Source organism: Nomascus leucogenys, chromosome 23 (assembly GCF_006542625.1).
Source record: "Nomascus leucogenys isolate Asia chromosome 23, Asia_NLE_v1, whole genome shotgun sequence".
NCBI lineage: Eukaryota > Metazoa > Chordata > Mammalia > Primates > Hylobatidae > Nomascus > Nomascus leucogenys.
In genome coordinates this window covers 25,262,243-25,406,421 of record NC_044403.1, presented here as the reverse complement: position 1 = coordinate 25,406,421, position 144,179 = coordinate 25,262,243, and the positions used below count along the sequence as shown (strand labels likewise).

Sequence of the window (144,179 nt, the reverse complement as noted above, 5' to 3'; positions counted from 1 at the left end):
CATCAAATCACCTCTCCTCTTGGGGCCTTCTTATTAGTAGAATGAAAAGATTGGCCTGTGTAATTTCAAAGACTCATCCAGCCTCAACAATCTAACAATCTGCAGGTTTCATACCTGGGAAGAGGGAACACCTGCTTTTAAAAAGGCCATTACTTTAACAGCTGTTGAGCTTCTACTGCGTGCATGGCAGATATCCAGCAGTGGTCGGGATGTGTACAGTCTCTGAGGGTATTAGTTTTCTATTGCTGCTGTAATAAATTACCACAAACTTAATCGTTTAAAACCACATGAGTTTATCATCTTACAGTTCTGAAGGTCAGGATCCTGCCATCGGTTTCACTAAGCGAAAATCAAGGTGCCAGCAAGCTTGTATTTATTCTGAAGCCCCAAGAAGAGAATGTATTTCCTTGTCTTTTCAAACATCTAGAAGTCATCTGCATACCTTGGCTGGTGGCCTTCCCCTGCACCTTCAAACCAGCAGCACAGAGTCATCATGTCACCTTCACTGACTAATCTTCCTGCCTTTCTCTTCTAAAGACCCTTGTGATTATATTCGGCCCACTCAGATATTCTAGGATAATCACCCTATTTCAGGGTCCTTAAGGTAATCAAATCTGTAATGTCCTTTTTCCTATTTAAAGAAACATAGTCACAGGTTTTAAAGTTTAGTATGCAGATATCTTTAGCAGGGAGAGCCTTTATTCAGTCTGCCACCCTGGGCTTAGCCTTCATTTATTAAAAGACCAGGAAGCTCTCTTCATATATGAGCCCATAAGAGATACTCTCCTCTGGGTGTTATATGGGGTGCCAATGAACTCCTAAAGTGAAAAGTGCCACTGTCTGACCACTGAAACCATCACTGTCACCAACAAGCAACATTTGGTCATAGACTTTGTGAAACCCAATTCCTGTTGCCAGCAACTGACATCCACAAGGGCATAGCCAGGCAATGTTTATGTTCAAACCCTTCAGCAACATTGTCTTAAGATAATTTCCAAATGAGATAACATCAGAACAGATATCCAGGAGCAGCCAGGCACACAGTAGATGCTCAATAAAAGCCAGGAGTTTGGAGGTTTTCTCATCATCTTCATTAATCAGTGAGTTGAGGGTTCTAATACGCTTTTTGGCTATACTACTTCGGTAGGTTTACCAGGCCAGATCCAGTTATGTCACAATAATCAAGCATGCCAATGTCTTGGGCTACTCAACAACAATGTTGAGAGGCTCTGATAAAGACCACAGGACCAGGGTAGACCTCTTTATCTTCAGCTCTACGAATGAAAATAATCTGCGAATGCACTGGGGCTTAGCCATTGTTTGGCACTGACCTACGAGAGGAGGTTGCCCCTGCACTGCCTTTCTCTCCTCCCAGCTGTGTCTTGTAAGTTGCTGTCACCTTAACCACAGGTTGTCCAGAGAAACGAACACTCTCCTCCCAGAGGATTATGATCCTTCCACCTGCACATCAGAGACTTAGGGCGACAATGGCATAGATGCCTCCAAAAGAAAAGAAGAAAGGAACTGACTTTCTGGCAGATACAGAACTGAGTCTCTGCGAAGGAGTTAACGGCCTTTCTGGATCAATAATACCATTCTCTGGTAAGGAAACAATGCATCTGGTAGCATGGAGGTGACTCTAGTAAATGAGAAGCTGGGAAAGTACCACAGTAGTAAGAGAAGAGGCATGTTGGCCGGGGGCACTGGCTCATGCCTGTAATCCCAGCACTTTGGGAGGCTGAGGTGGGAGGACTGCTTGAGCTCAGGAGCTTGAGACCAGCCTGGGCAACATAGTGAGACAAAAAAGTAAAAAAATTAGCCAGGCATGATGGCACATGCCTGTGGTCCCAGCTATTCAGGAGGTGGAGGCGAGAGGACCACTTGAACCTGGGAGGTCCAGGCTCCAGTGAGCTATGATCATCACTGCACTCCAGCCTGGGTGACAGAGTGAGACCCTGTTCCCCCACCAAAAAAAAAAAAAAAAAGAGAGAGAGAGACAAAGAGGCACATTGTCTTGCCGTAGTTGGATAACCGCAGACCCAACCCTAGAAAACTGTCCTCTGACAGGAAAATAAAATGTTCTCCTACTTTATTAAGGTTGATAGAAATGTGGCAAAAACCTGGTAGCATTTCCTTGCATAGCTTTGGAGACAACAAATGTGGGCTGGAATTTCTGCTGCTTGCTAGATGGATGGCTTTTTGATAAGTTGCTTACCTCTCAGTACCTCAGTGACCTTATGCATGAAACAATAAATTGTATATACAGAAAATAAAATGCCTGCTTCCTAGCGCTGTTGAAATATGTTATACGGAAGTATTTAACATGACCACACACCAATTGGTCAATCATTGTTTTTCACTGTTAAGGTTTCCCTTAACACTCTGGAAATGACTAAAATTTTTTTAAATCATCTAGTTTGACTCTTAATTTTACAGATATTTTCTGGAGATATTTTGTTACATTAATTTATATACAAATTTCAACGAAGATAATGTTTTGAGCTAAAATAGTCAGTGATTGTCAGATTTGACCCTGGAATCATATGAGCTTTCCACAAAACCCTACATCAGGAAATAGTTCTGTTCAATGCAAAATGGCAGCTTTTCAGAGTTTTGTGATCTCCTTAAAGATCTATTCACACCAAATCTAATCTGGAAATCAAAAGCAGATCAAAGAGATAAAAAAGAAGTAATGTTGTTGGAAAAAAGATTTTAAAGTTTAATTGAAAAATTCTACTTAATAATATCTTGATTTATATTTTATTACTAACTAATTAGGTTTGCATATGCTATATCTTTCACTCTGTTTATATATACAACACAGGAAATGCTGAAATGTATATTCAGATCTGATCTATTTACATTTAGTTTTAGATTTGTTGGTATGTTAACTGGGTGTTTTATTACGATTTAGAAAATTTGTCCATGGAAGCAAGGAATAAAAGAGCAATTCATAAAAAATCATTTTTCAATTTAGAGGGGATGGAGAGGAGATTTGCATTAAAAACTATCCACTATATTCTCTGCACTATTTTCCTTAGGAAGCAAGAATGTTCTAGGTTCCCCCATCTTGGAAGTTTTTCCACTTCATCATTAAACTGAGACCAAGAAAGGACAAGATAGTGGAAGTGAAAGCTAAACTGCTTCAGACTGATGGAGGCTCAGGTCAGCCCCAAGAGCTTGGAGCACAGTGACAGGGCATTATCAGAGGCAGACACAAGATAACTTAGCAGCACCAATCCAATAGCTTTTCTTTGTTGTTGTTGTTTGAGACGGAGTCTCACTCTGTCACCCAGGCTGGGGTGCACTGGTGCAATCTTGGTCCACTGCAACCTCTGCCTCCCACGTTTAAGCGAGTCTCCTGCCTCAGCATTCTGAGTAGCTGGGATTACAGGCACGCACCACCACGCCCAGCTAATTTTTGTGTTTTTAGTGGAAATGGGGTTTCACCATGTTGCCAGGCTGGTCTTGAACTCCTCACCTCAAGTGATCTGCCCACCTCGGCCTCCCAAAGTGCTGGGATTATAGGCGTGAGCCACTACATCCGGCCTTCCAAACTCACAGCTGTTCTAGGTTTCTTCATATATCAAGAGCTGAAGTCTTCTGCCACAAATGCTTCTGAGGTTTTGTTTTTAATGTGCAGCATTTATTCATTCCTGGCCATGAACCATGCACTGTGCTAAGGTACTCACTAAAACCTTGCAACTAGCTAGTGAAGAAGGTATTATTTCTCTCATTTCACAGATGCAAATGAGACTTGGAGATGTTAAGCAACTTGACAAAGGTCATCCAGAGAAGCAAGTTTGGATGCAAGTGGTGCAAGTGGTGTGTGTGTGGGGGGGGGTGTGGGTGTGCATGTGTGTGTGCATGTCTGTATTTTAGGAGAGGGATGAGAGTCTCACTTTTGGCAGAATGCTAAATCATGAACACGGTCCACTCTGCTTTTCTTTTCTCCCTCTTCTTTACGCTTGACAATTGCACTATACTTCCAGAAAATTGCCCAGGTAAGGCACTAGCCCTCTTCTTTATTACCTTGGCATAACAGAGAGTTTAACACCAACAGTAATGCCAGAAATAGCTATTCCTGAAATACAGCAAATTGTGTTTGCACCAGATGGACCTGCCACCTATCCAGAAGTCACTCTGAGCAGCACAGAGGACTTGGCAACAATGAGGGATAGCACACCCTGCACCCTCCTATCTATTGTTTATTTGTTATCACCATCTGCAGACTCAGGTACTCTTTACATTTGCAGATTCTTCCACTCCATTCAAAACAACTACACAAGCCTGAAGGGCAAAAAGGGTGAAGGCCTTCACCATCGACAAGAAACCCTTATTGAAGAAGGCAGCGCAGAGGAGAATAAATAGCAGAGAAGCTGAGTAGGTTAAGTTCTGAAGTCAGACCAGCGAGGCTCAAACCTTGCCTCTGGTTGCATCATTGAGCTCATGGTGGCAGAGGCAAGACATGGTTTGTCTCAAGCTGAATGACCTTGAATAAGTTCCTTAAGTGTACAAAAGCCTCAGTGTCTTCATCTGTAAGATAGAGATAATAATAGCACCAACCTCACAAGCTTGTCATGAATATTGAATGACATCAGAAATGCAAACTGCTTGCCTACATCAAGAACCTACAAACTGCCTTTTATTATTGCAGATCTTCTGTGAGTCATGCTTAGTGCTAAGAACGCATTACATAGCCTCAACCCATACCCACTGGGTAGGGAGACGTGGCACATATATGAAAAACTATCATTGATAATACAAGGTAGACAACTGTCACATGAATAGCATAAATGCATGTTATGGAAAATCCAAGGAAGAAATAAACACAAAATTATTTAAAAAATTAATTAGATTACAGATGGTAGTCCAGAAAAAGCAGGCAATTTTACCAATATTAAAAGCAGTTTTTGAAAAAGAATAAAATCCAAGTCTTATGGTTCATATGGTAGGATTTTTTTTTAAATAAAACTATGCCACAATAATATTAAGGAAAATAATCTTAACAACAGCAGTAGTTGGCTGGGTGCAGTGGCTCATACCTACAATCCCAGCACTTTGGGAGGCCAAGGCAGGAAGATTACTTGAGGCTAGGAGTTGGAGGCAAGCCAGCCTGGGTGACATAGTGAGGCCATATCTCTGCAGAAAAAAAAAAAAATTAGCTAGGCATGGTGGTGTGGCACCTGTAGTCCTAGCTGCTCAGGACGCTTAGTCAGGGGGATTGCTTAAGCCCAGGAGTTTGAGGCTTCAGTAAGCTGTGAGTGCGCCAGCCTGGGTGAAAGAGCAAGACCCTGTTTCTTAATAAGAAACAACAAACAAACAAAAAACAAAAAAACAACAGTAGTAATTAACACTTCGAAGTCACCTTTTACGAGCTAGGCATTTTATACACATTATCTTATTAAATCCTCACAATAACCGTAGGAGGGAGGTACTACATTTTCCCCTATTTTACAGATGAGAAAATTGAGGGGCAGGAAGATAAGTAACTTGCCTAAAATCCTACAGCCGAAAAGTGGCTGAACCAGGACTTAAACCCAGGTTTCCAAACAATCACAATGGAAAGTTGAAGGGGAGAGGAGAACAGGGTAAGCAGGAGCCAGGGAAATGACAGGCCATCTCTTAGTGGGGGAAATAGACATTCATGGCAAGTTAACGGGCCTCCTCTACTGGAAGAGGAAATTCAAGTAGAAGAGTTAGCAGACACAGAACAGTGTATAAAGCAGACGAAAGGAGGCTCTGAATGCCAATCCAGACAGCAAAGTTTCTATTTGTCTGTTGTTTGGTTGGGGAGAAGACAGGAACAGAAGACGGGAGTCTGACAATTCTGTAGTTAAGGAGTTTTTTTAGACTCATCTGGTCACAGACAGAATGAAGAGGAAGAGTCCAGTGGCAAGAGACCAGTCAGTGGCTAAGGCAGCAGCTCTGATGGGGTGTTTTTCAGGTGTTCCCCAACTTGCCAAGGACACACAGCCACAAATCCACCTCCCAGTCTCACCACAGAGCATCAAGAAACTGATACTGTCTATCCATCTCTCCCTACAGGCTGTAGTACTTCTGTGTCCATAGCAGTAGACAAAGTCCTTTGGGAACCATGAAGATTTTTTTCCGCTACCAGACATTTAGACTCATCTGGCTCACCAAGCCACCTGGCCGACACTTTCACAAAAATCACAGGCTTTGGACGCCTCTGACTCTTGCTGACTTTGAAGCCATAAATCGCTGTAACAAGCCATTGCCTAAAAACTTTAACTTTGCTGCAGACGTGCTGGACCAGTGGTCCCAAAAGGAGAAGGTATATGATGATGGGCTTCCAGTAGATGCTTGGTGTCCCCTTATCTCTCAGTCTTCCATTTCCTTGTTCTGTGGTCTACCACTTAATTCCAATGCACTCTGTCACCCTCTTGGTTTCCTTTGTTTGTTTTCCAATTGCCCTCCCCTCTTCCCAGGGAAGATCTTAGATCCTCAGCCACAAATGGCTGGGTGGCTCTGGAGCCTTCTCTATCTCCCATCCCCGTGGTCGTTCCTCACAGAGTTATGCCTCTTTTCCTTCTCTTTTCTCCAAGCCTCACACAACAGTGCTTTGTTTTCAAGCTGGTCACAGGCTTATCGAAAAAGTAGTAAATTGAGTTTTGGTTTTATGAATACAGCTATCATTGGAGTAATTAGGAGAGAATTGGAGGTTGACAAGAATAAAGCAAGCAGCCCTTATGCAATGTTTACAGTGCAGCCTCAGGATGAGGTCTCTGTGTACTGATCCTCACCCCATGCCAGGCACTGAGCTAAACACTTAACCTAGCAGGGCTTATCAAAATGCACTGCAGGGCCCATGGATGGGAACATGATGTTAGGTACTAGACAGACAAGGTATAAAATAACATTGAATCAATTCTTCCTGTTAAATACAGGGGGAAAGCCTTCCTTGAAAGCCATTGTGTCTTTAGCACCTAACACTTGCTAAACACTCTCTTGAATAAAGACCACAGGTAGAAGCTAATCATCTCTAGATAAAATTTAATGGCATAGTTTTGTTTTCAGCATATTTATTTTTCAATAACCTGTTTTTTAGCAAGTGGTAATAATTGTCCAATAATGGTGCTGATTAAATGTATATTCCTTCTTAAGTAAATGTATACACATACAAAGTAAAAAGTGAGTCAGCGAGAGAAGTATACAAAATAAAGAAGAATAGTGCAGGTGCAGACGGAGCTGACAGAAACAGTGATACTTAAATGACTAAAGATTGAGAAATACTGACCTATATTATTTCACCAAATCCCCATAACAACCTGGGAGGTTTGCAGATGAGGAACTTGACTTCATAGAAGCTAAGCTACTTATCCAAGGCCACGCAGGCCCAGTAGAACATAAACCGAGTCCCTGATCTTTACAGAGGTTACATCCATAGGGAAGAGACACATCTGCCATATAATAAATTGGAGTCGTCTGGAGTATGAGCACAATGATGAAGGAACACGGAGAAGTCAGTGGAGAAACAAACAGAAGTCTAAGAAAAGCTCACAGACGAACTGACATGTCAACAGGGCTTTTACGTATTTGCCAGCCAGAGAAGATAAAAGAAGCATTCCAGATAGGGGAAAGAAGGGAGAGTAATTTTTTTTCCAGGTAATACATAAGGCAAAGAGGTTTTGCAGTACAGATGACTCACTTTGTAGAATGATGGGAAGAAGTTTCCTCTAGAAGTCAATCAATTGATGCCTCCCTCGACCCTGCTCCTTGTGACTTGTGAAAACCACACCTCAGCCTTAGAGTACAAAGAGATGTCTGGTTCCCAATCAAACTTAGTAGATCCATTCAGGTTATTTGGATGGGAAAGAATCTAATTTAAGCAAGAAAGAAATTTATTCAAGGAATATGGGAGAGCTCACAAAATTGGGCTGGAAGCTGGAGAGTCCATCTCAATGAGGACAGGAATCAGGACAGCTCTCTGAGGTTGCATAAGCACCAACAACTCATAGACAAGTTTTGTACCAACCATTTTCTATCTTTTGATTCCTCTCAGAAAACCAAAAAGTCCAGAGAGAGAAGGTCTGATTGGCCCAACTTTGGTCAAATGCCCACCTACTGCTCAGGGAAGGGTAAAAGCAACCTGAGGGATTCTCTTTTCAAGGCTGTGTTCAATAGGAGAGGGGCAGTTCCCTCAAAGATGAACTCAGAGCGCTGTTAGCAGAATGCATCAGAACCAGTGCCAAAGGGGGAAAACAGTAGATGCCACATGTAAGAGTAATCAGTCATGTAAACCTGCCCCTCTCTTTTCCATGTGTCCCTGGTCAGACAGGGGAGAGACCAGCTAACCCAGCCCTGTGGTGGGTGAATGGCAAAGGGGATGAGGTAAAATGGAGCTTCAGAGAACTGGGCTCCTTGTCCCGAAAAGCTGCCAACGTGCTCACCAAGCCCTGTGGCCTGCAGAGAGGAGACCGTGTGGCTGTGATTCTGCCCCGAATCCCTGAGTGGTGGCTGGTCAATGTAGCTTGCATACGAACAGGTCAGTGCCAATATTAGCATTCTAAATCACACAGAAACATAGAGAGACTGAAACTCAAGGGTTTTCTGAAATGTTAGCTCTGATTAAAGCTATGTATACAGAAGACAAAAAAAAAAAAGGAAGAGTTAAGGCAATCATGATATAATAATAACAATAACACTAAGAGGGAGGTATTAGTGTGATAACCATTTTGCAGAAGAGGAGACCAAGGCTCAGGTTAAGAAGCTTGCCGGGCGCAGTGGCTCACGCCTGTAAGCCCAGCACTTTGGGAGGACGAGGGGGGTGGATCACGAGGTCAGGAGTTCCAGACCAGTCTGGCCAACATAGTGAAACCCCGTCTCTACTAAAAACACAAAAAATTACCCAGGTGTGGTGGTGTGTGCCTGTAATCCCAGCTACTTAGGAGGCTGAGGCAGGAGAATCGCGTGAACCCGGGAGGTGGAGGTTTCAGTGAGCTGAGATCTTGCCATTGCACTCCAGCCTGGGCAACAGTGCAGGACTCCGTCTCAAAAACAAACAAACAAACAAACAAACAAACAAAAGCTTGCCAAAAATCACAATTAGAAAGCTATTCTATTCAGTCACAGCTAGAAAGCTATGCAATTGGGATTTAAAAACAAAGCTCTATAAAAGCAAATTTGGGTACAACATCTCTTTGCAGTGTATCTAGGACATGTTCATCCAGATGATCCAAAATTAACTTCTCTGAATATATTTGGATTCTCCCTAACAAAAAAAAAATACAAGAAGAAGAAAAAGTATTTATACATCAGGACTTGTAAGAATATGATTGGCACATCCCAGTTGAAAAATCTCTACCTTTTTTTCAGATTAACTAGTGTATTCCATGACACACTTTCTCCCAAAGTAGTAATTTATAATTTACCCTCAAATAAAAATTCCAACAGGATTTTTTCCACTCCAGGACAGGAGTTAGCAAGCCATGGCCTGTTGGTTGGGCATCTATTTACATAAGTAATTTTAATGGAATACAGCCATGCTCATTTATTTATATACTGTCTATGGTTCCCTTTGTTTCACAACAGCAGAAATCCTCATTGAGATGGAGATACTATGGCCCGCAAAGCCTAAAATATTTGCTATCTGGGCCTTTATTGAAAAAGTTTTCCAATTCCTGCTCTAAAACATGACATAAATGTTTATAAGTCAATTAAAAATAAATAAGAATATCAAAGATAGAATACAGTAAAGAACACAAAGATGTTTGTTGCAATGTTATTAATAATAATAAAAATTTGGAAACAACTAAATAGTAATGACTGAATTATAATAGGTGAGACTAAGTTTAGTTGAGGTGTGTGTGTATAAGTGATTAAAATTATGGTAACTCAACTTGAAATACCACTAAAATGATAATTACAAGGATTTCATAATGCTGTTGAAAACGATCTTTCTGCCAATATTAAATAAAAACAGCATTATGTAAAATTTGTTTATATAAAATTCTTTTTGCATTCACTAAAAACAACTTGCAAATGTTAAACCAATTATGGGTTGAGAGTAGATTAAAGGTGATTTGTTATAAAAAATATGTAATATTGCTTAACATAAGTTATGAAATGTATAAAATAATAATGAAAACTAAACAGACAAGCTGAATGGCTAACATAAAACACTAAATTAAATGTAAAGCAAGGAGGTGAGATTATATTTTCTAACTCAGAATTATTAAATCTTCAATGAGAATATTGAAATTGTTTGTACTATACCACATAGCAAAATATTTTGTTTTTTTGCTGTAAAGTGTATGCAGTAAAGCCTAAGATATATGCTATCTGAAATCCACTAGAAGAAAACTTCTCCCAACCCTGAATTTAGAGGTCTACCCATTGAGTACATTCATATCACCAATCTACCAAGGGTATCAATTATTTGTAAGTCACTAAGAACAAATGGTTTGTAAAATAAATAATCTTAAATTTTTATATTGAGCAAATACTCTAAGGTGTTTTCTTAATCAGCTTCCTTATCCTTATGCATTTATTCACTTTCTCAAGAAGGGATGATATTTAAAAGCTTTTAAAATATATTCATAAAATAAAATCTCCTTCCTAGCAATTCAACTCCACATTTTTCTATTTAGCAAACTTCAGGGAACTCACCAAGAAATGAGTAGTTTGGCATATAGCACAGGTCTTGGGAGTTTGGGAAATGTATCTTTGAATCTTTTCTATCCTTTGCCACTTGTTGACTTTGTGACCCTTGGGCAAGTTATTATTTATATACTGGGATAAATTTTAAGTGAGATACCAGGCACGTAATAAGTGCTCAATAAACAGTAGTGATTATCTGTATCACTTTATATACACTCCACTTCTTGTTCCCAATAATTCACTTTAGAAAGTACAAACTTGTCTCTTTCATCTAATTCGGCCACGTATGTTCTTCCCAGAATGAACTTGTACTTTAAAATCAGACATCTCCAGCCAGTGTTTAGGATGAAATGAGGAGGTGAGACAAACTAAGCATTGCCAAAGTAGTCTAGGCAAACCTTGATGATGCCAGACCACTGGAATCCACAGAGAAGAGGGCTGGCTCTGCCACTCACCAGCTCTGACCAAATCTCACATTCCATCAATGGGCACAACTACATGGACCTACCAGGGTTGCTTAAAACAGTAGTCTCTAGGCATTTTTGATTGTATAATCTATCAATAAAAATGTTTAGGATACACATCTTCCCATCTGGGTATAGCTACTTACGTGCTTCTACTGCACTAATATAGTATGTATATTATGAAACATACAAAAATGAGATAAAAGCATTAAAAGAATTGTAGTTTCTCAATAATTTCTAATTCTTTAACATTTTTAATATTATTTTAAAAATTAAACAGGGATGGAATCTCACTATGTTGCCCAGGCTGGTCTCAAACTCCTGGGCTCAAGTGACCCTCCTGCCTTGGCTGCCGAACGCACTGGGATTACAGGCGTGAGCCACCATGCCCAGCCAATAATTTTTCAAATTTCTATTTTCATTTCTTAGTCCCAATGGATTGTTGAAAAACTCACTTTGGAGGCCACTCCTTTTTTTCCTTTGTTTGTTTGTTTGAGACAGAGTCTCACTCTGTCACCAAGGCTAGAATACAGTGGTAAGATCTTGGCTCGCTGCAGCTTCCGTCTCCAGGGTTCAAGTGATTCTCCTGCCTAGGCCTCCAGAGTAGCTGGGGCTATAGGCATGCGCCACCACACCTGGCTAATTTTTGTATTTTTAGTACAGACGGGGTTTCGCCATGTTGCCCGGGGTGGTCTCGAACTCCTGGGCTTGATTAAGCAATCTACCGCCCTCGCCTCCCAAAGTGCTGGGATTACAGGCCTGAGCCACGGCGCCTGGCAGGAGACCATTGGTTTAGAGAATTGAATGAGATAGTGTTCATGAAATGTGTTATAAGCTGTAAAGTGCTATTTAAGTGGTACACAATAATGATTCAAACGTGACGTTAAAATGTTACATAGTAATGGCCCACCATTATAATGTCTACTATATTCCAGACACTTAGTATTGTTAGTCCCATTTTACAGATAAGGAAAGAAAGGCACACAGAGATCAAGGTCACAAAGCTTGTAAATTGCAAGGGCAGGATTAGACTCGTGGTCTGTCAAACTCTGAAGCTAGTGCTCCAAGGGATCTCTCAGGGATCAGGGTCCTGTGCAATATCCTTGGGGATCAAGGCAGAGGTAGCTGAGGTAGCTGAAGAATGGATTGTGATGCTTCTCCTCACTGAGGCACAAAGCCCAAGTCTTCCACAATGGACAGCAGTTCTGTTCAGTGCAGTGCCCTCTGTCCTTCCCAGGGATCGTCTTCATGCCGGGAACAATCCAGCTGACAGCAAAAGACATCCTCTACCGGCTGCGAGCATCCAAGGCCAAGTGCATTGTGGCCAGTGAGGAGGTGGCCCCAGCGGTGGAGTCCATTGCATTGGAGTGTCCTGACCTTAAGACAAAACTCCTGGTGTCTCCACAAAGCCGGAACGGGTGGCTCAGCTTCCAGGAGTTATTTCAGTGAGTATTTTTCCCAGCCAATCTACACTGCTGGCAACAACACAAATTATAGCTACATCTTGGAATCTCTTTGCCTCTAAGGACTCAGGAACACTGTGAGTTGATCTGGGCTCTTACTCAGAGAAGAATTACCTAATAGCCAGGTATGTTGGTTCACACCTGTAATCCCAGCATTTTGGGAGGCTGAGGTAGGTGAATCACTTGAGGTCACGAGTTCAAGACCAGCCTGGCCAACATGGTGAAACCCCGTCTCTACTAAAAATACAAAAATTAGCTGGGCCTGGTGGTGCCTGCCTATAATCCTAACTACTCAGGAGGCTGATGCATGAGAATCGCTTCAACTTGGGAGGCGGAGTTTGCAGTGAACTGAGTTTATACCACTGCACTCCAGCCTAGGTGACAGAGTGAAATTTCGTCTCAAAAAAAAAAAAAAAAAAAAAAAAAAAAAAGAAAAAGAAAAATATTACCTAATAAATGGATTTAAGGGTAGAAGAAAGGGACGTAGCTCTGCCTCCACCCTCCTGCTTTCCACTATGGTCTATGATGAGTATCCTGCGTGGTTTGGTCCTTGCTTAAAGCTGGACCACATCTCCCACTACTCTCCGTTTTCTTCCTCAAACATGCCCTACCTCAGCTCCTGTTATTTCTTCTGCCTGGAGTGCTCTTCTTATCCCTTTTCATGAGTGGCTCCTTCTTGTCATATTTTGACTCAATATTTTATCCTAAGAAGCTTTCCTTGACCACACTACCTAGAAGAGAACTACAAACCACTCTATTACATCGTCCTCCTGTTTTCTTCATATTACTCATCACCATCTGAATTATCATGTCCATTCATCCATTCCCTTATGTAGAGTCTTTTTTTTCTCCTCTAGAGTAGGGTTTGGCAAATTCAGGCCTGCCACTTTTTTTGTTGTTGTTGTTTGCTTGTTTCTGTTTTTTTGTTTTTGTTTTTGTTTTGTTTTTGTTTTTGTTTTGTTTTGTTTTTTGAGATTGGGTCTTGCTTTGTCACCCAAGCTGGAGTACAGTGGTGTGATCTCGGCTCACTGCAACCTCCACCTCTGGGTTCAAGTGATCCTCCCACCTCAGCCTCCTGAGTAGCTGGGATTACAGGCACCGGCCACCATGCTTGGCTCATTTTTGTATTTTTAGTAGAGAGGGAGTTTCACCATGTTGGTCAGACTGGTCTCGAACTCCTGACCTCAAAGTGACCCACCTGCCTCAGCCTCCTAAAGTGCTGAGATCACAGGTGTAAGCTACTATGCCTGGCTCTGTTTTTGTAAATAAAGTTTTATTGGACTGCATCCATGCTCATTTATTTACATGTTGTCTATGTAACAACGGCAGAGTGGAGTAGTTACAATGGAAACTGTATGGCCCACAAAGCCTAAGATACTTGCTGTCTGCTCCTTTACAGAAAATGTTTGGCAACCCCTGCCCTAAACCATAAGTTCTAAGAAAGCAGAGACTTTGTTTGGTTGATCTTCCTATCTCTAGTTTCTAACACATAAATCGTGCTTCATATTTATAAACAAATGAACAAAAGAGATCACAACTGCAGTTTTCCTCATATGTAAAATGGGAATAATTATACTGTACTTATCTCAAGTGTTGTTTTGAGGATAAATTAAAAGGATATGTGAGAAAGTGTTTTTTAAGCTGTAAAAAAATGAGTAAAATGTTAATTAATGGTATTATCCTTCAACGAGGTGTTGAATAGCTTATGTTTAAAAAAATTCTTCCAGAGAAGTTTATAGAAAGAGAAGACATGTAAACCCTGTTGAACAATAGGGTAGTTTTATTTGTTAGAATGAAATTTTATCTTACTAACTAATATAAACCAAATACTATTGGCCAATCTCAAAATTCTTTCCCAAGGGCCACACCAGTGAATACCGCTTGTGTCTTTTGTAAGCTGTGTAACCTTGGATAAGTCAATTAACATTGCTGAAACTCTTTATCTTATCTATAAAATGGAGATAATGATAGTATCTACCTCATGGGGTTGCAGAAGGATCAAATGTGATAAAACATGTAAAATTCTTAACTTAATGCCTGGCACAGAGTAATTACTCCATAAATATCATAGTAATTATAACTGCTATCGTTATTATTTTCAAGTTAACAAAGCCAGTCAACAGTGTAGTGATTCCTAAGGTAATGGTATTTATATTATTTGAATATGCATCTCTACTAGTAACATATTTTTTAACATACCCCCAATACATGCATTTATTTATAAATTATATACATGTACTTTTGTGCATTATACAAATACCAAAAATAAAAATTTTAGAGGATGAGTAAAACAATACAATGGTGCCACTGCACTCTAGCCTGAGCGACAGAGACCCTGTCTAAAAAACAAAAAACATGTAATTTGCAATTCTTCTTTTTTCTTCTCTACCCCAGTTGCCTTGCACACTCCCTGAGAAGCAAGCACTTCCACTTCAGAGACTCCTGTCCTAAACAACTTTGCAATAATCTATTGAGTCCCCAAGAAACCTTAAAGATGCCACAAAATTTACAACAGATAAAGTACTTTAAATTCGTATGGATTTCAAATTGAAATTTGCACACTTTGGGAGTGGTTTTCAAGATGGAAAAAATCCTCATTTAAACAAATGACTTTGGAGTGTCATAACTCCAAAAAGGCCATGGACTGTTTCTCTAAAAACTAGGGAAGGGATAGCCGTCTCATTGCCAACGGTTGGCTAGTTTTTCAGAAGACTACACACAGCAATAATGTGGGCTAATTTTCCATTGTTAGAATTGATCTTTTATTCAATAAGTTCATTTTAAGGCTTCTTGCCCTCTTTCTGCCTCCCAAGTATAGAAGTCCATTAACACTTTCCAGAATATTCATAATGGGATAAGGGAAAAGGTCAAAATTATAAGCCAGACTGATATTTCTCTTTTTCCGTCCTAGTACAAAGGACCCTGTCCTGTGGGGTCCAGCACTCTGGATTCTGATCATGAGGGGTTCAAGATGGTGTTCCAAGCACGGGAACAGCATGACCAAAGATAAGGAAGGAAAAAAAATACCCTAAAGTGTGCAGGGAATGGACTACAAGCAGTTTGGTTTAGCTAGAGAATAAAATTATGGAGTCAGAGTGAAGCCTGGAAGAGCAAACAGAGGCCAGAGTATGGGAGATCTCACATGCCATGCTAAATCTTAAAACTGACCCTGTAAACAAGGGAAGCCATTGATGGGTTTTAAGAAGGGAAGTGCTAAGGTCAGGTTTGGATTTTAAATAGATTTATCTGGCAAATATGTAGAGGATTAGTTTGAGGAGGAAGAAACTGGAATCAGAGAGGCCATTTTTGGCCTCATCTAGGGCAGAGATAGTAAAAAACTAAATCTGAGCTCTGATGAATAGGATGGAGGAAAGGAAACAAACTAAACAACTAGCAGGACTTGGACAGTATTGGATGTGGAAGACGAAAGAAGAAGGAGTCAAGGCTGAGCTGCTTTTTGACTTAGGTGATTAGTGGGTGGGTACCATCAGTTGGAGAAAGAGCCAGTAGATGAGGTTAACATATTAAGTTTAGAGTTGGACATACAAGATCGAAGGGTCTGTGAACATTCAAATGTCTAGCAGGTAGTAGATACATGAGTCTCAGGGACAAGAGGCAAAGATACAAAGCAAGAAGTTATTAGTATATAATTATCTCTGAAATCTGGACAGGCATAACTCAGAACTCAGGTATTCAAGGAAAGGAAGTCAGATAATGGAATCACTGCTTGAAAATCTTAATGTCACTCACAGATTGTGATGCTTTTTCTTTTAGATAGATGGATAGATGAAAGATAGATAAGTAGGTAGGTAGGTAGATAGGTAGGTAGACGGATGGATGGATAGATGAAAGATAGGTAGGTAGATAGATGATAGATAGATGATGATAGATAGATGATAGATAGATAGATAGATATAGATAGATAGATAGATAGATAGATGATAGATAGATACATAGATAGATAGATATAGATAGATAGATGATATATAGATAGATAGATGATAGATAGATAATAGATAGATAGATAGATAGATAGATGCCTTCTATCAAAAGGTTTCCATACTGGATTGAGAAATGTTTAAACATAAGAGGTCTCCCCACAGGTATTAGATTCTGTGAAGAAATGCCCCTCTCTAGCCCAACACATATCAACTTCACTCTATACATACATTGAAAAGAAAATCAATATAGTTGAATGAATGATCTTTTTCTATTTTAAGGAGAGGAAGCAAATTACTAAGAAAACCATGTTAATATTTTATGAAACTATTTTTAAACAATACTCACTGTTGGCTGGGGGTGGTGGCTCATGCCTGTAATCCCAGCGCTTTGGGATCCCAAGGCAGGCAGATCACATAACGTCAGGAGTTCGAGACCAGTCTGGCCAACATGGTGAAACCTCATCTCTACTAACAATACAAAAATTAGCTGGGCATGGGGGCACACGCCTGTAGTCTCAGCTACTAGGGAGGCTGAGGTGGGAGGATTGCTTGAACCTGGGAGGTGGAGGTTGCAGTCAGCCGAGATTATGCCACTGTACTCCAGCTTGCGTGACAGAGTAAAACTCCGTCTCAAAAAAAAAAAAAAAATCCTCACTGTTTTTACCGTTTCAATGACAATGTCACTCATTCACCATCAAGATTAATTAAAACAGCATCCTTAACCCTGTTCCGTTCAACCAGAGAAATTAAAAATATGATACACCAGCCAGGTGTGGTGGCTCACGTCTGTAATCCCAGCACTTTGAGAGGCTGAGGCAGGTGGATCATCTGAGATCAGGAGTTCGAGACCAGCCTGGCCAACTTGGTAACACCCCATTTGTACTAAAAATATAAAAATTAGCCAGGTGTGGTGGTGCAGTGTCTGTAGTCTCAGCTACTTGGGAGGCTGAGGCAGAAGAATTGCTTGAATCTGGGAAGTAGAGGTTGTAGTGAGGCGAGATCATGACACTGCACTCCAGCCTGGGCGACAGAGTGAGACTCCATTGCAAAAAAAAAATAAATAAATAAAATAAAAATAAAGATATGATACACCAGTCTCAAACATTCTCAGATACTATACCAGTTATTCATCACTGAGTAATAAACCATCCCAGCACTTAGTGGTGTAACCAGCAGTTATTTTATTTGCTCCTGAGTCCATGGGTCAGAAATTCGCATAGGGCTCAGCAGAGGCAGCTAGTCTCTGCTCCACATCAGCATGACTGGGGCGTGCGTATCCAAGGTGGGTTCACCTTTAAGTCAGGCTGGCTGCCAGCTGAAGCACCTCAGTTTTCCTGCACAGAGCCTCTCCCTCCAGCAGGACAGTCTAAACATCTTTATATGGTGGCTAAGTTACTCCTCAGGGAAAATGAAAACTGTGAAGCTTCTTGAGGCCTAGGCTGAGAAGTCCCAGAACTTGTGCCACAGTGTATTAATGAAAACAAGTCATGAGACCACCTCAGATTCAAAGAGAGAGGACATAAGCTCTGCCCTACAATGAGGGAATGGCATACAAGGATGATTTGTTACTCAGTGATGGATAACTAATACAATATCTAAGAATTTTTATACAGCGATGGAAGGAATCATGGAGCGATCTTTGCAGACAATCGTACACAGAGATTGTTATCAGTTTAGTGAATTCAGTGGGTCAATGAAATTAACATGGACCCAGATTCATTCTTCTTCCTATCACGCCACCCTCAGTATACATCCAAGATGGCCAGGGTAGCTCCAGATATCCTGTACTTGCACAACAATACTCAAAGGCTGTAAAACAGGATGGGCAGGGGAAGAAGGCTGCATCTCTTCCGTATGACTCTTTTTAGAACAAGAAAATGTATTCCATTAAAGCCTTACATCTCATTGTCCATAACTGCATCATGTGCCCAATCTTAAAGCAAAGGAATGACAGTGACTGGCTTAGATTAATCAAGATTTGCCCCTAGGAGCTATATAGGAACAGTCCCCCCTGAAGCACTTGATTGCCTGATACTTGAACAAAATCAGTTCTATGAGTGCAAGGAAGAAGAAGACAGCTATTTGGTAAGCAACTAGTTGCGTCTGCTGCAGATATCAAAGATACTGAACAAAAATTATTTAAAAGTTTGATTCAAATGCCAAAAGATCTTCCTTTAAATAATAAAAACTCCTGAAACATTAATAGCAATGTATGAAGATTCAATACTGATTTTTAAAAACTCACAGATTTTTTTTTTGAAACGCACTTGGAAAAAAAAATATTACGATACATAAAATGCATGTCTTTTGTTATTAATATTGAAAGTTATCTTGGCTATTTCTTTACCTTATAGGGAGATGAAGCTTAAAAAAAGAAGAACTGGGCTGTTAAATCTTAGCACTGATCTTCAAAGTCCCGCTAAGATTTCTTGAGGAATTCCTCTCAGGAAAGCTTTGGATTAGGTTCCGTTCTGTTAACTATCTTCTGGTAGCAAGAGGGCATAAGCAGTTGAGCAGAAGAAATATCAGAGTTAAACTGGTCTGCCATCTTCCACCACCATCTTGGGGTCCATATTTTGCAGATTCGCCTCTGAAGAGCACAGCTGTGTGGAAACAGGAAGTCAAGAACCAATGACCATTTATTTCACCAGTGGGACCACAGGCTGTCCTAAAATGGCCCAGCACTCTCAGAGCAGCCTCGGCATTGGGTTCACCCTCTGCGGAAGGTAGGAAAGAAAATTCAGTTTGTTTTTTGTGAACTCCCCCAAAGCTGCCAATATGTGTATCCAACTAACTGATACTTCTCCTTGAATTGCTATAAGACATTGCCAATATAATAGCTACAAAACAGAACTCTTGCTGGCCCTGCTCAACCTAGCTCAGTAAATGGCAGCATCTAACCAGCTGATTAAGCAAGAGCTTAAGAATCGACCTTAATTAATCACTTAACAGCATGTCTGGCTCCCTTTTCTCGTTGCCAGGAAGGCCTACCCAGAAAGGCCAAGAGGCTATCCTACCATTGTCACATTATCCTATTTTATTTTCCTCATGGCATTTATACTACTTGAAATAATGAGATTTATTAATATACTTAACTCACTTTATTGTATATTTATTCACTATCTGTCACCCTAAAATAAGAGCAGAGATTTGGTCTACCTTGCTCACTGCTGTAGAACAATGCCTAGCATATTTTGGCTTAACAAGTATTTGTTGCATCAACGGACAAACTCAAAAAATCATGCCACACCCAGCCTCCCACTGTACTCTCAGACCACCTGGGATTCTGAAAATGCCCTTAAGAAGAGTAGACGTAGAATCTATCACCTTGCCTGGGGCTTCTTGTGACCCTTCTCTGTAGCCCTTAAGATACTGGGGCAAAGTCACCCAGAAAGATACCAGTTTGTAATTTTTGTTTACTTTTGGTCTGTTTTGTTGCTTCTTCATATCATTTAGGTATTGGCTGGACTTGAAGTCTTCAGATATCATATGGAATATTTCTGACACGGGCTGGGTCAAGGCCGCCATTGGCAGTGTGTTTTCTTCCTGGCTGTGTGGAGCCTGTGTTTTTGTGCATCGAATGGCACAGTTTGACACTGACACCTTCCTAGACGTAAGTCATGTCCTCCAGCTACATAGATCTTTAGAACTCCTCCTGGTTTCCCATAAAATCACAAAGAAATTATTCCTCAGAATACAAGGCCTCTTGGGCTTCTGGAAATCATTTCTTTATATGAAGCAAAGTCTCAAGGGCCTTGGCTTGAAACATATTTGACAGAATGGAGGGGGAACAACTGCAACACTCTCAGGCAGGAAATCCAGACTTCTGCTTCAGATAGCTCAGGATTTGCTAGTGTTGCTAAATCTGTAGCTACTTAAGAAACTGGTTCTAAATAACAGATTAGGAGTCTGAAGTCTAAACAAATACTTCATTTCTGATTCAATGAAATAAAGATAATAGCTGATAAACCAGAACTCTTGTGTGGAGTGGACGTTAAAGGTGGGGGTGCCTTTCTCCGAGAGCAGCTCCTCTTATTCTCCCCCAGCCTATACTTCTCACTTTGTTAGTTCTCAGAACCCAGTACTCTTCCGGAAACCAGGCATGCATGTCCTGCCTTATCAACCAGGGACAGTTAGATTGAGATATCAGATAACTCCAATTTCTTTAGACTTTAGAAAAATATGATTCAGGCCAATTATTTTTCAACCATGACAAATTTATTAAGTTTAACAAAATACATATTATTACATACAAACTATACCTATGTGTGAATAAAAGCTTTTCACCTGTTATTTTGCTAACTGGTCTGACAAGATAGTTTAAGGCAGCAGTCTGCAACCTTTTTGGTACCAGGGACTGGTTTCATGGAAGACAATTTTTCCATGGACTTGGGGGAGTGGGGAGATAATTTCAGGATGATTTAAGTGCATTACACTTATTGTGTGCTTTATTTCTATTATTATTAAATTGTAACGTATAATGAAATAATTATACAAGTCACCATAATGTAGAATCAGTGGAAGCCCTGATATTGTTTTCCTACAACTAGACAGTCCCATCTGCGGGTGATGGGAGATAGTGACAGATCACCAGGCATTAGATTCTCTTAAGGAGCACACAACCTAGATCCCTCACATGCACAGTTCACAATAGGGTTCAGGCTCCTATGAGAATCTAATGCCGCCACTGACCTGACAGGAGGCGGAGGTCAGGCGCTAATTCGGGCAATGGGGAGTGGCTATAAATACAGATGAAGCAGGCATAATCCCAGCACTTTGGGAGGCCGAGGCATGTGGATCATGAGGTCAGGAGTTTAAGACCAGCCTGGCCAAGATGGTGAAACCCCGTCTCTACTAAAAATACAAATAATTAGCCAGGCATGGTAGTAGGCACCTGTAATCCCAGCTACTTGGGAGGCTGAGGCAGAGAATTGCTTGAACCTGGGAGGCAGAGGTTGCAGTGAGCCGAGATCACACTACTGCACTCCAGCCTGGGTGACAGAGCAAGACTCCGTCTCAGAAAAAAAAAGAACGAAAAATACAGATGAAGCTTCGCTCACTTGCCCTACCACTCACCTCCTGTTGTGTGCCCCAGTTCCTATTAGGCCACAAACAGAAACCAGTCTGTCCTATGGGTTGGGGATCCCTGGTTAAAAGGTCTTAACATAAATGTACACTAACCTAAGAACTGAGATCTCTACATCAGGTTTACAAACTGCCCTAAAGTTGGTAAGTTAATTTTGCAGTTTCAAAACCTATGTTTGTAAAATAAGAATATTTTTATTTTACAAAAATCATGTGTGTATTTTAAGTGCTCTAAAAACCTTTATAGATTTACGCTATTTTTAGGTGTATACATTATACTTTATAAAAATAATTAGAATCTACGGAGCAGATACACATGGTAGAAATGCTTACTTACTGATCAAACGTTATACTTTATCTATGATAATCCAGGTAGCCCAGGCATACATTTTGAGAGACTTCTCCCAAATACTTAAGTCTAATACAAATTGTCAATACATTAAGGGACATAATGGAACTTCTCCAGAAGGAGGGGCCCTAAAACATTAGTATTTCTCTAGATTTAAGATGCCTAGGTCATATCTTATTTAAGAAACCAGAGGCATAATGAACTCAGCAAATTTTTAAAAATTAAGAAAAGGCCAAAAAAATGCTTATTTCTACATTTGTTCAACTTACTCAAAAAGACTAATATATTTTATAGGAATGGAGCTGGAAAGGTCCCAGTAGGTTAGCTTATACATCCATAGTCAATACTATCCATGAATATATTGGCAGGAGGTTACAAGATTACACTATAAAAGGTAACTTGTAGCCCTAAGGAAGAATAAACCAGTTCATACTTTGGGTTGTTCTCAAATTAAGCAATTCACTTGTTGAATTAGATTGTGTATGTCTGTTACTGTAATATTAATATATATACACATTCTTTTCAGTAATTGGAAATTCCCAACAGATATACAGTCGCTAATGACAAGTAATAAACACTGTTTTCTTATTCCTAGTAGTGACCACAGGACGGGCACATATTAATGGAAGAAAATAACAGGGTGTAGATATCAGCTCTAGTCATGGCCTTTGATTGACCACTTCTGACGTCTGTGTCTTTCTCCATCATCCAGACGCTCACCACTTATCCCATCACGACCCTGTGCAGTCCTCCCACCGTGTACCGGATGCTCGTGCAAAAAGACCTGAAGAGGTACTTGTGCAGAAATCTCCATTTGAACCACAAACAACAGCTACCATCCAGGATCACAGATCTCCCTTTTTCAGCATAGGATAGCTCAGGCTTTCTCAGTCTTACCACCACTGACATTTTGAACCGAATAATTCTGTCATCAGGGGACGGTCGTATGCATTACAGAATATTGAGCAACATCCCAAGACTCTATTCGATGCCAGTAGCACCTCCTCCTCCCCATTTGCGAAAATCAAAAATGTCCCTAGACACTGCCTAATGTCTTCTGGGGGGCAAAACTGTCCCCTAGTCTAAGAACCACTGGAATATCCTCTAGGACAACTGGACATTTTTCCAGGGACAACCAGATGTCTATAGTCCCAGAACTCCCAGTCAAAAAAAATTGTCCTCTAGTTCTACTCTTTTAGAAACACTGTCATTTAGTACCAACTTTCAAAAAAGAAAGAAAGAAAAGCACGTTTATAGTGCTTTGAAGAAAAGCTAACAAAGTTTATGACTTGAAGGTCATATTCAATTTAGCCAAACCATATGAACATCCAGTAGAGTTGTAATGTATATTTGTTTAATTCAAACTCAGTACATGAGGAGAGAAAGGAAGAGAGGAGCAAATTAAGTAGCACAGGCTTGTCCATCCTCTTTTGCCACCAGAGTGTGGTTGCCCAAGAGGGAAAGTGCTATGCGAGACAGAATAAAGCAAATATGAATCTTCTCTTTTCCTCGTCATGTCAACTCCTTTGCTCCTATGTCACGGCCTTTGAAACATGAGCATCTTGTTCACGTTTCAAGAGTAATTCAGGGACTATTCAATGATTATTTTGAATGCATATGATTTGCATTCTACCCACACCCTCTGGCCCATTTGGGGCCTCAGTGTATGAGAAGCAGGCTGTTCCAGGCTTTTTCACCTGTGTCCAGTAAGGCTAGTGGTTAAAAGCTAAGCTCCAAAGTCAAACAGGCAGGGCCCTGCTACTTACTAATCATGTGCCTTGGACACTCAAGATAACCTTGCTAAGCCTCCATCAACTCTATCTATAAGAGAGGATTAAGAGCCCCCTCATAAGGTTGTGGTGAGAATTTAATGTAAGTGACATGCTTGGTGAGATCACCCTGACAAGTGGGAGGTGCCTGGTACAGAGTTTCATGAGTATCAACTCAGTCCTTTATTACATGGAAGGCTTTGGGCAAGTTCTTTAACCTCTCTGAGCCTCAGTGTCCTCATGTGTAAACAGGGGTTGAGAGGATTCTAAGAATGCTTCTAAAGTCCTTACAACATAGCGACTGCTCAGTCGATATCAGCTGTTATATCATGTGGCTCATCACAGGCACTTAGTATCATTCATAGCATTTTCTCCTGCCTTTTTACATCTTTAATAGCTAAGTTCTCCTCCACCTGCTAAAATGAAAGCTGTCAGGAATTTTTGTTGTAATCATTAATGTGCCCCCATATGCCTAGAACAATGTCTGGCAATATAGTAGGTGTTCAACAAGTATTTGTTGAATGAGCTTTGCTAAGACTTGCCTCTCCTAGCTGCTATGCTTGCTGCTTGAATGTCCTAATTGTCTTGCAGTGAAAGCACTCAGGTTCCTCTTGAAATGACCCATGCAACTCTGTCTCTCCAGATATAAATTCAAGAGTCTGTGGCACTGCTTGACCGGAGGGGAGCCACTCAACCCAGAAGTGCTGGAGCAGTGGAGGGCACAAACTGGGTTGGAGCTATATGAGGGCTACGGACAGACGGAAGTGGTATATCTAAAGGGCATTTATGTTTAGTATGTGTGGGGGCCTTTCTGCCCCAGGTTTGTCAACTGAGCCCCTGAAGTGCCCCCGTCCCACTCTAAATTTTTATAGAGTTTCCCGGGATACCACACCTTGCCAGTAGTTACCAAAACTTGCAGATTACTCAGTTAAGTTTTGATGAAGGGGAATGATGATTATTCCATCATTCCTGCCTCCCCCTTATGCAGGATAAATCTCAGAAGCGTTAGCGGGTGGGTGAGGTTCAGAACTGAGCAGCTCATCTTTCCACTGTGCTGGGAATAATCCTCTGAGAGCATCCATGGGAAATTGATTCCAAGGCACATTTAACGGAGTCCAAGGAGTGGTTTTCAAAGTGTGGCCCTCAAACCAAGCAACATCAACATCATCTAGGTAGAAATGCCAAATTCTTAGACCCCATTCCACACCTAATGAATCAGAAACTCTGAGATAAAGCCCATCAATCTGTCTTTCAACAATGCTCCAGAATCTCGAATTTGATTCTAATGCACACCCAAGTTTGAGAACTACTGGTTTCAAATAATATATTTCAGAAGATGTGCCTGCATACCAGGAAAATCAGTCAAAATCAAATCTTAATTTTCATTGCCATGATATAGTTTCAGAATATAAACTTTTGTATACTTATACAAAGCTTGTCCTCTCAATAGGGAATAATTTGTGCCAATCAGAAAGGCCAAGAAATTAAAGCAGGTTCAATGGGGAAAGGAATGCTGCCCTATGATGTCCAGGTAGGTTGAGAAAATATCTGACTGGTTCAATAAAGGAGAGAGAACGTTTCCCTTTTCTGCTATTCATTGTACAACTATTCATAAGCTGCTTTCACTTTGTGAAAAGAAAAATTTAAGAACATCAATTTTTTCTTTCATTCCAGATTATAGATGAAAATGGCAATGTTCTACCACCTGGCAAAGAAGGGGAAATTGCCCTCAGACTCAAATCTACACGGCCCTTCTGTTTCTTCTCTGAATATGTGGTATGAGGATAGAAAGTGCTGGTCATGCTTAATACAGACTTGGGTTCAAATTTCATTTCCACTATGTTTTGCTATGTAATCTTGGGCAAGCAACAAAATCTTTCATCAACTGTAAAATGGGGAGACTATCATCTGTACTATCATTTGTACAGTACCAAGAGTACTGTAAAGATGAAATTCCAAATGTAATAAGCCAGCTGCAGTGGTTATCCTCAGAAAGGAAAACTGGACAGGCTGGAATGAGGGGGGAGTTAGGGGGTGCTAGAGGTAGAAAAGGGGCTTTTTATTATACTCTTTATGACCTTTTGTATTTTATACTAGGAACTATCTTTTAAAAAAATTTAATTTCCAGCCAGTCACAGTGGCTCATGGCTATAATTTCAGCAGTTTAGGAGGCCGAGGTGGGAGGGTGGCTTGAGCCCAAGAGTTCAAGACCAGCCTGGGCAACATAGGGAGACCCCATCTCTACAAAAACATAATACAATTAGTCAGGTGTTGTGGCACAGGCCTGTGGTCCCAGCTACTCAGGAGGCTGAGGTGAGAGGATCACTAGAGCCCAGGGGGTCAAGGCTGCAGCCTCCAGCCTAGGCAACAGAGAGAGACTCTGTCTCAAAAAATAAAAAAAAAATTAATTTCCTTTAGAAGTAGGATGTGTAATGTACTAGTCACTTAATGAGTGCCATATCTATCTCTGTTCTGACCAGACTAATCCCCAAATGTCATCCTTCGTTCCCAGGACAATCCACAGAAAACTGCTGCCACGATAAGAGGAGATTTTTATGTCACTGGAGACAGAGGAGTGATGGACAGTGATGGGTATTTCTGGTTTGTCGGCAGAGCTGATGATGTCATTATATCCTCTGGGTTTGTACATTTGCCACTCTGAAGAGGTAACAATTCGACAGGGAGGGAGATCTCTAACTTGGAGGATGTGGTGGTCAAAAACTTCTTTTCCTCTTCAGGTACCGTATTGGGCCATTCGAAGTGGAGAGTGCACTCATTGAGCACCCAGCAGTTGTTGAATCGGCTGTTGTCAGTAGTCCAGATCAAATCCGAGGAGAGGTAGATGAATGTCATTCATTAAAGAAGCAACGTCATATTTTCAAGTTCTGTCCATTTGACCACTGTAAAGGCTGGACCAAGAGTGGTCAATCTATTAATTCTCATTATGAGGCATGCACTTGGCCAAAATATAAATCAGGCAACCAACTTTACAATAAGTTGTGTCCCAAAGGGGCGGTATTAGAATTCTTTCGATGGCAAGTGACAGAAACACAATTCAAACTGCCTTAAGTTAAAAAAAAAAAAAAAAAAAGCATTTGGCTTTTGTAAGTGACAAGTACTTAAGTACAGCCACATCCAAGGGTCATGTGAGGTTGGCAAGGTTTAGCCTCTCTTCACTTTTGGCTCTGCTATTCTTTGTTATGGCTCCATTTGATCAGATTCTTCCTACTTGATAGCAACCAGCTCCAGATGTATACACCTTAGCAACCCTCCACCCCTTCAGGGAAGGATATAGCTCTGTTTTCAGTTGTTTCAAGACTCTCAAGACTTCATTTGCCTACCTTAGATCATATCTCTAACCAATGTGGTTCAGAGACTGGTACAAGCTGATCGGTCAGACTTGGATCATATGTCTATCCTTGGAAGTAGGTGTTGGTGTCAGTCCCACCAGAGAGAAGTTAGGGTAACACTCCATAGGAAAATTAGTTACTAAAAAGGAGGAACAGATACTGCATAGGCAAAAGCCACAGATTTCACTGAATGGAAAACTGTCATGGAATTCAGAATATATTTTCTCACAGAAACAAGACAAATAGAAAATTGTGGGCTGGGCACGGTGGCTCACGCCTGTAATCCCAGCACTTTGGGAGGCCAAGGTGGGTGGATCACTTGAGGTCAGGAGTTCGAGACCAGCCTGGCCAGCATGGTGAAACCCTGTCTCCACTAAAAATAGAAAAATTTGCCGGGCGTGGTGGCAGGCACCTGTAATCTCAGCTACTTAGGAGGCTGAGGCAGGAGAACTGCTTGAACCTGGGAGGCAATGGTTGCAGTGAGCCAAGCTTGCACCACTGTACTCCAGCCTGGACAACAGAGACAGACTCTGTCTCAAAGAAAAAGAAAGAAAGAAAGAAAGAAAATTGTGGCCAGGTTCCCAAACAAGTCTCATGAGCCTATTTAGGACCTAAGGAAAGGGAACTCTGGCAATGACAATAATAGCCTTAATTCTAGGAGGAAGCCCTATTTTCATAATTGCTTTTCCTTATGGAAGTTTCTACAGACACAAGTGACAGAATTTCAAAACAATTTGTCGGCATCGTTCCATATCTGTACCTCCCTTTCACACACCAGTGAGCCTCTGTAGTGACACTATGGATCCCATACTCTTACCTCCTGTACCCACTCTACTCTCCATCTATTCCATTCTCAAAAATAGTTTCTTCCTGCCACTATGTTCTTATTCTCTCAATATAAATGATTTCAGCTGAACAGAAGTAACCACCAATTAGAATCAATGTATGAACAATAAATAATATAAATTATGCTTACTAACCTCAGTAATTATCTAATTGGTGGGTTTTAAACAGCATTTCAAAGAGAAGCAAACAATATGAGGCAAAAAAGACCTCACATAGATCAATCCTTCCTGAGAGGTTTTGGTTTTTGGCTTTGTTTTGGTTTTTTGAGATGGAGACTTGCTCTGTCACCCAGGCTGGAGTGCCGTGGTGCAGTTATAGCTCATTGTAACCTCTCAAACTGCTGGGCTCAGTCGATCCTCCTGCCTCAGGATCTCAAGTTGCTAGTACTACAGGTGTGCACCACTGCACCCTGGTTAATTTTTTTTTAAGTCTTTGTAGAGATGGGGTCTCACCATGTTGACCAGGCTGGTTTCAAACTCCGGGGCTGAAGCTATCCTTCTACCTCAGCCTCCCAAAGTCTTGGGGTTATAGGTGTAAGGAACCACGCTCAGCCTCTTCCTGAGATTTGATCTCCCAGGATACACAGTCCTTCCTCCATTGAGACCCTCCAAACTGCTTTGAAACCACATATTCTCTAGGAACTCCATTTGTCCCCCTGCTACATGCTTCTAATGGTATAGGTTTAATGGAGTAAGTGGTCATCCATAAACCAAGGACTGTCTGTGTAATAAATAGGATCGGTCTGATTGAAATGTTAAATACATATGTATCGGTAAATAGAACTTAGCTTTCTTGAACTGCTGCACTCCTCGCACTCATAAACCATTTACCTGAAAATATTCTGAAAAACCTCACTTTGTAGTTGTATCCAAGCTTTGTTCAGAGGTAGCCTCTGGCATTTGCAGTCATCACACAAACTGTTATTAACAAATAGTAAGCACCTGTGTTCAGCATTGGTTGCAAATCCTTGATGTGTCTGAAAAACAAATGAGCAAGATAAATTAACTTTTCTGTTGCAGGTGGTAAAAGCTTTTGTTGTCTTAGCTGCACCCTTTAAGTCCTACAACCCAGAGAAATTAACTCTTGAGCTTCAGGATCATGTGAAAAAATCAACTGCACCTTACAAATATCCAAGAAAGGCAAGTACTTTGCCCAAAAGTTAAGTTTGGATGTTACCAAACTAGGGTCTAAGCTAGAATTAGATTTTACTGGATTTTGATTTTATAGTAGCTCATTATATAGGTAGAAGACACTTTTCAATTTGTTTAACCCTAAGAATTTTGCTTTAAAATGTTTTATATTAGAACAGTATAAGTGAATTATAAACCAGAACCTTTAATCAACTCTGCAATACTGAATCACTACTAAGAGTCTTTCTAGGACTAATTAGTCCCATTCTGTATGAGAAAAACACAGTGGCAAAGAATTGCCAAGTGCCTTGTTTTTAGGGACAGCACTTGATTCACCTATCTCAGTACTCTTATCCCTAATACCCCTATAAATTCAAAGTACATGCCCTGAAGTATCAAGTGACCTCATTTAATGTTCATAAGAAGATGATATCCAAAGAAACTGTGGAATCTTTCCTGAAACCTTCTTCAAAGAGGGATTTAAGAACAACACCACGTAAATACATGAAGATGGCCCTGTAGTTTCCTTCTAACCGTGGAACTGGTTGATAATTACTGATCCTCTGCATGAGATTTCTATTTCATTTAGCATCATTTCAGTCAAAAAGTAGTTAAACCTAAAAACTACTCACATTTGGCTGGGCGTGGTGGCTCACGCTTGTAATCCCTGCACTTTGGGAGGCCGAGGCGGGCGGATCACGAGGTCAGGAGATTGAGACCAGGGTGAAACCCCGTCTCTACTAAAAAATACAAAAAAAAATTAGCCGGGCGTGGTGGCGGGCGCCTGTAGTCCCAGCTACTCGGAGAGGCTGAGGCAGGAGAATGGCGTGAACCTGGGAGGCGGAGCTTGCAGTGAGCCGAGATTACGCCACTGCACTCCAGCCTGGGCGACAGAGTGAGACTCCATCTCAAAAAACAAACAAACAAACAAAAAAAAACTACTCACATTTTCTCATTAAATTCACTAAATCAGTGACTGTTGACTTTCAGAAAGGCTGAGGGCATTTTAAAATACAATAGTCTTATTTTGAGAGAAGAGAACAAAAAGAGGATTTTTGTGGTCAAGTCAGGGCAGAAGGGAAAACTGTATATACTCCAAATTATCCCTAAAAATCTCCTCAAAACCTCCAGGATCCAGCTCTGAAAAGACAAGAACTGTTCTTTTTGTATTTAGCTGTAATCTCCATTTCTCGGGAGCAGTAGAGGCCTAGGACTAGTTTGAACTAGGGGAAAGCAATGGGGTAAAGGGATTATTACTTTCTTCTGACAAAGCATTTCAGTGAATTTGCACTAAAAGCCCATAAGATGGAGCTACACTGTCACCCTTCCTACATAAACAGACGTTTCTGGTGTCCAAGAAATTCAATGAGCTTAGGCTAAGATAATCTCGACTTTAAAATTCAGTCTGAGTTCCATGCAAGCTCCCTCCTATTGCACTGACAATTGGAAGGATGGAATCAAGTGTCTCATTACATTTTTTTCTGTCAATTAGGTGGAATTTGTTCAAGAACTCCCAAAGACAATCACTGGGAAAATCAAACGCAACGTTTTAAGAGACCAAGAATGGAGACGAAGATAGTTTGATAAGAAAACTGAAGGGTTAAGTAGTAATATGGTTGCTTTCTTTTAGTATTTGTTCCTGATAATTCAGTGACTACTCTCTTAAAATGTTTAAGATCTTTCCTGCTTGAAAACTCAACTGTTGATTTTTTGGTTTTTACTTAGCTAAAAAATTTAAAAGTAAATAAAAGCCTCAAAAATATATGGATGAAAATTGTTATAATGACCAAACTGACAAAGGTAATGATGATGATTTGTAGTGTTTAAAATAGCAGGAATCAAATGATTGCTTAGAACAAGAAAGTGCACATCGAGTCTGTATTTCATTTACCTTGTGCCTGATTGATTCAAAATAAAGATATATCCTAAGAGAAATGTTCAAGACAATTTCTTCTGCTTAACATCTTTATGAGACCAAACTTCAAGACATTAAAGTTAGGAGTATAAATAATTCGAAAATTAGTGAGTTTAATGAAATTAAGTACGGTATTATTGTGCCTCATTTTGAAGCAAATTAAAAAAAAACTGTAAAATATCTGAATGTATATATATCTGTATATATGTATATCTAGATACATATATACATATGTATATATAGATATATCTGTATTAACTCTGCAATACTGATATATCTGTATATATACATATGTATATGTATATATGTATATAGCTGTATATATGTGTATATATATATCTGAATGTATATATACACATATGTATCCATATATACATATGTATATATATCTGAATGTATATATACACATATGTATCTATATATACATATATACATACTCTGCCTCCCGGGTTCACGCCATTCTCCTGCCTCAGCCTCTCCGAGTAGCTGGGACTACAGGCGCCTGCCACCACGCCTGGCTAATTTTTGTATTTTTTTAGTAGAGACGGGGTTTCACCGTGGTCTCGAGCTCCTGACCTCGTGATCTGCCTGCCTCGGCCTCCCAAAGTGCTGGGATTACAAGCGTGAGACACCGCACCCGGCCCTATTCCAAGTCCTTTGGTCTTATACTATCAAAAGAATCTTTGTCTTGGAGCAAGTCTACTGAAGAAGGCACCAAAATCCTATCCTCCCTATTCACCTAAATGATTTTAATAATCCTCTTATCAATCCTTTCAAGGTAACTTCAACATCATTAAGAGTTAACCTTCTAAATATCTAAAGCTATGGAAGGAAGGTCCTGCCCATTCTCTTTGCCCCTCTCAAATTCTTCTAGTCTGGTTTACCAAGCAAAACCACTAGCTAGGAGGCTAAAAATATATTCCTATGTTCACTAGCCATTAAATAAACATAGCCACCTGTGCAGGAAGCCTGACATTTTTACTACTTTTTAAAACTTAAGAATAAGTCCATTTCCATAAGCTAACTTTACAGCCCCTCAATATTCTTAATCTGGACAGTTTACTTCACAGACATTGTTGGTGTCTGTCTCTTCTAGCCTTTTTTCAGTTGTTTTACCCAGGAACAGTCCTTGAAAAAGCTTTCAAATTCAGGAAACCCCTGCAGGGAACCCTCATGGTATGTGAGTGTTAGCATTAAGTTGAAGAATACTCCTATTTCACAGAAACCTAGAACTGTCTAACTAGGGCTGAGTTCACTCTCTTCCTTCAGAGACAAAATTTCAGGCTGAGCAAATTTAGAGAAAGGGTTCCTCATCCAGTCATACACTAGAGCTGAGAAAGGGAGAGAAAATGCTATTTAATTTGGTTTTGTGGTTTCTCCAGGTGGGTTATATAGCAAGATTTGAGAGTTGTACCCTTCATTCTCAAGTCCAAGTGGCTGCAAAAACATTTCAAGAGTTCCTCTGGCAAGGTGGCAAGTCAGTTTCCTTTTAGAACTAAGACTCGAGACTACAGCTCCCAGTGTGAGTGACGCAGAAGACGGGCGATTTCTGCATTTCCAACTGAGGTACCGGGTTCATCTCACTGGGGAGTGCCGGACAGTGGGTGCAGGACAGTGGGTGCAGTGTACTGTGCGTGAGCTGAAGCAGGGCGAGGCATCACCTCACCCAGGAAGCGCAAGGGGTCAGGGAATTCCCTTTCCTAGTGAAAGAAAGGGGTGACAGATGGCACCTGGAAAATCGGGTCACTCCCCCCCTAATACTGCACTTTTCCAACGGGCTTAACAAATGGCACACCAGGAGATTATATCCCGCACCTGGCTCAGAGGGTCCTATGCCCACGGAGCCTCGCTCATTGCTAGCACAGCAGTCTGAGATCAAACTGCAAGGCAGCAGCGAGGCTGGAGGAGGGGCGCCTGCCATTGCCCAGGCTTGAGTAGGTAAACAAAGCAGCCAGGAAGCTTGAACTGGGTGGAGCCCACCACAGACAGCTCAAGGAGGCCTGCCTGCCTCTGTAGACTCCACCTCTGGGGGCAGGGCACAGACAAACAAAAGGCAGCAATAACCTCTGCAGACTTAAATGTCCCCGTCTGACAGCTTTGAAGAGAGTAGTGGTTCTCCCAGCACGTAGCTTGAGATCTGAGAATGGGCAGACTGCCTCCTCAAGTGGGTCCCTGACCCCTGAGTAGCCTAACTGGGAGGCAACCCCCAGTAGGGGCAAACTGACACCTCACACAGCCAGGTACTCCCCTGAGACAAAACTTCCAGAGGAACAATCAGGCAGCAGCATTTGTGGTTCACCAATATCTGCGGCTCTGCAGCCACTGCTGCTGATACCCAGGAAAACAGGGTCTGGAGTGGACCTCCAGCAAACTCCAACAGACCTGCAGCTGAGGGTCCTGACTGTTAGAAGGAAAACTAACAAACAGAAAAGACATCCACACCAAAAACCCATCTGTATGTCGCCATGATCAAAGACCAAAGGTAGATAAAACCACAAAGATGGGGAAAAAACAGAGCAGAAAAACTGGCAACTCTAAAAATCAGAGCACCTCTCCTCCTCCAAAGGAACGCAGCTCCTCACCAGCAACGGCACAAAGCTGGATGGAGAATGACTTTGACGAATTGAGAGAAGAAGGCTTCAGAAGATCAAACTACTCCAAGCTAAAGGAGGAAGTTTGAACCAATGGTAAAGAAGTTAAAAACCTTGAAAAAAAATTAGACGAATGGATAACTAGAAGAATCAATGCAGAGAAGTCCTTAAAGGACCTGATGGAGCTGAAAACCACAGCACGAGAACTACGTGACGAATGCACAAGCCTCAGTAGCCGATGCGATCAACTGGAAGAAAGGGTATCAGCAATGGAAGATGAAATGAATGAAATGAAGTGAGAAGAGAAGTTTAGAGATAAAAGAATAAAAAGAAATGAACAAAGCCTCCAAGAAATATGGGACTATGTGAAAAGACCAAATCTATGTCTGATTGGTGTACCTGAAAGTGACGGGGAGAATGGAACCAAGTTGGAAAACACTCTGCAGGATATTATGCAGGAGAACTTCCCCAATCTAGCAAGGCAGGCCAACATGCAGATTCAGGAAATACAGAGAATGCCACAAAGATACTCCTCAAGAAGAGCAACTCCAAGACACATAATATCAGATTCACCAAAGTTGAAATGAAGGAAAAAATGTTAAGGGCAGCCAGAGAGAAAGGTTGGGTTACCCACAAAGGGAAGCCCATCAGACTAATAGCAGATCTCTTGGCAGAAACTCTACAAGCCAGAAGAAAGTGGGGGCCAATATTCAACATTCTTACAGAAAATAATTTTCAACCCAGAATTTCATATCCAGCCAAACTAAGCTTCATAAGTGAAGGAGAAATAAAATACTTTACAGACAAGCAAATGCTGAGAGATTTTGTCACCACCAGGCCTGCCCTAAAAGAGCTCCTGAAGGAAGCACTAAACATGGAAAGGAACAACCTGTACCAGCCACTGCAAAAACATGCCAAATTGTAAAGACCATCAAGGCTAGGAAGAAACTGCATCAACTAATGAGCAAAATAACCAGCTAACATCATAATTACAGGATCAAATTCACACATAACAATACTAACCTTAAATGTAAATGGGCTAAATGCTCCAATTAAAAGACACAGACTGGCAAATTGGATAAAGAGTCAAGACCCATCAGTGTGCTGTATTCAGGAAACCCATCTCATGTGCAGAGACACACATAGGCTCAAAATAAAGGGATGGAGGAAGATCTATCAAGCAAATGGAAAACAAAAAAAGGCAGGGGCTGCAATCCTAGTCTCGGATAAAACAGACTTTAAACCAACAAAGATCAAAAGAGACAAAGAAGGCCATTACATAATGGTAAAGGGATCAATTCAACAAGAAGAACTAACTATCCTAAATATATGTGTACCCAATACAGGAGCATCCAGATTCATAAAGCAAGTCCTTAGTGACCTACAAGGAGACTTAGACTCCCACACAATAAAAATGGGAGATTTTAACACCCCACTGTCAACATTAGACAGATCAACGAGACAGAAAGTTAACAAGGATATCCAGGAATTGAACTCAGCTCTGCACCAAGTGGACCTAATAGACATCTACAGAACTCTCCACCCCAAATCAATAGAATATACATTCTTTTCAGCACCACACCACACCTATTCCAAAATTGACCACATAGTTGGAAGTAAAGCACTCCTTAGCAAATGTACAAGAGAGAAATTATAACAAACTGTCTCTCAGACCACAGTGCAATCAAACTAGAACTCAGGATTAAGAAACTCACTCAAACCTGCTCAACTACATGGAAACTGAACAACCTGCTCCTGAATGACTACTGGGTACATAACGAAATGAAGGCGGAAATAAAGATGTTCTTTGAAACCAACGAGAACAAAGACACAACATACCAGAATCTCTGGGACACATTCAAAGCAGTGTGTAGAGGGAAATTTATAGCACTAAATGCCCACAAGAGATAGCAGGAAAGATCCAAAACTGACACCCTAACATCACAATTAAAAGAACTAGAAAAGCAAGAGCAAACACATTCAAAAGCTAGCAGAAGGCGATAAATAACTAAGATCAGAGCAGAACTGAAGGAAATAGAGACTCAAAAAACCCTCCAAAAAATCAATGAATCCAGGAGCTGGTTTTTTGAAAAGATCAACAAAATTGATAGACTGCTAGCAAGACTAATAAGGAAGAAATGAGAGAAGAATCAAATAGACGGAATAAAAAATGACAAAGGGGATATCACCACCGATCCCACAGAAATACAAACTACCATCAGAGAATACTATAAACACCTCTACACAAATAAACTAGAAAATCTAGAAGAAATGGATAAATTCCTTGACACACACACCTGCCCAAGACTAAACCAGGAAGAAGTTGAATCTCTGAATAGACCAATAACAGGCTCTGAAATTGAGGCAATAATTAATAGCTTACCAACCAAAAAAAGTCCAGGACCAGATGGATTCACAGCTGAATTCTACCAGAGGTACAAGGAGGAGCTGGTACCATTCCTTCTGAAACTATTCCGATCAATAGAAAAAGAGGGAATCCTCCCTAACTCATTTTATGAGGCCAGCATCATCCTGATACCAAAGCCTGGCAGAGACACAACAAAAAAAGAGAATTTTAGACCAATATCCTTGAGGAACATTGATGCAAAAATCCTCAATAAAATACTGGCAAACCGAATCCAGCAACACATCAAAAAGCTTATCCACCATGATCAAGTGGGCTTCATCCCTGGGATGCAAGGCTGGTTCAACATACAAAAATCAACAAACATAATCCAGCACATAAACAGAACCAATAATAAAAACCACATGATTATCTCAATAGATGCAGAAAAGGCCTTTGACAAAATTCAACAATGCTTCATGCTAAAAACTCTCAATAAATTAGGTATTGATGGGACATATCTCAAAATAATAAGAGCTGTCTATGAAAAACCCACAGCCAATATCATACTGAATGGACAAAAACTGGAAGCATTCCCTTTGAAAACTGGCACAAGACAGGGATGCCCTCTCTCACCATTCCTATTCAACATAGTGTTGGAAGTTCTGGCCAGGGCAATCAGGCAGGAGAAGGAAATAAAGGGCATTCAATTAGGAAAAGAGGAGGTCAAATTGTCCCTGTTTGCAGATGACATGATTGTATATCTAGAAAACCCCATTTTCTCAGCCCAAAGTCTCCTTAAGCTTATAAGCAACTTCAGCAAAGTCTCAGGATACGAAATCAATGTTCAAAAACCACAAGCATTCCTATACACAAATAACAGACAAACAGAGCCAAATCATGAGTGAACTCCCATTCACATTTGCTACAAAGAGAATAAAATACCCAGGAATCCAACTTACAAGGAATGTGAAGGACCTCTTCAAGGAGAACTACAAACCACTGCTCAATGAAATAAAAGAGGACACAAACAAATGGAAGAACATTCCATGCTCATGGATAGGAAGAATCAATATCGTGAAAATGGCCATATTGCCCAAGATAATTTATAGATTCAGTGCCTTCCCCATCAAGCTACCAATGACTTTCTTCACAGAATTGGAAAAAACTACTTTAAAGTTTGTATGGAACCAAAAAAAAAAAAAAAACCACATAGCCAAGACAATGCTAAGCAAAAAGAACAAAGCTACAGGCATCATGCCACCTGACTTCAAACTATACTACAAGGCTATAGTAACCAAAACAGCATGGTACCAGTACCAAAACAGAGATATAGACAAATGGAACAGAACAGAGCCCTCAGAAATAATGCTGCATATATCTACAATTATGTGATCTCTGACAAACCTGACAAAAACAAGCAATGGGGAAATGATTCCCTATTTAATAAATGGTGCTGGAAAAACTGGCTGGCCATATGTAGAAAGCTGAAACTGGATCCCTTCCTTACACCTTATACAAAAATTAATTCAAGATGGATTAAAGACTTAAATGTTAGACCTAAAACCATAAAAACCCTAGAAGAAAACCTAGGCAATACCATTCAGGACACAGGCATGGGCAAGGACTTCGTGTCTAAAATACCAAAAGCAATGGCAACAAAAGCCAAAATTGACAAATGGGATCTAATTAAACTAAAGAGCTTCTGCACAGCAAATGAAACCACCATCAGAGTGAACAGGCAACTTGTAAGTTGTAAGTTACAGAATGGGAGAAAATTTTTGCAACCTACTCATCTGACAAAGGGCTAATATCCAGAATCTACAATGAACTCAAACAAATTTACAAGGAAAAAACAACCCCATCAAAAAGTGGGCAAAGGATATGAACAGACACTTCTCAAAAGAAGACATTTATGCAGCCAAAAAACACATGAAAAAATGCTCATCATCACTGGCCATCAGAGAAATGCAAATCAAAACCACAATGAGATACCATCCCACACCAGTTAGAATGGCGATCATTAAAAAGTCAAGAAACAACAGATGCTGGAGTGGATGTGGAGAAATAGGAACGCTTTTACACTGCTGATGGGAGTGTAAATTAGTTCAACCACTGTAGAAGACAGTGTGGCAATTCCTCAAGGATCTAGAACCAGAAATACCATTTGACCCAGAAATCCCATTACTGGGTGTTTACCCAAAGGATTATAAATCATTCTACTATAAAGTCACAAACACACATATGTTTACTGCAGCACTATTCACAATAGCAAAGACTTGGAGCCAACCCAAATGTCTATCAATGATAGACTGGATAAAGAAAACGTGGCACATATACACCATGGAATAGTATGCAGCCATAAAAAAGAATGAGTTCATGTCCTTTGCAGGGACATGGATGAAGCTGGAAACCCTCATTCTCAGCGAACTAACACAGGAACAGAAAACTGAACACCGCATGTTCTCACTCATAACTGGGAGTTGAACAATGAGAACACATGGACACAGGGAGGGGAATGTCACACACTGGGGCTTGTCAGAGGAAGAAGGGCAAGGGGAGGAATAGCATTAGAAGAAACACTGAATGTAGATGATGGATGATGGGTGTAGCAAACCACCATGGCACATGCATACCTATGTAACAAACCTGCACGTTCTGCACATGTATCCCAGAACTTAAAGTATAATTTTTAAAAATAAATAAATAAAAAGAAAAATAAACTGTTCCCTTCATGTTGGCACATGTTCTGGGGAGATAGTTTCATGATACACAGGAGATATTCCTGACATGAATAAGCATGTTAAGACAGGGAATGCCAGGAATTTTAGGGAAAAAAACCTGAAGTCTTTATTCAGGAAAATATGCTTTCCTTGGTGCTTCAACTTAGATAACACTTTGCTGAGTGAGATTGGCTCTAGGTCTGAGAAGTCTAGGGAAACAGGCCCTTCCCTTTGTACACAGATGTGGTTCTTTTGCAGTGAGATGCTTACTCTGAATATCTGTCTAGTAACCTACCTTCCTCCTGGTCTACTCTGCTGATCTAATGTTTTAGGCTCAATAGACCTGCGGTGGAAGGGAAACTGCCTGAGATTTATCATTCCTATATGGCACATACGGGATGAGGCTTAGCCAATTTCCACCCAGATCTTCAGCACTCCCATTGTGTCTGAAGTTGTGACTTCATCACTTTAATCACCTAGGAGATGACAGAGCTGGGCAGAGAATTCCATGTCCTATCTCACATCCCAATGGTGGTGGTTGAATCAGGAGCCAGTTTATTCCCAAATGGTGTTCCTTGGCTCTATATTGTGTTTGCTATGCTTTTTATATTTTTTCTTTTTGCCATGTTATCTCTCTTTTTACTTGAGATAGACCAGCACATAAAGAAACGTAAGTGTCATGGTGGGCCTGAGGGTACAGGGAAATATAGTGAGATAATAAATGTATGAAGAGAGGGCAAGATACCTATTATAATGTGAGAAACAAGAAAATAATACTTGCTCTTCTCTGGTCTCCAAGGCTCAATGACCCAGGACTTAGAGTTCTTAGAAATTATAATCTTATATGTAATTTAACTACTTGGAGGACACAGAACAAAACTAGACTAAGAAGTCTATTCCTAGTATCCTTGTGCAGCATAAGAAAGCATCCTGGGCCCTGACTGAAGCAATAGTAACACCCACTATAAAGATATGGGACACTGTTTGGAATCTGGGGATATTTGAGAGAGTTTTCAGATGATAGTCTCTGATGCAATATGCTTTGTCTTAGTCTTGATCAGATGCAGGTATTCTCTGCATAACACTGTGCATAAGGACAAAAAAAACAGTGAGCTAAAGATGGACCATCTAGAAAGGCCAGGTAAGTATTCTTTGCCCTTCACCTCTGCGTTCTTTTGGCCGTAAGCTGGCAATTCTAGTCAGTTCCATAGTCTATGCGCCAGATAACTAACCCCATGCTCAATTCTGATCTCAGTGAAACAGTCTCTTCAAAGTGTGCACATGACCTCTCTTCCTCTAAGCTTAGCCTAAGACCACTGTGACTTCTCTCTAGAGAGAATATTTTTCAGGCAGAGGTTTGATTCTGAGCCCCGTTAACTCTTGCTGGTTGAAAAGTTTCTTTTGCCATTTATACTTGTGATATTTCTCTTCCTACTAGAGAGGTTCCCTCTTATGTGACTCAGTGACTTAGATATCATTTTTTCATGCTAGACAATGAAACGAAAGGTGGCTGGTCTCCAGGAAGTGGTTATAAATTTGATTTTGTGATAGGATAAGGACAGAGGGACTTTGTAGGTATGAGGTCATCATACAAACGGCCTGAGGAGACTGAAAGTCCACTTTTTTGGGTGACATTACGACCAGGTTAATCATAATTCCTGCAGGCTGTGTATATTATGGAACCTGCCTCTCCAGTCAAGGTCAACCCTAATTTCCTTTTTTGCTGTTTTTTTGGCTCCCTCATAACATCACAGAGAGGGAACACACTAAATTCCAGGGTTCTTTGTGCCCACTGCTGCACAACTTTTTATGAATATGTCCCATAGGTACCCTGAACAGGTTTCCCTCATACAAAATGAAAATGCCTAGTCTGTAAAAGGTTCTTGTGTTGCTTTGAGATAAGTAAAACAGGGTGAAAATACATTTCTGTCTGAGTACATATTTGGATTTGGGAACATTTTTGCTTATTAACTCAAGGGGAGAATGGTACGACATTTTTGGGTTGTCGCATCCCCACCATAATAAAAGTATATGATGATTTCAATTGTGGACCATCAGAATGTCTCTCCAAACACTGCAATTACATAAATTAGAATATATAATTTATAGTGAGAATATATAATTTAATATTTATAGTTGGAAAAGTGGATTATCGCAAAGTTCACATGAAGTCACTGTAACTCCCAGTTGTTTGTACAAATGTCTTTAATTCCTCACTTCAATTCGTGTACCACTTCCTCACCTGCTATTGTTCTTGAGACTGTTGTTTGTCCTTAGAACCCATAGGCAGAAGAACAATACTCCAAGAGATGGTTTCAAAGGGGTCAAATGGGTGGCTTTGTCTGAAGCTTTCCATTCCAGCAATGACTGAGAGGAGTATCTCCCCCATGGAGGGGTAGAGAGACCCAGGCTTATTATCCAGGGCTTCTCGTAAATGACCAAGAGCCTTTCGGAGAGTTCACAATCTGAATGGGCTCCTATCTCTCTTGTACATCAACTTCCGCTTTTCTGCAAGTTGGTGTATGAGACAGAAGCCTACTCAGAATCGGAATATGTTTCCCGCAACCCCAGTCCCATTCACTGATGCATACAAGTTATGCTATTATGACCACATTTTCCAAATTCAAATGTTAGTTCTTTGGAACATCAAATGATTTTTGTGCTAATTCTGTATGTGTCCAAAGTATGGGAAGTTGCTAAAATGTGGACATATTTTTGACATTTTTCTACCTTATGGTGACCATTGCTCCTAATGTAATAGATTAATTTTCTTTACTTAAGTTTCGTTAGTCCAGATTAGTCTTTACTTAAGAACATTAGTCCAGATTTTAAAAATAAAGTCACAGAACATTAGATCTAGAAGCAGTAGAGCTGATGTAGAAAATATCAATTTATTTTCTGTTTGTTATGTAAGATAAAAGTTGTGGGACATTTGGTGACTTTCAGAGTTCAGGTAACATTCATTTATGGACAATCTATACAGGTTGGGATTATCTGCATAGATACGGGAATCAGAACATAGTTGCAAAGAAAGAGTTGACCTGTTATTGAGGAACAAATGTTCTGGAACTGTGGTTTCCTCTTTTCCATTTTTTTATGTATTCAGCTTGAGAAATAATAATCTCCTGTGACAAATACTTTCCAGACTATGGGTCAAGAGTTACATAGTCCTGCCCTAACATGATAGCTCTAAGTGTTTTATGATGTACAGAAATGTTTACAATCTGTATCTCCTGCATTGTTTCTGCTGTCTAAAATGGGTGCAGCCATTCTGCTAGGTGACAGATATAACCAAGCAATTTTCTTGTTGTTTCAGGCTGTCCTCTGGAGTCACCAAGGAGAGGAGTTCTGGGAGGGAAGAAAAATGGGATGGGAAAAGACCCATTACTACTTGTGAAAGTGACAAGAGAACCCAGGGATTCTGAGGCGGAAATCCATACCTCTGGGCCCTCAGTTTGAGAGTCATTTAGCCTATACAGAATTACCTGTGACATTATATTCCAGAGAGACGAGAAATTCTGAGACCCTTATTATCAATGTTTATATTGAAAAAATGGTAATAAATATTTTGAGACTCTCAGAAAAGTTCAGTGTTACCAAGAAATTTGTTGAACTTCTAACTTCTTCCACACAATTGATTTTAGTCAGTTCAAATCTCACACAGATTTCCCACTTTCAGGTGAAATCCTAGGTAAATGACTCATGCTGTCTTCTGCTCCTAAAGCCACTTGTGGAGCTTTAGGAAAGAGAAGCTCATGGTTACTATATGACTCAGCAAACTCTGAATTCCAGGCCACAGCTGAGTGCTTCCTCTCTCCCCACTCAAGATGGTCACACAGAAATATCACCCAGACATTCTAAAATGTGTTGGGAACAGGCCCCCCAAAATCTGGCCATAAACTGGCCCCAAAACTGACCATAAACAAAATCTCTGCAGCACTGTGACATGTTCATGATGGCCATGACACCCACACAGGCAGGTTGTGGGTTTACCGGAATGAGGGCAGGGAACACCTGGCCCACCCAGGGCGGAAAACCGCTTAAAGGCATTCTTACACCACAAACAATAGCATGAGCATCTGTGCCTTAAGGACATGCTCCTGCTGCAGATAACTAGCCAAACCCATCCCTTTATTTTGGCCCATACCTTTGTTTCCCATAAGGAATACTTTTAGTTAATCTATAATCTATAGAAGCAATGCTTATCACTGGCTTGCTGTTAATAAATACGTGGGTAAATCTCTGTTTGAGGCTCTCAGCTCTGAAGGCTGTGAGACCCCTGATTTCCCACTCCACACCTCTATATTTCTGGTGTGTGTCTTTAATTCCTCTAGTGCTACTGGGTTAGGGTCTCCCCGACTGAGCTGGTCTCAGCAAAAATGTTCTGTCCAGGTTGCATTTTCCTCCAACCTTGGAGAGGAGCATGACACTTACCCAAGGAAACTGGTGCAGTGGCATGATCACAGCTCACTGCAGCCTGGACCTCCCCAGCTCAAGCGATCCCCCGTCTCTGCCTTTCAAGTAGCTGGGACTACAGGCAAGTGGGGAAAGATGCATGGGGAAGAAATTGCTACAGTTTTAATTTTCTACCCAAAGCTTCATGGACTCCAAAATATTATTTATTTAGTGTCAAATGAAAGTACTTTTTCTCTTTCCTCTCCCACATCAGGTTTTCTTTTCACATAAATCTCATCCCATAATCTCTCTTATCTTCACCAACTTATACGTGTTTACCTGCTCTTCCTCTTTGTTCACCTCTGTCAACTACATGCAATATCTTTTGTCATTATGGGTCAATAAGACAGCCAAGTGGAAACCTCTAGTTAGATACGTTAGAGGATATTAGGGATGGGGGAAGAGAGAGATGGAGGAAGACAGAGAGAGAGAAGGAGACAGAAGGAAAGAGGAGGGGAGAGATATCTGAACTGGAGACATGGAATAGGTTGTTTTGAGATGAAAGGAACTGTTGTCAGTAGAAATGTTAAAGTCTGGTGCTACCTGTCAGAACAGTTATGTGAGGAATTTCAGCATGGAATGGGAAGTTAAAATGATTTGCAAAAGTCTCTTCACTGTCTCATAATTATAACAATTTGTGACAAAGAATGGTTGAAATCTCAATCTCAATGCCATTCTTACATTGCTATAAAGAAATACCTGAGGTTGGGTAATTTATAAAGAAAAGAGATTTAATTACCTCATGGTTCTGCAGGATGTACAGGAAGCGTAGTGCTGGGCATCTTATTGGCTTCTGATGAGGCCTCAGCAAGCTTATAATCATGGTGGAAGGCAAAGGGAGAGCCAGCATACCATACAGAGAGAGCAAAAGCAAAAGAGAGAGCAGGGAGGTGCCACAAACTTTTAAACAACCAGATCTTGTGAGAACTCACTATCCTGAGGATAGCAGCAAGCCATGAGGGATATACCCCCATGACCCAAACACCTCCCACTAGGCCCCACCTTCAATATTGGGGATTACATTCCAACATGATACTTGGGTGGGACAAATATCCAAACCATATCATTTCACCTCTTGCCCCCCAAATCTTATGTCCTCACATTGCCAAATTTGCTGATGCCCTCCCAATAGTCCTCTAGAGTCTTAACTCAGTCCAATATTAACTCAAAAGTCCCAAGTCCAACTTTGAAGTCTCATCTGGAGATGAGTTACTTCTACATATGAACCTATGAAATCAAACCCACTTTATTTACTTCCAAGATGCAATGGGTACACATTGGGTAAACATTCCCATTCCAAAAGAGAGAAATGGTCCAAAAGAAAGGAGCAACAGGACCCTAGCAAGTCTGAAACCCCAGCAGGGCAATCACTAAACTCTTTTTTTTTTTTTTTTTTTTTGAGACAGGGTCTTGTTCTGTTACTTGGGCTGTAGTGCAGTGGGTTATCATGGCTCACTGCAGCCTTGACCTCCCGGAGTCAAATGATCCTCTTACCTCAGCCTCCCTAGGAGCTGGGACTACAGATGTGTCACCTCACCTGGCTAATTTTTGCATTTTTTTGCACAGATGTTGCCCAGGCTGGTCTCTAACTCCTCCTCTTTGTTCACCTCTCTCAACTACATGCAATCTGCCTGCTTCAGCCTCCCAAAGTGCAGGAATTACAGGCATGAGCCACCATACCTAGCTCAGTCATTAAACCTTAAATGTCCAAAATAATCTGCTTTAACTTCATGTACCACATCCTGGGCACACTGGTACAAGGGGTAGGCTTCCAAGGCCTTGGGCAGCTCTGCCCCTTTGGCTTTTTCATGCTGAGATTGAAAACTGCTGATGGATCTACCATTCTTGGGTCCGGAAGGTGATAGCCCCCTTCCCACAACTGCACTCAGGAGTGCCCCAATGGGGAGTCTGTGTGGGACCTCCAATCCCACATTTCCCCTTGGTATTGCCCTAGAGTTCTCTGTGAGTATTCCACCCTTGCAGCAGGTTTCTGCCTAGGCACCCAGGCTTTCTCATAAATACTCTGAAATCTAGGCTGAGGCTGCCAATCCTTCTTCACTCATGGATTCTGTGTACTCACATGCTTAAAACCACATGGAAGGCATCAAGGCAAATGGCTTGTGCTCTCTGAAGTTGCTGCTACAACTGTACCTGGGTCCCTTTGAACTAAGGCTGCAGCTGGAGCAGATGTGAGGAGCAGTGTCCCCAGGCTGCACAGGGCAGTAGGCCCTGGGCCTGGCCCCTGAAACCATTCTTTCCTCTTAGGTTTCTGGGCTTGTGATGGGAGGGGCTGCTTCTTAGATCTCTGAAATGCCTTCAGGGCCTCTTTTTCATTGTCTTGGCTATTAGCACTTGATTCCCTTCTTGTTATGCAAGTATCTCTAGAAAGTGGTTGCTCCACAGGCCATTTGAATTTCTCTACTGATAATGCTTTTTTTTTGCTCTACCACATGGCTAGGCTACAAATTATCTGAACTTTATGCTTTGCTTCTCTTTTAAATATAAATTACACCATTAAGTCATTTCTTTGCTCCTGTAGCTGAATATAGGCTGGTAGAAGCAGCCAGGCAACATCTTGAATGCTTCACTGCTTAGATATTTCTTCCACCAGATGCCTTAAGTCATCACTTAAGTTGAAACTTCCATAGATCCCTAGGGCATGAACAGAAAGCAGCCAAGCTCTTTGCTAAGGCATAATGTGAGTAACCTTTACTCCAGTTTCCATTAAGTTCCTCACTTTCATTTGAGACTTCTCCAGCCTGGACTTCTCTGTTCATATCACTATCAGCATTTTGGTTACAACCATTTAACCAGTCTCTAAGAAGTTGCAAACTTTCCCACATCTTCCTATCTTCTTCTGAGTCCTCCAAACTCTTCCAACCTCTGCCTATAACCAAGTTCTAAAGTTGTTTCCATAATTTCAGGCACCTTTATAGCAATGCCCCACTCCACAGCACCAATTTTCTGTGTTAGGCTGTCCTTGTTTTGCTACAATGAAATACAGAGACTGGGTAATTTATAAAGAAAAGAGGTTTAATTGACTCACAGTTTTGCAGACTGTACAGGCAGCATGGTGCTGGCATCTGTTTGGATGCCTTCTGATGAGGCTTCAGGAAGCTTACAACCATGGTGGAAGGCAAAGGGGGTAGACTGGCTTATCACATGGCAAAGGCAGGAGCGAAAGAGAGAGCAGGGACATGCCACACTTTTAAAGAATGATATATTGGGAGAATTCATTCACTATTACAAGGACAGCACCAAGACATGAAGGATCTGTGCCCATGACCCAAACACCTCCCACTAGGCCCAATCTCCAACTTTGGGGCCTACATTTTAACATAAGATTTGGGTGGAACAAATATCCAAACCATATAACCAATTTACTCTGATATTTGTAAAACTGTATGTATATTAAGAAGATATTCAATATAGCCATGGGTTGTTAGTCTCTTGTGTCTGCATGGGTTTCCTTGGGGTGTGTATTACTTTGTGTGATTATAGATCATCATCATCTTTTATTTTTGTAGATGCCCCCAAAATTCCCAGGGGCCACATTTATTCTTTTTTATTACATTTTATTTTTTATTTCTCCCCTTTTCTATGTTTTTTATTAATTTGTATTGATTCTTTTTATTACTCTGATTCTCTAAAACATTTTAAAATCATTTTTCCTACTTGCTTTATCTTTTGGCTTGTGTGTGTCTTTCCTATTACTGCTTGTTTCTTAAGTCTTGGGTTACTTCTTACTGAGTATAATTTCTTTTACTCTTTTTTTCTCTGTCTGCCCAATACATTTCTTGCCAATGTTGTTTCATTCTTCATGTTTCACTATTTGGAATGAAAGAATGCAACTCTTAAGGCTCTATTGTTCCATTCACCAAAATGTAATTATTTCCAGTGTTAAACAAATTCAGGGAGACCAAGAGCTCTAAAAATCAGACAACAAACAAAGAGACACCTAGGTATTTTAAGCAGGAAGTGGTTTACTACAGGAAATAATTGTGCTTACAAAACCCTCATCAGGAAGTTTTAAAACCCCCAGGAAACCACTGCTAAAGGTCACCATGCTGTAATACCAAGGCTAGCAGTTTTCAGGACAAGTGCAAAGATCCTTGCGAAACCGTATCTTCCATGAACAAGTCTCTCTGGTGGAAGCGAGCCCAGGTTCTTCCTGCTAGGGATTGTGGGAAATAAAGTTCTTAGCCCCGCAAATCTAGTCATTTAGGGAGAACATAAAAGGAGGCAGGAATGATGAGGAATTAATAAGCAGTAATGCGGCTCAGTGGCCTATTCAGTGCAAAGGGATGCTCTCTGCTTACCTGCAGCAGAAAAACTGATCACACTGTAGGATTTCCCTAGTTCCCTTGACTGCTGCTCTTCATGGTGAGTTTTTAAGTTGCTGTGTTGGGAGGGCTTAACATCGGCCACATATCACGATTCTATTTTTAAAGAAATTAATTGCAAGTGCAGAAATTTTTCTCTCTGTTGTCTACAATTGCAATAGCTTTCAGTTCATTTCTCTAAAATTGTGTTTACTTAAGTTTACATATCTTTGTTTGTGGGGCACCAACATTTCAATTTCCTTACCACGAAATCATTGCTCTTCAAAGATCCTCTTGGGCTAATGAATACCTGGTGTATTTATTTAAAAATATTCTTTGTAACCCAATCTCTGGGATGTTAAAAGTTAGCCTAATAGTTTTCTTCATTGACAATGGGTGGTTACTTTCCTTATATCTGTATAACCAGTTTATCTTGGTTAATTTCTAAGGTAAAAAGGAATGGTCTCTTATGCTAAGGATGCCATGGGATAAACCAACCAGAAACTTCTCAATTGCCATTCCCTTGATAAAATAATAACAAATATAAAATTAAAAACTGGTTGCATTGAACTATTATTGAGTTTTCACATGAGCTTCACATGTCATTCAAGTGTCCACAAACCCACATTTTTCTTCTTTAAATATTTACTACTTTGCAGCATTAAATTAACACATTTTCAAACCTCATTGTTAAAGAAAAGGCAAATATTTGTAGTTTTTAAAGTATCCCCTTCACTCATGACTATTAGAAATGTGTTTTTTTCTTATATTTGTCTATAATACCAGGAGGTGTAAATAGGCTATACTAAAATTAATAAAAATATTGAGCAGAGTTCCACATAAGCAAGCTCTACCATTCATTAGGGAGTGCCAATCATCTGCAACCACTCTGTGCAAGGGGAAAGAGCATGGATTGTTCAGGGAAGTGGCCCACATCACAACTGTTCATTGGTGAGACCCAGTCACATGATCATAACGAGTTGTAATGAATGTTGAGAAGTATAGCTAATGCACAGACCTAGCTAAAAATCTTATTGCTTGTAAGAAGAGAATGGAATATGGTTTACCACTTATGACCCTATTAATAAGGAAGAGGAGAATAGGTGACAGTAGATTTCTTAGTCCACGTGTCTATTCCAGCCCATCCATTAGTGGATGATCCTATGGTTAGAACATAGCATGCCATTTAGTATATTGCTATTGAGTCAAACTGCCTGGGTTTGAATCCAGGCTCTTCATTTATAAGCTTTGTTATCTTCAGCAAGTTACCTTTCTGAGCCTCAGTTTTTATTTTACTAACTGAAAAAAATGAGAATTTTAATAGTACTTACTTCACAGAGTTATTGGGCTTTCATGTGAAGTAAAATACATTAAGCACTTAAAACAAGGCTTTACATATAGTACATAGTTAATAAATATTCATTACTTAGGTTAGAGGAAAGCTGGAAGGCCCTCACAAAGCAATAATAAGTCCTTGCTATGTTTTTTTGTTTTCAAAATAAATGTTTTTTAAAAACTGAGTACTTTGGAATACTTTTAGATTTACAAAAGAGTTGAAAAATAGTATGGCCAGGTGCGATGGCTTACCTCTATAATCTCAGCACTTTGGGAGGTCAAGCTCAAGGTTGTGAGCTCCCTCCTCTGAGACTTAAGGGGAAAAATTACAATGAGGTAGACGGTGAATCTGGATTTCTGTCCAAATCACACTGGTTAGCTAAACTGGGATGGACTTGATTCTGAGTTGAGAAACTGTGGAGAATTCAAGTATGAGTGTCTCTATGGAAGTATGTTTAGAGACTGATAAGCTTGTGGAAATCCAGAAATGGCAGGTAGAGCACATGAGAAATTACTTTCTTATCTTTAATCAAATAACATTTTCTAAACCCTTAATTATATATTGATTTTTAAATTATATCCTAGGTTCTCTGTTAAATATTGCAGAAGTAGTTCAGATGTGATTGACACTGACTCTTTTGAAATTACTCACATTTCAGGCCGAGCGCGGTGGCTCACGCTTGTAATCCCAGCACTTTGGGAGGCCGAGGCAGGTGGATCATGAGGTCAGGAGATCGAGACCACGGTGAAACCCCGACTCTACTAAAAATACAAAAACAATTAGCCGGGCGTGGTGGCGGGCGCCTGTAGTCCCAGCTACTCAGAGAGGCTGAGGCAGGAGAATGGCATGAACCCGGGAGGCGGAGCTTGCAGTGAGCCGAGATTGCGCCACTGCACTCCAGCCTGGGTGACAGAGCGAGACTCTGTCTCAAAAAAAAAAAACAAAAAAAAAAAACGAAATTACTCACATTTCAAATTTTCAAATTGAGTTATACTTTCCTCAACTAGGAAATATAAATAACTAATGGAAACCTTCTTGGATGCTTGCTGGGAGATTTGGATGACTTAATGTATAGTAGTTAGTAATTTCTCAATAGAAAGATTGTTTTTGAAAGATGAAGTTAAGTTATTCTAGTAAGGGTCTATGGTTAAGCAAAAAATTATTTCTTTCAGGAATTGCAAGTAATAAAATGTGACAGAAATAACAAACTACACGGAAAGGTGGGAGAATGAAAAGATGTATAAGATCATATCCTACAAGTGTCGTGGCCACACCAAATGATCTGACTCATGTGGAGAGGGCAGATACATTTACTTGTAAGTGTATCCTCAGTCACTTGTACTATGCTTTGGGCATTTTGATTACTCCACAAATGTTGATTGAATAAATTATTTTTCAGAAATGTTTTTCTGGAGTAATGGGAACAATATAATAAGCTGGGGGAAGACAGGATGTTTTCAAAGTAGTTACGATGTCCTAGACTTTCTAATAGAAAGTATCTCATTGAGCTCATCAAGGAGTGATAATATATCTTACACTCTTCAGGATATCTTATACATGAAACTGACATAGCTTGGGAACAATTACCCATACCCCCTCTACCCTTTGCCTTTATTGCTAACGTTTTCTCCTGCTGTAAAAAATGCAGGACCCGGGAATAAACTAAATATTTCCCTTCTCTTCTCTGAGCTCCCAGAAGCAGAGTTTATGCAGAAATATGAGGAGCTATGGAGAAAGTCACTAGAGAGGTGTACAGACTCATTTCTTGAGCAAATAAATGTATAGTCCTAAATTTAGCTATCTTCATTTGCTAAAATATGCTCCTTTGTTGCAGAAGCAGTTCCAGAAGCTGGGTTGTAGTCAGAGAATATTAGCAGCTCCAGGTGCCAAGTTGGAGTCGCAGAGGTTTCCTAGACCTAAGATGTGAATCTTAAATCACCCCTCACATCTAAAGCTACTTTTCATGAACTGGAGCTCTGTGAATCCCAGGAAACGATGGAACTTTAGAGAGCATCTTTAGTGTGTGACTTTTCATTTCTAATCCCAAACGCAAGGTGCAAATAGCTAAGGAATTCTGGGGTTTCCAGTTCTTACAGTTATGTGGTTGGTTATTTCGTTTAACTTACTTGTGATATTCATCTATCCATCCATTTACCACATCTTCTTGTCTCTGCTTTTCTGTTCCTGTCTCTTTCTGTCCTCTTCCCTCAACTTATAAATGTCAATTTATATTTATATCATAGTACAGTTACTCTATTAGTAATACATACTTAGGTGTGAAAACTACTTCCTGGAAGATAACAATCAGATGTTATGAAGTTACTATTATAAGCTTTTCAGCTGTTTTCATTTCCAGTCAACTCTAGATGTTTTGATAATTACCCAAACAGATGTTAGAAATGATGTTTGTTCATTTTAATTTTGATATAATTTTAAAGGTACCAAAAATTGCCAAAATATCAAAAGAACTACTGTTCCTCTTTATCCATTTAGCATTTACTCCATTCCCTTTACCCCTTTCTCCTGAGCTGCAGATACCATACCCTTTACCTGAAATTCATCAATATGTATTTTATAAGAACAAAAAGATCATTTTATGTAACCTAGTACAATTATCAAACAAAAATATTATATTATGCAAAGTTCACATTCAAATATTGCCAATTGTTTCAATAATATTATTTGTAATGACTTTTTCTTCTCATCCGGGATTCAGTCAAGGATCATGCATTGAACTTAATTGTCATGTCCCTTTATAAAGCCTTCTTTGATCTAATGAATTCAGAATATTATAGATAAATGGATAGATATATGGGTGGATAGATATACATCAATACATATGGATATATATAGATAATACATATAAATATGTATGTAATATGTGTGTGTGCATGCATGTGTATGTATGTCTATTTTTCCATCTTTCTGCTGAGATGAGTATGTCTTAGTCAGCTTGAGCATCCATAACAAAATACCACAGACTGGTAGCTTAAACCACAGGAATTTATTTCTCACAGTTCTAGAGGTTGGAAAGTCCAAGATCAAGGTGCCAGCTGATTTGGTTTCTGGTAAGGGCTTTCTTTCCGGCTTGCAGACAGCCATCTTCTCACTGTGGTCTCACATGGTAAAGAGAGAGCACTCTGATGTCTCTTCCTCTTCTTATTAGGCAGCAGCCCTGTCACATTAGGGACTCCCACTCTATGATCCCATTTAACCTGCATTACCTCCTTAAGGCCCTATCTCCAAATATAGCCACAGCAGAGGTTAAGGATTCAACATATGAATTTTAGAGGGACAAATTTAATATATATCAGACTACAAACGACACTTCAGGAACAATTAGATCACTTAGAATTCAGATATTGCTTTCTAAATTTTATTTCTCTCTAAAATAAACCAGGGCTCCTTGGAAAGGTGCCTGATTCTAGGGCTGGGGAAGAGAAAACACAAGATAAGCCTGAAAACTGTAATTGTGCCATAAGTTAAGGCAGTCAAAGAATGATGTAAACGGGTCTAAAGGACATAGGAACTAATATGAGGAACTAATATGCTGGCCAAATGTGAGATGACTTATGAATCAACATAAATAATGTTAGCAATAGGCTATAATCATTCAATGAAATAAGAACTTGTTAATTTATATTGAATAAATAAAGGAAATAAAGTAAATGGGGAAGAAGAAAAAGCTCTTACTGACAGTAGAATTTCAACAAATAAAGTAAAAATCATGAATGGATTTAAAAATAACTTTTGGCAATCATCATATTAACAATTGATAGTATGTGAATGTTAACTCTGGTAAGTGAGAGATGATAGAATGAACAGATTGACAAATCCTGTCTCCCAAAAGGAACTATAAAACTAAACAAAACAGTCAAAACTGACCATTTTAGAACTCTGGAAACTGGCCAAAGGCAAAAAATAGTTTGAGAACTATTTATTCATGAAAAATGACTAAACTTAGAGTAAGAATGGTGGAAATCTTTGGCTTTATTGCTGGGGCTGCTCTCATCTCCCCACATCTCTAAAAATAGAAACAACCAGCGGACTAGGAAGATATTTAACAGGGAGATCTGGTAAATGAGACAGCAATAGATGAGCCAGATAGGATTCCACACATCCCTGACTGACTGATGACCGCACACACATGCAGAAGAGACAAAAGAGACTCTATAGAGAAATTTGAAACAAGGGCAGACTTCAAAAGTACCTGAACTTAGAATATGTTCCCTGACACACAGAGATCTATTGGCAGAGGATGAAGCTTTACTGGTTCAGTGTGTTCAGGTGCAATATTTAACCAATTATTGGCTGAACACTAAGCTAGACCGATAGAGGGATGACCTGTTTTAAAACCAGGTTTGAAAATAAAAACAAGAATAAAAAACTCGGCAGAGACATCAGAGGCTGCATAGTATGGAGGACTTAGGGTCCATAGATGTAGTCCAAGCAAGTTAATAGACAAGCAGATCAAAAAACAAACAGCAACAACAACTGCCCTGGGGAAGACAGATCAGACACCAGAATTACTGCAGTATATTATCTAAAATGTACAGCTCTAAACAAACAAAAAAGAGATATGAAAGAAACAGGGAAGTGATCTATACATACCAAGAAAAACAAAAGCAATCAATGAAAACTAGCTCTGAGGAGGTCCAGGTACTGGACTGAACAGAGAAAGACTTCAAAGCAGCTATATAAATAAGTTTGAAAAACTAAAGAAAATCATATTTAAAGAATTAAAGAAAAATCTAATGACAATGGCTCAACAAATAAGAAGAAATAAAATCTGTAAAAACAAATAGGAATTCTTGAGTCGGAACATGAAATAAATGAAATGATAAGTTTATAAAAAGGCTAAATAGTAAATTTTAAATTTCAGAAGAGACAAAAATCAGTAAATTTTGTAGTTTAATAGAAATGATCCATCTTAAGAACATGGAAAAAAATATTGCAGAAAAATTAACAGAGCTGTATATCAGCACACATGTAAAGGGAGGCATAGAAGAAGAGAGAGAGAAAGAGGTAGAAAAATATTTGAAAAAAAAGTTGAAAATGTCTCAGATTTGTATATTAATCTGAAAATCCAAATAATCCAATGAAACTTTAGGAAGACAAACACAAAGAAATCCTTATCTAGATACCATCAAGCTGTTGAAAGACAGGGACAAGGAGAAAATCTTGGAAACAGTAAGAGAAAAATGATTCATCATGTACAAGAAAACAACAATATGATTAATGTTGCATTTAATGGAAGTTCAAAAAATGATGTAATAAGAATGAATAATCTTTGTGTTACGTAGGTGAATAATTTCATTCATGTATACACAAGAGAGAGGACAGACAAAAGAGTGACAGAAACATTCCAAAATGTTAACAGTGCTTATTTCAGCATGATAGATTTTTTCATACTTATTATTGTTCTTTCAATATTTTTTAAACATGTATTTATGTTATAATAAAAACTTAAACTTTCCAAACATAGAAATAGGGCTAGCTCTTTATTTTAGTGTAGGAATCTATAATAATTTTACTGCAGTACAGCAATATTAATGAAATATATATTAATTGGCTAGGATTAAATTTTAATCTTTAAACTCTCTACTACATTTCCTCATAATATATACTGCAAACATATTGCAAAGAGAGGCCCCAGTATTTGAAGTACAATCTAAAATCTTGCTATCGCTTGAGAAGAAGGCTTCAAAACAAGCTTTTCTTGGCATTGGACTAATTATCCTTTCTTATCAGATTTGTGAACCAAAGTCTCCTGATTTTTAGGATTTCCAACTCTTTGAGGGCAGAGGCCCTAAATGAATAAAGCTTATTTAGGGTCTTAAAGATTTAAAAATCTCTTTTCTAAAAACCTAGGCTTCTTTTTGTTTGATTTTTAAAAAATTCTTTTACTATTGTGGTAGGTACTTGTTACTATAATATATGTGTTATAATTCCTATAGGAACAACAATATGTTTGAAATCTGAGGAAGCCAAGTTAGAAGGAAGGGCAATTGAGCAAAGCTGTTATGAATAAATCTATCAGGGATAAAAATAAAGATGACTATTCTGACATCAAATTTTGAAAATGCTTTCTACATTCAAATATCTATGGAATTACACTAATTTGAACTACAAGAACAGCCATAAGTCAGCCTCAAATAATGTTTTTCATTGTTCAGCAGAAGTAGGAGTAGGATACGTATGGAGTGGTTTTTCAGTTAGTGATTGTCTCAGTCTGGGCTGCTATAAGAGAATACTATAAACTGGGTGGCATATAAACAACAGAATTTCTTTCCCTCACAGTTTGGGAAGTTATAAGCCTGAGATCAGGGTGCCAGCATGATTCAGATCTGATGAAGGCTCCCTGCCAAGTTGTAGACCGCTGACTTCCTGTTGTACACTCACATAAGGGAAGGACAGTGACAGAGCCTCTGAGGTTCCATTATTAAGGGCACTAATCCCATTCATGAGGGCTTCACCCTCATGACATGATTACCTCCCCAAAGCTCCACTTCCTAATACCATTACATTGGCAGTTAGGATTTCAACATACGAATTTTTTTTTTGTGGGGGGGAAAGGAAAACACAAACATTCAGTCTATTTAACAGTGATATACATAATTCAACTTTTATTATCACCAGTCTTTATCAATCTAGCTGTTCTCCTATTGTTCAAGAAATGTTATTTGGACCAGTTTTCCATAGGGCAACTTGACTTTCTCTTTATTCATTTAAAAGTTGCTGTCTCCTTCAAAGACATTTAGAGGTTGATCTGGAATTATAAAACAAGAGGCAACAAGTTACTATTCTTCTAAATAAGAATGCTAGCCTACATGAGGTTAAAGTTAAGACACGTGTGTGTGTGCACACACACACACACACACACACACCCCACAAAGAATTGATCGATTAGGACAGATTTAGTAGGTGCTATGTACTAATATTTCTTTTTTGTGCATATGCAGATATTATGCAATTTTCTTTCTGCTCCCATAATCTAGAATTCTGAGTCCCAGAATGTGACAATTTACTTATCAAAAAAAAGAGTGTTAAATAACACCAGAATTAAGAAGGAAGGTACAATTACATATGGTTTTGCTTTTTGGAGTGCCTCTGGAAATTAATCTTTCAAAAGTTTTTAGTATGGATTCTGCTAAGTCAGAACTGATGATTAATGAGGTTCAGACAGGACAAAAGTAGGTTTTTTTGTATGGTAAAGTAATAGACTTGCTCAGTGTTATGAGCTGAATTGGGTCCCCCCAAATTCATATGTTCAAGTCTTAACCCCTAGTTCCTCAGGATGTGACTGTATTTGAAGATTGGACCTTCAAAGAGGTAATTAAGGCAAAATGAGGTCACATGGGTGAGCCCTAATCCAGTATGACTGGTGTCCTTACAAGAAGAAATTAGATCACAGACAACACAGACCAAGGGATGACCACCTGAGGGCATAACAAGAAGATGACTGTCTGCAAGGGAAGGAAGGAGGCCTCAGAAGAAACCAAACCTCCCAATATCTTGATCATGAACTACTGGCATCCAGAATTGTGAGAAAACAAATTTCCATTGTTTAAGCTGCCTAGTCTGTGGTATTTTCTTTTGGCAGCCCTAGAAAACTAATACACTAAGCACAATAATAAACTAAGCAGAACTGCTGAGGGAAAATCTTTTCTAATATAGAACCCTAGTTTCAAGTACTTTAAAAACAACACATAGTATCCATTGGCAAACAAAAATTGTGCTAATATAAATTAGTATTTATTAAAATTGGTTTAGAATAATATAGACTTAATCATTTGTTCCTTATATCATGCAGATGAAAACACATAAGATACACTTTAGGATACATTTTAATTTAAGTTTTTCAATGAACTTTTCCAAATAGAGAAATTATCAATAGCATATAAAGATGAAAAAGGCTTCAATCATAAATATAAGTCTTGGTATTAGAAGAGTTACCATTAAATTATGTTGGAGCTAGTTATTATCTAAATGGTTTTTGTGTATTTTGCCTCTGGTTTTTCTAACGTTTTTTGTTATTATGGTAATAATATATTTTTGAGAAAAAAACGGAGAAACTCAAGCCCATTCACTTGGATCATTGGGTCAAATCTGAAATAGTTTTGTGTTGGTGATGTCTAGATATTCTGTAATAAAAATCAGGAGATATGACTTATCTTTGCTCCCTGGCATTTATTCGCATAAAAAATTTAGAATTATCTTTGGGCTACACAGAGATGCTCTTTTCAGAATTGCTAGCTCATTCATGCTAGGAATTAAAAAGTGTTTCAACATTATTTAGAAAGCACAGTGCTTTCTAGTCCTTTGACTTCATTGAGTTCAATTTTTCTCTCCATCATATTTGAACCATCTACTCTACTTGAGAGAAAGCACTGTTCTTTTTGTGCTGGATTTTCTAGTTGACTTTGATTTTAGTTATTCGTCCTGGCACCAGTAAGTGTTTTAGAATTGCCTCAATGCAACATTATTATATAACGTGTGCTTGTTTTTCTAAACCTTTAGAGAATGATTTCACTGCTATTATTTTAATGTTTTCTCATCAGACAAAGCCACCTACATTTAATAAATATAAAGCATGTATCATCTGTCAGGCACTGGCAATTAAAGCAATAGGGAGTGATATTAATGCACGGAATCTAGGCTGTACCTAAGAGAATAAATGTGAACATCCTACTCTGTGTAACAAAAATGAACAGAAATCCTAGGAATGGAGGTTATCAATGAGCAGTATGTAAAGCTGAGATCTAATCAACCTCTTCCTTAGTGACAGACTATCTGCAGCCTCAGCCAATGCTCAAAACCAATTCTGATAAACTCCGTAAATTTTCTATAGGAACAACTTTCTCATCAACCTCTCTCTTTTTCAGAGGTTAACATAGAATATTTGATATACTGGGGATATGAACCAGTGACATAATATATGGTAATATAAATATTGGAAAAAAATGTGTTTAATTCTGCGACAGTGGGAGATTAAATTGCTAGTTTTAGTAAGAACAATACTTCTCAACTTACCTGGTGAGCCCTGGAAGTCTAAAGTCATTTTGTGGCTTCAGAGGCAGGAAGAACTCCCAACAGCGATGTCTCGCCAGCATCTTCACAACCATGTTTGGGGGTGTCATCTGAAAGAAAAGCAAAATCTGTATTATTGAATAGTAGAAAACCTCTCTGCAGAGGAAAGAGCTGTTAGGTACAGTGTTTGATCAGCTGGGAAAGTATAATAGAGCAAGAAGTGACTATTACATAAATTAAGAGCATGCTTAGTTACCGTTTTGAAGTAAAACAATTATCATATTTAAAAGGATAAACCATTAAGTGTTACCAAAACAAATAATACAGCTTTTTATCAGATTATCAGATTTGATCCCAGTATCTTAAAAGCCTAGAATTGTGATATTTATATTTTGATTTTAAAAATGGGACAAGTAAAACTCAATGGTAAGCATCATCGTCTAAAGATACGAGGGTACTAAAAATTGTATTTAGGGAATTGTTCCATTTTTGGCAGAATTGAGAGAAATAAAGAATTGTTGTCTGTGGATAGAGAAATTTAGGTAACTAAATTTCAAGAAGGTTGAATATGACTGTGTTTTTTAAGAGTAATTATTTGAACTTCTAGTTTCCCATGAAGCCTGTAAGAAGCTTGGGAGTCATTACTCCCAATTGCATAACAAGAAAAAAGGTGAAGAAACTGAAAATCAACAACTCTTCTTAGGTCCATCAAAGAACTGAGGTCATAGGGCAAACTAGTACCACCAAAATTGGAGAGACAGACAGGCAGAGGCAGAGAATTGCAACTTATAGAGCAGAACCCCATGAGCAGAAACCCCTGTGGAAATCAGTAATAGGGTACGGAAGTCTAAACTGGAATTGACAAATTGCTGTAGGCTCAGAGAGAAAAAGTTTCAGTGTTAACAACTCCAGCTGACCTACATTTTTGTTTTACCTTTAGAAGCCCTACCAAGTTATCACAGTGAAGACTGGAGCAAAATCATTTTGTGCTTTCTATCAGGAGGAGGGGAAAGTAGTCATTTTGAAGTAAATATGAAATATTGTGTTCTTCTTAATGAAGAACACTTCAATAGGGTTCCTATAAAATACCAGGGAATACAATGGATAAAACTGCACATCAAAGATCTTATTTAAGAACTCACTAGGGAGCCCCAAAGACAACAGGGGAGACTAAAACAAGGGCACCAGAGGAAATAGTAGCCTCTGACACCTACAGCTACAGCAAACAATAAATACAGCCTAATTCCTCGCCAGATAAATATAAAACCTTACACCAACACCCTCTTTACCTCAATTCTTTGTGTCCACTATAGATCATGTCTGACGTTCTACAAAATAATTACAAGGCACACTGAAAGACAAAAAACAGAGTCTGAAGCAAGCATCTGAGTCTGGTCTGAAGCAAGCATCAGACCAGACTCAGATGTGAGAGAGATGTTGAAATGATTACACCAGAACTTTAAAATAACTACGATTAATATGTTGTGGGATCTAAAGGAAAAAAAGGACAAACTGCAAGAACATATGAGCAATGTAGGCACAGAGTTGGAAATTCAAAGAAAGAATTAAAAATGCTAGACATCAACAACACTGTAATAGAAATGAAGCATGTCTTTTAAGGGCTCATCAATGGACTGGACACAGCTGAGGAAAAAAATCAGTGAGCTTGAAGTAACATTAATGGAAACTTCAAAAACTTAAATGCAAAGAGAAAATAATAAAAAAGACAGAACAGAATATCCAAAAATTGTGAAAGAATTACAAAAGATGTAACATACATACAATAGGAATGCTAGAAGGAGAAAAAGGTGAGAAAGAAGCAGAAAAATATTTGAAGCAATAATGACAGGATTCCTCACAACTAATGACAGAAACCAAAGCACTTATCCAGGCAGCACAAAGAACACCAAGCAGAATAAATGCCAAAACAAACAAACAAAAAACCCCAGAATTTAGGCATTCATATTCAAACTGCAGAAAATCAAAGACAAAGAACAAATATCAAAAGAAGCCAGAGGAAAAAAATTGTCTACAGAGGAGCAAGATACGAATTACATTGAACTTCTATTCAAAAACAATGCTAGCAAAAAGAGTAAGTATAATATTTAGCGTGAAAAAAAGAAGCATCAACTTAGAATTCTGTATTCAGGGGAAAGTATCCTTCAAAAGTGAATGAAAAATAAAAGATTTTCTCAGACAAATGAAAATTGAGGTTATTTGTTGCCATTACAGTCACCTTGCAAAAAATTATAAAAGAAATTCTTCAGAAAGAAAGAAAATGATATAGTTCAGAAGCTCTGATCTACGAAAAGGGAAGCATCAGAGAAGAAATAAATACAGATAAAATAAAACTCTTAAAAAAATTCTACTCTTATTTCATCTAACAGATAAATTTGCTTATCTTCATTTCTAAAAGTTATTTTTTCTGGATATAGAATTCTGGATTGACAGTTCTTTGCATTTAGCACTTTAAAGACTTTGTTTAATTGTTTCCTGACCCCTTTAGAAATCTGTATTCATTTTAATTGTTGTTCCTCTAAACATAATGTGTCATTTTTGTCTCCTTGCTTTTGATATTTTTTCCTTTGTGTTTGATTTTCAGTAATTTGAACATGACGTGTCTGGGAATGTATATATTTAGTTTGGTGTTTGCTAAGCTTCTTAAATGTATGAATTCATGTCTTTCAACAAATTTATGAAGTTTTCAGACAATATTTCTTTTAAAAAAATTCCTGCACCATGTCTAACTTCTTTTCTAATACCCCAATGATATGTATGTCTTTTTTTTTTTTTTTTTCAGATGCAGTTTCGCTCTTGTCACCCAGGCTGGAATGCAATGGTGCGATCTCGGCTCACTGCAACCTCTGCCTTCCAGGTTCAAGCAATTCTCCTGCCTCAGCCTCCCAAGTAAGTGGGATTACAGGTGCGCACTAACACACCCATCTAATTTTTGTATTTTTAGTAGAGAAAAGGTTTCACCATGTTAGCCAGGCTGGTCTCAAACATCTGACCTCAGGTGATCCACCCACCTCGGCTTCCCAAAGTGCTGGGATTACAGGCATGAGCCACCATATGCCATCGATATGTATATCTTTTGATATATTCCCATAGGTTCCTCTCTTCCCATTTTTAAGGTATTTTTTTCTATTTTATTGAATAATTTCCATTGGCCTGTCTTGAAGTTCACTGATTCTTTTTCTGTTATCTTCTTTCTGTTGTTGAGGCAATCCAGTGATTTTTTGAAAAATTTTCAGATACTGACATTTTTAATTTTTGAATTTCCATGGGATTCTGTTTCTTTCCTGAAAAGATTTCTCCATTAGTTTCTAGAAAGTTTGTTTTTGCCTCATAGAATATGGCTATAATAGCTTTCATGCTGTTACAGTCTTTGTATGATAATCCAACCTCTGTTTAATGGAGATTGGCAACTGCTGGTTGTCTATTCCATGAGAATTGATTGGATACTCCTGGTTGTTTGTATGTTGGTTAATTTTGGTTCATATGTTGGATATTTTGAATATTATGTTGTAAGACTTCTGAGTCTTACAAAAGTTTTGTTAAAACACTTTGGAGAAATTGGGTTTTTGGTTTTGTTTTTGCTTCGTTTTGTTTTGTTTTGTCTTGATTTAGCAACTGATCAACCCAGTTAGGTTCAGATTGCAAGTTCTGTCTTACCATCTCTGGTGGTTTATTTAGTGTCAATTCAGTTCTCAAAGACTTTGCTATTCTGTTTGGGTATGCTTTTTGTATGTACTAATATGAGTTGTTCTGGGATTTGAGTAGTATATATATTTTTGTTCATTTCTCAAAGACTTTGCTATGCTTCATTTTGTATGTTCTGCATAATTGCAGCTAAAAGGTAAACCTGGTACTTGTATTGCTTCAAGACCTCTTCTCCAGATCCTCCCTCTATGCAATTTCCTCTACGTTCTCTAGCTTCCAGTGGCTTCTTTTTCTATTTTCTCTGGCAAGAAAATAAATGGGTTATCTCGCAGTTTTATTTTCTCATACTGCAGTAAAGTTTCACATGACTAGGAAGTAATAAGAGAAAAGAGAATGAGGGTTTTCCCCAAACTATTTGCATAACAGGGGTCATTCTTTCATGCTCTGCTATCCAGAGAAATAAGTCTTCTCAAACTTAGTTGCCTGTGCCACATTGGCTGTAGCAGGGCAGATATGCTTTTGAAACTGGACTAGGGCTAGGGTGAAGAGAGCAAACTAAAAAACAGGAAGATTCCCCATATTCCCTGGATTTCCCTTCCCCTGTCCTCTGGCCAGAAAGATGGGCTTTTTTAGGAGTCCAGGAAGAAAAAACAAACAAACAGAAAATTTACCATCATGATCACAATAGTCTTTCCTCAGTTTGACATTTCTTTTCAATGTGTTATTTACTTTTCAGAGTCCCAAGATTTTTTTTAAGTGTATGATTTGGTGAAATGAAGTACATTCAGTTTTTTGTGCAACCATTACCACCATCTATCTCCAGAATTCTTTTTATCTTGCAAAATGAAACTCTATACTAATTAAAGAATAACTCCCCATTCTCCCTCCTCCAGCCCCTGGAAACTACCATTCTACTTTCTGTTTATATGAATTTGATTGCTCTATGAACCTCTTATAAAGGGAATCATGTAGTATTTGTCTTTTTCTGGCTGACTTATTTCACTTAGCATAATTATTTCACTTAGCATAATATCCCTAAAGTTCATCTACATTCCATTGTATATATACACATACATGTAAAATGGAGTATTTATATATATGGTACATTTGTGTATTATATATACGATATATTATTTTTATATACTATATATTACTTATATATTATATATCATATGTATTACTTTTATATTATATATTATATATTACTTATATGTTATATATCATATGTATTACTTTTATATTATATATTATATATTACTTATATGTTATAGATTATATAGTTAATATATTACTTACATATTATAGATTATATAGTAATTATACGATATAATTATATTAAATTATATAAAATAAAAAATATAATATAAATATATTAAATATATATTATATAACAGATCATTACAATTATAGATAATTATATAGTATGTTATTTATATCATATATCATATATAATTATGTATTATTAAATTATTCTAATAATTTATTCTATAATATAGTGTATATTAATTAATATATTAATTATTATAACATAATTATATTAATACATAATATATTATATTAATATAATATGTTAATATTTAAAAACCTCTTACTAAAGAAAACCCCAGGACCTGATGCTTCACTGATGAATTCTACCAGCCATTTAAAGAAGAACTAACGCTAATTCTATTTAAACTCTTAACAAAATTGGAGAGAACACTTCTAAACTCATTTTATAGGGCCAGCATTACCCTGATACCAAAACCAGACAATGAAACAACAAAGAAAGAAGGCTCCAGGCCAATGTCACTGATGAACAAAAATGTAAAAATCCTCACCAAAATACTAGCAGACTAAATTCGACAACTGATTAAAAGATTTTTCACCACAATCAAGTGAAATTCATTCCAGGGATGCAAAGATTGTCCAACATGAGCAAATCAATAAAAAAGTGATATATCACATTAACAGAATCAAGAACAAAACCCATATGATCATGCCAATAGATGCTAAAAAAAATCATTCATAAAATTCGACATCCTTTTATAATGAAAAGCCTCAACATACTGGGTATAGAGGGAACATACTTCAACATAATAAAGGCTATGTATGACAAATCCACAGCTAATATGATACTAACTGGGAAAAAATAGAAAACATTTTCTCCAAAATGTGGAACAAGGCAAAGATGTCCATTTTCGCCACATTTATTCAGCGTAATACTGGAAGTCCCAGCCAGAGCAATTAGGCAAGAGAAAGACATATGAGGCATCCTAGTTGGAAAGAAAGAAGTCAAATTAGCCTTCTTTGCAGACAATATGGTTTTATAGTTAGAAAAATCTAAAGACTCCGCCAAAAAAACTGTGAGAACTAATAAATACATTCAGTAAAGTTACAGAATATAAAATCAACATATAAAAATCAGTAGCATTTATATATCCCAATAGCAAATAACCTGAAAAAGAAATCAAAAAGCAATCCAATTTGCAATAGCTATAAAGAATATAAAATACTTAGGAATCAATTTAACCAAGAAGTGAAAGATGTATACAAAGAAAACTACAAAACACTGATGAAAGAAATAGAAGAGGACAAAAAAAAAAGAAGTATATTTCATGCTCATAGATTGAAAGAATTAATATTGTTAAATACTCAAAGCAATTACCCAAAGCAATTTACAGATTCAATGCCATCCCTACGAAAACACTAACGACATTTTTCACAGAAATAGAAATAACAATCATAAATTTTAGATGGAACAACAGAAGGCTCCCAATAGCCAAAGCTATTCTGAGCAAAAGAACATAGTTGGAGGCATTGCATTACCTGATTTCAAAATATACTACAAAATTGTAGTAACCAAATCAACATGGTACTAAAACAGACACATAAACCAGTGGAACAGAATAGAGACCCCAGATGTAAATCCATGCATTTATAGCCAAGCCACTCTTGACAAATACACCAAGGACATACATTGGGAAAAGACAGTCTCTTCAATAAATGGCTCTGGGAAAACTGGATAACCACATGCACAAGAATGAAACTAGACTCTATCTCACACCATATAAAACACCAAATAAAAACGGATTGAATAACTAAATGTAAGAGCTGAAACTATGAAACAACTAGAAGAAAACACTGGGAAACACTCCAGGATATTGGTCTGGGCAAAGATTCTTCGGTAAGACCTCAAAAGCACAGGCCACCAAAGCAAAAATATAGACAAATGGGATTATATCAATCAAAAAAGCTTCTGCACAGCAAAGGAAACAATCAACAAAGTGAAGAGACAATCCACAGAGTGGGAGAAAATATTTTTAAACTATCCAACTAATAATGGGTTAATAATCTAAATATATAGAGCTCAGACATCTCAATAGAAAAAAACCAACTAATCTGATTTTAAAAACGGGTGAAAGAACTGAATAGACATTTCTCAAAAGAAGACATACAAATGGCCAATATGTAAATAAATGCTCAACAACACTAATAATCAGAGAAACGTAACTCAAAAAGACAATGAGATATCATCATACCTCAGGCAGAATGGCTTTTATCAAAAAGACAGGAAATAATGGATGCTGGCAAGGATATGAAGAAAGAAGAACCCTCATACACCATTGACGGGAATATAAATTAGTATAGTCATTATGGAAAACTGTATGGATTTTCCTCAAAAAAACTAAAGATAGTATTACTATATGATTCAGCAATTCCAGTTCTGGGTATATATCCAGAAGAAAGAAAATTATATATCAAAGTGATAGCTGCACCATGTTTATTGCAGCACTATTTATAATAGCCAAAATATGGAATCTGCCCATGTCCCTCAATGAATGAATGGGTAAAGAATATGTGGTTTTTAGCCATAAAAAATGAAATCATGCTATTTGTAGTAACATGGTGGAACTAGAGGTCATTATGTTAAGTGAAATAAGCCAAGCACAGAAAGACAAATATCCATGTTCTCATTCATATATGGGAGCTAAAAATGTTGATCCCATGAAGATAGAGAGTAGATTGGTGGTTATCAGAGGCGGAAAAGGGTAGGGGAAAGGGAGGATAAAGAGAGGTTGATTGAGTACAAATATACAATTGTAAGAAATAAAACCTAGTGTTTGATAAATCAATAAGGTGACTATAATTTACAATAATCTATACATACTTCAAAATAGCTAGAAGAGAATAATTCAGATGTTTCTGGTATAATAAAAAGACAAATATTTGAAGTGATAGATATCCCAATTTTACTAATTTGATCTTTACAAATTATATGAATGTACTAAATTATCACATGTACTTAGAAACTATGTACATCAATACAAAAATAAAGTTTAAAAACAATGTTAATTAAAATAACAATGAGATGCCACTTATCAAATACTAAATTAGCAACATTATAAAAGATGAAACTATTTAGTATCTGATTACTCAGTAAAATACATTCTCATGTGTAACTTAGAGGAGTAAAATTTGTTATAGCTATTGGAAAGTCACTTTGCCAGATGGTGTTCATTGTGTTGTCACAGTAATTCCATTATAAGTTATTTCCAAAAAAGATTTAGTTTTATGTACTGTTTTGTCCACACTGTATGTCATAATAAAATTATTTTAAAAATAATTATAAATGTACAAATATAGATAAGATTCAAGGAACTTAGCCACCCTATTAAAGTAGAATGTAATGAAATTGGAAACCAATTATTGTTTATTGGGTTTGTAATGAAACTGTGGACAAGGTATTTGACTGATTATTAGAAGAAACAACACTTTTTATTTTAGTCTTCTCTGCTTGGTGCCTCTGCCATGAACTAAATATGACACCGAGGATGAAATAAGTGAGAATGTATATTCCAGTTTTCTTAATTTTGAGTCATATTTTATTTTATCTATTCCCCGTTTGTTTCCCTTTCGTGTATTTTGTATAAGAGGCTGAGACACATCTCCATCGAGTGGGAATTCCTAAATATCAGTGGTATTTCCTCATATTCCCACCCTCTCCGTGGAGTGAGGCCCCTGGAGTTGCACAGACCTGAGGTTCTTGTCCCATGTGGGTCCTCTCTCTTGAGGCAGGTTTCCATCTCATGGAATAAATTCTCCTCGAGAGAATCCCTCCTTCTGGTTGAAACTGAGAATGGATGCTTCATGGTTAGGATTCAAATTCAAATGGCCTATCCCTTATATTAGGACACTTAATGCTAAGGTTTGACACATATTAATCCCTCTGAGCTAAAATCCAATGGCCCTTTCATCACCTACCCCTGCTAGTGAATTTTTAACATTTTTAATATTTATCCTCCTTTTTCTTGAACCCTTGATGTTCTTCCACTTTTATTACCAAGTTCTTTACATAGTATTTACTATGTGCTGGCCATTTTTCATACAGATGATTAATTTATTTAACTATCTTAACCTGACGAGGTAAGACTATTATTATCTTTACAAATTAGGAAATTGGAGTTTGGAAAGGTAGTTTCTAGCCAAAGGCCACACAGCTAGTAAATTATGTAAGTGGTGTTCAAACCCAGGACACTCTTGTTCTTAATCCTCCACCATGCTTCTACATTTTCTGTTGGCTATTTCTGCAATCTAGATTCTGAACCAAAACATACAATTACCTTCCTTCTATCAGCCAAGATATTTGCCTATCTGACTCATCATCTGTATGGCAAGCTACATCTTCTAAAACATTACATTTGTGTAAATGGAAATTATGGATTGGCTTATTCTTGATCATTCCACATGTTTCTGCATTTGGCCTGGCACTTTCCAATCCATCTCACTCAAAGTGGCAAGTGCATTTCTTCCCCTCTGCAAGAATCCCCCATCCTGTGTGCCCTTGGTGGCAGGTAACTCACATTTTATACAATCCTAGTGGGGCTCTCACCTCTGAGGGGCAGATGTTTTTGTTTCTGAACTTGGCACCACGTGAGAAATAGAATAAACAGAACCAGGAGAAGGAGCCCAAAGATACTAGATAAAATAAGTGCTGAATGACCTGTATAGAAATTAAGCATTGATAAGTATTAAACTAGTAGATATCAATTGTGGGTTTATACGTTGTAAAAAAAGCTGGTTCCCTAGTTGCTGAGAAGAATAATGGCTATACATTTCAACATATTCATGAACAGTACACAATCTTTGAGAGCTATTTTAGATGAAAACTATCTTGAAACAACTGAATCCAAATCTTTCCATAATTCTATTGCCCTAAATTAATTCCAATTTTATGCAAAAGATTTGATAACTAAACCTTTCCTCTTGCATTGCATTTACTACTAAAACACCAGAATCAGAAAATACTAGGGCTTGAGCTGTGAGCTGTTTCTTTTTTTTTTTTTTTTTTTTTTTTGAGATGTAGTCTCACTCTGTCACCCAGGCTGAGTGCAGTGGCACGATCTCAGCTCACTGCAACCTCTGCCTCCTGGATTTAAGTGATTCTCCTGAAGCTTGAGCTGTTTCTGCCAGTCTCATAAAGAATGTTTGAGAATCTCGAAAGATAACTCTATCTATGAGGGTACCACAAGAGTCTTATCCTTCTCTGCATGTAAAAAGGATTTTTGTAGAGAGAAGGACTGCATAGCAAAGCAGTCATAGAGCTATTGATACCACTGGCTGCGACCCACAGACTCCTATTTCTGTAGTCCCTAGTCTTCTTTGATTATCATAGCAGTTTCTGCCCTCCCTTGACCTTCCATATAGCCTTAGGTATTGGTGTCAGCACTGGTAGGCAGAAGACTATACCTGAGGAGGTATTCAGTGATGTCAGCGACTGTCCTGAGAGACAGAGAGAGAGAGAGAGAGAGACGTAAATGAACAAAAAGGAACTGGGTATTTCTTTTTACATCTCCTGTGAATATTGGATGTCACTTAAATATCCTTTTTACATCTCCTGCGAATATTGGATGTCATTTAAAATATCACTCAGAATCCTCTTGCTTCAAAGTCTAAGGCCAAATCGTGCTTTCTTCCCTCAAAATTATGGGGGCTATTTTAGATAACTGTGGAACATTATCTTATTTAGTTGTGGGAAAACGTTAGTTTAACATAGCCTTTCATTCTTCAACAAGAAATCCTAGTATCTTCAGCTCAACTCTCTGAGTGAGCCTGTTTCCCAATGTTCTCTACCATTAGTGGCAGGCTCAGTTTAAGTGCAGCCTTTTCACACTTACCAGAGCACCTCACGCCAGCATCTTCCTTGTGTCCACAGTCACTTTGTCCCCAGGGTTTGGCATGACAGTCCCATAGAAATGACTCATTTCCTTTGCACTGCATCTCATCCAACCAGATGGTTCCAGTTCCTTGGCCAAACGAAGCCTCCCTCAGGGCAGCCAGAGCAGAGCCACAGCCCAGCTGCTGACATACCACTTCCGCCTCGGCCAGGTCCCAGGAGTCATCACACACTGTGCCCCAGGAGCCTGCGTGCCAGATCTCCACTCTCCCAGAGCACTCGGTGTCTCCTCCACGCACTCTTATTCTATCTACAAAGGCACAAAACATGGCTGTCTTTACTCCTGAAGGAAGTTGTGCGAGAATGCTGAGGTAGAAAAACTTGAAAGTAGTAAATGTGCTTGATGAATATGGGTGTGGTAAGGAAGGCAGAATTTCAATGTTACATAGATTAGACGAGAAACTGTGAAGTGAATAAGCCCCTACACATGACTGTGGTTTGTCCTAGTCACAGTCAAGGGGTGAAGCATCTCCAGCGAGGCCAAACCAGATATTCATTTTCTACTCTAGATGTTTGAAAACAAAACATATTGATTTCATTTTCCAAATTTCAGTGTCCTATCTGACCCAAACCTCCTATCTTGCCCCTCTCATTTTCACAATTTCTCCAAATATAACTAATGTTCATTTGGCTCAAGTTTGATCTATACACCATTGCTTCTTCTATGCCCTGCAATTATCAGTCCTTTCTTGCCTTCACTTCACTCCCTGTAAGTATGTATACTAAGATCATAACTACAAACACTCTCTTTCCCAAATGAACAATGCCTTGGCACCAGTGACCTCTTGTCGCATGGCTGTGTACAAATGCAGGATAAGCCCAACCATCTACCTCCTTTAAGCCGGTTCCTGAAATACTGAGTTTCACTGCAGATAATTATAACTGGGGTCATTTTAAACTTGCTGCCAAAAAAGTCTGCAGAATCCTCAATATTTTAGAATGATCTTATCATTTTTATTTTTCATTCTTTATTATTTTGTTAAATGTTCTTTCATATTCTAAGCCTCTGCCTTACCTCTGCCCACCAACCACATGAAGACAAAAAGAGAATCTTGGGATTTCTCTATTGGATTTTAGTTCCCGTAATAGTATGGGAAAAGTTACAGTTTCAGCAGATAATTAACTTTTAGGTAACTTGGTTTCTATTCAAAAGGGTTTTTTTGATCTAAACGTCTCATCCCCAGGTCTGATAAGTCATCCCCAAGTCCCCAAACGTGATAACTTTCACATGCACCCTTTAAAAAATTTCCTTTCTCCTTGTCATAAGAGCCCCTCTCCAGTTACCATGTTAACTCTTTTCTCTCTGTCATAGCCAGACATCTTGAGTTTATTTTTTCTCTTAGTAAGTCTCACAAGATCTGATGGTTTTATACATGGGAATTCCCCTGCACGTGCTCTTTTGCCTGCCACCATGTAAGACGTGACTTTGCCTCTCCTTTGCCTTCATCCATGATTGTGAGGCCTCACTAGCCATGTGGAACTGTGAGTCCATTAAGCCTCTTTCCTTTATAAATTACCCAGTCTCTGGTATTTCTTTATTAGTAGCATGAGAACTGACTAATACATTCTTTCATCTTTTCACAAAATTGACTCAAGAAAATGAGAATAAGCCAATAGTCCTGGACATTCTTTTTAAGTATTAACAAATTACTATCCAAAATAGCTATAGTTATTCTCTTTCAAACATTGAAACACAATGATTTTATTCCATATACTATTAAAGATCATAAAAACTGGCAGAATTCATCCTAGTCAATTTTACATTTCAACAAATCTTCAATGCTAATATCAACAAATATAAAAAGAGCACTAAATAAGATCTACTGCATAGTATCATTCATATACGTATAGATGCAAATTGTTAATATAAAATATTGTTAAATTAAAACTTAAGATAGTTGAAATCCAAAATTTCAGGTAATATAATTGATCAAATAGGAAAATAGATTTTGGGAAGAAAATATTGAGAAATATGCTTAAAATAATTTTCTATATATTTAAGGATATTTAATGTGATGTTACTTAAAATGGAAAAATAACTTGAATCTTCTACATGTCCAATGACAGGGATTTGGTGCATCGGATTATAGTATATCATATGGTAAAAAATATATATGCTTTAGCTTGAGAAAATATTGCTAAATCAAAAGAGCAGGAAGCACAAATATGCAGAGTATAACTTTTTTGCAATAAAATATATGAAGATATATAAAATATATACACATATATGATACTCAAGAGTGTAACATCAGCTAATATATCACCAACTGATCATGGTATTATAGGTGATATCTGTGTTTTTTTCCAAGATTTCTGGGTTTTTTTCAAATTTTTTGTTTGGGGAATGATATTTTGTGATAAAATTACAATAGTAAAGAGAAGCAAAATGCTTAAAAATATGAACCACAAATAGACAATATTCATAAATAATGTTCATATGCACTACTAACCAAACCCATGCAAATTATGTTGATTTAGGTGAAATTTTAATTTGGGAAGGTATGTGTATGTCTGTGTATTTATTTCTCTCTGTGCGTAACATTGGTGGGAAGGGTGAAATAAAATCAATGCTCTCATATACTGGTGATAAGAATGAAAACTAATACATAGGCTTTCTGCTGGAGCAATTAACTAGTACATATAAAGAATCATAAAAATATTCATTTTACCCACTCATTTTGGGACTAGAAATATAACCTTCAGATATAATCAGAGATTCACCGAAAATGAATAAGGATGCTTATAATGGCGTTATTTATACTAGTTTGACATTGAGAAATAGCCTTAATACCAATAGTCACATGGTTATTTATGTTCACATGATAAAACATTGCATACCATTTGAAGGCTATTCATTGAAATTAGAATATATTTACAGTATACTTTTACATATAAAAGTAGGATACAGATATCCTAAATATAATGTAACACTATACATTACATGCATATATATCATACTATATATACCTATACACATATATGGTATCTATAGTTCATATACACATATCTATATTTCATATACACAATCATAACTTTAAGTTTTTGTACAAAAGGAAGACTAATAGTTAATGTTTCTGAATATTAGTAATGGTTATTTTTGATAATCAGATTAAACATGGAATGCATTTTATTATTTATAATTGTACAATTTCTAAAATCTCTACAATAAACATATTAAATTTTAATCAAATAAGACAATTTACAAGTGTCTTATAAATAATCAACTAACTTCCCGTAGTAAAATGTCCTGCAGGAAAAAATAGAGCTGTTTAATCTCCATAATTAATTCACGTTTCCTCAAAAGTTCTGAGCTTTCTAGAATGTCTAAGACAAAGTATACATATTATATTTTTCATTTTTTAAAACACTGTAATTTTTTATGTGTTGTTATCCTTTTATGTGCTTTCATCCAGCTTCTCACAAGGAGCTTAAAGGAATCAAAAGAGATAATATACATTTTCAAATACCCTGTAAAATACTAAACCAAAATAATAAAATTTCAATATAGAACAGATGTGATAAATCAGCATTTATTGCCATGCACTTTTCAGTGAGTCCGCCATGTGTTCCTGAATGGAAAGATTTGCTATTTGTGGTAAGTTATATTTCACAGGGCTTCAGTGACAGCTGGTGTTTAGAAAGATACCCACCTTCACATGTGATCCAGGTCTCTTCTGCTGGGCTGGAGATTCTTCGCTCCCATGGGGCAGACAGGCACTGCCATATGGAGATATGCGTTTTAGGACACTGAATGTCATCCACCCACATGAAACCAGAGCCTGTCTTAGATAATGGGGCGAGGCTGACAACTCCATTCTCCCCACAGCCCAGCTGCCTGCACACAATCCCTGCTATGGCTGTGGTGAAGTTCCTCCTGCCGACGCTGCCCCAAGTCCCATTATAGAAGACTTCCAATCTCCCAGCACAGCTCTCTGTTTCAGTTTCACTGTAGAGCCTCAAGGCTGTGAATTCTACAGAGAAATACAAAACTTAGTATTAAATATTTTCTTTGGAGTTGGAAAATTCCTCCCCAAGGAATCCATTTTTTCCCATGGAAATAATACATTAGGGCTCACAATACAATTTCATAAATCACTCTAACATATTAACAGCATAAATCTGATGGAAACTAAGGGTCTTGTATGATTTCAGGGTTAGTGTGGGTTTCCCAAGAATAGTATTTGAGTTTTAAATTTGTATCAACTTAAGTTAAAATGCAACCTTCTACATTCTACTCTCGAACATAAATTCAATTCAGAAAATAATCAGGAGGTTAATCCCATTTGCAGGGGTGTCCAAGGGAGAGAATACAGTTATGGGTTCTTAGTTTCTGTTTCTGGTCAGGCTAGTAAAGCCCCTTCCTCATCCCTCTTTCCTCTTACCGCTAGAGACAGAAACTAATAACCATGGCTTCAGGCTACTAAAAGCCTAAAATAAAACAAAACAGAACAACAAAATAAGGCAGATTGGACACGGTTGACAGTGTGTTCTCAGAGCCAAAGTGGATGTCATGTAAGGTCCCTTTCTTGGGGTCTAACCTTCTCTGACAGTAAGACCAATCTTTTATTTTTCTCAGTTATGAATGATACCCAGACAAATGTAATATGACAAGGGTATTAAGAAATCAGTATAAGAATAGGATTAAAATCAAGTGGGTTTTTTTTTTGTATTCTTAGGCCATACACTTTTCACTACACTTTACAACTGTGTTGTGTGTGTGCAAGTGTATGCATGTGTGTGTAGAGGAGGGTGAAAAGGTAGCAGCACAGACCTGAGCAGATGACCCCTGCGTCCTCCTTGTGCCTACAGTCGTGCTGCCCCCAGCCACGGGAAGGACACTGCGACAAGTGGGACTCCGTTCCTGTGCAGTTCAGGTCATCCAGCCAGATGGGCCCTGACCCCTCCCCAAAGTGAGCAGAGACCGTGGCATTGAGGGCCACTCCACAGCCCAGCTTTCGACACACCACGTGGGCATCGGTCAGGTCCCAGCCGTCATCACAGATGGTGCCCCAGAAGCGGTCGTGATAGATCTCTACTCTCCCGGCACAGCGGCTGTCCCCATCCACTAGGCGGAGCCGTTTGTCCTCTTAGAGGAGAAAGTCCAGTTAATAGGTCACATTCTTTAGAGCTGCAGTGTTTCCTAAAACTGATTCTGCTTACCTAAGCAGATGAAAGCACGGCCCTCTGGAATTAGAGACCAATATGGGTCAGATATATTTGCGAGGCATGGAAACAGCAGCGGGGCCAGCCTTCCTGGTGGAGGGTGCAGGAAATGGGGCAAAAGTAAGACCAAAATACATGGAAAAGGTTGAAGAGTTCTGTAATAACATGGAATCAGCAATTGTGGTAAGGACTTTTCAAACCCTGTCGTCTATTGAAATCATTTTTATTAATGATGTCTACTCGTAAATCCCAAACACAGAGGTGTTAACTTCACCCTAGGAATGGCCCTAGTTATCATTATTTCTTACATGTTACTTTTTGACTGTCATGCCTATCCTCCCTCCACCTGCGCCCCCATTTTCTTACTCATCTTTCCTTTAATCCCAACTCCCTCTACCATGTCTGGGCTATATTGACAGTAGTTAACCATAAGCACTATTCTCTTACCTGTGCAGATCACAGAGACAGTATTTCCATGGATACAGGGAGGTTCTCCAAGAACTGTCATTTGACAGTTATCCAAAAGTGACTCATTCCCTAAGCAATGAAACCTGTGTCCCCACACATGACCACTTCTTTCTCCAATATATTTTCCTCCTGTGGTTGAGAGAGCAGCCCCACAGCTGAGCTGTCTGCATAGAACATGGGCATCTTCTGGGTCCCAGTGGGTGTCACACAGTGAGCCCCAGTGTCCAAGCACGTTGATCTCCACTTGCCCGTCACACTGGGATTTGCCATTCACAAGTCGGACATCTGTATATCCTAGGAGGAGACAAGGCCATAGAAGAGACATCGTGACTTATCAGCTCCAGCCCCACACTCCCCATCTCTAGCCCCAGCCAATTAAGATTATTTAAAAATCTCACGGGAACAGACAACTCCAGCTTCTCTGCTGTGGATACAAGTGTCTTCCGGATGTTGAACTGTGGGGCATAATGCAAGGTGAGTTTCACTCCCTTCACACTGGAACTTTTCGGCCCAAGTTAGACCATTCCCTTTTCCAAAGTGATCTCCCACAGAAAGAGATACGGCATCTCCACAATTTAATTCTCTGCACAGCACATTGGCAGCATGAAGAGAGAAATCAGAATCACAGACAGAGCGCCATGTGTCTGCATGTTTCACTTCAACACGTCCAGAGCAGGGCATATCAGCTCCAACCAGCCTGGGCTGCCTGTGGGCTACAAAATAATATTTCAAAGGTTAGTTTTTAGGGTTTTCCAATATCTATCCCTGTCTCCAATCTCCATATCTAACCCCAGAGCAATTTTTCTCCATTCGTCATTAGAACATCCCATTCGTAAGGGCTCAGAGGATGAGATTAGCAGTACAGACTTAAATTCATAGATCTGGATTACATACCTATTTTCTATGTCTTGGTGACCCACCAATCCTAGATTTAGAACTCATCAGAAGGAAATGAATTGCACAATTTGTTTACATTAAAAAAAATACTAAGTAACTTCAGCATTAAACAACTCTTAAGAAGATTTGTAGTCATCTTAAGAAGATGGTGTAATATAAGAATAGAAAGACTTCTACCTACTGGTTAGATCCCAGTAATCCATCTAAATGAGTAATTTATAAACAACAAAAAAATACTGCCCATTATTCTGACTCTATTCTTTGCAGCAAAACTACTTATATTAGTAATGTACGTTATCTGTCTCCAACCCAGGCATTTTTCCAAACTCCTGACTCATTTATCCAATTTCTACTTAGCATTTCCATTTGGATTTCTTATAGATAGCTCAGTGTGAATTTTTTGGAGTCCTTTCAAACATCTATCTAAGGCTGCAGACTTCCATATTTCTATTGATGGAACTCCACCATTCCAGACATTCAAATACTTTGAAATAATTCTTGACTTCCGTTACATAATATATCTCGCCTTTCAGAAAGTTTTGTTTTCTGTATTTTCAAAGTATGCCCACAATCCCCAAACTTCTCACCCCTTCAACCCTAGCGCCTTGATTGAGCCACCATCATTACTTGCCTGAGTTACTATAATAGATTCCTACAGATTCCCTGTTTCTATAATTATTCCTCTATAGTTCATCTTTTAAAAAAATTAAAATCCAGAGAGGTCATTTAAAATGATGTATCAGGTTAAATCAGTATTCTGCCCCAAATCCTCCCATGACTCCATATTTCACTCAGAGTAAAAATCTAAACTCCTATGAAGACCTACTTGTCCCTGAGTGACCTTCCCCTGCACATTTACCTCTTTTGGTGCCAGGTCTGATGTTTTACTTATTGCTCTTCAGCTGCACTGGATTCCTTTCTCGTCTTCAAACATATCAGGCATAATCTTGCCCCAAGGCTTTTGAACTGGCTGTATCTCTATTTGTATTTTCCTTCTGCATATATGCATATAACTGACTCTCTCCTGACCTTCAAGTCTTTGTCTACGTTTCACCTTTTAAGTAAGGCCTACCCCAATCATTTTATTTGGAATTTCATTCTGTCCCATAAACACTCTGGATTCTGTTTTCTAGTTCTATTTTTTCCTATAGCCTCTAACATCAGCTAATAGCATATATTTTCCTTCATCACAGAAAGTGATGTGAACAGCACTACTCTAGAATCTCCTATCAATAAAAAAAATTGAGTAACTCCCCTGAAGATTATATTCCTTTTTAGTCATCACCTTATTTATTTCTTCCCCTTAAAATACAACTTTTTGGAAATAGTCTATGCCTATTATCCCAACATCTTTACCTCCCATTTCCTTCTCAAGTTGAAATGATCTCCTTTTTCTAATGTGACATAACCACTTTTATTAAATTTATTCATGACTTCTCTGTTGCTAAGCTTAGTGGAAATTGTTCAGTTTCATCTATATTGGCCTCTTAGGTCTTTTTTGGAATAGATGCCCCATCTTTTTGAAACATCTTCCCTTGGCTTTAGCGATGTGACATTCTGCAACCACTGTTCCTCAGTATGCTTTTCCAACTTCTTTTATGTCAATAAACTATTAAATATTATTGTTCCTCAGGGCTAAGAGCTCCTCTTTCTTGAATCTAGGCTTTAAAAATTCTCAATTTACATTTTATTCCTAGATTTAGTTTCCATCTACATATGTAGGACTCTAATAGTTATATCTCCATTCAATACAAGTCTTCTGATCACCTAAATCTTATATCCAATTTCCTCCAACCCCCTTCATTTGATGACTGCTTTACTATTACCTCATATTTCACATATACAAAATTGGACTCATCATCCCACCCTCTCTAACCTGCTCCTCTTCCAAGATTATCTTTCCAGATGATGAAACTGCAGTGCACCCATCTGCTTAGTCTAGAAACCTTTATCTTTATTCCCACATTCAGAGTATTAAGTTCTGCTGGTTTCAGCTACTAAATATTTCTGAAATTTGGAAGCTTTTCACCAGCTCCACAGTGAGCATCCTAATCAAAATTCCATATCTTCCCTAGAATTATTCAACAACATGACTCCCAGCATCTAATAGCCTCCTCTCTCCAATGCACACACAGACACACACACAAACACACACAAACACACACACACACCTCACACTGCAGCCAGAGTGCTGTCTTTGAAATGCAAGTTGTATCATGCTTACAACCTTCAATGGTTTATCATTCACTTTAGAATAAAGTCCAGAATTCCTATTCCATAACCTTTCCCTTGCCTACATATCAAGACTTTATTATAAGTTTTCCCCCTTGTTCACTTGGATCTAATACCTCTTCTTTCAACCATCTTTTAGTTCCTGGAATAACACAAGCTTATTCCCAGGTGTGGTACTCGAATAAAATACTGTTTAAATTAATCTTCCCAACGCTTCTTCATATGATTAAATCTTACCTGTCCTTCACATCTTTCCTTAACTATCACTTCACAGAAATATTCTCCGACTCTGCAAATAGGTAATATCTTCTAATTATGCCTTCTCATTTCATCTTGTGCTTCTACTTCACACAATTTTAAATAAACAGTTATTTAATTATATATTTTTATTATATACCTGTCTTCTAGATAAGAGGGTAGGATTACTTTTATCTAGTTCATTTACTTTTGACCTAATACTGTTAAGTAGCCACTTCATAAACATGTATTAAATAAGTGCAAAAATAAATAATTGAATAAATGTGTTTATCTTTGTTCAGAAATTACCTGAGCAGATCAAACTTGCTTCCATATTTAAATGACATGCAGTCTGTTTCCACTCCCATCGTATACAATCCCAGAGAGAGGCTTCCCCTCCAGTGCAGCCAGAGTTCGACATTAAGATGTGTAATGTTCGTTCTGTGAAGTGAAGCTCTCTGGAGACCCTGATTGCAGACCCACATTCAAGTTGCCTGCAAACAACTTCAGCAATGTTCATTCCCCAGCCGTTAGCACACAGAATCCCCACGGCACCCTGGACTTTCACCTCAACTTTTCCAGCACACCTGCTGCTTCCACCCACAAGCCTCAGCTCCATATCCGATGCATCTGAAAGCAAATACCACAATGATTTTAGAGAAGCACTCTATGGGAGACATTAACAATTCTTATCCATTCATGTACACTAACATAGACCAGTGGCCAAAAGTTAAGAGATTGTTTAGGTCCTGGCTTCACCAGTGTTTAATTTTATTTTGTACCTTCCTTCAAACTTAATTTTCCTTTTTATTGGTTAAAAAATAAAATAACAAAAGTACACCAAGGTGTGTTTCAATCCATGAAAATTTCTGGCTTATAAAGCAAGGATATAATTTTACTTACAAAATCTTATCAGAGACTTAGGATAAAAAATACTGTGACTTAATGGCCCTAATTCTTGCCTGAATATTTGAAGAATTACATATTACATGTTAGATACTAAAGACAATGTTAGGAAGAGGTGATATAATTTAATGAAAAGTCAAGGAAAAACTGCATAGGGCTGTGATATTACCAAATCCAGAAAAATGGAGAAACTTGTCTATTAGTGATGCCAAATGAAGTAATTCTAAAAAGAAATTGGAGCTCAGGAAAAGAAAACACGAAATTCACTGTATGTGAGAAGAGGAGTAGGTGGGTTTTTTTTTTAATGAAAAATGCTCATCATCACTAATGATCAGGAAAATGCAAATCAAAACCACAATGCAATACCACCTTACTCCTGCAAGAATGGCCATAACCAAAAAATCAAAAAATAATAGATGTTTGCATGGATGCAGTGGAAAGGGAACACTTCTACACTGCTGGTGGGAATGTAAACTAGTACAACCACTATGAAAAACAGTGGAGATTCTTTAAAGAACTAAAAGCAGAGCTACCATTTGATCCAGCAATCCCACTACTAGGTATCTACCCAGAGGAAAATAAGTCATTATCTGAAAAAGATATTTACATGCAAGTTTATAGCCGCATAAATTGCAATTGCAAAAACATGGAACCAGCCCAAATGCCCATCAATCAACAAGTGGATAAAGAAACTGTGGTGTCTGTATATATATATACACACACACACACACACACACACACACCACAGTTTCTTTATATACACATATATGTATATATATACACACACGATATATATATATATACACACACTATATATATATATACACACTATACACACACACACACACACACACACACGATGGAATACTACTCAGCCATAAAGAGGAATGAATTAATGGCATTCACAGCAACAAGGATGGAATTGAAGACTATTATTCTAAGTGAAGTAACTCAGGAATGGAAAACCAAATATTGTATGTTCTCACTCATAAGTGGGGGCTAAGCTATGAGGATGCAAAGACATAAGAATAATACAATGGACTTTGGGGACTCAGGGGAAAGGGTAGGAGGGGGTTGAGGAATAAAAGACTACAAATTGGGTTCAGTGTGTACTGCTTGGGTGGTGAGTGCATCAAAATCTCACAAATCAAAACTAAAGAACTTACTCATGTAACCATTACCATCTGTTCCCCAAAAACCTATGGAAATAAAAACTTTTTAAAAAAGAGGAAAAAAAAGAATTAAATCAGAAATTAATTCTGAGCCTAATTAAAAGAGTCAGCTTTTGAAGGAAATTTTTAGCAGTATTGATGTAAAATGAAATGAATCTAATTCTAGAAAGGTTACTTTATCTTTTTAGGGCAGTTTGGTAGCTTTGAGTGTGCTGTGGCATAGCCTGTGAAACACAAATAATATTGTCTACTAATTTGAGAATATATCTAATTATATAAGAATGTAATACTTCTTTAATTAAAAACTATAAATGGCATCAGCTTCTTTTCTATTGTTTTAGTTAAAAATAAAAATTCACATTATTAAATGTCTATGGGATATCATACTTTTTCTACTTTATATACTAAATTATATTAATAGATTTATTAAACTTCCTAATGTTGACAGATATGACATGTCAGAAAATCAACTCTGACTTTGTCTGACCAGATGAAGCCTGACCAAGTTACTTCCTACTGGCCTTAAGAAGAAGAAAAATATAATTAACGTGGTCTAGAGGGCCTGGAATGTCTGTCCTTTCCTATCACTTCAGTCCTTCCTGCCGCTTATAAAACAGCTGAATGAAATTTTACTACATTGGTTATTTTGACACAATCTTGTATAGATATGAGATGATTCTCTAAATAAAACTCCCATTCAGCAGAAAAATAGAATTGCAATGTATTTCCATTTTAAGCCTATTTGTTACTCTGTGTCTTTGGAGCTCAGTGACACGGTTTGTGAAACATGAGTCAAGATCTGTTTGTAATTGGCAGGAGTTTCAAAACAATAATCATGTGAGGGTGGTAGATCAGTCTTAGCAACTTTACCATAAAAGTAAAAAGAAATTATTTTAAATGGGGCTTATTTTAGGTACTGACATTTACAGAACTATAATTTTGTGTGTGGTGGCAGGGAGAGTGGAGAGAATAAACATATATATCTTATAGGAATCTCTATCAAAATTGAGATTCCCTGAAAAGGTGTCTAGAAACAGATGAACTTTCTTCCTTAAATGAACTACTCTAAATATAGGGAAAAACATATTTCACTGCTTTGTAGCAACATATTCCACTCTGAGAGAGAGTCTTAGGAGGAAAAACACCTGCTGTAGATGATTCAGCATAAAAAAGGTGACATTACATTGACTTTTAGGTTTTTCTGAATTAAAAAAATATATATTTATATATGTAATTGTTTAATATACATAATTATATATTTATATATAATGGTTTTATATAGAATTGGTTATATATAATTGTTTTATATACATAATTGTTTTAAATATATATATACGCACACAGATATATACATGTAATTCTCAATATATAAAACAATTATTACCAATAAGAAAGTCTGTAGTTTACAATAACAGATACAAGCACAGAGAAGAAAGGTGTGGGTAGTTCTGTGGTTTGGAGTTGGGTCCCGTGTTCAGGAACCTTCAACTCTGTTATTGAAAGACACACTGATATTCATGACTATGGAGAGAAGAACTTTCCCTTAAAAGAGAATAGCTCAAGGGGGAGGCTTCAAGATGGCTACTAGAGGCACCCAACACTCACCACCAAAAACGATCAAAACAGCAAGCAGATAATTTCACAACGAATAGTGTCTAAGATAGAACACTGGAATTCAGCAGGGAAGTGATAGGGAACAGATCCTTCTGAGGCACAGAGAGAGAAAGAAGTGAAGCAATTGTCTGGCTAGGATTGACTGGAAGCCAGGTATGGATCCCCACCGTAGAAAAAGAATAAGTGAGAGATTCCTAGCAGTCCACATTCCCACTGTGGGCCCTTGCAATCCTAGCCATGGGAGAGCCCCTCAGCTTCTGTGGGCTCTGAGACTAGTACAGGGAGCTGCCTAGAGTTTGCACAATAGCGTTGTTCCAGACGGGGAGTTTATGCTGGGTCCTACATCCCAACCCCCAACCCCAAGACCCAAGTAACTGCAGCATGGCGCCATTTTGAGAGTCCAGCTCCCACAAGACTGCATCCTGTCCTGGGCCCCAATAAGCCCTACATCTCTACATGTCTAGAGCACCACTGATAACCTCCCTCATCCATCCGGAGGGCTGCAGTGGTGCCATGCTGGTTGGACTGGCAGTGTGTCTAGGTCCCCAGCCATCTATTCCACACAGTGTCTGACATACTGGGAAATGGGTAGTTCACAGAGGAGTGTCCCCCCATGATAAAGAGAGCTGAAGCATCTCCCCAGAGCCTGAGAGCCACCTGCCTGGGGTCACTATCACTGATAGCAACCCCACTTCCTAGCAGCAACAGGGACACTATGCACTTGCATGAGCCTTCAGTGAGACTGAAAATGGCTTGCCAGGATGCCATACAAGGACCTACATGAGGCTTGCCTCACCTGCTACCACCTAAGCATGCCACCCAAGGGCCTGGAAATTTCCCCCATTCCACTCACCATAGCCTGTCCCCGTGTGCAACATCAATAGCCTTGAGGACAGACCTGCACTGATGGGTGCCACCACCACCTCCAGCACCCACCTACACGTGCCACCTGGGGGCCTGGAGAATTGCCTGCCCAGCACTGCTAGCACCAGTGTATACCAGCTGGGAACCTGACAGTTGGCCTGACACCACTACTGCCATTGGTGACACCATGCATGTTACCTAGGGGCCTGAGAACTTTCCCACCTGCCTAACCCAATGCTGCCACTGCTGGTAGATAAGCAAGCCACCTGGAAGCCCAAGAATTGACCCACCTAGATCAGCTCACATTGGTGCTTGCATATGCCACCTAGGGTCCCATGGACAGGCATGGTCAGCCTGCTACCACCACCACTGAGGCCCAAGGACTGGCTTGTCTGATGTCCTTATTCCTATCAAAGCTTCACAACAGCCTTAACTAATAACCACAGTCTAAGCCAGAAAGGAAATCCCAGACACTCTTTACACTGATTACCACTGAAGAAATCATGGAGATTACACTACAGCACGCACCCAGGATCAAAGATAAACTGCCCTACCCAACCAACACTATAGATATATCTACAACAGATGATGTGAAATAAGCACACTGAGGAGAATGGGGTTTCCATCCCCTCAAGCATTTATCCTTTGTGTTACAAGCAATCCAATTACATTCTTTAACTTATTTAAAAATATACAATTAAGTTATTATTGACTATAGTCACCCTATTGTGCTATCAATAGTAGGTCTTATTCATTTTTTCTGTTTTTTTTTTTGTACCTATTCACCATCGCCACCTTCTCTCCAGCCCCCCATTACCCTTCCCAGCCTCTGATAAACATCCTTCTACTATGTCCATGAGTTCAATTGTTTTGATTTTCAGATCCCAGAAATAAGTGAAAGCATGCGATGTTTGACTTCCTGTACCTGGCTTGTTTCACCTAACATAATAGGCATATGAAAAAGTGCTCAACATCATTGATCATCAGAGAAGTGCAAATCAAAAATACAATGAGGTATCATATTACACATACATCACATTGCACACCTGTATCAGAATTTCTCATGTACTCCATAAATATATATACCTAGCATACATATATACCCACAGACATTTTAAAAAATAATTTTAAAAATTAAAAAACAAAGGAATAAATGTATCCCCATGTTTGTTGCAGCACTATTCACAATAGCCATGATATGAAATGAACCTAAGTGTCCATCAAAGGATGAATGAATAATTAAACATGGTATATATATTACACATACAATGGAATACTATTCAGTCCTAAAAAAGAATGAAATCTTACTATTTGCAGCAACAGGGATGGCCTGGATGACATTATGTTATGCAGAATAAGCCAGGCACAGAAAGACAAATATCACACATTCTCACTTATATATGGGAGCTAAAAAACTCATCTCATGGAGACAGAGAGTAAATGATAGTTACCAGAGGCTGGGAAGAGTGTGTGTGTGGTGGGCAGGCAGGATGAAGAGAGGTAGGTTAATAGGTACAAGCATACAGTTAAACAGAAGGAATAAGTTCTAGTGTTCAATAGCACAGTAGGGTGACTATAGTTAAAAAACAATATATTGTGTATTTTTAAATAGCCAGAAGAGAAGATTTGAAATGTTATCAACACAAAGAAATGATAAATATTCGAGGAGAAGGATATCCTAAATACCCTGACTTGATCATTTACACTCATGCAGCATTCCATGCTTGAGTTAAAGTGTCATATGTACCCCATAAATATGTACACACATTATAGATCAGTAAAAATAATAAGAGAATAGTGCATTGGAAGAACAAGCTTCCAGAAAACAACAGGTAAAATTCAAATTGGAAAATCTTCTCTGAAGAAAGATTGTGATTATTTGTAAATCATAACTCTATGTCTACCTACATTAAAAGGGGGAATAGAATTATGAAAATTTAAAAGGAAAATTTCAAGTCTATATCAGAGCTTAATGATTCTTTAAAACATAGTTTAATATCTTATCCACTCATCTTAGAAAAGAATGTATAGACTAAGGAATAAATATGTTGAAAACAAGGAAGCCCAAAGACCAGTGATGTATCTGAGTCAGGGAGTCCAACTCTTTTAAAATTCTACTACATGGGTGGTTGTATATCAAATTTTTCTTTGCACCATTTTAAAGTTGTCTAATAAAAACGTTGGTCTTAGGGAAGAAATCTACAAGGCAATTCTTGACATCTTTAAAATTATACAAAGGATGCCCAAATAGAAACAGCTCCAGTCTGCAGCTCCCAGTGTGATCAACGCAGAAGACAGGTAATTTCTGCATTTCCAACTGAGCCTCCACTGTTGATACCCAGGCAAACAGGGTCTGGAGTGGACCTCCAGCAAACTCCAACAGGCCTGCAGCTGAGGGACCTGACTGTTAGAAGGAAAACTAACAAACAGATAGGAATCGTATCAACATCAACAAAAAGGATAACCACACCAAAACCTCATCTGTAGGTCACCAACATCAAAGACCAAAGGTAGATAAAACTGCAAAGATGGGGAAAAACCAGAGCAGCGAAGTAGAAAATTCTAAAAACCAGAGTGCCTCTTCTCCTCCAAAGGATCCCAGCTCCCCGCCAGCAACGGAACAAAGCTGGACAGAGATTGACTTTGACAAGCTGACAGAAGTAGGCTGCAGAAGGTCTGTAATAACAAACTTCTCCAAGCTAAAGGGGCATGTTCTAACCCATGGCAAGGAAGCTTAAAAACCTTGAAAAAAGGTTAGACAAACGGCTAACTAGAATAAACAGTGTAGAGAAGACCTTAAATGACCTGATGGAGCTGAAAACCATGGCACAAGAACTTTGTGATACATGCACAAGCTTCAGTAGCCAACTCAATCAAGTGGAAGAAAGGATATCAGTGACTGAAGACTTGGATAAAGACTCAAGACCCGTCAGTGTGCTGTATTCAGGAGACCCATCACCTTCAGAGACACACATAGACTTAAAATAAAGGAATGGAGGAAGATCTACCAAGCAATTGGAATGCAAAAAAGAGCAGGGGTTGCAATCCTAGTCTCTCATAAAACAGACTTGAAACCAACAAAGATCAAAAGAGACAAAGAAGGCCATTACATAATGGTAAAGGGATCAATTCAACAAGAAGAGCTAACTATCCTAAATATATATGCACCCAATACAGGAGCACCTAGATTCATAAAGCAAGTCCTTAGAGAACTACAAAGAGACTTACACTCCCACACAATATTAATGGGAGACTTTAACACCCCACTGTGAATATTAGACAGATCAATGAGACAGAAAGTTAACAAGGATATCCAGGACTTGAACTCAGCTCTGCACCAAGAGGACCTAATAGATATCTACAGAACTCTCCACAGCAAATCAACAGAATATACATTCTTCTCAGCATTAGATCACACTTATTCTAAAATTGACCACATAATTGGAAGTGAAGCACTCGTCAGCAAATGTAAAAGAACAGAAATCACAACAAACAGTCTCTCAGACCACAGCGCAATCAAATTAGAACTCAGGATTAAGAAACTCACACAAAACCACACAACTACATGGAAACTACACAACCTGCTCCTGATTGATTACTGGATAAATAATGAAATGAAGGCAGAAATAAAGATGTTCTTTGAAACCAATGAGAACAAAGACACAATATACCAGAATCTCTGGGACACATTTAAAGCAGTGTGTAGAGGGAAATTTATAGCACTAAATGCCCACAAGAGAAAGCAGAAAAGATCTAAAATCAACACCCTAATATCACAATTAAAAGAACTAGAGAAGCAAGAGCAAACAAATTCAAAAGCTAGCAGAAGGCAAGAAATAACCAAGATCAGAGCAGAACTGAAGGAGATAGATCCTCAAGGATCTAGAACTAGAAATACCATTTGACCCAGCAATCCCATTACTGGGTATATACCCAAAGGATTATAAATCATGCTGCTATAAAGACACATGTACACATGTTTATTGCGGCACTATTCACAATAGCGAAGACTTGGAACCAACCCAGATGTCCATCAATGATAGACTGGATTAAGAAAATGTGGCACATATACACCATGGAATAATATGCAGCCATAAAAATGATGAGTTCATGTCCTTTGCAGGGACGTGCATGAAGCTGGAAACCATCATTCTGAGCAAACTGTCACAAGGACAGAAAACCAAACACCGCATGTTCCCACTCATAGGTGGGAATTGAACAATGAGAACACTTGGACACAGGGCGGGGAACATCACCCACTGGGGCCTGTCAGTTAGTGGGGGACTGGGGGAGGGATAGCATTAGGAGAAATACCTAATGTAAATGACGAGTTGATGGGTGCAGCAAACCAACATGGCACATGTATGCCTATGTAACAAACCTGCACGTTGGGCACACGTACCCTAGAACTTAAAGTATAATAATAAAAAAATTATATAAACCATAAGCCCAGACCTCTGGATGAAGTTTATTTGTTCTAACGCTATTGGGATTTATCTTACATAAATAAGTCTTTCAAGTAACAGTGAGTATTTGAGTCATCTTGGGTACCAATTTTTGCGAAACTGAGTGATTCAACATAAGGGTTTATTTATTTAAATAAATAACTGAATTCTCATTATTTTTTCCTAAACTATTTGACTATGGATAACGTCTTTTTGTAGAATTGTATTGACTAGTGGTTTAATGAAACTAACTTTGGGAAAATTTGGGTGGATATCAGAAAATGAAGTTTCATTTCTTGAGAAAATGAAGTTTCATTTCTTGAGAAAACAGGTTTGATCCCATAGAAAGATACTAAAAATGAATGAGAATATGAGCTATGGTTAGCTCTAAAAAAGTGAGAAATGAGCACTCGGTCATAAATGTACTGATTAAGAAAAAAGAAGGTATGTTAGAGAACCCAGGCAGTTTCTTTTAAGGAAGCCCTGGTTTGGGTATCTTACCAGAACAGATCACTCCAACATCTTCACTGTGACTGCAGTCATTATTTCCCCACCCACTGTTCCTGCATGACCAGAGATCTGACTCATCTCCATCACAGGAAACATCATCGAGCCAAATTTTTCCATATCCTGTAGAAGCGTTTCCCAGACCCATGCCAATGATAGAAGATGGGCAGGCCAGCTGGTTACACACCACAGCCGCAGCATTACTGTTCCAGCCGTCATCACACACTGTGCCCCACTGTCCTTGAAAGTATACCTCCAGTCTTCCCGAGCAGTGGTTGCTGCCGCCCACCAGCCTCAGGCCCCATGTTGCACTACCTGCACCAAGAACAATGAAGCAAGTAGTTAATGAGTGTGATGGTTTATTTGATATGTCAACTTGGCTGGGCTATGATACCCAGTTATTTGGTCAAACACCAGTCTAGATGGTGCTGTGAAGGTATTTTTTCAGATGTGATTAACCTTTAAATTAGCAGACTTTGGGTATAGCCAATTATCCTCCATAACATGGGTGGGCCTCATCCAATCAGTTGAAGACCTTAAAAGAAAAGACTGAAGTCCCCCAAGAAAAAAGGAATTCTACCTCCGCACTTTCTTGAGATTCAAGACTGCAACATCAGCTCTTCTCTGCAGTCTGCTGGCCTCCCCTTCAGATTTTGGACTTGCAAGCCCCCATAATTGCTCATAAAATTGATGAACCAATTCCTTAAAATAAATCTGTCTCTCTCTCCTTCTCTCTCTACATACATACACACACACACACACACACACACACACAGAGAGAGAAGAGAGGCTCACGTTCTATTGGTTTTGTTTTCCTGGAGAACCCTGAATAACGCAGATTTTGGTACTAATAGTGGTTCTAGAGGAACAAAATCTTAAGGATGAGTTTTATGAATTGATGCTGTAATTCATAAATTGATTTTAGAATTGGTTCTCTAATCTGATAAAAATTTAATGACACTAATGATTCTATATCCAGTAGTAAAGAGGGCACTGATAATCCATGGCATGATGTGGCAATAGATATATACAAAATCTCGTCATTACATATTCCTAATCAAATACTTACAGTAGGCAAAGTTCTGAGTGAACATATATTTGATAACCTAGGACATTTTTGTCAAACTTACAAGCATAATTAGATTGGCTGGCTGCTCCCCATTACACTGGACAAAGTGGGAAAGAAAGAGGATGAGCTTAGAGATTCAAATTCCCAGCTGAACTGCAATATGACCTGCAAGTTTTGATGTCTTCCCGGAAAGAAACTTGTGTCTCTTATAGCCACAGAACTGAGATTAGTGAAAACCTTCACCTGGTAAGGTACTGAATTCTCAACCTCATAAGATGTCTACTGTCTAAGTGAGGGATTTAATTGGGATGGAATAGAATTCTGAAAATTAGGATGGGGCCATAGGGGAAGACCTGATGAGGTTGGGAACATTGAAACCCTGCATTCTACTGTTTCTCTTTTAACAGTAGAGACAACCATCCACCTCTGTATGAGAATATTAATCCTACTTTGCTTGAAGAAATTGAATCTCTCCTGAGATAATTGCCTTGAAAGGCACTCCTGATTCTCCTCAGCACCCATCCCATCAGCCCTCTTTACATCTACACTCAAGTCCCAGCAGGCTCCAAAATGTGAGGTACAAAGTGTCTCATGTGGAAGTGCACACAACCATGATTTTTCCAATTTACACAGACAGAAATCAGAATATATGTGGGAATGAATATTACGGATGTGAGATAATGCTGGAAGGAACATAAAGTTGGATCAGGGTGAATTTACTGATATGAGCCCTAAGCAGAGATTCTAGATTTAATGATGCAGCTAAGGGTTAGAAAGGCTGTCATAGTTTGTTGGACTGGTTGGGTGAAACATGTATCCAAAGGTGGCCTACACTCAATGAAGTTGAAAGGCCAGACTGCTTCTGTATATGGTAGGGGAAGGGATCCAAAGGGTCGTAGTCAGGGTTGTCTACTAATTTCTGACTTTACCTGTATAAGTGGAAGAGTTCCAGGTGAAGTGAACTGAAGTCTAATTTAAAGACAAGAGTCATGGCCCCTCAATCAATTCCCACATGTGAGCCAGTTTATAGACCCAGAAGCCCTTCCTATGAGGAATACTATTTCTCTTGTCAGGAAATAATAAACAAGAACAAGTCTTACCTGAGCAGGTTACAATCACATCCTCTCTGTGTATACAATTATGCTTTCCCCATCCACTGTGTTCACAGTCCCAGATATTTGACTCATTTCCAACGCAAGAAACGTCATCTAGCCAAATAGGTCCTGATGCTTCTTTAAAATAGGTCATACCAAACACATGCATAGGCTTTCCACATCCCAATTGTTTACACACAACAGCTGCATTCTTTGTGCTCCATCTGTCATGACACACAGTCCCCCACTCTCCTTGGTATTTCACCTCCAATCTCCCATAACAGGGGCTATCAGCCCCGACAAGCCTTAGGTCCAGATCTGCCTTATCTGCAAGCAAGACAAAACCACATATTTGAGATCAAATGAGAGGGCCTTTTCAGAAGACTGAAAAGACTCTCTAAATTCACCACTATAAGACTTTGCCTAATAGGTGATATATTAGGCACACTTTTGGATGAAAAGTTTGGTTTTCTTTCTTTTGACAATTTTTTATTCAATTTTTGGAGAGAAGGTGTCTCTAAAGCATGAAACAACGACAGCAAATTTACTGAAGAAAAGCCTGGGGAATGTTATAAAGCCTCCAAGAATGACGGATTTGGATAAGATGAGCAACGTGGAAGCATGCAGAGAAGTTCTTTGAGGTACGGATACATTCAGGAGATAGCACTGGGAGGTTTCTGCAGTGGAGTCCAGCATTAGCACCAAAGCTCATCCCCTCATAGTCATCATTTTAGTTTGTCTACTCATGTTTTGTAAAATAAAGGGAGGCATATGTACATGAAACTGCCCTTTCATAAAATAAATTCCTTTTTAATTCTTAATTTTTCCACTGTTCAAAGCACTTGAGAAATATTGACAAAATTTGAGAATTTTATTTCCTTCCTTCCTTCCTTTCTTCCTTCCTTTCTTCCTTCCTTCCTTCTTTCCTTCCTTCCTCCCTCCCTCTTTTCTTTTCCTTTTCTTTCTTTCTCTTTCTTTTTTCTTCCTTTCTCTGTCTTCTTTCATTCTTCTTTCTCTCTCTTCATTTCTTTCCTTTCTTCCTTTTTCTTCTTTCCTTTTCTCTCTTTTTCTCTTCTTTCTCTCTCTCTTTCTTTTCTTTCTTCTCTCTCATCTTTCATTCTCTCTTCTTTTTCTTTCTCTGACTTCTCTCTTTTTCTTTCTTTTCCTTCCTTCCTTCCCCTCCCCCATTCTTCTTCTTCTTCCCCTTTCCCTTCCTTCCTTCCTTCCTTCTTCTTCTTCCTCTTCCTCCCTTTCCCTCCCTTCCTTCCTTTCTTTCTTCCTTTTTCTTTCTTTCTCTTTCTTTCTTTCTCTCTCTCTTTCTTTCTTTTTCTTTCCTTTCTTTCTTTTCTGTCCAGGGTCTCGCTGTCACCCAGGCTAGAGTGCTGTGGCACAATCTTGGTTCACTACAACCTCTGCCTTCAGGGTTTAAGTGATCCTCCCACCTCAGCCTCCCGAGTAGCTGGGATTACAGGCGCACACCACCACAGCCAGCTATTTTTTGTATTTTTAGTAGAGACAGGGTTTCACCATGTTGCCCAGGCTGGTCTAGAACCCCTGACCTCCTTTCGGCCTCCCAAAGTGCCTGGGTTACAGGCATCAGCCACCGTGCCCAGTCAAGAAATATTTTACTATGCAGGTACTATTATGATATAGGAAAGGTATAATATTTTATAATGGGTCACTTTAAAAATTCTAAAAGCCTTCCAATTTCTTTACTTGCTATCCAGTATGACAACTCTTCCATGTGTATATAATAATCTTACATTCTATTCAACCTAGTATGTGTGTGTGTGTGTATTTTAAAACATGATATTTAATGATTGCATAGGATACCATCATATAGAGATATAGAGATTCTGTAAGTTATTTAATCAAGGCACAATTCTTGGTTACCTATGTTATGGTTAATTTTTCATTTTCACAAATTACGCTGCTATGGACATCCTTACACATAAAGTTTTGAGTATGTCACCAAGTGCTTCCACAATATAATGGAAACCAATGTATTCAATGTAGGTTAAACGTATGGGGGTATGAACAGATATATGATGTATGTATATATATCATTTCCAGATATACTAAATAAAAATTCATAGAAACAAAGCAAAGAAAAATTTAAATTCCCGATGCAAATAAATTATAAATGAAGTAGTGTATCCTGTTCTAGTATAGGATAACTGGATAGTATAATGATATAACTTCTGCACAAATCAAACCAACTTATATTTATATTGTATTTTAATAGACTGGGTTTTGCTATGCTGCCCAGGCTGGAGTGGAGTGGCTATTTACAGGTGCAATCATAGCACCTTACAGTCTCTATCTCCTGGGCTCAAGTGATATTCCTGCCTCAGCCTCCTGAGTTGCTGGGACAACAGGCATGTGCCACCATGCCCAACCAATTCATAGATTTAATATTACCTTAAAAACAATTCCAATTTTAATCCATATTTAGAAGAACAAAAAGGAAAAAGTAGCAAGGAATTTTATGAAAAATAAGAATACTTAGGGAATATATATCTCAGTACATATAAGCCTATAGAAAGCTACAGTAGTTAAAATGTGATGGTTCTAGAAATAGAAGAGGAGGATTATGTATTTTATAAAGGGACTCTATAAAATACACAGAGTTCTTACATATTATGAAGACAAGGACATCACGCAACAGAAAAACGGCCAAAGAAGCAGAAATGCTAACACATAAACAAATACAAATAAGTTGCTAATAAAGAATTAGGAAAAAGCTCTCATTTGTTATCAAGGAAGTAAGATTTTCGAACACTGACTTTGGAGCTCAATCAGTTCATATTTGAACTCCAGCTTCACTACTGCCCTGGTAGCTGAGTGACCTGGGTGAGTTACTTGCTCTCAGTACCTCTATTTCCTCACTGTAAAATAGGGATTAGAATAGTAACTCCCTTCTTGGGATTCCATGAGGATTCCATGAACCCATATACATAAACTAATAGAACACTGCCTGGCACACCATAAATATTAAATAAATGTTAATTAATATTATTATATTTTTAAAATCAGATTAACAGTGATTCTAAAATATGAAAATATTCAGTGTTAATATGATATAGTGGAATAATAGGGAACTGAAATTGAATAGAAGAAAAAAATACACAATTTATAGATGATAATTTGTTAATATATATCCAAGACTTTAAAAAAAGATGCATACAGTTTTACATGACAATTTCATTTTTAAGTATTTGGCAAACTACATAATCAAGTGTGAAAAATGTATTTCTCAGTATATCAAATAAAATCATATTTTTAACAATAAAAATTTGAAAACCTTTTAAAACTTAACATTATGAGATAGTTAAATAAATTATAGTACATTTATGCAATATAATAAGTAGCCTTTAACATTAAGATAGATTAGTAATGGCCATGTGGAATATGTCTGTGGTATATTGTCCAGCACAAAGGGTACATGCACACACACACACACACACACAGTCCAGAAACTTAAACAACAAAAAAATCACAAAAGAATTGAATGAATGGTAGCGTTGCATGTGGATTTTTAAAATTATTTTAATTTTTTTGTATTTTGACCTTTTCACTGGGTTTATAATTTGAAAAAGTAGTTTCCAAAAAGCAAAAAGCAATTTTTATAATGTTTTATATCAATCTATAAGAAAGAGAAAAGTAAAATGAAATTAATGTGTACAAAAGAATTGATAGTTATCTTTGCCTACCAAATTGATCACATTAAATGTGAACAGAATAGATACATAAATAGATTCATAAAACAAATTCCACTCTGCAATTTCTGGATACCATTACATATTATACTAACCTGACATTCTTGAATATAAGATATATGTAAGGTGTACATTCAAGAATGTCAGGTTAGTATAATATTAGTAGTGAAAAATTATCCAACAGCCTAAACACCAAAAATAGAGATCAGGTTAAATTTACTGTACACAATGATAGAATAACATAAAGTTTTTTAATTTTAATTTTTAAGTAATTAGTTTAAGGGTGTGGGAAAATCCGAATGTTATAGCAAGTGAGAAACAAGATACAAAATAAGGAGTTGCATTATTTATATTTCTATCCTCCCATCCACATATAAGGTATTTGTGTGTGTGCGTGTGTGTATGTGTATTTCATTTCCAAGAACATTACTCTTCATTTATCCTATATCTATTGTCTATCAGGCTTTTAGGATATCAATAAATGACAAGACTATCAGGTATACCCTCATGTAAATAGCATCGTTGCAAATGGTTATGTAGGCTCACAATACTCCCCGGACACCTGTGCCCCCTCCCACTTAGGACTCTCTAGATATTCTTTTTTTTCCCTTCATAAAATGCCACAGAGAATAATGCTGTCCCGATTTTATTTATTTATTTCATTTTTTTTTTTTTTACAAGATGAGGTCTCACTCTGTTGCCCAGGCTGGAGTGCGGTGACCCAATCATGGCTCACTGCATTCTCGAATTCCTGGGATCAAGCAATCCTCCCGCCTTAGCCTCCTGAGTAGCTAGGACCACAGGCATGCACCACCACACCCAGCTAATTTTTAAATTTTTTGCAGAGGGAGTCTTGCCATATTACCCAAGTTGATTGTGAATCTTGGCCTCAAGTGATCTTCCTGTGTTAGTCTCCCAAAGTGTTGGGGTTACAGGTGTGAGCCACTGCACCTAGCTTTGTTTTTTAAATATCTAACCTGTTTTTTTCTGTTTAAAAGGTCTTGGAAATGTTTTATACTTAAAATATTTCATAAGTATTATACACATAGATTTTCTTTGTTTTCAATTCTACTAATAACATTCTAGACGCTTACAGAATTATACATCGTATCAACATATGCATATAAATATATCTATATCAGCTATTTGGATTTGTATATATTCCTAATTCTCTATAGTAAGCCTTAATTTATCATCAGAAATAAACAATGTATATTATTAAATAAAAAAGGTAAAAAGCAGCAGAAAAACTGTTAAGAAAATTGTAAATTAGTACAACTCATTAGTTTTATATGAAGAGAGGTTTCCCAGTTATTTTAGAGATACAGATTATACTCATGCAGTGGTAGCAGCTGCATCTGATTTCAGGGGAGACTGCTAGTGAGAAGAAACTCTCTTTTTACAGTGTGCATTTGAAAAGTTCTTTGTGCAGCTTAAGAGTATTTTGGGTGTTTTTTTAAGGTCCAGAAAACCTTTTCTTCAAGCTAGTGTTTCTAACCTCCCAATAAATTATTTCTGAAAATTCAAATGTATACACTCTCATGATCTTTGAACCTTACCAGAACAAATTACTCCAGCATCTGATCTTCGGAAGCATGTTCGCTTTGCCTTTCCATCATATATGCAGTCCCAGAGAGCTGACTCATTCCCAGTGCAAGATATGCTGTTTATCCAAATGTCTCTAGCTTCATTACTAGGTTTAGCACGACGACTGCCAAAGACGCTGAATGGACATCCTAGCTGCTTACAAACCACAAGGGCTTGTTCATTCTTCCAGTTCTGGTCACATATTGTCCACCACTGTTCATGGATTCTCACCTCTACTCTCCCTGAACAATTGTCACTTCCATCTGCTAGTCGCAGTTCCAAATCTGCTCCATCTAGGATGAAGTCACAGAGAAACGTCTGAATTGGGTTTGGGACAATATCATCAGCGTCCCTCTCCTCCAACCCCCCCATGTGAAGATTAGATGTATCCTTCACATACTGAGAAAAGGTTGAAATTTTAAAGATTGAAATTTTAAAGATTTTAAAGATTGAAATTTTAAAGAAGTCACAGAGAAACGTCTGAATTGGGTTTGGGACAATATCATCAGCAACCCTCTCCTCCAACTCCCCCCAACCATGTGAAGATTAGATGTATCTTTCGCATACTGAGAAAAGACTGGAAATCATTTTTCTTTAAAATTTCAACAAGAAGACTTGCGTGATTGTTTAAAATTTTAAAGATTGAAATTTTAAAAATAAAAATTTAAAATTTTCAGTTTTAAAGATTGAGATTTTAAAGATTTAAATCTTCTTTTAAATATGAAAATTGAAATTATGATCCTAAGAACCTTGCTTTAGCCTTGCTAAAATTTAAGAAACTAAACATTACAATAAAAAGCCATATAATCCTATATATTATTAATTACATTAATTTTCAAAATATTAGAGTGATTATTTTTAACACCATAAAATAAAATAAAGTGTTGAGAAATACTTGCATTTCAGTAACTTCAGAAAGAAAAGGGACAAAAAGAATGCGCAGTTAGGAAAAAGTCTCTCTTGGATTTAAATAGAAACATGTTCTTTCTCATACTGTTTTCTATGAAGAAGCAAGCCTTTGCTTATTAAACATATTTGTCGTAGGAAATGAAATTTGTTGCGTGGTAATTTTCGAAGGAACTGTGTGTTTTTGCTCCATCAGCATATACATCACATTACTTCTTTCTGTTCCTGTGACTCTGCTTTTTCATGAATACAAATAAATATATTAAATAACCCCAAGAAAGTAAAAATGTGGAGAACTTTTCTTGAAATAATTGAGGAAAGGAAATACAATTTGTATGTCTCATCTCCTCCCATTATTCAAGCTTTTCATACATCATTACAAAAACATAATTTGCTATCTAGTGAGAAATATGGTTCACACTAAATAGGTTAGTCTCGGGAGATTTGGAGGTTTATTTTCCTATAAATAATGTAGGTCATAATGATGATAATAATCATACCTACACCTATTGAGAACTTCCTGGTTGCCTGGCACATTTTAGGTATTTTCCCTGCACTATTTTATCTAATGCTGTTATCCTAGTCATGATATAAGAAATCTGCAACTTGGAGATTGATTTATACAGGGTCACATAATTATCAAGTGACAGATTTTAAACTATGAAACTGTGAACTGTTTTTGTTTGGGAAAAAAAAAAAAAGAATCCTCTGACTACAGGGCTGAAGAGAAGGCCAATGTATCTAACTACCCATTTTCCTGTGGGTTGGCCATACACATCTGTTTTCACTGCTGGGACTGTTTTCCAACCTTATTTTCACATCTGCATCATTCTTCATGGCCCTTCCTTACTCTTCCAGAGGCACATAGTTCCAGAAGTTCCAGAGTTTGAATAGCCACTGGTCTTACAGTTAGGGATGTTATATCAAGTCAGAAGTACACTGTTATGAATTCACTTCATTGTAAGAAAATTTATCAAAATGATTAAGATTCTCTCTCTCTTTCTGTTTCCTCCCCCCTTCTCTCATCTCTCTCATCTTCTCATGTCTCCCTCTTTTCTCTCCTAACTTTCCTCTACCTCTCTTTTCTGTTATGTGGAGAAAAAATTTTCTTATAAATGATGGATTGATTAAATATACTGTGGGAAACTCTTTTGAATGGTGAAAGTGGTTGGTCCCCAGATAAAACTTGCAAGCAAACTAGTATAAACAGAAAGAAAAGGATTAAAAGATGTTCTGAATGTATTATCTTTCCCAAAAGTCCTATGAGGATGGCATAAATCCTGTGGCTAAGGTACAGCCTAACCCATAAACCTCTTTGTCTACATATGTTTTTCTATGTATATCGTTCCCTGCTGCATACTCTAGACTTAAGAAAAACTCTTCTTAAAAGATGTGACCTGATCTCAAATTCTATAGGAAATAAGATTAAGGCATCCTGTGTAAGGCTGGTAGAGTAAGGTCAGTAATAATTTACGAAGGAAGCCTCTTCCATCAAGACAAGCTGACTCTCAGAGGACAATAGTTGGCTCCAAATCTAGGGATTCCTTTCATAAGAATATTAGAAGGTGTGGGTTTAATCATATTGAGAGTGAACAGGTTTCATTATATCTTTGAACATAAAATACTACTGTGAGAGAAATATGAGGGATATTTTAACCCCTGATATACAAAACTAGAAATAAACAGTGAGGGGTAACTTGCTTGTAGTTGAAAGTTGCAAACTAGAAAACAAATGGCTGCAGACAAAAATTTTACTAGTATAAAGTACAAAGTAATTGGCAAAGTCATAAATTTTTAGATAGGTACTCTTTGGAAATAGTTTATTTTAATGAAAGGAAGTGCTAAAACAAACTCAGTTATAACATAGAAAAATATAGTTGTGTCTATGAATATGCAACTACACATTTTAAAATTATACTGAATATTAATATAAGCCATACACTTGTATAGATTAACAGCAATTTTGACTAGATTGGATATTTTGTTGCACCAATTAGAATTAAGTAAAATGGTGTGTTGGGGGCAGGTAAAAACCTTATTCCCATGAGGCTTACAATGTAATATGCTGCATAAAACGCAGGCATGTTCCCTAAAGAAAAATTGAAAGTGTCAATTCTTACACATCACAATTGGTTGTAACTTCTTCAGGGTTTGGTCCTAGTTCTCCAAAAAAGGAATTTTATCTGATGTAATCACGTGGATGTAAGTCTTACCTGAGCAGATCACAGACACATCGTTTTGATGAAGACAGTCAAAATTTACGGTTCCGGAATGTCTGCAGTCCCAAAGAAAAGATTCATTACCGGAGCAGGAGACACCATCAAGCCATACAACATCAGACCCTGACTGCAAATGAGGCAAGCCAGCGAAGTGAAGTGCAGTTCCACATCCCAACTGCTTGCATACGACATCGGCTGCAGCATTGTTCCACTTATGGTGGCATACGGTCCCCCACCTTCCTTGGATTTTCAGCTCTACTCTCCCCATACAGCGGTTAGTTCCACCTACAAGCCTTAGTTCAAGATCACTACTATCTGAAACAGAGATATAAACACAAAGCCCAGGTGAAGTTTTTATCAGAAACTTCAGATTCCAGATCCTGCTATCCAAATAAACACAAATATATAATAAATTGAGATTCAATGAATGTCTAACCCTTGCTTTTTAAAATTCGTGCACAAGTACAAGTTTAATGTAATAGAACCTATCCCAGGAAAGGATCATACTATGATGTTGACAATCCACCAGAATCTCTGGCATTTGGGGAATAAAGCACAACAGAGAGTAGAAATGGCCTTTCTGATTGTGAATCACAACAAATCAATCAAAGGTCAAGAATGCATGTAAATTTGTTGTCAAAACATGAACCTTTGCTGGCTCTGAGTCTAGCCAGCAAACATTTTAGAACTTATAACTGTGTATAAGCAGTGGCAATAAGATATCATTGTCATCACTGTCATCATCCTCTTATTCCTATTTCAAAACTTTTTCTTCCTTTAAATGAACATTTAACTCCAAATTCTTGCAATATAACTTCCAATTATTCATCTTACCAGAATTTACTCTTGAATGAAATGGAACAAATGAAACAAATGAAAAATAAAACTTCTAAAGGTGAAAGCAAGTGTGACCAGCCATAAATTATGGGCTTGTTATATTATTAAAATACTCTGTTGATTTAATTCAAATTCTCAGCCTTTCCTTATTTCCTTATATCACTTAGCAAAATTGACCACTATGTATATATATCATGTGTAGTGGTCAATTTTACTAAGTGATATAAAGAAATAAGGAAACAAGGAAAGGCTGAGAATTTGAAGATATGTATATATATATACACACACACACATCCATACACACACACACAAACAAAATCACCTCACCATATCCACAGGGGTGTGGTTCCAAGACTCCCATGGATACTAAAATCTGCAGATGCTCAAGTCCCTTAGTTGGCCTTCTATATCTGCTGGTTTCACACCCGCAGATTCAACTAAATGCAAAGTTTCAATCAGCGGTTGGTTGACTCCATGGATATGAAACCCACAGATTCTAAAGGCCAACTGTGTGTGTACATACATATTTTTACACTTAGCAAAATTGACCACTACATATATATATATATCTCATATATTTGCCCAGGTCTTCCAAGAATCCAAGAATACATTGTCTGTCTGTCTCTCTCTCTCCAATTGCTTGTTTTGTCCCCATATCTCTCAGTTAAATGAATGAGATTTTTTTAAAGATTATTTACCTTTATTTAATAAATTAACACAGTAAAATTGATGGGTTTTGTGTGCATTCGTGTGTGTACAGTTCTATGAGTTGTAATACAGGTATTAATTTATGTAACTATTACCACAGTAAGAATATAGAACTTTGTTACCCCATTCACTCATTGAAAGACAGTTAGTCACAGTGTATTATTATTTTAATATATTGCTAGATTCAAGAAATAGAATGCTACATTAGCAATATTTTTAAACTATTTCTATTTTTGTATTTTTATTGATACATATCAGTTGTATGTATTTTGGGGATACATGTGATATTCTGACACCTATATACAGTGTGAAATATTCAAATTAGAGTAATTTGGATATCCGTCACCTCAAAAATTTGTCTTATTTGTGGCGAGAACACTCCAAATTTTCTCTTCTAACAATTTAGATGTCCTTTTCTTAATCTAATAATTGATTAAGGAAATAGATTCCAGAAATAATGTGCAACCTTGGATCTAGGCATACTCAAAGTGATTCACAATTGGGCATGCCATGTTCTCACGCATAGGTGGGAATTGAACAATGAGAACACATGGACACAGGAAGGGGAACATCACACACCAGGGCCTGTCATGGGGTGGGGGGAGGGAGGGAGGGATAGCTTTAGGAGATATGCCTAATGTTAAATGACGAGTTGATGGGTGCAGCACACCAACATGGCACATGTATACATATGTAACAAACCTGCACGTTGTGCATATGTGCCCTAAAACTTACAGTATAATTAAAAAAATTGGGCATGCCAGCTCTTTGAGTCAAAACACTGCCTCTGCTTTTGTTATTTTGAGCTGAGATTCTGTTCCTTGCAAAAGCCCTTTCCTGCTTCCGTTTTGTACTTGTACTTTTTGACTACCATGTCTAGGAAAGAGCATAGGATAAAAAGGGAGATAGCCGATGCCCGACATGGTTTGTTTTCCTTTTTCTCTCCTTGGTGCCCAACATCCAACCAGTCATCCAAGGGAAAAGAAGAAGAAATAAAGAAGAATCATACTTCTCATTGCTACTGCATGTGTATATGACTTCTATGGAAGGCGAGATCATTGAGGCCATACAGTAAGTTTATAAACCTACAGATGGAATTAGCATTTTTCCAAGAAGAGATTATCACAGTGTTATATATTTTAAAAGAGACAGTCAATAGATAAGGCATGTTAATTCAAAATGTGCTTTTTAAGTAGGCATAAGAAAGGAAGCCATGTATGATTTGTAAATATATTTAAGTGTATTCAAAATCTCCTCATAAAGTAATTTTATTTTTGTATACTAATTTATGTAAAATCTGCCTAAATGTAGCACACAAAGTTCAGAACCCACCAAAGGAGACCCTCAAGAAACTCAGACTTTGCTAAGTTATCCTAAAACAGCAGTTCCCAACCTTTTTGGCAGCGAAGACTGGTTTTGTGGAAGAAAATTTTTCCATGGGGGTCAGGGGTAATGGAGGGGACGGCGATGGTTTCAGGATGAAACTGTTCTGCCTCAGATAATCAGGCATTAGATTCTCATAGGGAGTGAGCAACCAGATCCCCCAAATGCACAGTTCACAATAGGGTTTGCGCTCCTGTGAGAATCTAATGCCCGCGCTGATCCGAGAGGAGGCGGAACTCTATCAGTAATGCTCTCTTACCCGCCTCTCACTGCCTGCTGCGTGGCCCGGTTCCTAACATACCATGGCCGGTACCAGTTTACAGCCTGGGGGGTGGAGACCCCTGTCCTAAAGGGTACATTTCTAGAAATAAGGACTAGAACAGACTAGCCTTTGTAGAAACTGAAGCCAAGATTTAATCTCTAACTGTGACTGAATTAAGGTTATCTGAGATTGCCTTCTGCCAAAAACATAAGATTATCCTACACTTCCAATTGGCTTTATAATTTTTCATGAATTGTGCATCTTACTCTGTCAGAAATAATAAAAGTATGGAGAAGATAACATGATTAAAAGCCAAGAGAAAAAAAAGACACAATCAACAGGAGGTGTGAATTACCAGAAATAGACTGTAAAATACCATCCTTAATATGTACAACAAAATAAAAGGCAAGACTGAAATTTTTGGCAGAAAAATAAAAATAAAAACTATAAAAATAAACCAAATGAAGGTTCTCGAACTGAAAAATACAGTAATTAAATTAATAACACAACAGATTAACAGAAAATTCATCAAAGAAAAAAGTATTAGCATACTGTAAAATACAAGCAGAATCAAGCAGAAAAAGACAAAATCACAGGAAATGCAGGAAAAAAAGGTTTCAAGAGGAAAAAAGTAGGGAATAAGAAGACAAATATTTGTGTAATTGGAGTTCCAGAGAGTAAAAAGATAGAGAATTCAGCAGAAGAAATATTTGAAAATATAATAGTTAAAGGCCAGGCACAGTGGCTTACGCCTGTAATCTCAGCACTTTGGGAGACCAAGGCAGGCAGATCAGTTGAGGTCAGGAATTCAAGACCAGCCTGGCCAACATGGTGAAACCCCATCTCTACTAAAAATACAAAAATCAGCTGGGTGTGGTGGTGTGCGCCTGTAAACCCAGCTACTCAGGAGGCTGAGGCAGGAGGATCACTTGAATCCAGGAGGCAGAGGTTGCAGCGAGCCGAGATCACACCACCGCATTCCAGCCTGGGTGACAGAGCAAGAGTCCATATCAAAAGAAAAAAAAAAGGCCAGGCGCGGTGGCTCACGTCTGTCATCCCAGCACTTTGGGAGGCTGAGGCGGGAGGATCACGGGGTCAGGAGAGCGACGAGACCATCCTGGCTAATACGGTGAAACTCTGTCTCCACTAAAAATACAAAAATTAGCTGGGCATGATGGCACGCGCCTGTAGTCCCAGCTACTCGGGAGGCTGAGGCAGGAGAATCGCTTGAACCTAGGAGGCAGAGGTTGCAGTGAGCTGAGATCACGCCACTGCACTCCAGCCTAGGTGACAGAGTGAGACTCCGTCTCAAAAAAAAAAAAAAAAAAAAAAAAAATATATATATATATATATATATAAAATAAAAAAGTTAGGAATTTGCCAAAAATTGAGACTCTTCAAATATAGCCAAAATTCAAGCATCACCATAAACTACAAGTGCAGGAACACAAAGAAAATTACATCTAAGCACATAATGGTAAAATAGCTGGAAACTAAAGAGAGAAAAAAAGAAAACAAAAGTTTAAAAGCACTCAGAGACTAAGATGGATGCCCTTCAGAAAAAATTCAATAAAAACAACAATTCTCCCTTTTCAAGAGAAAAGGGAAAGTCATAAAACATGGAACAATACTTTCCAGACATTAAAAGGAAAACAGAATAGCCTAAAATTCTGAGATAATGCTTAAAGATGATATTGCTAGTTTTCTTTTTAAAGAATAAATCACTAGGACAAATTTGAACATAGATTTTCTTTTTAAAATTTCCATTTGTTCAAAGTCTTACTAAAACAAATAATTCCAGTATCCAAATTATGATTACCATTATTATTCCTCTGATATGGTTTGGACGTTTTGTCTCCTCCGAATCTCAGGTTGAAATGTGATTCCCCAGGCCGGGCGCGATGGCTCACGCTTGTAATCCCAGCACTTTGGGAGGCCGAGGTGGGCGGATCACGAGGTCAGGAGATCGAGACCACAGTGAAACCCCGTCTCTACTAAAAATACAAAAAATTAGCCGGGCGTGGTGGCGGGCGCCTGTAGTCCCAGCTACTCAGAGAGGCTGAGGCAGGAGAATGGCGTGAACCCGGGAGGCGGAGCTTGCAGTGAGCCGAGACTGCGCCACTGCACTCCAGCCTGGGCGACAGAGCAAGACTCCGTCTCAAAAAAAAAAAAAAAGAAAGAAATGTGATTCCTCAGTATTGAAGGTGGGGCCTGTGGGAGGTATTTTGGTTATGGAGGAAGATCTCTCATGAATGGCTTTGTGTCCTCCCTGCGGTAATGAGTTCACAGGGGAGCTGGTTGTTTAGAGAACCTGGCACCTGGCACCTCCCCCACCACCTTGCTCCCTTCTCTCTTGCTTCCTCTTTCCATGTGACATGCTGACTTCCCCTTGGCCTTCTGCCCTGATTGTAAGGTTTCTGAGCTCCTCACCAGAAGCAGCTGCTGGTTCCATGATTCATGTACAGCCTGCAGAACCATGAATCAAGTAAACCACTTTTCTTTATAAATTACCCAGTCTCCGGTATTCCTTCATAGCAACGCAAATGGACTAACACATCCCCCAACCATAGTGTTTGCATACCCAGAGAGCTGATTTATCTCCAAAGCAGGATGTACGAAACATCTATATATTCTTGGATTAAGCACTAACATTAGGATGAAAATTTGTGTTGACTATAAAGTGTTAACCCCGTTAATTACAAACAACTATTAGCATCCCAGTTCTGATGACACACAGTTCCCCACTGATCCTGGACATTGACATTTCCCACTTCTTCACATTGGTTACTTCCATTCACTATCTTTAACAATTCCTTTCTATCTTCAAAATAGACAAAAGTCTAGGTCATAAGTGAGACCAAGGAGAAAAAGTCTTCCTGGATTTGAAAACATCATTTATCTACTTATTTCTATAGGACATTCCTTTTTGAATCAACGGATTCATGGCTTTAATGCTAAAATATTGTCCTCTCCATTCATTTTACTAGGAACAATTGTTCATTTCTAGAATAAAAGGAATTCAATAAATGATGTATTCCCTCACTTAAGGTCACATAAATCTTTCGGCTGAAACTTTTAAGATTTGTTGTATATTAGAGGAAAATAGACCCCCAGGAAATGGGTTTGAAGATACATCTGTAGGACACTCTCATATGCTGTATTATGCAGGACACCAAAATTACATAAGTAATTAAAGAATCTTCCATAATACAATCCTTGATCAAAAGAGAAAAATAGAATTGAAATAATCTTCCCATAAAGAACCATTTGAAATGGAACATAAAATTTCCATGGAGTAAAAGTTGACGATTTGTATATGCATAATAAAAATATTTTAGAAACATGCAAATTCTAATCACAGTGATATGGTTGTAATCTTAAAGGAAAGGATAAATCATAGTTAAAAAGTATTGCACACTATCTGGAGAGTATAAAAAGAGGAAGATCACAGGAAAAAAAAATGTGTATTACCAGTATGGTGTCAACACAGAGGCAAGCCAAAAGAACATAAGCCAGATGGCAGAAAGACCTCATATCTCCCACAGAAAGAATTTTAACAACCATTTATGAGTGAAAATATTTTTATGGGATCCTAGAAATACACATAAGAAGTTCAAGCACCTGGCTGGGCATGGTGGCTCTCATCTGTAATCCAAGCACTTTGGGAGGCTGAGGCAGGTAGATCATGAGGTCAGGAGTTCAAGACCAGCCTGGCCAAGATGGTGAAACCCCGTCTCTACTAAAAATACAAAAAATTAGCCAGGCATGGTGGCAGGCACCTGTAGTCCCAGCTACTCGGGAGGCTGAGGCAGGAGAATCGCTTGAACTTGGAGGGTGGAGGTCATAGTGAGCTAAGATCACGCCACTGCACTCCTGAGCGACAGAGTGAGACTCCATCTCAAAAAAAAAAAAAAAAAAAAAAAGAGGTTCAAGTACCTTGATGGAGCAAAATATAAATGAAAATAGACACATTAAAGAGGATAAGAAGGACAGTTTCACTTTCCCCATATCACTCTTGTAAATGGCACAGCTGTGGCCAAGAGAGACTCCCCTAGTACATGATTTCTCCCATGGGAGAAGGTGGAAATGAAGTGAGTGCCTGGCTTTCCTAGCCTTATGGAACATTTCCCAAGCCGCCCATTTCGGTCTCATCTCACCTAGAACACTGAAAAGATTAGCACAGCTCAATAATCTGGGGACCATCAGGAGAAAAGAAAATGAGTGGAGGCTTACAGCAACCAGTGGATGCTAGGAATTAGACACACATCCTGCCAACCAGCTCATTATCTCTACCAAGAAACCTGCTCACACGCCACGTAGGATGCCTCACCTGTGGATCCCTCCGCTAGCTAATATTTACCCCCATCAATCTATGCATCTCACCCCTGGACAGTGCCCCACATTTCCCCACAGAATGTGTGTGAGGTTCCACAGATGATTTGTGTGGGCCTCCCCAGATGGTGCATGTGAGCCTCTGCAAGCAGTACATGTAAGATCCTCAGATGGTGTGTGTATCTTTTGCAGACAGCACACAGATATCAGCAGCTGACTTGATTCTGCTGAATAGGGAGAAGGTGTACAACCTTGAACACTTCTGGGCACTTGCCTAAGAAAAATAAATGGAAATCTCTCAGTACTCAGCCTGGCTTTGCAGGATTGAGAGAAGATATACAGTCCCCAGACTTCCACACTAACAGGGAACAAAAGGAGTGGATTAAGTACACCCATAAAAAAGATGTGAGAGACCCCTAGAATCTCTAGCCAGGTTGAGTGGTGAAGGTTAATTTTTTCCAAAGCATCAGTAAAGACTAGAGGAAATGGCTTATTCAAATGGAAAAACAGAAACACAAGGCTTCAAAAAACACAATGAATGAAGGAAATATGACACTACGAAAGGAACAAAATCAAGTTCCAGTGGCTGACCCGAAAGAAAGTAAGATCTAAAAATAGCCTGACAAAGAATTAGGAATGATCTTAAAGAAACTCAATGGACTACAAGAGAACACAGATAGGCAACTACACAAAATCAGGAAAATAATGCATGAACAAAATGAGAAGTTCAGTAAAGAGATAGAAACAATTGAAAAGGATCAAACAGAAATTTTGGAGTAAAAAAAAAAATACAATGACACCTGAAAAATTCAACACAGGGCTTCAGCAGATTACCTGATTGAGCAGAAGAAAGAACCAGTGAACTAAAAGACAGATAACTTGAAATTAATCAGTCAGAAGAATAAAAAGAAGGAGAAATAGTGAAGAAAGCCTACAAGACCTATATGACACTATCAAATGAACCAATATATGCATTATAGAAATTACAGAGAAGAGAAAAAGAAAAACAACAGAAATTTAAAAAATAATAACTAAAAATTTCTCAAATATGAGTAAGAAAATGAGCACCCCAAACCAATAATCCCAAGGAACTCCAAATAGATGGAACATAAAGAGAGCTTCACTTTTATACATAATAAGCAAATTGTCAAAAGTCAATGACAAAGAGAAAATGTTGAAAGCAGCAAGAGAAAACTAGCCACATGCAAGGAAATTCCCGTAGAGCTATCAATGAATTTTCTCAACAGAACCTTGCAACCTAAGAGATAGTGGGATGAAATAGTGAATGTACTGGAACAAAAAAAGAACCCTGCCAATCAAGGATATTATACTTGGTAAAGCTTAATTTCAGAAATGGAGAGATAAAGACCTTCCTAAACAAACAAAAACTGAGAAAGTTTATCACCACATCTTCCTTAAAAGAAGTGCTAAATAAAGTAATTTCAATTGAAATAAAAGATTGCTAATTAGCAATATGAAAAATATGAAAGTATAAAACTAGTAAAAAATAGCCAAATTCAGAATACCATAATACTGTAATGGTGATACATACACCATGGTGATACAATGGATACATAATACTGTAATGGTGCTGTATAAACAACTTTTAACATAATTGTAAAACTTAAAAGCATTAAGCAACTATAGTTACAGTAATTTGTTGCTGGATATAAAATATAAAGATATGTATATTCTGACATCAACAACATAATCAATAAAATAAAATATATGAGACCTGTATTCCATGGGAGTTAAGTTGTTATCAACTTAAAAATAGTTATAACTCTAATATGTGTCATGTAAGCTTTGTGGTAAACATAAAAGAAAAAAACTAGTAGACAAACCAAAGATAAAGAGAATCAAAGAATACTACTACAAAAGAATAATCACATCACAAAAAAAGACTTTAAGAGGGGGAAAAACAGAAAGACTATAAAACAGTGTAAAATAATATTTTTTATTATACTTTAAGTTCTGGGATACATGTGCAGAACATGCGGGTTTGTTACACAGAAATACATGTGCCATGGTGGTTTGGGGCACCCATCAACCAGTCATCTACATAAAGTATTTCTCCTAATGCTATCACTCCCCTATCCCCCAATCCCCAACAGGCCCTGGTGTGTGATGTTTCTCTCCCAGTGTCCATGTGTTCTCATTGTTTGACTCCAACTTATAAGTGAGAACATGCGGTGTTTGGTTTTCTGTTCTTGTGTTAGCTTGCTGAGAATGATGGTTTCCAGCTTCATCCATGTCCCTGCAAAGGACATAAACTCATCCTTTTTATGGCTACATAGTATTCCATGGTGTATATGTGCCATATTTTCTTTATCCAGTCTATCATTGATGGGCATTTAAGTTGGTTCCAAGTCTTTGCTATTGTGAACAGTGCCACAATAAATATGCATGTGCATGTATCTTTACAGTAGAATTATTTATAATACTTTGGGTATATACCCAGTAATGGGATTGTTGGGTAAAATGGTATTTATGATTCTAGATCCTTGAGGAATCGCTACACTGTCTTCCACAATGCTTGAACTAATTTACACTCCCGTCAACAGTGTAAAAGCATTCCTGTTTCTCCACATCCTCTCCAGCATCTGTTGTTTCCTGACTTTTTAATGATCAACATTCTAACTAACGTGAGATGTATCTCGTTGTGGCTTTGGTTTGCATTTGTTGGATGACCAGTGATGATGAGCTTTTTTTCATATGTTTGTTGGCCACATAAATGTCTTCTTTTGAGAAGTGTCTGTTCATATCCTTCACCCACTTTTTGATGGGCTGGTTTGCTTTTTTCTCGTAGATTTGCTTGACTTCCTTGTAGATTCTGGATGTTAGCCCTTTGTCAGATGGATAGGTTGCAAAAATTTTCTCTCATTTTGTAGGTTGACTGTTCAATCTGATGATAGTTTCTTTTGCTGTGTGGAAGCTCCTTAGTTTCATTAGATCCCATTTGTCAATTTTGGCTTTTGTTGTCATTGCTTTTGGTGTTTTAGTCATGAAGTCTTTGCCTATGCCTTTGTCCTGAATGGTATTGTGTAGGTTTTCTCCTAGGGTTTTTATGGTTTTAGGTCTTATGTTTAAGTCTTTAATCCACCTTGAGTTAATTTTTGTATAAGGTGTAAGGAAGGGTTCCAGTTTCAGTTTTCTGCATATGGCTATCCAGTTTCCCAATACCATTTATTAAATACGGAATCCTTTCCCCATTGCTTGTTTTTGTCAGGTTTGTCAAGGATCAGATGGTTGTAGGTGTGTGGCATTATTTCTGAGGCCTCTGTTCTGTTCCATTGGTCTATATATCTGTTTTGGTATCAGTACCATGCTGTTTTGGTTACTCTAGCCTTGAGGTATAGTTTAAAGTCAGATAGCATGATGCCTCCAGCTTCGTTCTTTTTGCTTAGGACTGTCTTGGCCAAATGGGCTCTTTTTTGGTTCCATATGCAATATGAAGTAGTTTTTTCTAGCACTGTGAAGAAAGTCAATGGTAGCTTGATGGGGATAGCATTGAATCTATAAATTACTTTAGGAAGTGTGGCCATTTTCATGATATTGATCCTCCCTATTTATGAGCATGGAATGTTTTCCATGTTTGTGTCCTCTCTTATTTCCTTGAGCAGTGGTTTGTAGTTCTCCTTGAAGAGGTCCTTCACATCCCTTGTAAGTTGTATTCCTAGGTATTTTATTGTCTTAGTAGCAATTGTGAATGGGAGTTCACTCATGATTTGGCTATTATTGGTGTATAGGAATGCTTGTGATTTTTGGACATTGATTTTGTATCCTGAGACTTTGTTGAAGTTGCTTATCAGCTTAAAGAGATTTTGGGCTGAGATGATGGGGTTTTCTAAATATACAATCATGTCATCTGCAAACAGAGACTATTTGACTTCCTCTCCTTCTATTTGAATACGCTTTATTTCTTTCTCTTGCCTGATTGCCCTGGCCAGAATTTCCAACACTATGTTGAATAGGAGTGGTGAGAGAGGGCATCCTTGTCTTGTGCTGGTTTTCAAAGGGGATGCTTCTAGCTTTTGCCCATTCAGTATTATATTGGCTATGGGTTTGTCATAAATAGCTCTTATTATTTTGAGATACATTCCATCAATACCTAGTTTATTGAGAGTTTTTACCATGAAGTGATGTTGAATTTTATTGAAGGTCTTTTCTGCATCTATTGAAATAATCATGTGGTTTTTTTTTTTTTTTTTGAGACAGAGTCTCGCTCTGTTGCCCAGGCTGGAGTGCAGTGGCGCGATCTCGGCTCACTGCAAGCTCCGCCTCCTGGATTCACACCATTCTCCTGCCTCAGCCTCCCGAGTAGCTGGGACTACAGGCACCCGCGCCCGGCTAATTTTTTGTATTTTTAGTAGAGATGAGGTTTCACTGTGTTAGTCAGGATGGTCTCAATCTCCTGACCTTGTGATCCACCTGCCTCAGCCTCCCAAAGTGCTGGGATTACAGGCAGGAGCCACCACGCCCAGCAATCATGTGGTTTTTGTCATTGGTTCTGTTTATGTGATGGATTACATTTATTGATTTGTGTATGTTGAATCAGCCTTGCATCCTAGGGATGAAGATGACTTGATCATGGTGGATAAGCTTTTTGATGTGCTGCTGGATTCGGTTTGCCAGTATTTTATTGAGGATTTTCGCATCGATGTTCATCAGGGATATTGGCCTGCAGTTTTTAATTGTTGTTATCGTGTCTCAAAACAGTGTAAAATAATTAACAAAATGGCATCAATAGGTCCTTACCTATCAATAATTGCTTTAAATGTAAATTGATTAAATTCTCTAATGAAAAAACAGAGTGTAGAGGTAAAAAATGGCAAATAAGAGGCAGAACAAATGGACTTAACACATTTTTACAGAAAATTTTACCCAACAGCTGCAGAATATGCATTCTATTCATCAGCACATGGAATATTCTCTAAAATAGACCACATGGTAGGCCACAAAACAAGTCTCCACACATTTAAGAAAATCAAAATCATATGAAGTACACTCTCACACCACAGTGGAAGAAAACTGGAAATCAACCCCAAAAGAAACCCTCAAAACAATGCAAATACATGGAAATTACATAATCTGCTCCTGAATGAGCATTGGGTCAACAATGAAATCAAGATGGAAATTTAAAAATTCTTTGAACTGAATGATAATAGTCACACAACCTATCAAAACCTCTGGAATACAACAAAGGTGGTGCCAAGAGGAAAGTTCATAGCCTTAAATGCCTGCATCAGAAAGTCTGAAAGAGTATAAATAGACAATCTAAGGGCACACCTGAAGGAACTAGAGAAACAATAACAAACCAAACCCAAATCCTGCAGAAGAAAATTATACCAAAGATCAGAGCAGAACTAAATGAAATTGAAAAACAACAACAAAAAAGATGAATGAAACAAAAAGCTGGTTCTTTGAAAAGATAAATAAAATTGATAAACAATTAGTGAGATTAACCAAGATAAGAGAGAAGATCCAAATAAGCTCAATTAGAAACAAAATAAGAAATATTACAACCAATATCACAGAAATACAAATGATCATTCAAGGCTACCATGAACATCCTTAAATGCATAAACTAGAAAATCAAGAGGAGATAGGTAAATTTCTGGAAATATACAATTCTTCTAGATTAAACCAGGAAGAAATAGAAACTCTGAACAGACCAATAGCAAGCAGTGATATTGAAATGGTAATTTTTAAAAATGAGAACAAAAAAAGTCCAGGACCAGATGGATTCACAGCTGAAATCTATCAGATATTCAAAGAAGAATTGATACCAATCCTATTGACACTATTCCACAAGATTGAGAAAGAGAGAATCCTCCATAAATCATCCTATGAAGCCAGTATCACCCTAATACCAAAACCAGGAAAGGACATAACAATAAAAAAAAATTGCCTGATAAATCTAGATGCAAAAATCCTTAACAAAACACTAGCTAATTGAATCCAACAGCATATCAGAAAGATAATCCACCATGATCAAGTGGGTTTCATACCAGGGATGAGAGATGGTTTAACAAACACAAGTCAATAAATGTGGTACACCACATAAACAGAATTAAAAACGAAAATCACATGATCATCTCAACAGATGCAGAAAAAGCATTTGACAAAATCCAGCATCCCTTTATGATTAAAACCATCAGCAAAATCAGCATAGAAGGGATATAACTTAAGGTAATAAAAGCCATCTATGGCAAACCCACAGCCAACATTCTACTGAATTGGGGAAACATTGAAAGCATCCCCCCTGAGAACTGGAACAAGACAAGGATGCCCACTTTCACCACTTCTATTGAACATAGTACTGAAAGCTTTAGCCAGAGAAATCAGACAAGAGAAATAAATAAAGAGCATCCAAATCAGTAAAGAGAAAGTCAAGCTGTTGCTGCTTGCTGATGATATGATCATATACCTAGAAAACCCTAAAGACCTCCACCAAAAAGCTCCTAGAACTGATAAATGAATTCAGCAAAGTTACAGGATACAAAATTAATGTATACAAATCAGTAGCTCTGCTGTACACCAGCAGTGACCAAGTTGAGAATCAAATCAAGAACTCAACCATTTTTACAACAGCTGCAAAAAAAAATTTATTATACTGCCAAAGGCAATCTAAAAATTCAATGAAATTCCCACCAAAATATCTTCATCATTTTTCACAGAACTAGAAAAAACAATCCTAGAAATCATATGGAACCAAAAAAGAGCATGTATAGCCAAAGCAAGACTAAGCAAAAAGAACAAATCTGGAGGCATCACATAACCTCACTTCAAACTATAAGGCCATAGTCACCAAGACAGCATGGTACTAGTATAAAAATAGGCACATAGATCAATGGAATGGAAAAGAGTACCCAGAAATAAAGCCAAATATTTACAGCCAACTGATCTTTAACAAAGTAAACAAAAACATAAAGTGGGGAAAGGACACCCTATCCAACAAATGGTACTGCGATAATTGGCAACCCACATGTAGAAGAGTGAAACTGGATCCTCATCTGTCACCCTATACAAAAATCAATTCAAGAAGGATCAAAGACTTAAATCTAAGACCTGAAACCATAAAAATTCTAAAAGATAACATCAGAAAAACCCTTCTAGATACTGGCTTAGGGAAAGACTTCATGACCAAGAACACAAAAGCAGATGCAACATAAAAAAAGATAAATAGATTAGACTTAATTAAATAAAAAAGCTTCTGCACAGCAAAAGAATCAGTAGAGCAAACAGAAAACCCACAGAGTTGGAGAAAATCTTCACAATCTATATATCCAACAAAAGACTAATATACAGGATCTACGAGGAACTCAAACAAATTAGCAAGAAAAAAACCAATACTATCAAAAAGTGGGCTAAGGACACAAATAGACAATTCTCAAAAGAAAAAATACAAATGACCAACAAAGATGAAAAAACTCTCAACATCACTCATGATCTGGGAAATGCAAGTGAAAACCACAATGCAATACCATCTTACTCCTGCAAGAATGGCCATAATCAAAAAATAATAGATGGTTTCAATGTGGTGAAAAGGGAAAACTTTTACACTGCTGGTGAGAATAAAAACTAGTACAACCTCTATGAAAAACAGTGTGGAGATTCCTTAAAGAACTAAAAGTAAAACTATCATTAGACCCAGCAATCCCACTACTGGGTCTCTACCCAGAAGAAAAGAAGTCATTATCTGAAAAAGGTATTTGCACATGCATGTTTATAGCAGCACAATTCACAATTGTACAAACATGGCAACAGCCCAAATGCCCATCAATCACTGAGTGGGTAAAGAAATTGTGGTATATATATATATATTCTAAGTGAAGTAACTCAGGAATGGAAAACCAAACACCATATGTTCTCACCCATAAGTGGGAGCGAAACTATGAAGACGCAAAGGCATAAGAATGATATAATGGAGAACAGAGCAGCAGATCCTGACAAGGAGGGTTCTACCACCACAGCGCTCAAGCTCTGCTAAGGGAAAAACTGCCTCCTCAAGTGGGTCCCTGAACTCTATGACTCCTGACTGGGAGAGAACTCCCAACAGGGGTTGTCAGACACCTCATACAGGAGAGCTCTGGCTGGCATCAGGCCAGTGCCCTCTGGGACAAAGCTTCTAGAGGAAAGAGCAGGCAGCAATATTTGCTGTTCTGCACCCTCCACTGGTGATAACCAGGCAAATAGGGTCTGGAGTGGAACCCAAGCAAACTGCAGCAGACCTGGAGAAGAGAGGCATGACTGATAGAAGAAAAGCTAACAAACAAAAAGCAATAACATCAACATCTACAAAAGAACGTCCACACAGAAACCCCATGCAAAGGTCTTCAGCCACAAAGATCTAAGGTAGATAAACCGACGAAGATGAGGACAAATCAGCGCATAAATGCTGAAAATTCCCAAAACCAGAATATCTCTTCTCTTCCAAATGATTGCAACTCCTCTCCAGCAAGGGTACAAAACTAGAGAGAATGAGTTTGATGAACTGACAGAAGGAGGCTTCAGATGGTGGGTAATAAGAAACTCCTCTGAGCTAAAGTAGCATGTTCTAACCCAATGCAAGGAAGCTAAGAACCTTGAAAAAAGGTTAAAGAACTACTAACTAGAATAATCAGTTTAGAGAAGAACATAAATGACCTGATGGAGCTGAAAAACACAGCACAAGAACTTCGTGAAGCAAACACAAGTATCAATAGCCAACTCGATCAAGCAGAAGAGAGGATATCAGAGATTGAAGATCAACTTAATGAAATGAAGCGTGAAGACAAGATTAGAGAAAAAATATTGAAAAGGAACGAACAAAGCCTCGAAGAAATGTGGGACTATGTGAAAAGACCAAACCTATGATTGATTAGTGTACCTGAAAGTGATGAGGAGAAAGGAATCAAGTTGGAAAACACTCCTTGGGATATTATCCAGGAGAACATCCCCAACCTAGCAAGATAAGTCAAAATTCAAATTCAGAAAATACAGAGAACACCACTAAGATACACCTTGAGAAGAGCAACCCCAAGACACATAATCGTCAGATTCTCCAAGGTTGAAACTAATGAAAAAATGTTAAGGGCAGCCAGAGAGAAAGGTCAGGTTACCCACAAACGGAAGCCCATCAGACTAACAGCAGATCTCTCTGCAGAAACCTTACAAGCCAGAAGAGATAGGGGGCCAATATTCAACGTTCTTAAAGAAAAGAATTTTCAATGCAGAATTTTATATTCAGCAAAACTAAGTTTCATAGATGAAAGACAAACAAAATCCTTTACAGACAAGCAAATGCTAAGGGATTTTGTCACCACCAGGCCGGCCTTACAAGAGCTCCTGAAGGAAGCACTAAATATGGAAAGGAAAAACCAGTACCAGCCACTGCAAAAACACACAAAAATATAAAGACCAATGACACTATGAAGAAACTGCAACAATTAATGTGCAAAATAACCAGCTAGCATCATGATGACAGGATCAAATTCACACATAACAATATTAACCTTAAATTTAAATGGGCTAAATGCCCCAATTAAAACACACAGACTGGCGAATTGGATAAAGAGTCAAGACCCATTGGTGTGCTGTATTCAAGAGACCAATCTCACGTGCAAAGACATACATCAACTCAAAATAAAGGGATGGAGGAATATTTACCAAGCAAATAGAAAGCAAAAAAAAGCAGGGATTGCAATCCTAGTCTCTGATAGAAAGACTTTAAACCAACAAAGATCAGAAAAGACAAAGAAGGGCATTACATAATGGTAAAGGGACCAATGCAACAAGTAGAACTAACTATCTCACATATATGAATATATATACACATATATATATACATATACATGTGTATATGTGTATATACATATATGAATATATATAAATATATATATACGTGTGTGTGTGTGTGTATATATATATATATACATATATATGCACCCAATACAGGAGCACCAGATTCATAAAACCAGTTCTTAGAGACCTACAAACAGACTTAGACTTCAACACAATAATAGTGGGAGATTTTAGAGACCTACAAACAGACTTAGACTTCAACGCAATAATAGTGGGAGATTTTAACACCCCACTTCCAATATTAGAAAGATCAATGAGATAGAAAATCAACAAGGATATTCAAGAGTTCAACTCAGCTCTGGACCAAGCAAACCTAATAGATATCTACAAAACTCTCCACAGCAAATCAACAGAATATACATTTTTCTCAGCACCACATAGCACTTATTCTAAAATCGACCTCATAATTGGAAATAAACACTCCTCAGCAAATGCAAAAGAACAGAAATCATAACAAACAGTCTCTTAGGCCACTGTGCAATCCAATTAGAACCCCAGAATTAAGAAACACACTCAAAACCACACAACTACATGGAAGCTGAACAACCTGCTTCTGAATGACTACTAAGTAAATAACAAAATTAAGGCAGAAATAATGAAGTTCATTGAAACCAATGAGAACAAAGAGACAATGTACCAGAATCTCTGGGACACAGCTAACACAATGTTAAGAGGGAAATTTATAGCATTAAATGCCCACATCAGAAAGCAGGAAAGATCTAAAATTGACACCCTAACATCACAATTAAAAGAACTAGAGAAGGAGAGCAAACAAATTTAGAAGCTAGCAAAAGTCAAGAAATAACTAAGATAAGAGCAAAACTTAAAGAGATAGAGACAGAAAAAAACCTTCAAAAAAACAATCAACCCAGGAGCTGGTTTTTTGAAAAGATTAACAAAATAGATAAACTGCTAGCCAAACTAATAAGAAAGAAAAGAGAGAAGAATCAAATAGACACAATAAAAACTGATAAAGGGGATATCACCACTGATCCCACAGAAATACAAACTACCATCAGAGAACACTATATCCACCTCTACACAAATAAGCTAGAAAGTCTAAAAGATATGGATAAATTCCTGGACACATACACCCTCCCAGGAAGAAGTTGAATCCCTGAATAGACCAATAACAAGTTCTGAAAATGAGGCCCTAATTAATAGCTTACCAACCCAAAAAAGCCCAGGACCAGATGGATTCATAGCCCAACTCTGCCAGAAGTACAAAGAGGATTTGGTACCATTCCTTCTGAAACTATTACAAACAATAGAAAAAGAGGGACTCCTCCCTAACTGAATTTTACCAGGCCAGCCTTATCCTGATTCCAAAACCTGGGAGAGACATGACAAAAAAGGAAATTCCAGGTCAATATCCCTGATGAGCATCAGTGCAAAAATCCTCAATGAAATACTGGCAGACTGAATCCAGCAGCACATCAAAGCTTATCCACCACGATCAAATTGGCTTCATCCCTGGGATGCCAGGCTGGTTCAACATACACAAATCAATAAATGTAATCCATCACATAAACAGAACCAATGACAGAAACCACATTAGTATCTCAATAGATGCAGAAAAGGTCTTCAATATAATTCAACACCCCTTCCTGGTAAAAAAAAAACAACAAAAAAAAAAAAAAAAAAAACTCTAAAGTAGGTATTGATGGAAGACATCTCAAAATAATAAGAGCTATTTATGACAAAACCATAGCCAATATCATACTGAATGGGCAAAAGCTGGAAGCATCCCCTTTGAAAACCAGCACAAGACAAGGATGCCCTCTCTCACCACTCCTATTCAACATAGTGTTGGAAGTTCTGGCCAGGCAAGAGAAAGAAATAAAGGGTATTCAAATAGGAAGAGAGGAAGTCAAATGGTCTTTGTTTGCAGATGACATGATTATATATTTAGAAAACCCCATTGTATCAGTCCAAAAACTCCTTAAGCTGATAAACAACTTCAGCAAAGTCTCAGGATACAAAATCAATGTGCAAAAATCACAAGCATTCCTATACACCAATAATAGACAAACAGAGAGCCAAATCATGAGTGAACTCCCATTCACAATTGCTACTAAGAGAATAAAATACCTAGGAATACAACTTACAAGGGACATGAAGGACCTCTTCAAGGAGAAATACAAACTGCTGCTCAAAGAAATCAGACAGGACACAAACAAATGGAAAAACATTCAATGCTCATGGATAAAAAGATTCAATACTGTGAAAATGGCCATACCACCCAAAGCAATTTATAGATTCAATGCTATTCCTATCAAGCTACCATTGACTTTCTTTACAGAACTAGAAAAAACTACTTTAAAATTCATATGGAACCAAAAAAGAGCCCATATAGCCAAGACAATTCTAAGCAAAAAGAACAAAGCTGAAGGCATCATGCTACCTAACTTCAAAACTACACTACAAGGCAGTAAACAAACCAGCATGGTACTGGTGCCAAAATAGAAATATAGACCAATGGAACAGAACAGAGGCCTCAGAAAGAACATCACACATCTACAACCATCTGATCCTTGATAAACATGACAAAAACAAGCAAAGGGGAAAGGATTCCCTGTTTAATAAATAACGCTGGGAAAACTGCCTAGCCATATGCAGAAAACTGAAACTGGAACACTTCCTTACACTTTATACAAAAACTAACTCAAGATGGATTAAAGACTTAAATGTAAGACCTAAAATCATAAAAACCCTAGAAGAAAACCTAGGCAATACCATTCAGGATATAGGCAGGTGCAAAGACTTTATGACTAAAACACCAAAAGCAATGGCAACAAAAGCCAAAATTGACAAATAGGATCTAATTAAACTACAGAGGTTCTGCTCTGCAAAAGAAGTGAACAGAGTGAACAGGCAACCTACAGAATGGGGGAAAATTTTTGCAATCTCTCCATCTGACAAAGGGCTAATATCCAGAATCTACGAGGAACTTAAACAAGTTTACAAGAAAAAAAAAAAAAAAACCCATCAAAAAGTGGGCAAAGGATGTGAACAGACACTTCTCAAAAGAAGACATTTATGCAGCCAACAAACATTTGAAAAAAAGCTCATCATCTCTGGTCATTAGAGAAATGCAAACCAAAACCACAACGAGATACATCTCACACCAGTTAGAATGGCGATCATTTAAAACCCTGGAAACAACAGATGCTGGCGAGGACGTGGAGATGTAAATTAGTTCAATCATTGTGGAAGACTGGTGATTCTTCAAGGGTCTAGAACTAGAAATACCATTTGACCCATCAATCCCATTACTGGGTAAATACCCAAAGATTATAAATCATTCTATTATTAAAACATATGCACACATATGTTTATTGCAGTATTATTTACAAAAGCAAAGATTTGGAACCAACCCAAATGCCCATCAATGACAGACTGGATAAAGGAAATGTGGCACATATACACCATGGAATACTATGCAGCCATAAAAAAAGAATGAGTTCATGTTCTTTGCAGGGACATGGATGAAGGTGGAAACCATCATTCTCAGCAAATTAACACAAGAACAGAAAACCAAACACCACATGTTCTCACTCATAAGTGGGAGTTGAACAGTGAGAACAGATGAACACACAGAGGGGAACATCAGACATTTGGGCGTGTCTGGGAATGGGGGGCAAGGGGAGGGAGAACATTAGGACAAATACCTAATGCATGTGGGGTTTAAAACCTAGATGACAGGTTGATAGGTCAGCCAATCACCATGGCACATGTATATCTATGTAACAAACCTGAATGTTCAGCACATATATCCCAGAACTTAAAGTAAAAATAAATAAATAAATAATAAAAAGGACTTTGGAGACTTGGGAGAAAGGGTGGGAGGTGGGTAAGGGATAAAAACTACACATTGGACACAGTGTACACTGCTCAGGTGATGGGTGCACCAAAATCTGAGAAATCACTACTAAAGAACTTATTCATGTAACCAAACACCACCTGTTCCCCCAAAACCAGGTTGATAGGTACAGCAAACCACCCTGGCACATGTATACCCGTGTAACAAACCTGCACGTTCTGTACATGTATACCAGAACTTAAAAAAATAAATAAATAAATAAATAAATAAATAAATAAATAAATAAAATAAAAAGACAGAGTGGTTGAATGGATTAAGAAAAAACACAGTCCAAATACATGCTGCTTACAAGGCACTCACTTCTTTAGTTTTAGGACACACATAGGCTGAAAATAGAGATGGAAAAATATATTTCATGTAAATGGCAACCAAAAGTGAGCCAGAGCATCTATGCTTATATCTGACAAAACAGATTTAAGTCCAAAATTGTAAAAAGAGACAAAGAAGTCCATTATATAATGATAAAGGGGTTAATTCATCAAGAGGATATAACAAGAAAAAATATACATGAGCCTCTGTCAAAGCACCTAAACATAGAAAGTAAACATTAAGAGATTGAAAGGGAGAAGTAGACAGTAATACATAATAGTAGGGATTTTAATACTCCACTTTCAAAAATGGACAGATAATTCAAACAGAAAATCAATAAGGAAATAGTGGACTTGAACAACACTATAGACTAAAGGAACCTAACAGACATATATGTAACATTCCATCGAAAGTAGCAGAATATAGCTTCTTTTAAAGGGCATGAAATATACATTCACTTTCAGTGTTCTTTAGATGGCATGTATTCACACCGTTTGCCCAGTAGATTCTGAAGACCAGAACTCATTGATAAAAATCATGGAAAGATAACCCATGTTTATGGATTAAAATAATTAATATTGTTAAAATGTTCATTCTACCTCAAAAGACCTACAGATACTGTATTGCATGCTTAAAAGCAGCTATGAAGGTGGATACTATGTTAAATGTTCTTACCATCAAAAAATTAATAATAAAAGGAGTGGGAAGATACTTTGGGAGGTGATGCATATTCTTATGGCCTTGATAGTGGTGATGGTTTCATGGGCTTACAGTTTTTCTCAAACTCATCAGGTTGTGTATACTAAATATGTACAGCTTTTTACATGTCCAACAAACTTATTTGAGGGCTTTAATAAAATGATAAAGGCAGATCAGATAGCAAGAATTTGACAATGTCATACTTGCAAATGTGATTCTTGTTCAGTGAACATGACAATCCATTCCCCTCATGTAGGTATCCTTCCAAGTTATAGAGGTTTCAGATTGTCTGTATTTAATGGTACTGGTCAATGATTAATCATAACTTACTTCCCTTGCCTCTTTTGCTCTTAGTTAAGTCTCATCAAGCATATTATACAATTATATAATAAATTTCCTATGAAGAGTGTATATTCTGACCAATTTTCCAAAACATTCTAGCCTACTTGGTAGTTATATTGCTAATTGCAAAACAATAATTTGAAGCTTTATTTATATGTCATTGTATTATAAATTTAGTAACAGATAAATCCTGCTGAATCAGATAATTTCTGGTTGCCCTTGGCAAAACTGGGTTTCTGTAACTGAAAAATCTATAACTGAAGTCAAACTACTTTAAATAAAACCATAAAATCCTAGCTATTTTGATTGCCAAGATATCCCCTTTATGGTTTTAACTATCATCCAGAAACTATAATAAGGAGTAAAATTAGAGAATATATTTTATTTAGCTACATAACATAGTCAATTGTACTGATAAAAAAATATTTTAAAAAGTCAGTGGAATCTATTTAGTATGAAATATACATTCACTTTCAATATTCTTTAGATGGATATCATTTGCTCAGTAGATTATTAGTTCCTTGAGGATAAAATATGTAACACATACCTTTTTCTTATTTTTCACAGAAATAATAATAATTATTTCTCATTGTGTCTAGTACACAACAAGAAAAAGCCCTAGAAAAATCATCTCTTTGTCACTTATCACTTATCTGTTTAGTTCCTTTCTCCACTCAGAGTAGTGTTCTCCCACTGTAAGCCAGTATTTTGATACGATTTACCAGCTTCTGGACTAAAGCCCCCTTCCTCACTTCTTCATTCTCCCATTCAGCTGTACTGTATCAAACCTAGACTTGACTTCCCTTTGTTCTCTTTTGTTTCTGTACCTATAAACCACCCTCATCATTACTACTTGCTTTCAACTAGCTGTAATTTTGGCAAGAATTTGATACTCTATTTTGCACTTTTGGGGACATTTGTGGTTACTTAAACGTAGTGAAAATATAAAACTAACTTTTGCTAATTCTGCTGCTGATGTTCCTTTCACAGATCCCAGGTAGCTGGAAGAAATAAATAAATTATGTTTGCAGATTTAAGTAATCCAATCAAACTAGTCTATAAGCATCAATACCAAAGTAAAAATATAAATAACAAATTATTTAATCCGAGTTTCTTCTACATAACCGACTTTTAAAAATGAAATTATATATACAATATTGTGTTATGTGCCAAAATTGTTGAACATAATCAGAAGATATGTGTAGCAAAGTTTAATAAACAAGAAAAAACTATGTAAAATAAAGGGTATTATCTCAAATTTGAAATTGTAACTGGATGCTTTTATCTTCCCCGTTGCGTCGTGAGGAGAAAGTTTTTCAAACCATGTAACAATGAAAACATATTTTAGGTTAAATAATAGAATTCTTAGGGGCTATTATGACATTTAAAAATAAAAATAAAATGTCCACCTCAGTAGGCATTACTGGAAATTATCAAAAATGTTTTAAGAATTTCCTTGGATTTGTCTTTATAGAAAATTTATAAACCACAAAAACATATCTGTCCAGATTCCTCTAAAATCTCCCAAGATTTTATCAATTGCAAAGGCCTCAAGCACTACTGATATGCTGGTACTAAATTTACATCTCTAATTCAGACATTTCTTCTGAGAATTTCCAGTGGGAATATCCACCTACATATCTTCCAAGTACCTCAAAAATGTTCTAACACTCTTAGCATCTTTCTTTTAAATGATACTACTAGCTACAAGGCTGTACACATAAGAAATTTGGGAAAAATTCTTACCCTTCTTTCTTTCTCACCTCTTTTTTCACTTCTCTTGGTACTATCAAAGCTGCTGTGTAAATATAACTCCAATCCATCCACTTATCTCTATCTTAACTATTTTAGCCCTAGTCAAACCACTATTGTGTCTTACCTGACCTCCTTCAGGGTCTTCTTAACTTCTGTCTCTGCATCCAACCTTGGCTCTCAAAAGCTATTCTTCATTAGTTAGTCCACATGATATTTTAATAATCAAATTTTATCATGGTAATTATCTGCATAAAACCCTTCAAAGAATACCCTTGGCTATTAAAATAAAGTCTAAAACTCTTGCCATAACTCCCCAGTCTCTGAGTACGAGCCCTCAGCTTCATCAACTATCACTCAACCTTCCTCATTAAGTTGCAGCTACTCCAGTGTTTTCTCTACCCTGGGAGGCCACCAAGTCCTTTCTTACTTCAGGAGAATTGGGTTTCTCCCTTTGAAATACTGTTTGTTGAAAAACTGCTTTTAACACCTCAGATTTCAGTAAAGCCAATTCTAAAGACTTACATTAAGTGAGTCATCCTATTAAATAATCTGATACTAATTTGTATCTTTATTTCAAAACATTTATTGGAGTTTACAAACCTGTAGATGTTTGTAGAAGAAAAAATAGAAGAAATTAGAAGCCTTTACAGAAGGTTCTAAGCACTCTTCCTGACTTTGAACTACTCCAAGACTTTAAGTTGTTTCAGATTATTATTCACTTGTTGTAAGAACTCTGTCAGCCAGTAGGAGACAGATCACCTAGAAATTAAAGAACTTTGCATCGTCCTGAAATTCTAAACATAAAAAAATGATAGGGAGGAATTGGATTTTAAGACTAAGAACAAAGATTTATCATATTTTCTATGCCTCTTCACCTCCCCGAGTTTCTAATAAATTAACCAGTTAAAAAGTAAACATGTATAGATCACCTAAAATTGCGAAAACTATGCCAATTGTTAGGAATAAATAAAGTTAAAATAATTCCCATCCCTCTGGTATTAGCATATTTGAGAGAAGGTGAGAAATTAAATAACTAAAATGTTATTAGCACATGAAGAATTAGGACAGAGCGCCGTCATAACATATGAATAGGACATGTTTATATTTGGGGAAGGCTTCCCTGAGGAAGTGCTCTTTAAGATGATGTTAATGGATAACCAAATTTAGCTAAGAGAAATGAAGGAGGAAGAGTGCTTTTCTACCTAGAGGAACAGAATGTCTCAGTGTTCTGAGGTGGGACGGAAAATATCACATACATTAAAGAACACAGCAGAGATCAAGCAGAAAACAGGAGAGAGTAGCAACATCTTGTAGATAATAAGAAATTTCCTATATGACTTTAAGATCCACTAAATGTGCTTCAAAAAACATCACTTCAGCTGCAGTGTGGAGAATGGATTTGAAGGTGTTTGTAATGACTGCAGAGAGGCCACTGGGGAGAAGTCGTTGCTTTCTGTAGTGACTTCTTAGAGGTGGTGAGTGATTGTTGCTTGGTTTACATTGATAGTAATGAAAATGGTGAAAAGAAGCCACATTCTTCAGCCGGGTGCGGTGGCTCATGGCTGTAATCTCAGCACTTTGGGAGGCTGAGGCGGGCATATCACAAGGTGAGGAGATCGAGATCAGCCTGGCCAATATGGTGAAACACTGCCTCTACTAAAAAATACTTTAGCCGGGCGTGGTCGCGGGTGCCTGTAGTCCCAGATATTCGGGAGGCTGAGGCAGGAGAATAGCTTGAACCCAGGAGGCGGGGGTTGTAGTGAGTCGAGATAACGCCATTGCACTCCAGCCTGGGCAACAGCCTGGGCAACAGAATGAGACTCCGTCCCCCACCCCCCTAAAAAAAAAGCCACATCTAAAACTATTTAAGTAGTATAATCATTTCCATCTGGTGATGTAATGAATGCAGTGTGCTAACAGAGAAATGAAGGACTTAAAATTGATCCCCTAGTTGAACAACGAGAACGCATAGACACAGGGCGGGGAATATCACACACTGGGTCCCGTCGCGGGGTCGGGGGCTGGCGGAGGGATAGCATTAGGAGGAATACCTAATGCAAATGATGACTTGACGGGTGCAGCAAACCAACATGGCATATGTATACCTATGTAACAAACCTGCACGTTGTGCACATGTACCCTAGAACTTAAAGTATAAAAAATAAGTGATCCCTTAGATTTCTGACTTGAACAATCAAGTGGATAGTAATGCTATTTACCAAGCTTAGGAAGATTAGATGATGAGTAAACAAGGATAATAAGCTTACTTTTGGAAACGTTAAGGTTCAGGCACATTTTGGACCCTTCGTAGGCACATGGATATATGTATCTAGAGCTCTTAGGAGGTGTCTGGTGTGGAATTTTAGTTGAAGCTAGGAAAGTAAATTGCTAAGGGAAGAGTATAGCGAGAGATTAGGGACTTAGTCCTGATGAAATCTAAGTTTGGTAGCTGGAAAGAATTAGTAAAGTGGGGAAACTAGACTAAGAATGAGTGACCTCAGAGAAAGAAGGGAAAAATATGATATTGTGTCAAGAAGTTATTTGAAAAAGATTTTTAGAAAAAAGATTTGATCGGCCTATGGAATACTGCTGAGTGATCAGAAATATTAAAATTCAAAATGTGCTTTAGATTTGTTAGGAAGAGCAGTTTTAGGAAAAGTGTTTAGGAAAACTCCAGAATGGAGCGATTTCAGGGGTAACAAAAATTTGTTATAACCAGAGAAAATTCCTCTCCAGAGAATGACCTTTTTATTTCCATACATACTGTTTCTAAACAAATTGTTCCTTTCTTCTACATGATGTCTTGGGTTCTTACCATAACAAGTTAATGTGACATCCTCATTGTGACTGCAGTCATGATTTCCCCATCCACGATGTCTGCAATTCCAGAGTGCCAACTCATTCCCCTGGCATGCAATGTCATCCAGCCAAATGGGGCTCAATACAGCAGGGCTATTAACAACTCCAGAAGAAATAAAAGAAGATGGACATCCTAGTTGCCTGCACACCACGGCAGCAGTATTCAAGTTCCACCCATCATCACATATAGTCCCCCACCTTTCTTGGAATTTCACCTCCACTCTCCCTGAACAGGAGTTGTTTCCATCCACTAGCCTCAAACCCAGATTGGCATCACCTACGAGAAAGACAAGCAGACATAGGAAAACTGATTCAACTTTGAGCCTGAAATAAAATCAAAAGGATACATAGAAGATAGCCCTGTTATGAATGAAGTTACCAAAAATAAAAAAAATAACTGAAAATACTTATAGGAGGGGTATGTGAGGCTTTTTTCTAAACACAAATACACAAACAAAAAAAAATCCTAGGTGAAAAAATCAATCACTAACATGATATTCTTTATCATTTTGCTTTAATTTTATACCTCATTTTTCAGAAAATATTTGTTCTGTTAGTGTACCTGGTACATGAAAAAAGGCACTTAAATCAAAGCTATCCCTGCTCCCAACCTTCTTCATTTCTTTCTAAACTCAATTATAGTTATGATAAAGATATTACATTGGTAACTGTAATGCATTCTCTCTCTCTCTCTCTTTCTCTCTCCATTTCTTTCTAAACTCAGTTATAATTATAAAAAGAAAAGCAATTAGACATTACTTTGGAAATAAGAGAAGGGTAGAATATATAAAATATTTTCTACACCTCCCAGAGGGACACTATTAAAGTCAAAATAGAAACCCCTACCTTCCAGCAGATGATTCCTGAGGGTAGGTCTTACCTTGCCTTCCTACTCTAGTTAGACTCTTACCATAACAGTTCACACCAACATCTTCTCCATGATAACAGTTATGGGTTCCCCATTCCCGGTGTTGACATTCCCAGAGAGCTGACTCATTTCCATAACAGGAAACGTCATCAAGCCAAATTTTTCCATGTCTAGTCACGGCTTGTCCAAAACGAAACATGGCGAAAGAAAATGGACATCCAAGCTGTTTGCACACGACAATTGAGGCAGTAGTGTTCCACCCGTCATCACACACAGTTCCCCACTGTCCCTGGAATTTCACCTCCACTGTCCCAGAACAGGGACCGTCTCCGTTGACCAGCCTCAACTCCAAATCTGTTCCATCTGCAAGAAAGACAGAAACACACATTAGAGATGGCAAAGATTAGAAGGCAGAAATAATATAAGTAGGTGAGATGGATGATGATCATTTAGCTTAAATGTTATTAGAACTTAGAAAGAAAATAAAAACGAGAAAATTTGAAGTGAGAAGCTTTAATTTTTCATGATAGAGAACTAGAGACCACGTTGCAGCATAGTTTTGCTTTGAATTGTAATGTGAAAATAAAAAGAAGGGAAAGAAATTTTTCCTTTCTATGCAATTCCCACCAATATAAACCACAGAAAAGGTAAGGTTGGCTGTTTTGCAGGCAGAATGAAAGAAAGTCCCTTGGCTAGTCAGTTTCAAAATAATCTGTATCTGAGGATTCCACCTCACATTTTTGAAGATGTTTTATATACTTAATAATTGAAAACATCTTGTAAGGTTGACATAATAATTTTCTACTCAATAAAATCTACAGCATTAAATACTTTTGAGTATTTATATCCTCAGATGTTTTAAATACATTCTACAATAGGCCTTGCAGGAGGAGAAGACCTAGTCATCCGTGATTGTAATATGTTATTCCACCTTCTCTAATCAACAGCTATGTGGATCACAGGTAGACAACCGCTTCAGAAAAGGTCAGTCCTTCAGATGACCATTGACTACTCATATTCCCATCTTAAAAACTTGAAATAAGTAAAATGGATTTTAAAAAATCCTAGGTGAAAAAATCAATTTAAAACAAGTGAAGTTAATATTAACCCAAATCTACTTGTAAGCCAAAATTTTGAGGAAAAGACAGTAAAAATTTAAATGGGAAACCAATGTGAAGGCAGAAAATTTTAAAGCAACCATGACTTTTCAGTGTAAAACTTTATGGTGAATTCTGTGCATATGATGATGATGAGAGGGTGTGTTAGTAAAAAGAGCAAGTGAGCCAAAGGGACAAAGAGAAGCAATAAGGAGGAAGAAAAAGATGAAAAAAGAGAAAGAAAGAGAAGGAGAGAGGAAGAGACAGAAAGAGAGAGACAGAGACAGAGAGAGAGAGAGAAACAGGGAGAGAGAATACAATAGAAAAGGCTTCCCAGTTCTGAGTTTCAGTACACAATGGCTCAGTGAGAATACATTTTTCACAAGAGATAACAATATCCTTTCTGAAAGTGGATTGTGAGTTAACCATAAGTCTTCATTCAGTGTGGTCTTGCCTATAATATACTCATGAGAATAACTAGAAATTTTGGTTTCCTTATATTTCTCAGTTCCTAGTGCTGCTACTGTTTCCTATTTCTTTCTATACATACATTTTTCTTTTTAGTTGAAATGTGTGTGAGGGACATTCTAATGCCTGTGCCCATATCATATAACTCTTAAGTCTAATGAAAGCTCTTAAAAATGTAGTTGATACACACACACACGAATATATATTCTAATATGATTGATATTTGCCATTTCTATTTTTTCAATATACTGATTAAGGTGTTTTTTTCAACATGTACATTAGAATTTCTACTAATTTTTAGACATACCAAATTTCTACCAAAGTGTGATAAAAATTATTAAAGAAAACTTGATAAATTAAGAACTTCTATTCTTCAAAATACACTATATAAAAAGTGAGAAGTCACAAATGTGAAGAATATATTAGCAACATATATTATGACTATGGACTAGTATCTAGATTATATTTTTTAAATATATATATTTAGAAAAATAAGCAAAATGGGCAAATGACTTGAACAGATATTTCACAGAAGAAAACAAAAGGCATGACCATTAAATACAAGGAGAAATGCCTAAACTTAATAGTCTTTAGGAAATTGAAAATTAAGATAAAAAGATACAGCTTTATACTCTCTTGATTGGCAAACATTTAGAACTCTGAATATTTAAAATATGAGTGAGGATATGAGTCATTGAAAATATATACACATTGCTGGCGGAATTCATCCTATCTGGTAAAGTTGAAAACATCCACATCCCAGAACCTGGTAATTCTACTCCTACCTATAGACCCTAGTAAACTCCCATGAATCTGCACCAGAGACATATTTATAGCAGAACGTTTAACAATAGTAATGAAAAATCCAAATAACTATTGACAGGATAATAGATAAATTCATTGGGAATATTTATTTATACAAGATAATACATTTTACTTAATGAAAACTGAAATAATTATAGCCATTGCAACAGCAGAGATGAAGCTTAGAAATATAATATTGAAAGATAAAAGCAAGTCCCAGAACACTAAATGCAGTTTGATATGTTATAAAGCTTAAAATAAGCAAAACTAAACAATACATTATTTATGCATCTATATCTATCATATTATTAGAAAGTATTGTATTATTAAAAAGTAAGGTGGTGAGAAATGCACAATTCAGGATAGACATTATCTCTGGTGGGGTTGGAAGGTAGGTGGAAGAGAAGAGGAAAACATATGTAGAAAAAAGTGATTGATAAAAATCCAGTTTCCTGGTTGAGGGATGGATTTATGTGTGCCATTACATTATGCTTAATGATTTGCATATATGTTATAAAATGGCCATTTTTGTCTAATCAAATACAACATTAAACAGCCAGAAATTTAAAGCATTTTAAAAAGCAAACACATTAATCAAAAATATTTGTAACTGGACAAGAACCAATACTATTTTGGAGTATATAAAGATATAGTAATATTATCTATGATTAAACAGAAATAAGAAAATTGCACAAATAAAGTAAGCATTCAGTTAAAATAATCATTTGAATACCATGATTAAATCTCAACAGCATTTAAAATGTTAATTTAGCCCAGATGCCATGGCTCATGTCTGTAATTTCAACACTTTGAAAGGCAGAGGTGGGAGGACTGCTTGAGGCCAGGAGTTCCAGATAGGCCTGGACAACATAGTCAGACCCTATTTGTACAAAAAATTTTTTAATTAGCTGGGTATAGTGACACACATCTGTAGCTGCACTCCAGCCTGGCTGACAGAGTGAAACTCTGTCTCTTTAAAAAAAAAAGAATCTACTTTAACAACAATAAAATTTTATTTAAACTACAAATTTGGCACTAATGAAAAATATAGAAAATAATGGAACACCTTAAAAATGACAATTTCTGTGTCAGATCTATGAAATGTAATATATTTGAAAAATTATTGAAATACAAAGCAACTAAATAACTTCAATAATCACTCATAAGGTCTTATTAAAATCTATTTGGGTATATCCAAATGATGGAAAACTACACAGCCAATAAAACAAGGTATCATAAGGGATAAGTGATAAAATAAAAATGTTAAAGAACTATATAGGTAATAACCAATATATAAAATATAATGCAAAATTTTCTTAAAACATTATTATAAAAAATGCCACAAATTGGTATTTTAAACAATAGTGTTTTTCTCTGGATGTTAATATATTAACAAATATATATTTTTATTTATTTTATTTTTTATTTTTTATTATTATTATTTTTATTATACTTTAAGTTCTAGGGTACATGTGCACAACGTGCAGGTTTGTTACATATGTATACATGTGCCGTGTTGGTGTGCTGCACCCATTAACTTGTCATTTACATTAGGTATTTCTCCTAATGCTATCCCTCCCCCTTCCCCCTACCCCATGACAGGCCCTAATGTGTGATGTTCCCCACCCTGTGTCCAAGTGATCTCATTGTTCAATTCCCACCTATGAGTGAGAATATATGGTGTTTGGTTTTCTGTCCTTGTGATAGTTTGCTCAGAATGATGGTTTCCAGCTTCATCCATGTCCCTACAAAGGACATGAACTCATCCTTTTTCATGGCCGCATAGTATTCCATGGTATATAACACATATATATTTTAAATTGTATTTAATTCTTTGATTTCTGTATCTTGTAAGCTTTTATTAACCTATTTTTCTATTTGCAAAAATACAATATCCATATTTTTTCAATAAGACATTTTATGTTTGGAAACTATCTTTATCTTTTTTCTTTTTTTCTGAGATGGAGTCTTGCTCTGTCACCCAGGCTGGAGTGTAGGGGCATGATCTCGGCTCACTACAACCTCCACCTCCTGGGTTCAAGCAATTCTCCCACTTCAGCCCCCCAAGTTGCTGGGGTTACAGGTGCACACCACCACACCTGGCTAATTTTTGTATTTTTAATACAGATGTGGTTTCACTATGTTGGCCAGGCTAGTCTCGAACTCCTGACCTCAGGTGATCTTCCTGCCTTGGCCTCCCAAAGTGCTGAGATTACAGGCCTGAGCCACAGTGCCCGGCGGAATTTGGAAATTATCTTTATCTGAAGAAGAAAAATGTCAACGAAAAATTTAATATGAAATGCATAAAAATAATTTGGACACCTTTATTTACAGGGTATAGCTATTGAAGGTCCAACATTATTTTTATATGTTCTATTTCCCTCAAAATATGCATTTAGGGTAGTGAGTAGGGGAAAGGTAGGATAGAGGATTGTAAGCCCAAAAGTTATCATCCATCAGAACTCACTAAAACTGCTGATGAGAAAGCAGGAATTCAGGAGCAGGATGCAAGTTACTACAGCAGAGAAAAGGTTCTGATGACAGCAGCATCTTCCAAAATCTGGAGAAACAAAATATAGCAGGGTAGAATTTCATGTCTTTCTAAGAAATGTTAGATGACCTCAATGACTTAAACCCAAAATAAAATAGAAGGAGTAAGATGAATTATTCTTCCACCTGTCAAGGATACCGCACAAGAAAGTCCTTTTCCCAGGAAAATGCACAGGACTAGCTCCTGTTTGTGATGGAAAGGCACCAAATGATTTGTAACAGGGCAGATATTTTAGCACGTGATTCACTGAAAAATTGCATTCTATGTCCAAATATATTTTGTGGCTGTTTGGGGTAATTGATTACCATTTTGGGTTATTGAGTAATTTTTACTTCTCAACTCTTTGACTAACCCTCTCCTCAGTTTTACTATTGTTTTTCCTCCTAACATTATCCCCCTACTTTGTTCATTCATTTGCTCCTTTACTGAGTATGACATATGTACCAGATCTTGTGCTTCATGATGGGAATAGAGGAATGAATAAGAGTTCTTGCCTGCATTCCACTCAGTGGCTTGTGACTGGAATGTACAAGCAAATCAACATCTGGTGGTCACTATAATAACTGCTGATTGAGCTCATGATTATTTACCAAAGCTATCCACTTTTCTTCAGGGTCACTGTTTTATTATTCCTACAGAATCTTGTCACTTCCTCACTTCTCCCTATCTTTTCAGTCACGCTCAGTTGTGCATCTAATAAAGTTTATGCTACATGTGTGGGGAAAGAATGAATTGAGATAGGCAGGAGGAATACACAAGCGAAGGAGTTGAGAATTTATTCTGAGAGTTATTTGGAGACTATAAAGAATTTAATCATGGTATAATAAATAAAATTTACATTATAGAAAGATTATTTTAAAGGCAGGTGGGATGATTAATTCACAGGGGTAAATAAATGTATAAGAAATACTTAAAAATAATATTTATCATCCTGTTTACTTGAGGGGTATGTAACAGCTGTAACTGTTAGAGAACTATCTTAAATAGTATTTTCATTAGTATCTTATGGAAAAGATGAAGTCAGAGTTAAATTGAGCATGTGTAATCCCAGACAACAAAAAACAAAAACCCTAAGAGGACAGAAGGAACAGTACCCATCGGGGAAAGGCCGATGCTGCTTGGGCTACGCAAAAGCAGAGACAGAAGGTGCAACCTGCTTTGGTGGACATCTTTAGTTTTTCAAATGATGCTTTGAAACTAAAATGGATCCCGGGCACTTCTCTAAGAGAAGTAATCCCAAGTGAGTTTGGCAACAGTCAGTAACAACCATAGAGGAGACGTTATTATTACAATTATCATCAGTCACATCCATCATTCTTGGAAAATGTACCCAAATCAAGAGAAAACCCTCCCTATAGAACCAAACAGGGAGAAATAAGTGTGGAATGGGCAATTAGTGTGCCAATTTCCTTCTTTTCCATCTTGTCCAAAACACTTTAAGTTGGTCTTCTTTTTTCTCTTCTTTCTTTTATTCCTAATAAGAATATTTAGTTCCATCAAACCTCATGTGTAGGATTATCCTAGGAAGCCATTTCCTCTGCCTAAATCCTTCCAGGAAACTGAGTGCCCATTTGTAAGAATGGTTAGAGCTAAAGATGAACTATAAAGAAAAAAGAATAGTTAGTAAGCTCTGACACCAACACAATCAAGATCTGATGAACGTGAACAAATAGTGCAGTAGGAAAGTCTTGAGAAGGAGAACTATTAAAGTATAATTGCCAGAACTTGTGACCCTCTATATATCTAATACCACCTCACCAATTCAAGACCTTCATCTTTCCCATTCCTTTTCTAATTACATACATGGCAGACAGCATATTGAAAGTTAAATAATATTATCTTTTAAGTAACACACATGAATTATGAAGAACTGTAATTCATTAAGATGAGCCTTGCTAGATAGAAGGCAGCCAAGCTCCTCAAACTGTAGAAAGCCTTTTTCAAAAAGGAGGCTTTGAAAAATATCAGAACTTCTGGTTTTCTAGAAATGTGCTAGTCTTTAATCATAAGCAAAATAGTTACAAAATATTAAGTTGACTTGTAGTAATTGCACTGAGGAATGGCACAGAGACACAGTGCCAACAGAAGTAGCACTGCATTTTCAAAAGCCTCAATCCTATTTAGGAGTTATAAGTCCCAAATACAGCAAAAACCTCCCTTCGTGATTCTTTATTTCCATGAAATGTCTATGAAGTGCAAGTTGAAAGGTTACTACTAATTTCAGATGTGCTCTGAAATACTTCTTAGCCATATATTCCTTTCTTAGTCCTTACTCTTTAGGGTCCATCAAAGACTTGTTCTTTGTTTTTTATCATAATGTCTTCTTATTTATTTGCTTCATTAAAATTTATAGCAGAAAGATCAAGGGCTCAGATTTAGCTGGTCTTGAATTTAAATTACACTTTAGATTCTACTATATGACCTTACATAAGTCAGTTAGTCCTTATAAGTCTTCATTTTCCATCTACCAATGGAGACAATAATATCTATAAAACAGGTTACATGTGTGAATTAAATTGAAATGACCTAAAGCATTTACTGTAGTACCTGGCACTTGATAACAATAAGTTTCTAATTTATCCCTTCTTTCTATTAGTCCACAACTTCATATCCTTGTGTGACTTCTAATCTCCAGTCTTTATAATTCATTTTCTGTTTACTTTATTAATGTTTTCCTCCTTTCTTGGATTTCAATTTTGCCTCCAATATTGCTGCTACTCTAAGTTCCACAAAACTTTCCAATTTTTTTATATTTCTCATGTCCTGTTTTCTTTTTACCTTAATACATAATATTTATATCTGTCTGTTGTTACACATATTCTTACTATACCCACCATCTCCCAAACGGCAGAGCAAAATAAAAGCAAACCCTTACCAACATGCCACGAGTTTTGAGCCAGCATCATTATGGGACTATCTCTCCCTGAGTCCTGATTTAACTCCTGGGTCCTCTTATATATAATCTCAGAAGTGTACTCATGAGGTGAAAACAGATCTGCTATTTGGAAATACTGTAAAATTGAGTTCATAGTTCTCCAAAGGGGAAGTCATTATAAAAGCTGAGGTTGTTTTTTCTTTGCTACTTCCTTATCACGTTAGGATATGGAAAACAAAGGAAGTTAAATAATATGCCTGGAAAGTCTCACAGAATAAAGGGAACTGTAAATTGCCACTCTAAATTTTCAAAAAGACTCATGTTTCACATTAAAAAATTTTGGTCTATAAATGTGATCTTGTAAGCATAGTTTTATAGATATTTATCTAAAAGATAAAATACATCATCAGGTTTGTTTGCTTTAGCATACATATTTCAACCAGTTATGCTAAAAGGATCAGAAGAGGTTACATTGCTGAAAACTAGCTAGTCTACGAAAGCTTTGCTGATGAAACATGAGCACAGATAAACATATTTGAAAAAATTTCATGTCTATAAAAATGTTTAACAAAATGGAGTCCTTTAAGATTAGTTTTTTATTGTTAACGATTATGTAAAAGAAAATAAAGCTTAGTCATCAAATGAGTTTGGAAAACATTCATTTAAATGATTTCAACCATTAGGCAGAAAACCATGAGTGGCTTCTGAGCTCATAGTGATTGTTCTGTGTTCGGATGGGCCTGTATGTCCTGCTCTGCTTCTTTGGGAAAATTGCTTTTTCCCTTCCTTGATATGTTAAGAATGGTAGATTACATCTTTTCACAGGCCCACGTCTCCCCGATTACAGTGACAAGTTCAAGGAAAAGCCAATGACCCAAGTGAGCCCATCAGAGTGTTTGCCAGGATTTTTCGTACTATACTTCCATGTCGAGTAGGCCTATTAGTAAAAAAGAAGCTAATATATACAGAAATTAAAATGAGATATAAAATATCTAAATACTTTAGATAAATAAGTCCTTATAAATCTCCATTGATAAATTCAAGAACTTTATTTTTTCTTGTCCCTTTTCAACTTAGATACCTGACAAGCCTTTATATAACAGAGGCTAAATAAAATTCTGCTGCAATTAATGCCAAATGTATTTTGAAGTCCAATTAAACTTCAGAGCTGGCTAGATATGAGCGAGATGTGCCTCTGAAATGATAAAGTGGCTTTCTCAAAATATAGTCTCTTTCTTACTTCTCAGAACTGAGGTAGATGCCCAAAGTCAGAAGAAATCAGAAGGAAAACAGGGAGAATTTTTTCTTGGAAAGCTTGAGATGAAACGTCTTTGGGGAAATGTAATTCACTAACCAGGATAGGTCACATGATGGAAGAATAGAAGACACAAAAAGAGGATGCTGAAACTTGTTTTAGTATATTATTTCTCAGTCATGCTGAGAAAAATTTCCTGAAATTTTTAAAATACAGTATGACCGGAAACGCTTTCATGCTAACAGAATCCATAGCAAACTAACTGATGATAAAATGATCTCGCAGAAGTGGGAACTGAAAATAGAAAACAATGAAAACCTGATTATTGCTATTCTTTGATAGAATATATGTCGCCACAATATCTTTGCTACTGTTTTGAGTTTCTCCCATTTTTAGACACCCAAGTTCTCTCACTCTCAAATATTTCGTAGCAGGTTCTAATCTAAATGAGTCCCTTTCTTGCCTTTACGATAAAAAAGCATAAGGGATGTGATAACTATCTTTGGGGAAATAGCTGGATATTCTGCTTCAAGATCTCACACAAGGCTATAATCACATTGTAAAGTGGGGCTGTGGTCTCGCCTGGAAGCTTGACTGAGGAAGGATCTGCTCCCCTGGCCACTGCTATTCCATGGACTGAATTGTGTCTCCTCAAAATTTATAGATTAAAGCAATAACCCCCTAGTGTGACTATGTTTCAAGACAGGGCCTTTAAGGAGGCCCTAATTATAAGATTATAAGGGTGAGGCCCTAATCCAATAGGATTGATGTCCTTAGAAGAAGGGACACCAGAGCTTGTTCTCTCTCTTTCCACAAATGTGCAGAAGAAAGGCCATATGAGGACACAGACAAAAAGTGGATGTCTAACAGCCAGTAAGAGAGCCCTCACTAGAAACCAAATTTCCCGGTACCTTGATAATGAACTTCTAGCCTCCAGAACTGTGAAAAATAAATTTCTGTCATTTTTAAGTGACTCAGTCTACAGTACACTTTGTTATGTTGATCCAAGCAGACAAATGCAGATGTTGGTATTGAGAAGTGGGATGTTCTGTAACAGATAACCTAAAAATGTGGAAGTGCCTTTGGAACTGGGTAGTGAATAGAGGCTAGAAAAGTTTTCAGGTGCGTGCCTGAGAAAGCCTAAATTGCCTTGAAGGGACTGTTAATAAAAATATGAATGCTAAAAGCAATTCTGATGAATCTTCCATGGAAGTGAGGAACACGTTATTGGAAACTGCAGAAAAGATGATTTTTGTTTTAAAGTGGCAAAGAACTTGTCTGAATTGTGTCTTAGTGTTTTGTAAAGTGTAGGACTTGTAAATTACAACTTTGGATTTTTAAAAAGGAAGATATATAAGCAAAGTGTTAAAAGCACAGCCTAGGTTTTCCTAATTGCTCATGGTAAAAGGCTAGAGGGGTAAGATAAATTGACAGCATTGTTAAGCAAAAAACAAAAACAAAAGCAATCCAGAAATTGAAGATTTGGAAAATTCTCAGCCTATTTATATAGCAAAAAAATGATAAAATGTGTTCTGGAGAGAACATCAATGGTGTGGCGCCTCAATCATTCCGTAGAGAAATTAACCATGACTTTTTTCATCCACCTTAGCAGGAGCCATGAATAGAGATGGGATTATATCAGCAGAGACCCTGCCAGTTTGGACCAAAGAGAATAGAGATGGGTTGAAATAAATCATGGAAAGCTTTCTGACTTCTGAGATTCTGTAGGATGAAATAATAAAGATATTCAGCTGTGAACATGCTTTATCCTTCAAGGAAAGGGATAAATGACCTTGAAGGTGATTCAGAGGTCATCAGTGCTGTCACTCCCACTATAGGCCCAGGGGAAAGGCTGTTTTGTCCTCAGTTTCAGAGGATGGGACCATCTCCTCAGTTTCAATAGGCCAGGCTGCCTCCATCCAGTGCCTGAGGAGTGCAGCATTCACAAAAAGTTTTAACAGTCTGCTACTTACAGCTGTGGTGGTGACAATGCCACCCCAGTGGGTCTGGAGGGCAGAGGATTCAGCCAAAGATAATTACTGTTGAACCTTAAGATCTAATGGAATTTGCCACTTCTCCTTTTTGGAATGAGAATGTCTGTCTTATGCCTGTCCCACTACTGTTTTTTGGATGCACATAACTTGTCTGGCTTCACAGGTTCACAACTAGAAAGAAATTTTGCCTCAGGATGAATCATAACTTGAGTCTCACCCATACCTGATTTAAATGAGACTTTGCACTTTAGACTTTAGAATTGATGCTGGAAAGGGTTAAGACTTCATGTGTTGTTGGAATGGGATTAATATATTTATCATGTGAGAATAACATGAATTTGGGAGTGGAGGGTAGAATGTTATGGAATGAATTTTGTCCCCCACAAAATCCACAGGTTGAAGCCCTAATGTGACTATATTTGAAGATAGGGCCTTTAGGGAAGTAATTAACATTACATAAAGTTATAAGAGTGAAGTCCTAATCCAGGATTACTATGCTTATAAGAACAAAACAAGACACAGAGAACTCTCTTCACACATGCAAAGAGGAAAGGCCACGTGAGGACACAGAGAGAAGGTGGCTGTTTGCAAGCCAGGAAGAGAGCCCTCACTAGAAACCAAATTTGCTGGCACCTTGAACATGGACTTCTAGCCTCCAGAACTGTGAGAGAATAAATTTCTGTAGCTGAAGTCACCCAGTCTGTGGTATTTTGTTATGACAGCCAGAGCAGACTAATACAGTCCCTAATATGGTTGCTGGCAGAATGTTGTACCGAGGGGCTCGGTTTCTTGCCAAATTGGACTGAGGCTGCCCTGAGTTTCTTACCAGGAGGACATCACCCGTAGAACAGAAAGAGTGTAAAATCTTGCAGAGAGAGAGAGAGAAAGAGAGAGAAATATGGAGTCACAGTCCTTTCTAACCTAATCTTGAAATTGATATCTCAGGAGTTTTGCCGTATTCTATTCATTAGAAGCAAGTTACTAGATCCAGCCCACACACAAGGGGAGCAGATTACACTGGACATGAATACATGAGGGCAGCCATAATTTGGAACAATTTTGGAAGAAATCCATAAGAAGTGAACAAACAATAGACCAGAGAAACCAAAAGCTATAGGACAATATGCAGCAGACTTATAATTGGGATGCCAGGAGAAAAATGATGACAGAATGGGGCAGAAGAAAGACTCAGAGAAATAATGGTTAGGAATAATGACAGACACCAAACCACAGTACAATGTACTTAAAGGACACCAAGTAAGAAAAGAATAACACACACACTCACATACTCTCTACCTAGGTATAACATATTTAAACCTGCACAGGCATGAGAGAGAGAGAGAGATACAGAGAGAAAGAGAGAAAGACAGAGACAGACAGACAGAGAGAGAGGCAGCCAGAGGAAAAAAAGCACATTACGTATATATGTATAGAGAGAGAGAGAGAAAAAAAAAAATTACAGATGGCCTCTTGTCAAAATCGTGCATGCATGAAGACAATGAAGATGATATCTACCAAGTGCTAAAAGAAAGAAAATAACCTGTCAATCAAGAATACTCTGCACAGTGAATATACATTACAAAACTGAAGGAGAAATTAAAAAAACCCTTAAACAAAGCTTGAGAGATGTCATTACTAGCAGACCTATATTAGGCTTAGTGATTTACTTCCAAAGCATGAAGTATGGAAGATGGTAAATAACTTTACAGCGGAGAAATCTAGCAAATACCACTTCAAACAAATGATCAACGGTCACATCTCCAGTGATAACATGTGTATATCATGTATGCCCTGATATTTTGTGATGAGTAGGGCACTTTACCTCTGTGGTGTTCTTTCACAAACCCCATTACTCCAGTCTATTCATGAGTAAAACATGAGGCAAACGCAAGGTGAGGGACATGCTAAAAAACAACTGACCGGTACTCTTCAAAACTGTCAAGGTCATAAGAAATAAAAAAAGACCGAGAAATTGGCATAGACCAGAGGACACTACAAAGACAGGACAACCAAATGCAATGTGAGATCTTGGATTGGATCCTGAAACAGAAAAGAGACATTAATTTAAAAAAATCCTGGTGACATTTAAAAAAATCTGGAGTTTATTTAACAGTAATTGGATTTATTTTCCAGGGCTGCCATAGCATAGTACCACTAACTGGGTAGCTTAAAACAATAGTAATTTATTTTTTTTACAGTTCTGGAAATGACAAGAATGAAATCAAGATGTCAGCAGGCCATGTCCCTACAAAGACTCTAAGGGAGGATCCTTCCTTGCCTCTTCCTAGTTTTTGCTTGTTGCTGGCAATCATAAGCATTCCTTGGTTTGAAGATTCATCACTCCAATCTCTGCCTCCACCATCACATAGCATCCTTCCCATGTGTTTCTAAGTCCAAATTTTCCTCTTCTTGTAAAGACACATCATTGGATTAGGGTTTACTCTAATCCAGTATAGCCTCATTTCAACTGATTACATTTGCAGAGACCCTATTTCCAGTTGAGGCCACATTCATAGATACAAGGGATTAGGACCTGAACATATCTTCTGTGGGGACACAATTCAATCCACAACAATAATGTACCAATGCTGGTTTCATAGTTTTGACAAATGTTCTATGATGATATTAGATGATAATTATTAGATTAGGGGAAATTGAAAATGGATGAGCAATAAATGGAAACTCTCTTTATTATCTTTGCAACTTTTCTGTAAATCTAAATTATTCCAATATAAAAAGTTTATTCAAAAGAGAAGTGAGAAGTGTATCTTTTAAAAGTATGCTTATAAAATATTTGAGGAAATATGGTGAAAGAAGGAAAATGAGCAAGCTACCCTACATCTTCAAATGCAAACATAATCTATCTCTATAATTTATGATGTTATAAATCATAGCTATATATTTATAAATATATGTATAAAAGTTTCTTAACTTATAATATTGTTTTTCTTTAGATTTATTTATTAGGAGTTTTTATAGTCCACTATGATCCCAAAAATAATAAATTGCAGTGGTGAGTGACAAATTCCTTTTTCCTTCCCTATAGATTATGTGGTCTCCTTATAGATACTGTAGCAGAAATTCGGGGAAGCAATAATATGGTAAGGAAAAGGTGAGGAATTATAGGGCCAGAAATATTTTTTAAAATTTTGGCTTTAAAACTTCTCTTTCTAACTAGAAAACCTTTAGAGAAAACTAGAACACATATGCAAACAAAGTTTTAGATGACAAAAAATATTTACAAGCACTCTAGTGCTACGTATTTGTCAGATAACCATGACATCATGCTAGGCAGGAAGGGCGAGATCATGGAGGGTATGACTAGGTAGGAGGACATAGCATTTGCTTTTGGTCTGAGAGAACAGTGGCAGGTTACAGAAAATAGACAGAGCTATAAGAACCCAGAAAGCCCCACAGGCCAAGAAGGAGAGCTTATATTTGCAGATTGAGCTAGTGAGGTCACAGAGTTAACAGCAGCACCAAGCAGAAGACATGATACTGTTTCATCAAAGTAATGCCAACACCTGTATCTATGACTCACCCAATCCTAAATAAATGCATTTGCCCATAGTGACGAGGCAACTAATGTAAATGCATGAAGTAGGTTGAGATTGGAATGTGGTAAAATGGCAGGTGCACGTCCTGTTGAAAGGAAGAAGAGGTTACTCACCTCCAACTCACCGTTGTCATGTTGAAATGACGGCCCAATGTTTTCAGACCTCCTGATTTTCAAGAGAAACAGAAATCTGTATTATATTAGCAATAATCCAGTTAAAAATTGGAAGAAAAAAAGATACATTTATAATGATAACAAATGCACAAACTTACTTAGGAGCCAATTAAACAGGAAATGTTAGGACTGTTACATTACAACGTAAAATATATATAGAGAGAGATTATTAATAATGAATGAATTGTATTGGGTTGACAACAGAAGGAGAGAATTCTGTAAAGGAGTTATTTAAAAAAGTAATCTAATAATTATTAAGGTGGCAAAGATAAACATTTTTATTTCTAAAGTACATCGTTTTCCAAAGAACATGATTTTTTTAACTAGGTCACTGAAGTGGCCAAGTGATATAGACATTATAGATAAGAAAAATTGAGACTAGACAGAGACAAAGGCAAACCTTGAGAGGACAATTTTGCTAATATAGATTTGCTTCTTATCTGTATGGAGGTGGCCCTTATTCTAGGCTTGCCCTTGTTTCCTCAAAGTAAACAGGTTACCTACAAAGAGTAACAGTTTCACAAATTTACACTTAAGTGGGTATAAGACAATGAAAATTGGAAAGGTTTTGGCTCCATATAAACTGTATTTTGTTTTGAAAAGCAATATAACATGATGGTGAGGAATGTGGTCACTTGAGCCAGAGCACCTGGGTTCAAATTTCAGCTCTGTCATTACTAGCTGCATGCTTTTAAGCAAGTCATTTAACCTCTCTGTATTTTAGCTTTCCCAAATCTAAAATGGGTAAAAAAAAGTACCTACCTCATAAAGTTATTGTGAGTATTAAGTTTTTAATTCATATAAAGCATTGAAACAGTCCCTAGCATATAGTGAGCACCGTGTAAATGTTAACTCTGATTATACGGAGTGGAGATTTCACCATAAAGAGGAAATATTGAGCAATAAAAGAAAGGGAGAGAACATTACTACTAATATTCTGTCAAACAATGATGGAAATTCTGAAAGCACCACAATATTTTTTAACCACCCAGGAATGTATTAATAGGAAATATTTTAACAATTAATGTCTGATACATAATTTTGGCAAAAATAAATCTAAAATATAGGTAAAGACTCTATTTTATATTAAATATTACTTTGAAACATGTACATGAAGATTTATATTAATTAGTATATAGGCAGAGTTCCTCAGTATATATACTCTAAAAAGATGTATACATATGTTCATATTTGCACACACACATATATATAGTACCTGGCATATGACTGGATGCATAGTATATGGAATATAATTGGGTATTTAATACATAATACTTGACAAATTGTAGGTGCTCAAAAAGTTTTGTTGAATAAATGACTAAATAATTTAGTTAATTTATGTCAAATATATATTTGAAATCGACAAGAAGTGCAAAAATACAGAAAGTATGCCAAATGGCATATTTCCACAAAAGAGTTGCTTTGTAGACTTAAATGTCAGAAAGGGGTGTTTGTAATACCTGGATACTAAGAAAGGATTAAACATCAATTTTAACCTTTCATCTGGATCTCAGCAAGATGGCACAATAGAGCTTTCCAATACTTGCTCCCTATAGAAACATTTGAATAACTATTCATGCACAAAAATACACTCAAAAAAGCTAAGAAAACCAGGTGACAGATTATAGAACATAGTGTAGCACAGCAATAAGAAAAGATGTACTGGAGAGGAAGACAGTTTTACATTATCAACATCACCTCTGCCCCAACCCCAGAAAGCATGATATGGAGACAGGTACCCTCCCTGTGAGGGAAGGAAAGGGAAGTAAGCATCAGATTTTGCCTAGAACTTCAACACTGAGCCTGCCCCAGCAAAATCCAACACTGGGCAGGCCCAAGGCCCCAGACTCTGGGGTGGCAACCATGGGCTGGGTTCCAGGCCCACGCTGGTGCCAGGCCAGATCCTACAGCCCTAGACTCCAACCTTGCTTTTTGGACTCAGTCTTGGGTCCTGCCATACCACCAGACCTACCCCAATGGCCTCAGGCTCCAGAATGCCTTGGTACCAGGCTGACCCCAGCAGTCCTGGGCTTCAGACATACTCCAGTGCCAGGCCATTCCCCAAAGACTCAGACTCCCAGCCTTTTCCTGCAGCCCTAGACATCAAGCTAGCATCTATGGACCAAGTCTCCAGATTGACACCCGCAGTTACAGGATTGAGGCCCATCTAGCATCAAGCCAATGCCTGTGGCCCCAGGATCTATGCTTACTCCCATGGACCCAATCAGAAGGTACACCCAAATAGATCGAGGCTCCAGGCCCAACCCCATGGACCCTGACACCAGGCTCACCCACCTTCTGGCCAAGGCCCCAGGCCTACCTGCATGAGGACTTCAGTAGCATGCTTTTCTGCAAACCATGCCAAATGGCCTGTCCATAACTTCTGGATAGGCTGAGTGATAGAGGGCTTTCCCATGCAAAGCAAGTCTCCAAAGACTGCAGTAAGTCCCTACCTCTTTAAACGCAGACACCAACATAGCTACGACGATCAGAACACAGCCACGAGGATCAGGCAAACATGGCATCGCCAAGAAACAACATAAAGCACCAGTAAAAAACTGATATAGTTTGGATATGGTTGTTTGTCTCCACCAAGTCTCATGTTGGCATTTGATCCCCAGTGTTGGGGGTGCAGCCTAATAGGAAGTGTTTGGGTCACGGCAGCAGATCCCTCTTGAACAGATGAAAGCTTTCCCTGGGGTAGTGGTTAAGTACATTCTTACTCTATGAGTTCCTGTGAGAGCTAGTTGTTAAAAAGAACCTGACACCTCGACCCTATCTCTTGCTTTCTCTCTTGTCAAGTTTTCTTGGCACACATTGGCACCCCCTTCTCTTTCTGCCATGAGTAAAAGCAATCTGAGGCCCTTACAAGATGCTCACTGTTGGATTCTCCAGACATGAGAATTGTGAGCCAAACAAATGTTTATCTTTATAAATTACTCAGTCTCAGGTATGTCTTTATAGCAACACAAAACAGACTAAGACACCAACTGTAAAGAAATGAATATATGAACTGTCTAACAATGAATTCTAAATAATTGTTTTAAAGAAGCTTGGTGAACAAGATAATACAGAGAAGCAATTCAATATAATTTGGAAAACAATTAATTAATAAAATTAAAAAAAATTAACAGAAAGGTTAAAATTCTAAAAAAGAAAAAACCTAACAAAAATTCTGGACCTAATAAATACAATGAAGAAATAAAAATGCAATAGAGAGCCTCTACCACAGAATTGATCCAGCAGAAGAAAGTATAATATATGTGAACTCAAAACCAGTCAGAGGAGAAAAAGAAATAAAAGGAAATGAAAAAAACTTATGAAACTTATGAGATAGTATCAAATGAGTAAATATACAAATTAAATGATTACAAAAAGGAGAAGAAAGAGACAAAAGGCCAGAAAACATATTTTAGAAAATAAATATCCAGGTATAGGGGAGACAAAGGTCTCCAATCAGATTTAATGCAAACAAGACTCAACAAGACATATTATTATAATCACACTGTCAAAAGTCAAAGACAGAGAATCCTAAAAGCAGCAAGAGAAAAGAAGCATACCAAATGCAAGGGAGATCCAATAAGAAGAGCAGTGGACTTCTCAGAAGAAAA

The 144,179-nt window shown here is 37.8% G+C and overlaps 2 protein-coding genes across 3 annotated transcripts; one reads left to right on the top strand and one right to left on the bottom strand.

Moving 5' to 3' along the window:
- Positions 1–6,097: 6,097 nt before the first annotated feature.
- On the top strand, positions 6,098–30,599 carry ACSM4 (acyl-CoA synthetase medium chain family member 4). The gene is made up of 13 exons (XM_003273789.2): positions 6,098–6,298; positions 8,299–8,509; positions 12,325–12,532; positions 19,074–19,217; positions 19,948–20,104; positions 22,638–22,717; positions 24,338–24,461; positions 25,145–25,225; positions 25,369–25,470; positions 26,207–26,334; positions 26,433–26,532; positions 28,910–29,029; positions 30,513–30,599. The coding sequence occupies exons 1-13, from the start codon at positions 6,098–6,100 to the stop codon at positions 30,597–30,599; spliced, it is 1,743 nt and encodes a 580-aa protein (XP_003273837.2).
- A 24,705-nt stretch (positions 30,600–55,304) lies between these two features.
- CD163L1 (CD163 molecule like 1) lies at positions 55,305–133,672 on the bottom strand. 2 transcript variants are annotated; one of them, XM_003273791.4, is made up of 20 exons: positions 133,590–133,672; positions 130,631–130,723; positions 125,807–126,157; positions 124,883–125,203; positions 97,706–98,026; positions 94,559–94,879; positions 89,287–89,607; positions 87,112–87,432; positions 77,919–78,239; positions 74,642–74,956; positions 74,223–74,537; positions 73,773–73,865; positions 73,384–73,698; positions 72,263–72,583; positions 68,554–68,862; positions 68,126–68,158; positions 67,269–67,379; positions 66,414–66,509; positions 57,740–57,846; positions 55,305–55,475 (listed from the first exon to the last, which is right to left on the bottom strand). In XM_003273791.4, the coding sequence occupies exons 1-19, from the start codon at positions 133,618–133,620 to the stop codon at positions 57,764–57,766; spliced, it is 4,392 nt and encodes a 1,463-aa protein (XP_003273839.2). In that variant the 5' UTR covers positions 133,621–133,672; the 3' UTR covers positions 55,305–55,475; positions 57,740–57,763. The 2 variants fall into 2 exon arrangements, with proteins under 2 accessions (XP_003273839.2, XP_003273838.2); XM_003273790.4 differs by having other exon boundaries at positions 125,837–126,157.
- Positions 133,673–144,179: the final 10,507 nt, after the last annotated feature.

Excerpts from the sequence above, each read along its gene's own strand:
- CD163L1 (XM_003273791.4), bottom strand. The coding sequence starts at position 133,620 with ATGATGCTGGCTCAAAACTCGTGGCATGTTG. Across the intron at positions 74,957-77,918 it reads AGCAAGTTTGATCTGCTCAG|CCCACAGGCAGCCCAGGCTG; the intron begins GTAATTTCTGAA and ends ATTATTTTGTAG. Across the intron at positions 68,863-72,262 it reads GACCTGGATCACATGTGAAG|ATAGAATAAGAGTGCGTGGA; the intron begins GTGGGTATCTTT and ends GTGCCTTTGTAG.
- ACSM4 (XM_003273789.2), top strand. The coding sequence starts at position 6,098 with ATGAAGATTTTTTTCCGCTACCAGACATTTAGACTCATCTGGCTCACC. Across the intron at positions 25,471-26,206 it reads GTTTCTTCTCTGAATATGTG|GACAATCCACAGAAAACTGC; the intron begins GTATGAGGATAG and ends CTTCGTTCCCAG. Across the intron at positions 26,533-28,909 it reads CAGATCAAATCCGAGGAGAG|GTGGTAAAAGCTTTTGTTGT; the intron begins GTAGATGAATGT and ends TTTCTGTTGCAG.